This window comes from Atractosteus spatula, chromosome 2 (genome assembly GCF_055471065.1).
Source record: "Atractosteus spatula isolate fAtrSpa1 chromosome 2, fAtrSpa1.hap1, whole genome shotgun sequence".
NCBI lineage: Eukaryota > Metazoa > Chordata > Actinopteri > Semionotiformes > Lepisosteidae > Atractosteus > Atractosteus spatula.
In genome coordinates, this window is record NC_142707.1 from 70112469 (window position 1) to 70256647 (window position 144179).

Genomic DNA, 144179 nt, shown 5'->3' on the forward strand with positions numbered 1-144179 from the left:
TTATCCCCCTGCTGTTTTCCTTGTTTACCCACGATTGTGTGGCCAGAGACAGCTCCAACTCCATCTACAAATATGCTGATGATACTACCATCACTGGCCGAATCACTGCTAATACAGGGATGAGGTCAGGAACCTGGTGGAGTGGTGCCTGGACAATAATCTCTCCCTCAATCTCGGCAAAACCAAGGAGCTGGTCATCGATTTTAGAAAGCGGGGTGGGGACCGCACCCCTGTTCACATCAAAGGGGTGGCTGTTGAGATGGTGAGCAGCTTCAAGTTCCTGGGTACCTTCATCGCTAATGATTTAACGTGGTCCCAGCAAGTAACTGGAGCTACAAAGAAAACAGTGCCTTTACTTCCTCAGACAGTTGACAAAATTTGGTCTATTTTCAACTGTCCTTACCACATTTTACAGGTGTGCTATTGAGTGTGCTCACGTGTGATATTACAGTGTGGTTTGTCAGCAGCTCATTGTCTGACCGGAAGGGGGTGATCAGGTCAGCCCAGTCCATCACTGGAGTACAGCTCCCCTCTATTTCAGACATTTTTACAGCTCGCTGTCCCAGGAAGGCTGGAAGTATCGCTGAGGACACCAGTCATCCTGGTTTCTCATTTTTCATCCCCCTTTCCTCTGGTAAGCGTTATAGGAGCATAAGGGCACGAACTTCCAGATTCAGAGACAGTTTCTTCCCACAAGCTGTCGGATAACCGAACTCCTACCCCTAGCACTGCCTCACACTGATGTTTTTTTTTCTAAGATGTATGTTATTTAACTTGTTGTTGCTGCCACTGTTCTGTGTTTGTTGTTGGTGTTTCCTTATTGTCTTTGTACTGAAGCATACATGCAAATAAGCATTCCATTACACTTGTGCATATACAGTAACAATAAACTGAACTGAACCAAAGCCCATTTTCCCAGTAACTAATTAACATACAGTATAGGTATGTATTTGAATTGTGGGAGGAAACCAGGACACTGGCATGCAGTAAATCATGCAGAAACAAATACACAACTGGTATCTAGTGGAAGAAAGCTTTGCATATTAAGTCAAAGGAATACATAAAATACAATGTCACTGTCTCAAAACACATATATAATAATATAAAAGTGTTTTCTGTCTCCATTTAAAACCTAAAGCAGTTTCCTTTATTTGAAATTCCTACAGATCTTAGAATAATAACCTGCAGCCACATGCCAATCCTAGTACTAATTCTGACACATTCATGGATCAGTCAGGAACCTGGCAAAATGTATAGCCCTCCTAAATAAATATTATGACCTAAATTACGGCCACAGACTTAAAAGGTAGTTGTACAATTCTCCCTGTTCTGGCCTATTTTTACATCCGCTGTTTCCATGGAAACCTGCAGATAACCGCTGAATGAAAGTCAAAGTTAACTTTTCGTTTTCTTGCGAAAGATTCCCAAACGTGTCTTTGAGGCTTTCTCATGGATATGTTTAAAATAAAACAGACGTTATGATTTTTATTATATACAAGATTTGTACAGAACATTGTAAACATTTCTTTCCAATAGTTCAAATGTAGCCAATATCAAGAACTCCACTCTATCAGGTTACATAAAGGTTACCCCTCAGCTGTATCATTCAGTATTCTTCAGTGGCTCATTTTCTGGCACTTTTTCAGCTTTTACAGAGAGAAATATGGATTTGACTGAATCCAGATATGCACACAACTATAGCAGGTTATGGCCAATCACACTGATTTAAAATATTTATATTTTTTATTTAGCATTTATCGTTGTCAACCACTCCATTACTTACTATAAGTTGAGGACCTTGGTCTTACCACCGATGATAATGTTCAGAATAATATTTTACTGTAAGAGCCACGAACATCACGCAGCCTACAGTATTTTTCGGCATGAGACTGGGGTCAAGGACCAAAGATGGCATAAGACAGTGTATTTTTCAAAATCCCTGGAGAGACTGATAGTGGTATAACCTGTATCTCTTGTTTCCTTTCAGTTACGTAACAGATCGAAACCAGCTAATGAGACAGTTACAATATGTCTTTCTCCTTCAACAGTTTTTAAATTATTGAAAAACAAAGTGGAGGGAAAGTCAGAGGCAAACAAACACATATAGTATAAAAAAATTGAACTCTATTTGTATTTGTCCCAAACTGAAAAAATTCTACCACACATTTATCCGTCCATTTTCTACAGTAAATGCTTCTTCCAATTCAGGGGTCACAGGGGAGCTGGAGTCCATGCCAGCAAGCAGCAGGTGCAAGGCAGGGTATACCCTGGATGGGACACCTGTCCAAAGCAGGGCACTCACAGACACATACCGGCACAAGCTCACACCAAGGCCTATTTCACAGAAGATAATTAACCTAGCAGTGCCTTTGGACTGCGTGAGGAAACAGGGGCACCTGACAAGAACCCACATGAAAACAGGGAGAACATACCAACTCCAGGCAGACAGTAGCTCAGGTCTGGAATTGAACCCAAGACCCCAGCAGTGTGAGTCAGCAATGCTCACCACTGCACCACCATTCTGCTTACCACCCATCCATCTCTAATCAAAATAAGAAACTAGAGCGATAACTGATCACCTTATTTCAAAACATAATGTACAGAATTAAAAAATCAGACACCCGAACAAGGCTCCACGGACAAAACATTGTTTTTTCTTTCTTCTCTTTTCAACATGGAATAAACCTATTACTTGTTCCACTGAATTAAAAAATATGCTTTTTGTCACTGTGCTGACCTACAGTATGTAAATGTGAGGTTGTAAGGAGAAGACACCATAGCACCAATCGACAGCAGTAGACATCGTTCCCACTCTTTAAGTGTATAAACACTGAGGACTCAAGGGAGACCATACTTACCATTATCAGGCAAGCAACGGGTGAAAGGCAGGGCACACTCTGGACTGGACGCCAGTCCATTGTAGGACACATTGACACCAGGGCCAATTTTCCCAGAAGTCAATTAACCTGCCAGCATGCCTTTGGACTGGGGAAACTGGAGCACCTGGAGGAAACCCATGCGAACATGGGAAGAACATACACACTCCATGCAGAGAGCACCCCAGTGAAAGATGTTCAGTACATGTTAATTTGGATAAGATATATATTGATATATGTCGGATGCAGTGAAATGTTTGATCTGTTCAACATACTTATATTCCCTGCACACATTGCCTCTGATTTTTTCATGGCCAAATCAAGCAAACAAATGACACATGTGTTGCAAGTACTCCAGTAAGATCATGACAGAAAAGGAGTTCTGCTATAACTGATCTAGCCACACCTGCCCTCAGACATTTCAGTGATTGTGGAAACAGCATCACATATAAATATATATTCTGTAAATTAAACAGCTGCAAGGGGTCATTTCAGAATTCTATTATGGGTCAGAAAAACAGACATTTGGTGTTTTATGATTTATAGAAAGAAAAACTTCATGCAAAGTAGATCAAAGTAGATCACAGTTTAGTTAATGATCTGTGTTTTATTACTCTATGTATAACATTATTACAGTTACTAAATTACTCAATTTACATTTTCAAGGAGAATGAAAATTTCTCCTCACATAACATTTTTTTAGCTGTTCACTGGCTTTAGCTTTTAAAAAGTCCCATTTCTGGCTGATGGACATTGACACGATCTTATAGTGCCATCTAGTGGTAGGAAAGTTTTCTCCTCCTACTGAGAAAAATTAAGTTTCTGTACCACAGTATATTAGGGTATCACTCCTATTCTACCACAAAATGAAAATACTATCTCCGAGGTTTTAAGAATCCACTCTGGTACTATTTTTTTTAAATTAATTCTTCAGTATTGAGGTGCTGTATATTTAATGGCTGCATATTTACTGTTTGAATATAAAGTTACTTTCTTAATGATGCCTGTAGAAGCACAATTCCAGTCTTAGTGGACATAAGTTGAACTTCTCCAGACCATGCTTGACCTTGACTACAAACCTAAACTTCAGTCTGCCTCTAGAGAGAGGGAAGTCTTGGAGCCGGCCATATGGACTTTGGCTGTCATCACATGACATGTTCAATAGAGCTTAACCAGCAGGGCCTTTGGGCGTTCAGTAATGTTTGGATTGATTGTGGGCCAGTGATTTGGAGGACATGATTGTTTGTCACATGCCCTCTCCAGTCTTTACCCAGACTTTAGCGAAGACGCAGATGACGAAAAGACTTTAACCTGTATTCTTGTCCTGCAAGTAACAAGTTACCCTTGTTTCAAATCAGCACAGTGATGTATTCAAGACACAGGATCTACAGTATAGACACTAATTATGAAAGGAAAAAGCCTGTTTTTCCAAGTGTGTTAAATTTCCAAAGACGGTAGAGGCTTTTCTAACATATGCATCAGGTTCCTTGTTAATTTTAAAGTAGTGATGATGGTGGAGACAAGACCATAGCTCCCTGTATGCTGCAAACTATTCCAAATTATGGGACTTTTTCAGATACTGTAAATGAACCATCATTACTCGCAGGTTTTCAGGTGATTCAGCAACAAAAACATCATCTGCAGAGAGTAGGTTACTGAATAAAAGGGTTAATGGATGCTTACTGGTTCTTCACAAGCCACCATCTATCCTAAACTCAACTAGGAGCTCAGACTAATCTCCACATGCGCATCTAAAAAGACAAGAAAAGTCCAAATCCTGCGGATGCCAGTATGCAACCCTGTCACATTGCCGTCTCCACCCCAAGCTCAGAAGACAGCTTAGTTGCGTACGATATTGTACACATCAGTACAGCGTTGCGTTTATTTCCTCTTGGAACTCGTAAAAATGTGACAGGAAGGTCAACTCTTTTAATGGTAGACTGCAAATGGCATTTTTGCTGACCATATCAAATGTCTTCTGAAGGTAGATAAGGGCTATGTGGAGCACTGTTTGTGTCTTTAACCAAACCCATAAAAGTCCAGCAAATCCAGGGACTCTTTGATGTCCAGCAAAGGGAAAGGTCCATGTAAGCAACATCTTCAAGCATTTGACTAGCCTTTAAGTCCTTGTCATCCTTAAGCACAAGAACTACCAATTGCTGTCACTGGGCAGTTTCTGGGGAATATTTTTTTGCAGGGATAGGGTCTTCTGGAAATTGATGTTGCCAATTTCTAAAGCCCAAAAGCCTGCCAGCCTGCTTACAGAAATCCAAGAATCCTGAATAGCAGCCGTCCTCATCAAGTTTAAAATGGAGATCTCCAATCTCAATGTCTATTGCGTCCCTCCTTTCATGGTATAAGCACTTACAATCTCATTAATTAATTGTGCAACAGCAGTCACAACTGTGAGGTTCTCATCTCCCTCCTGCCTAAAGGACAGTAACTCTCTTCCTACTCCCTGACGATCTCGTACTAGACAGTTTTCAGGTAGCATACCATAAAACTGAGATGTTGAGAGCAGAAAATTGTGGCAGCATAGACACTGGGAGGGAGCACTCTCTAAGCAAGCTAATTGCCCTCAAAGGCACTCTTCAGTAAGCAATTCCCACCCTCCGATCACTCTCTGCCAGCATCCCGTGCTAAAGTATTGCTACTTTATACTGCTTCTTTATACTCTGAAGACCATAAAAATTAAACTACACATGGGGCAAGGATATTCTCTGTACGTGGCTTAGACCCCTTCTTCCCCCTACATACACGTTGGCCAAGGCACCAAACTTTCTATCCTGCCCGAAATCACCAACCAAGCAGCGCAGCAGTGAAAAAGGAAGTATGATCTCAGCTCATAACTGGAAAGATGCCCTCTTCTATGTCCCACACTTACAGAACAGTATTGACCAGCTATCAAGGCTTTACTAACTCCAACCTGAGAAGTGAGAATATACCAGACATACAGACAGAGGTCGTGACAGACAAAATATTTAATAGCTAGAAAAATGCTGTATTCTCATTAAGAACAGTAACAGCGATTGACCTCATACAACCTACACTGTATATAGTCTGGGGGGTAATGGAAGTAAAAATAATTGTGGCATGAACAGAATATACAAGCAGTGTCTGCTGTGAGGATTGTGATGAAAAATGTTAGAAGTAAAGTACCAGAAAGCACCTTGTTGTATTTTCATTTAAAAAGGCTGATATTTTCATACGAAGAAATGTAAAGTTTTTTTTCTGTAGTTCAGTATGATTGTCCAGGTGTCTGCATATGTTTAATGACCAGTGTGTAAAGACGGATATTTAATACATTGATATGAAGATAGACTGAAAATCGCTGTGCTCAAAACATTAAAGCTTACAAACAAAAAGCATTGGTAATCATTTTAAAGCTTGCATATTAACAATAAGAAACAAATTATTTCCATCCATTTTATTTTAAATGGTTTGCTATAGTCACCATATTCATTCCCATAGCTCAAGAAATCAAACAATATTATGTACAGTACATCGTAAATATATCCATAACTTCATTAAAACCTAAAAAAGGAAAAGCTTGTGTTGGAGAAACCACACCACACACCATCACTGTTTTAGCTACATAGTATTTGACAATACTGTACTCAGATCTCATTAATTGAAATTCACAAGTAGGCTTTCTCCTTTTCCATGATTGAGAGAGCACAATCCTATGGCATTTCATTTGTTTCAATTTTGTTTGTTTTAATTGATAGCTGGTCCGTTCGCTGTACATAATGGAATTTCTTAAACTGTGCAAAATTTTGTCAAATGGTCACTTGAAAACTTGCCAAATTAAACATATTGCTGAGAATCTGAGAATTCAGTTTTAAAAATGACATGCTCATATCCTCCATTTTCCTACGGGGGGAAATGAAGGTCAAAGGGTTGTATGAAAAAACAAATGGTGTGCACAGACGACTCAGTGATATCTAACCCACTAAAGACCTCACTGCATACCTGTTCTTAACAGCACTTTTAAAGACACAGGTGAGGAAGCTGTCACGTGAAATACAAAGCTATCATTGAATGTTCTCTCTGCACAGGAAAATTGTACAATTTGTGAGGCATATAGGTTCTCCCTATTACATCACCTTGTGATGGTCAGAGGTCATCTGCATGTTAAATATGGTGACTTTTCTGAAGAGTCAAATGTTTCTTTTATCATGTTTACTAATTCAATTTGCAATCTGTCCAAATAATACAACACACAAAAGCTGCAATGCAATAACTTTAAACTTACTAAACTTGTAAAACTTTTAACGTTACTGAAAAAAATACTTAGCAAGCACCATCATGTATAATACAAAATGTTAAGAGTAATCCAATGTCTATGGCAGCATTTTGAATGGGAAAGAGTAGTGTACAGTGGTGGAAAAGAGCATATATTCCTACGTAGTGGAACTGCTGTAACCTGAAAACCTTATATATCCTACTCAGACAACACTCTCTACAAATGTATGATTTACATCACACTGGCAGCAAAACACTAAGATTTAAGATGAAGCTTAACATTTCCAAAGACAGCAGTTTAAAACAATGCAAAAATAATCAGATATTTTCAGAAAAGGCAACATATTTAATATGCAAGTACCCTGTGTTGATTTAGGTGCAACAAGCACAATCTGCATCTACTGTACAGCTTTCCTAGTCCGCTATTTCTTACGAAAGATGATCCACAACAATGTATTTTACAGAGACAGATATCCATTCACAGACTCAAAAATGTTAAGATGTAGCATAAAGAATGGAAAATATTGTGCTCAATTTCTCTGTACATCACTTGTTCCAACACTTTTGACCTCTAACTTCCAAACTAAGATTCAACTATAAACACTTGCCAATTTTTCTACCAGCACAAAACGATCAAATTAATTATAGCAAACAGTCTAGTACTGCACTGCATAAAGAATATTTGAAATAATTTACGTCATAACAGCCATGCTATTTTGTATGTGGTTAATATATTGAAATGAGGCACAGTGCATAATTAACAGGCTTTCAAGTTGGACCAAGTGATCAAGAGTAAACTACATAAAAAAGCAAGCTGTTTAAGGCAACTTGTGAAGACATTTGTGAAAAAGGAGGAAGCCTATTAACAACAGAGGACTGGAAATGGGGAACAGGACAAAAATAATCACCCTTCATTTTTGTCCACATTTTTAAAAAAAAAGAACTTTGTAAAAATGAAAATAGAAAGCATGACATAAGTTGAACTTTCAGTTACATGCAAATGTAATTTCTTGTCAGATCCAGTTAACAAGTAGCATTGGGCTTTTTAGTTTGCTCCTTCAAAGATATTGCTATTATGTGTTGTTATAATGGTGGTCTTTTTAGCATGGAATAAAACATAAATATTTCATCTTTACATATGCAGGTAAATCTAAGGTTTGCAAACGGGTTACGTGGCTTTAGGTCTCACTATTGTGCGACACCTGATGAATATGAAAGGCATATTGCATACTTTAAATACATCCCAGGTGCATCGACATTAATATGTGTGGTAACTGCTCCCAGATGTATCCCATTAGTACTATGACCTAAGCAGAAAAGCAATGCTCTCTCTGATGATAATTACACCACGGACCTCTGTTACTCATCTCATCACGTTCCATGGTCTCAAGATTCCGAAAAGTAAAGAAAAGGATTCCGAAATGTAATGTAGAATGAAGAATGTGATTGACCACTGTATTTGTTTGCATTTCTTTCCTGTGAAGAACTTATTCTTTACATTCCCACCTTTGAGAAAAGGCTGTATCAGGCTTTTACAGATGGCTATATGACACAAGATGCTGAACAATTATGCCAGCTAAAAATATATATCTGAGTTGGCTGTTACATTCTTTTTGTAATTATGAGCTATATTTCATATATTTTATCGAAGAGCCACAAATGTCTTTATCAAGATGGACATAACTATGTAAACTGAAGTAAACTGGCCAGTGAGACTGCTTTGTCACATTTTAGACACAAGAAAGCCTTCACATTTCCCTTTATGTTTAACTGCAAGGCAAAACATGCTGCGAACATACTGTATGACATTTTCATGGATGTTATGGTTATCTAGAATGTCTTTTCACTAATCATAATGCCAGATTACCCAGAAAATCTCAAGTTTTCCATGGATGATTCTGAACAATGAATGTGTGCCATACTGCATCCATAAAATCCTTGGCAAGAAAGAAGAAAGTGTACAGAAGTATACTTTTTACATACTTCTGAGACCATTTCTGATGTACAGTATACAAGAACACACGTTTATGCAGGGTTCTGGATTGATTTGACTCCATCACTCGGACCCTTTACCCCAGACCAATTATTATATGCAGCATGCTTATACACAGTAGATCACAGGTCTCTTTACAGTGCAAGAAAAGCCACAACCAACTCCGTCATACTGACCAAGGATTAATATTTCACTCAAAAAAGAATAAAAGTGAAAGCTGTTGCAGACATGTATAAGCTTCCAGATCACACAAAAGATGACAATCCTTAAAACAAACCAGCAGATATTACAAAACGTGAGCAGTCCATTTATCTGCAGCATGACTTGGGGCAGGGAAGGCATCAGATCTGGGCATCATGAAGTACCCTGTCTCTTTTGTTGCTGTGCTCTGATAAGTTCGAGCTGTTTTTTGCACTGCTGGTAATATGTGGAGAGACTTTTGTTTTCTTCTAGAAGTTTTTTATGTTCTTGAACCAGGCGGGACGTGTTTTGCTGATCTTTCTCATCCTGGTCCAATTCAGCTATCAGCTCATTCCTGAAAATAATTCAGAAAGAATTAAAGAAAATGTTTTACTTCCTTGAATCTGCATGTAGAGTTTGCTCACCATCACAGCTCTGTCACATCTGTAAGCTAAAGAAGTCTCAAAAGTCAAGTTTTAATTTTCGGTTTTCCAATTTCATTCTTGTGCAATGGAGTGTAAAAAGGTACAAAAGGCTTTCTTAGACACTGGTTTTAATTACGAAACAACATTGAAATACGGTAGCTAAAACAGGTCACAAGCCTTGTTCGTGTAAAGCGATGGATAAGATCAAAGCATGGCCTAGTACGAATTTTCGTGCTTGATTTCCTGACACTCTAGTGTAACAACCCGTCAGTAATCCTCACTGTGCTCTAGGCTTCTGCAGGACAGGTAGCAACAAGCATGACTCGAACACCAAATCTGCAACAGTTAAGATACTGGAGTGTTAGATTATTGATGAGCGCACAGGTGGAGGTCATGAGCCTCTCCCTCACTAGCAGAAAAGTGGGCCAAGGTCTGGAACATCTTTACTACGGAACAATGGGACACCGGACGTATAATAAAAAACAAAACTTAAATAATAGTCGAGGAGGGAAAAAGTTGTCAGCTAACAAACTGGGGAAGACAGGATTTAAGAACATGAACAAAATGGCAGCTACCACTGCTGGAGAGCTAAACCATCTTACCAGCCTTATTTTAGTATTATTCAAATCACTGTTCACTTCAAACAAGAAATCAGTAATGATTTTGATTAGATCAATGAATGCTACAGCATGAAAAATATGTGCAATGGCACCAAAAACAATGAGGTAGTGCTTCTGTTTACTATCTAGTTTATAAACTAGAACATGTTCTTCTGCCCATCCAGCATGTTTAGTGTTTAAGTAGCTTTTTTATTCGGAGACCTCATCTCCTACAATTTATGTTCTCAAGTCGAAGAAAAACGAGCCAACAGGTTTATACAGAGATCAAGACTGACTTGTTTGAACTTGACGAGTCTGGAAGTCAACAGTAATTGACTGTAAGGATTTGTCTTTTCATTTTTAGAATTGCCAAGTTTCTACATAGTTTATGAACTCAAAAAGTATAAGTTGTTATCCTAAGGTCCAAATGCAAATGCAAAAATAGTGCACCTGTGTGAATGAATACACAGTTTGATCCTTTATTTTTAAATAACAAAACCTCTTGCAAACAGCAATACAGTGACTAATCTGAAACCTGCGGCGCCACTTCATGTTTGCTCAAAACAAATTTGGGCATTGACACGGCTGCATTTAAGTGACTGAAATACAGCATGGGCGTTCAAGCATGCGTTCACTGCTGAATCCTAGCTAATTCCTTGCCATTTACAGCTGTGTTGCTACAACACCTGTGTCCTGCCTTCCAGGTGCGATGTGTGTATTGCTCTTTCAGCTTGTAATGACCTTAGTTTTTGTATTACTAACTCGCTGTATATCCATTAGCTTTATTGTAAATTTCATACCTATAGTTTTAGGACAAATAAATTTGTAAGTGCTATTGTAAGGTATCCCAGATAAAGACATCTACTGAACATTTTTTTGAAATGCTAATCTAAAACATTAAAAAAAAAACTTGAACAAGTCAGTCGGTCTGAAATTACTAGTACACTTGCATGGCTTATTCTACTAGTTCGGCCTCAGATACTCAGACAAAGCAGCATACAAAAAAGCAGCATGCAAGATTTAAAAGCTAATTTTTTTATTGTTTTAAAACATCAGGATTTGTTTTAAAGACTTGTTCATGACACACTCTACTATAAACAGGTCTGACATAACGAAGGGTCTTCGGTTTGGTCATACTGTTATTTTGAGGGAAGAAGGGAATTTTGTTAAATGTTTTTACTCTGACAACAGACAATAAGTGTCAGTAATATTCCTACAAAAATGGATTAAACATTAAGTATCCATTTATAACATTACCAAGCATGTTTTTCTATTTTTGAACTTATCAGATTTACACATTTTTTAATCAAATCCACAATTCCAAGCAAGGGAAAACTACAAAAATATATTACTGCAATTTTATAAAACGCAGGTATAAGGCGTGTTCACTGTTGAAACTATTGTAAGTACTAAGGACATCTCACCATTTCACTTAAATATCTAACAGATTCTCTTCACATCTAATTCTACTGCAAAACATGGCAGTCAATTTTCCAAACCACATATGGTTAGCAAATCTGTGTAATAAAGAATTATTGTAATGTAAAAGCAGAGTAAATACCGAACTGAACACAAAATCAGACATAAAAGATTATAGAAAACCAGCATTCCTAATTCAGCACAACTCATCATCTATAAATAAAAATGACTACATATAATTAAAATATAGGCATGACTTCAGACAAACTTGGCGTTCACTGCTTAGGAGCACTGTTTGTCTTGGACATGTTGCCTAAATTCAGTAATTGCTTTGGATAGTCTTCTTCAGGATGTATCATAGGCTTTCCTTTAAAGTCCTTCCTTTAAATATAGATGCTTAAAAGCTGACAGGACTTTCATTGGCGTTGAACTCCTAATTATGTCACGTCCCCTCATGATTGAAAGCAACACAGCTCTAATACGCCTATTAAGATCACCTGCTTTCTAAACGTGACAAAAAACGATTATGTAAACTATTCTATGATGAGCAAAAGCAGCTCCTTTAAGCAAGACATGTTATATTCCAAGCAAGTACTACAAAATAAAACTAAGAACGTAAATAATAGGTCAGGAATAGTTGTTAGCACTGTTCCAAAATTGGCTTTAGCAGCGGTGAACCTGTACAGCTTTCAGAGCCTCAAAATGAGTTTAATAAAGGATGATGCAAACTGGAACTGTATGTATATTTGTGTAACTGTTTATGACTTGTATGTTACCACAGTTGCCCTAGTGCATTGACTGATCTATAGTGACACATCTTATAAACAATAAAATTCATGTACTTCTGATTTTTTGCTATTTCAACCTTTTCTTCACTTACTTTCTCTGTATCAGCAATGCAATTTCCGTTTGAACTTTTAGGTATTCCTGTGCCATTTTGCAATGCTGTTCAAACACTGCCATGGATTCTTTGGAGTTTGGACATGGAGCAAGTGGCTGAAAATAAACACACATGTTGCCATTAATTGATACTGCAGCTTAGGACTTGCTAGACTGTAATGCACATATATTTATACCAGCAATCAGAATCATCTAAGCTTTTAAAAATACACTCCAAAATCAAAATGTCTCACTTGCTTTGCCAAAGTAGACTTATATTTACATTCCACTTTTTATATAGCATCATTTCATCTATTTGCAACAAGAAGTAATCCAACCTTAATTAAATTAACATACTCAAATTTCAGCGTCCTTGAAATCATCTTTTGGTTGTGAAATTCAGCCAAACGATCACAATTTTTTTTTAAGGAAACAATAAAAATGCATCCAAGTTCACAGCAAGCAACTGCTAAATGTTGAAAAATAAAAACTCCCGGTTAACATTACTTTGCAAACTGTTAAAAAATTTGGAATACTGGGTACAATTAAAAGTGAAAGTGAAAATGCAAAGCAAGACACGCTTTCATTCGTGAACACAGAGTCACCAGAAAGGTACCTGCAGCTGGTGATCCAAAGTGAGATATGCCATGGGAATGGAATTGTCAGACCCATTGGTATCTAGGAGATGTGAAGGAGAAACATTAGGCAACATCAGACAAAATATAGCCGATTAAGTTACCAACCGCCACCCAAGCAGAACTGTTGAAACTTCCATTAAGAGCAATGAATGAGTTAGTTTCCTTAAGAGAGAGCTAGAAGGCTAAGTATCATATGCAGGAGATTTGGAGAGGATACATTGTGCTCTCGACACTCAGAATAAAATTGTTTGCAGATATTACCAACATCTACTCCAACTCTCAATGTAACCTGGCACAATAGTACCTGCAACGTAATTCTCTCTTGTATTCAGACTTTCCCCTTCTAGCATATCTTATTTTAAATCTGATGCAAAAGGCCATTTAAAACATGTATACATGTAAATATGCATTAAATGCTCAAGATTTATTCTGCACCTAAAGACTACACACATTTTAAGAGGACTTCTTTATAGTGTCTAAAAATAACCAAAACTTATAAATTAAACCTGTGAAGCTGAAATTGTATTCCCCTGACAAGATGAAAACACTTGTGATTTCCTTACTGTGCTTTGCATTTAAAAAATACAACTTTACAAGAGGTATTATGGCACTTACAAGACCAGCACAGCAATACATACAACCATTTTACAGATTCACTTCAAAAACGAAGTGGAAATGTCTTTAATCTCCATTTAGAACAAAATGCACGCTTCAGATTAACGTGAAACTGGGTTCTACCTGCAGAATCATCAGGTGAGAAGCCTAAACTCCTGGCCTTGTCTGTCGGAGTGATCATCCTTACACTGGGACTGGATGACCGGCTGCTGTTCCGACTTCCCTAAAAACAGCACAATTGGGGAAAGAAATAAAAAGCTGAATTAAAACAAATAAATGTAAAGAAAATATAGTGAGCAAAAACGTAACCCACTGCTGTATTTTTGTATACATTTTCTAACTAATCTTCAGCTGGGTGCTATCAGTGAATGACACATCTTCCTGCCCCTCGTTTCTCCAACATTGGTGAAGCTTCTGCACTGTACAGGGCCTTAGAGAAACTTGCCAAAGTAAGAGACTACCAGGTGAGTTTACTGAGCATGAAAAGAAACGAATCATGCATTTTAAAAAATAAAGCCAACAGAATTTGGTTAATTATTGTTTTTTGTCAATGTGATTAATTGGGTTATTCATGAATGACCATGATGCACTTGAATGACTGCTCTATAAGCACTAAATCACCTCGTTAGCAAGACAAATAATTGATTGGGCTTGAGTGATAAGGTGATTTAATCCATTGGATGTGAAACCTGGCAAAAATCTAGAAGGAAAATCCCACAAAACCCCCAATGTTTCCCATCTTATCAACAGAAGAGCACCTTTTGACTATTAATTTTGAGGCTGAACAAAGTCACCTCAGGTGGACATGCCAGCAGTGAACCTGTCATTTTAGCAATGAATCAAGGTTTTGCTCTGGCCACTCTGACTGACGTCAGCACATACAGTGCAGAACAATACTTGTTGTGTACAACAGACCAGTCAATAGGGAGTTCTAGGTGTGCTGGTCTGAGCAATTGTGTCAAGTCTCTACAGAATCCCATGTAATCAAGGCTGATGACAGCATGACTGCACAGTGTTGTACTGATCAAGTCCTAGGACAACACTCGCTGTCCTCATTCACGACAAGAAGCATGTCCTCGTGTGACTCCTGTCACAACACCTTTATTGCAAGATGAGAATGTGATGAGAACATGACACTTATGCCGTGGATGCAAAAAAAACCTGTGAAGGCACATTCACCAGAGCTGGTTGATGTAAGAGTTGCACCAGCCTAGGTGTCTAGGAGGTGCAGATGAACTGCAGCAATGCCTCCACTACACTGGCATGCTCAGCAATAGTTGCTAAAGAGCAATGAAAACCAGGGGTAAACTGGGGTCAAGAAAAACTAATTACAAGTAGAATTCATAAAAAAGATACTCATAATATACTGAACAAATTCATCACATCTTATGGGGAAGCCTACCTTTAAAAGAGAAGGGAAAAAAGCTGAAAAGAGTTTAACTGTTACAGTAGCAGGTCATTTCCTGCTTTATTCAATTTCAGTCAATGCAGTTAAAATATTACACAACAAAATGAAAAATGAATGCTAGTGCTGTTTCATAAGGGTATGCTGTACAATAGAGTTTGTTTTCTATTTCTGATTCTACTACATAAGACCTCTTTTAATGGTCATATTTAATAAAATCAAAAGGTACATTTAAGATAAAATTGTTGGATCCACCGTTTAGTCAAACGTGTAATCATTTATTAAAATATATATACAAATACTGTGAAAACAGACGATAAGATAAAATATTCAAAATTAAACGAACAACAGCATACATTTTTAGGAAGTGTTTTTTTTTGGAAAACATGTTTTGCAATCTGTCAAACACAATCATGCCATTCAGACAATTAAAAAAAAAATTCCACTCATGCGTTTTTTTTAAGAATAAAGTATGCAGAACTTGAATATTTATTGTCTCGAATCAGTGCAGTGGAAAGGGAAAGATACAGAGCGAGAGAGGCTGTCCTGGCTGATTAGTCTTTCAACAGCGAGGACTGGTGTGCCCAACAGCACGGCAGCGATTCCCACTGGAGAACGTGCAGGGCAGGGAAGGTTAATCCAGCGCAGCTCTGTCCTCTCATGGTTTAGCATCTTGGCAGAACACGAGGAACAGGCTTTGTTGAGTAAAACTGGGAACTACCCATGTACTCCAATGCTCCCTAATCGTCATTCAGTTCTGCTGGAGTAAGAGGTTCCACAATGTGACAGATAGATTGGCAGGGAAGTTCTTTAGCTCAGTTTAAGGGATTGAAGTATGCCAATTCAAGAATACATCTTTTAACAAAGGGGACACATACGTCTATTGTTAGTGTATTTTTAACTTATAAGAATTAAGTAAAATCATCTATTACAATTTATAAAAATTGAAAATCCTGACTCTGAACCTTGCCTGCTGGTACCTCATTTTGCTTAGCGTAACTGTACTCTTGCTGTGAGCTCTGCTATGCTTTCATCGTAACTTCAGTAGAGGGTAGACTGGAAACCTGTGAAGTACAGTAAGTGTGCTGGTCTGAGGACATCAGAGTGGCACACTTAAAGCCAATAGGATGATGGAGGGCACGAGGAATGCTATAGATTTCAAGGGCTTTTTATGTTTTGCTTTCTGGCTGTACAGAGTAACCCTCAGTTACCACATATTCTGTTTTTCTCTGCTCCTTCCCCCTTAACATAGCTTGACAGATGTTGCATTCCTGGACATTTAAGCAATTTCTGTAGGTGTTGCCATTTTTACAAATTTCCAGTGTTGGATGCAACACTGCATGGCACAGAATTAAAAAAAAATTACTACCTGATAAAATAAAAAACGTTGAGGGGAAAAGAGACCGAATAATACCAAGCATCTTCATGTCTGATTTTCTAAGGAGATCGGTACAATGATTATTTTTTCTTATGATTATTTTTTGATTATGTTACGGCAACACGTCATATTTTACATTCCATTTTAAGGCCGTGGTATTTAGACAGAAGAGGCCCTTTCACAGTTAGAGGGTTAAACCATCTTACCTGACTGGATTCTGTTCCTATTCCTGGAAGGTCCTGCACAGATCTGCGCCTCTGTTGTTCGCTGCTTGCTAATTAACGAAGACACAACACAACACAGAACAGAACAGTAAGTGCCACTGAGAACCAGTGCCTGCTTCTGATGGGAGCTCTACACATCCATAGAGGGAGGGACAGTGTAATAAGAAGAGAGCGAGACAGAAGGACAGCTGCAGAGATTTAACTCAAAAAATGCTGGCCTGTCAACATGCAGCATAGCCCCTCACACACTGACCACTCCTACCACACAAATAGTTTACCTAACTCTCCTCTGCCATTTTCTGTCACGTGTTTGGACAGATCCATTTGTGTAGGGGGCCTGAGCTGTTGATGTTAGGTTTTCACTTAAGCAGCTTTCACAGCAAGATTGGCAATATAAGGTCTCGGGCTCTGCTCAGCTCCTGGGGATATTGCTTGCAGTCCTTTTGCTCTTTAAGAGGTCTAACCTGGCTTACTACGTAAGAACAAAAGTAAACAAATTCCATCTATCTGGCTTAGGTATATAAATAGTTCCATCTCTGCTGGAAAGAGAGCCCTAACTATGTCCTAAGAGTCACGTCTTGCTATGAACTTATTAACACAGAATACTGTAATCTCTCCGGCCACACCTGCTGGCAATTATCAGACAATGACAGCCTTATGGTCCGACTACTCTCTTCATGCAAAGAAAAACTGTCAATTGATTTCTGTAATCTGTAGTGAATTTCCATGCAGAGCAAAAGACTGAAAGCACCTATTTTTGGATTAGAGCACACAAATCCTTAATATTATCCTTTTCTAACTAAATTCTTCCCTAGAAGGCCATACAGATAAAATGAAAATATTAAGATTGGCCTTAAAGGAAATTCTTGCAGTTCTCTCCACTTTCAAACTCATAAAAAACAAACTTTCATTTGTGACTGATCTCAACATTCGGGGAAAATAGCCACATTTAATTTATTTATGAATATCAGGAAAAATGAGGACGTAAGGGGATGAAAATCTGTCGATGATTGTTCATAATGGCCATGTAAGTTCAAAAGTGTTCAAAAAAAATTTGCAGTGTTTTCAGATGTTATTTTGTGACAAAACCTTGTTTAGAATTTCATGTGTAAATTCCTTATGCTGATATTTAGTAAACCACATTAAATGTATTCCTTTAGTAAACAACACAATAATGCAGGGATACTAAATGTGATAACACACCAGTCCTGTTATATCAATAAGGCCCGATTCACTCCTCAGTGTAACATGATTCACTCATTCCTCTGTTCCGGGAGTGGTCAGTTCTAGTTGTGAAGAGCCACAAATAAAAAAATGCTCAAAATGTTTAGGAAATCAATGATATATGGGTCACCTATCATCAATAATCAATGTGCAGTGCTTTACAGAAACTAGACTAGAAGAACACAGCTTGTACCACTTTAGTGACAACTGTTGATGATTCCATTCAAGTCTGTTTTCATGCAAAACTGATCAGAACTTTTCAAGTTTTTCAAGTCTTTCCAAATTAATAATCTGACAGTGAGGCTCCCTAGGACCAGGGCTAGCCACCCTTACTCCATACAAACAATATAAATAAGTTGCACTTACAACAAGTACAATATTGAGAAGCTTTGGGATCATTACAGATTTTGCCTAACATAAAACATAAAAATCAAAATTTCAAATGCAGCTGTGTGTAAATTTAATAGATTTGTTATTTACTAAGCACATAAAATAATATATTCATTTTTGCAAAAGGGACCAACATCTTAGGCCTCAGAGCAGATCTCTTTTACTATTTCAATGCACTCTATGCTTCTAACTACAAAATGTATTTTAGATGATGGAAAACGTGGCAAAACAAAAGTAGCAATGCAAATAAAAACAAGTAGAAAGGGAAAAAAACTCTTTAATACCATTTTGGATCTGCCTTAATAACTAAATTAAACTGACCCACCTTCCATCTTTAGGTTTCATCCCCCTTCAGTTGTACTCTAAAACAGTTCAGTGCTATAAAGTGCAACTGTGGCCTATTCGCATCACAGGCCTAAGGTTTTGGCCTGATTAGTACAGGGATGGTGTAGGTGAGGAGTCCTAGAGAGCCCCAATCCAGTAAGCCTTGTAGGTAACCGGTTTTGAAAGACTGGCAACATCTGTAAGCTACCAATAAATCAAACAGAAATTCTGTCCAATCAGGAAAATTCTGGCCCTTGAGTGCTGAGCTGCACTTAAATTTTAGACCTAAGTGATCTCTAAATTGCTTGACAATTCACCTGTTTAACTGACCACAGTGTAATTGTTCAATATCTTTTTGAAACTGGGGATGTGATGGTGACCTACGAAACCTGCTGGATCAAGGCTCTCCAGGACTAAGGCTGCAGATGCATGCTGTAAGTGGTGTTGGTGGCACTCCTACCACAGGGTGGACCAGAAGTGCTCCAACTGCATGTGACATTCTTAGAATGAGATTAAACAAAATGTTGTCCTGGTTCTGAATACTTGGTCATTCCTTTTCAGACCCTTTGGAATGAAAGTACTATATAAACAAGGGCTTACTTATTACTGCTAAATCTCAGACCCTATACTCCAAGAAAAACCTATGAGAAAATAACACACTCCTGTCATGTAATAATGGTGATGGTTTGTTGAAAAAATTTGCCCACTGCATTTGTTTTAAAACAAACAAGAAGTTTCACTTTTTCATTTTTCGTAGCAAATACTGCCCTCTGCTGATACAAAACAAAATTACACCGTTCTATTATTTCGGATGTCTTTCTAGCATACTTAAAACACATAACCAAGAACCGATCTCCTGAGTAGTGAACTGCCAAAAGAGAATACAGTACTAAGTTCTGTATCCTCCAAAAAAGCTCTTCCCACACACTGGCTTCAAAGTAAACAATACATTTACCATCTTTCCATCACGGGACACACACTCGCACTCACTTTAGATTTAGAGACACTAAGTAACCTGACCAGCATGTCTTGGGACTCTGGGAGGAAGCAAGAGCACCCAGAAAACCCACAAAGCCCTGGGGAGAACATGGAAATGCCAGAAAAAAAGATCTCCCATATTTTCCAGTTCTAGCTACTACAGCAAATATTGTTTAGCTCTGCTGCCAGCCCCACCAAAAGTACAGACCTGCTGAGATGCTGCTCAGAAACATTATTACTGCCACTGAGCGCATTGTCAGCAATACCTTACTCACTAGTTCACTACCTCTTGAGGCCAGGAAGTGCTGGCTTGAAAAATGACTTCATTGGAAAGAAATGGCCAGAAGAGAGTGCAGGATTTTTTAAAATTTGTTTTCATGTCTGATGTGCTGGGATAATGCTTCATTGACCTACATTTTATGATTAAAATGAAATTTAAAGAATGTTCCACCCTGAGCCCCATGGTCCGAAGGAGACCTTGCAAATAAAGGGCCAGTTTAGCCCACAGTGAACAGGACAGAACTGCACACAATCTTTTTTTGTAAATATTTTTCAAGCTATATTTTGGAGAAACTGAGAACAATCATTTATAATTTCCCAACAAAATAGTATTTCTTAAAGCCTGAATACTGGTTTACAACCACTTCCAAAACCACAGCTGGCATATTTATTACAAATCCATTCAACTGCTTGCAAGAGCTTTACAAAAGGAGGAATACAGGTCAGAATAAGAATAAGTGTTTAAAATACAGGTGAAAGTGCTTCTTATATCAGACTGATGTGCAACATGAACTGCAATAAGTCCACAAAGGAAGCTGCAATTTTTAATTGCACAACACTGCAAGATTTGTAAAAAATCTAAGCTGGATAAACTGTTAGTAGTACTAAACTGTTAGTAACTAAATGTAATATTAACTGGATGAAAACCCTTAATGCATTACATCTCATAATACACTTTCAATGAAGTGACTTGAAACTACACTAAATGTTTTTCTCCTGACAACTCGAAATTAAGGAGAATAATCAGAGAATTGTAGACAGTCTTCCAGAAACTAAAAGTTAATGAGGTGGTCTTGGATTGTACTGCATGATGTGGTTGCTCTGTGTAATACTTTGTCTGTAGCTCTTGCACAAGTCTATATGTGAACTTACAGTGATATTACACATTCCAGAAAGCACAGTGGATGGATATTATAGTGAAAACCAACAAAAAGTTGAGATTACTGAAGAAAAATAAAATGGAATAGTTTTGGTAAGGGTTTAAGAAATAAAAAGAAAAGAAATCTATGAATTTATCAATATTTAAATGGTTGTGCTCAGTAATTTTGTTGGTGAAATGTCTGATGGACAAAAGGGAACATTAGTCATGCATTGTATCATTTTTTGAAAGTGACAAAATAAACGACTATTGACTTATTCATCACTTCCATAAGCAGCATGCTGCAAAGAAAAACCATTAAGTTACATGATGGGAATTAAGAAACACAAACATGAAGAAAGCTTAAAAGCTGCATGTACATGTTGCTCCAGATATGAGAAAACCAATCCACTATCAAAGCATCATTAAACAGTATCTCCTTTCTCCTGGCATTTCTTCAAAAAAATATTTCAAGCAGCTGGTTATTAAAAGCTACAAAGATAAAATCTAACATGATCCAATGAACCTTTGTAGAAAAAAACAATACAACTACCTAAATCTTGTGCCGTTATACTGTATGTATTTGAAGTGAAAATAATAATTTATAATCTAGGCTGTCTGTTATAGAACAGGGCCAAATTCATATTTTACATTGAAAACATACATTAGCCAGCTGTCACATTTTCTTGATACAAAAATATATAAAGCTGATTAAAAAGAGTTGCTTTTCATTTTGCATAAAATTACAATATTTGTCTTATAACACAGCTTACGTTTGTCTTATAATAGAATGTGTTTTTAGCCGTTTGTGAATCACTTTTACCAGGGCAAGGAAATCAAGCTTCTTAAGATACAGGGAAAGCGCAAAAGCAGGAAACCGCCACCTGGAGCAACAGGCACTGAGGGAAACAATCACACCTGCAAACCAAACTGCTGATTCAGACAAGCCAGCTACCCAGCCAACGTTGAGCCCAGTTGTTAGCACTGGTACCTGATATGTAGATCTTGGGAACATCCAGAATGGTGCCAAATGAAGCAGTTTTACGGTGGCCTCTTTTAGACTGGGGGCGTGCTGCAAAAATACACATATATAGCTGCATACACATGCAGAACTACACACTGTACCAAAGCATGTTAATAGTCGGATTAACAGAGCCTCTTATTCCGACAAGACAACGACAAGCAGAACGCCTACATGCACAAGCAATGCACAACAAGCGTCCTGTCGAAACGCAAGCTCAGGTGTTAATGCAGAACAATCACAAGCAACGCTGCTGTAAACATGACCAGGTCGACAAAAACAAGCCTCCACAGACAAATATTGTTATTCACTTAAAAAAAAGAAATTCAGGAAGCAGAGAGTGCACAGGGATGTTTAGGAGAAGAGGGACTCATTCAGGGCATTCATATATATATATAAACTGAGTAAAACTGTCATTCACAATAGTTAATCAAACTTCCACTCAAGCATACTATTATACATGAAACTATGAAAATGACAAATCCAAATTTGAAATGTAAAACAAAAAAGTAGTAAATTTGTTCCCCATGCATATCTTTCTCTAACCTGAAAATGCTTACCAAGTCATTAAACTGGGGCCAAAAAAATAAAACCCACACAGTACAAGAAGCATTGATGTGCAATGTTACAGGCGATAGTAGGGATTATTGGGGAAAATAACTCATTTTCACTTTGCAAGTCAGTAAAACTTAACAAGTTGAGTCTTAAGTGTAAAACACACAGTGTAGGAAACTTAGAAATTAAAATTATAGCTTTCTATGGCAAAGAAACTGCAAATATAAAAAAAATAATATTTGATGTAGGAGTAGTAAATTAAAATGAATATTCCCATTTGGGTCTGAAGATATTTTATGACTTAAAAGATAAAGTAAAAACTCTGTAGGCTAATATTTTTATAGTTAACAGCACTGGACAACTGAAAAACTATTCTTAAACCATTCTTAAAAAGGATTATATGGCAAATGAGATTAATACCTAATATATTGTATAATGCAATGTTTTTTTTGAAAGATTAGTGTAGATTAAAGAAAATCACAACTTCACAAAACTATATATTAATGTTGCTACAAAAGAAATGTCACTTTGCTGAAAATTTGCACATAGAAGTTTAATAATTAAAATGAGCAAGACGGTGTGAAAACATTTGTATCTATATTTGGTCATTTCTTAAAAATGATCTATTCTCAAAAACAGAAAAATAACATTTAAAACAACTGTCAACAGGGGATGTTTACTGAATTATGGAATAGTACCACTTTGAATAGATTGCTGACAGCATTCTGTGAATACTCGTTATTTGTGTATAATGTTTCAGTAAATACCTTTAGCACACTGACAGTGGAAAAAACAATGGAATCCATACTCTTCAAACTCATTTTTTGAGACGCTAAAAGTCAGCATTTCAGAATGCGTCCGAATTGTTCACATTACAGTATCAGAATACATCCTTTTGTCCTCTCGCTCCTTAAAGTTGTGTTAGTGTAAAAGCAACTACCGACAGTGTGGTCCATTAGTGCCTGATCCTAACTCATTTACACTGAATAAAAAACCCCAAAACAAATCAATCTAACCCAGAACTCTCAGATTGAAGACTTAGTAAACAGCATTTGAATGAAATTCTTCATTTGATTCTGGCTGGTGCAGAATTTCATCATCTATGATGAGCTGGTTGCTAATGTATTTACTAGACACTAAAGTGATGGTGGTTTTGATACACCGGTTCAGTTGTGACCTCTCCAAAACCACTTAAATCTCCACAATCAGAAAACCTAACAAGGGTTTCAGTGCTTCATTTCTTAGCCACTCTGAAAGGAAATGCAAATATCAACCATTTATGTACTTGAATGCTAATGTCACCTGCATTTCCAAATGTCATCCTGGAGTCCAAGTCTGACAGGTCTGTACTCATCCTCTTGCTGTCTGCAGAGGCAACAGACTGTGGCCGTCCCCTGGAATCGGACAGGCTTTCTACACTGCCACCTCTGGACAGAGGTAGGACCGGACGTACTGCATCCCCCTGAGACAGAAGTCTAGTTTTAATCTGTTTACATTGAACTGCAAGTACAGTTATCAAGCACTTATTCAAATACAAAACGATAATCCAGGAACACATGTTCTGAAATTAGGTGGTGCATTAATGATGGTGATCGATACCCAACGGCATTGATAATTGTGGACACTAGCTCCCAAGTGATATAATTCAAGAGTTAATTCTAATAGTTAATTGAAAAAGTATGTTTAATTATATTTACTATACAGTACTAGTCAGTTAATTAATGTTTAAATGTGAAGAAGCATTAGTCTCAAAAGTGTACAGGACGGCTGAATTTCAATTGGCATTTCTAATTAGTGTGCTTGAATTTGAGAGATTCATTGTAGATAATGTTCATATCTGACATTTGACAAAGGTGAAATACTAAGAAATTAAACAAAGGGGGCAGCAAAGAGACTATCTCCAGTGAACACAGAACAAGAACGTTTTTAATTACCTTATGTTTGAATGGTGGCACATATTTTGACTCATTTCTCTTTATCGTGTCATTAACCTGGGAGTCAACAGGTTCCATATTAGCATCACTTTTGTTACTGGTGTTTGTAGAGGTGTAGTCCAGAACAGATCCTAATGAAAACAAAAACATTACAGCTAATTTTTATGGGAATGTAACAAATGTACATTCCCATAAAACATAAACCAGTAGCCTCTTTCTCTACCTGAAGACTTTATTACTGTGCGTAATACTGCAACATACCTTTAAAAGCCGAGACCTTTGTGTTGTAGCTTAGAATACTAACGTACCTGTACTGGTGGCAGAGTTGCTTTGCCCTTCATCGGAATATTGGCAAGGATAGTGGAGGGGTTCATCAGAGCCTGGGAAGTACTTGAACAGGACAAAAAGCCTTAATAAATATATGCAAAGATGTCATTATCATTGCAACGTTAAAAGAAAACCTGTTTTCTATAAAAATAGGAATGATATAAAATGGCACTACAATGTTACCTTTTAAGGCTGACAAGTCACAGATGATTGTATCATTAGAAAAGAAAGGTGAGGACATTCTGAAATAGGTTAAATGTGCTGTACAGGTCCCAGAAATAAGCCAGGCAAGGCTCAATGGCCACATTTAATTAAAGAATAACATCTGGAGAACATAAATGCATAATACATTTTTTATATTCGAACTGTATCGGCAGAAATCACAGGTGATTCAAAACTACAAAAGCATCAAATAAACAATTCAGACCATACGGTCCTGAAAATTAAGACTCCCCTTATTTTTTACAGTATTTACCTCATGAATATTCTGCGCGAGTCTTTTGTCTTGCCAATAATAGAGATAAACATGCCATTAAAAAGAAAAATACTAAATTAAAAAGCACATAGAAACGATCATTACTTAAATTATTCTAATTCTAGAAACACAAAATATGATAACACTACTTGAATGTGAATTTATGTAGCCAGCATAAAACCGTATTAGAGAAGACACATTGTTACATGAATTTGTAACATGCATGACCCTTCTTCCAAATGACATAACAGTTACAAAGCTTTTCATAATCAGCCAAATCCTAATGCGAATTCTAACCATAATACTATAACATACTCTGACAAATGTAAGATTGCAAATTTCATCATAGTGTCATATGCAGGTGACAATAAGCTGTCACATTTAAATAAAGTAGAACCACAAAAATTGTTTCCTTTTGGGGAAAATTCCGGAGATTTTCCACATTCCGAACCAACTATTTTTAAACTGATTTTCGTTTAATTTGTTTCATTAAAGAAAATAATACATCTGTAGGGAAATTACCCGCATAAGATGAGTCATAATCTTCACAATTTCCTCCATGGAAGGGCGCTGTGAGGGGTCTTTGGACCAGCAGCGTGTCATTAAACTTTCTATAGGTTTGGGGAGGTTTTTAATCAAAGGTGGCCGTGTACCTGAAAGACAGGTTTAATACCTGACAATGTAATTGACATATCTAACAAACACATAAATACAAAAAACACACCATGAATTTATTATATTAGCATGCGTCAACTATTTGTCAGTCATTTTCTTTCTAGATACAAGTCATCAGAACTTTTATCTTCATATCTCTTTATATGCTGCCCTATTTCCTAATGTTTCACTGTTTTCATTTAAGTGTGACTCCTGGGTAGTTTACACTATGTGCGTGTTACTCTGTAGAAAGGGAACGACATACTGTCATATGAGGGGGGCTTACACTTAGAGGCCCGTAACTGTGGCTAAGAAGATCGAAGGCAAACAACAGACATCATTAAAAAGCTTTGGGTCTATATTTTCCCACAAGCCCTGAACCATGTGGTTTCACTTTGGCTGAATAATATCAATTTACATTTTATGGGAACTGGTTCCCTGAAGCGTATTGGGCTGAATTTAAACAGCTCAATTCCATGCACAGTATTAACAAAATTAGCAGAACACTGGTACCCAAAATGATACTTAAAACGTAATATTCAGCAGAAGAGATAAAGAACCACAAGCTAGAAGAGTCAAATCTCACGCACATCCCCCATATTAACTTCTCCTTTAATTATTCTCCGTATGCATGTAGAAATTCATATAAAATCCCTTCTACACTGTTCACTACACAGCTAATATTGAAGTACCTCTTCCTGCTGTACAGGCAATTACATAAAAGGTCACAAACCAGCTGAGGCTGATTAGTCCATTTAGTCTGCGTAGGGCCCACATGTCTACAGAAAGAAAGTGCCGTTCCATTGTCTCTAGCCAGCTCCTACTACACCTGCCCGCTGAACAAGTAATTAATCTAGCCTTCCTTTAGCTTTTGCAGCTGGGGTTCCTCCTCCTCTCTGGCGGGGGGAAAAAAGGCAGTGGCCTGAGGGTAGTTCGAAGAGAAAAAAAAAAAATCTATTCGATACTTTCATGGCATAGATAGAAAATTAATTTTGAACTGTTCCGGCAAAAGTGAAGTTTCAATTTAATTGCAAGTCAAATGGGTCACTCATATTTTCTTCAAGTCAGCTGCCAAAACCCATCATGCTCCTAGGGTCTCACTAGGGAGCAATCTTCCAAATGCAGGCCAAAGAATGACGGAGTCCTGAATATTACTTATTAACACTCACCATTGTGCACGGCCCACATGATGCGAAAAGCAGGTCCTCCGATTTCATCAAAGGGTTTCCTGCGCGTTATTACCTCCCAGAGAATAATCCCCCAGCTAAAAACATCACACTTCTCACTGTAATTGCTGCCTGCAACACAGAAGTTTGAAAAGTTATAATCGCGGCTCCTTATCCGCTGTAAGCTCATTAAAAACTACTTTAATATCAGAGAGTGATCGAAGGGATTCTCACTCGTATGTTTAGTGGAAAATTTGCTTTGTGCACCAGAGCAGCTTTAGATCGTCAGCGACTTTGTTGCAAATCTGTACTGTTAAAAAACAGTAGCGATTTTCAAAAGGACATCTTGGGAGATTGTTAATTACACCAGAGCTCAAGGATTGTTAATTATTCTGTTGATTACACCAGAGCTTTTCCATCCCTTGCTTGGATATTTTAAATATGTTATACACATGCCTTTTGATAAAGGAGATGTTTCTGGCAGATAAGAATAAGCTCAGAGGAGTTCAATCTAAGGGCAAAAATGAGAGCTTTAATTGCATAAGAGACCATTATTCCCTTCGCAAACAACACTGCAAACATGCTTGTCAGATATTTGCAAACCTAACCCCTAGACATGAAATTATAGACTCTGCTTGAGAAGGTATGTGTAAAAAGCTGAGTAACAGCATTGGCCATTTTAAAAATTTCACACTGATCTTTTATATAACCCATCCTCAGAATATGCTAGTACAGGGCATTATTAAAATATTGAATTCCTAAAATAAAGAAAAAGGAAGCATAACCAAATGTTATCAAGTCTCGATAACCCTGACAATATTTTAATCTCTTTCAAAGCATGAAATAAGACGAAGATTTATCTCTCCGTCAGTTCATTTCCAGTGACTGCTTTATTCTTACAGGGTGGCATGGAACTGGGGTCTACTAGGGCAGGAACAAGGTATGGTTGAGCACATATGCAAAGGGCTGACAATTTGCAAAGGGCAATTAAGAGGACAGCATGCCTGTGAGCTGTGGGAGAAAACCCAGAATGAAAACATGCAAGCTCCACACAGATTGTTCTTAATTAAACACAGGACCTAAAGGCAGAGCTGATCAGCGTGCCTGGTAAATGTAAAATACTGGAATGTAAATCATTATAGGAAGCTTTTAGTATTTACACTTGATGAAATGAAAAAAACTTAAAGAGCTGAACCACACCATAATTTGTAAGACAGTACAGTTTTGGTTATCCAACATAGCAATTTACATGCTATATACATAACATGCTATGTACTGTATGTGTGTGCATGCATAATATTTTGCCCAATCCCATGCTGCTTTGTCTCTCTTGTAGCTTTGCTTGTTCGTTTGTGCTCGTATATATAATTTTATTATTTGAGAAACATGACAAGTGCGGAGAGAAGGAAAGTAGTTCTTTCAATGGAACTAAAGCTTGAAGTGTTAAAAAGACTAAAAGGTGAGTCCATACAAAAAAACTGCATCTGAATTCGGTGTGGGACGAGTTACAGTTGGTGACTGGATGAGAAAAAGAAATGAGACAGAAAAGTGGTGCTCTGATCGGGCCTCAACTGAAGGACTGAGCTACAGAAAAAACTATGAAGAAATGCGAATATGAAAAAGTCAGTGAAGCTTTGTTCCTGTGGTTCACACAGCAAAGGGATAAGGGCATGCCTATCACAGGTCTGATACTACAAGAGAAACCTCTGATTTACAGTAGATTAATAGACCAGATTTCATACTTATACCGCACTTCCATTAATCTTTGATTTGTCTACTTACTTTCTGCATTATCTGCCATTTTCAACTACCCAATATACTATCAGTCCCATTTAGGTCGGATAATGGGGACTCTACTGCATTAATAAATGTTCCTTATTTGAATAAAGATTCAGGCTTGCAAAAATTAGGGTTTTACAACTAGCAATAATACCCTAAAATGCATCTTTTAAGAAAAGTCCACACCAAGTCTGAAGGAAAACGTTTTTTTTTTAAACTAAGAGCGCTCTGCTCTATCCAGACTTTTTATTTCCTGTATCTAAGGAGTGGTTACTGCAAACCTTCTCAGTTTCATGAATGAAACAAATCAGAATTAGACTTCTCTTTACAAATCAGCACTAAAGCACTGTGAATGTTACAGCCACCTGTCACACTTGCCTTCAAAAACCTCAGGGGCCATCCAAGCAGCACTTCCTTTATTGTTGGTCATGTGTGTCTGAATGTCACAGGCCGTTCCAAAGTCACAGATCTTCAACACCGTTCCGCCAGCTACCAGCAACAAACTACCAGAAACAAAAAGAGAAAAATCTTTGTGGAAAAACAGATCATTTATCAATTCTCAGAGCTTCCGGGCGTGGAATCTGTGAAGCCTAAAAACTGCTGATTATTTTATGCTAATGTCAAGAGATGGGCTGAGACAGCTTCCAGCTTTGACCATTTCTGGTCACCTTAACCCCAGAACAGAGAATTAAATTATCCAGTCATTTCTGGCACATCTCCCTAAAAGTCAGATATCAGACAGTCACTCTTTGATCACAGAGAAAACACATACCAAGGAATTCTGCAAGGTACAGACACTTTTTAATATAATCTTTTCAAATTCTCTTTTTAGACTTTACTATATTTTTTCTCAGTGTTAATTTTCATCTGATTGATATCACACAGTGTTGTAAGGCCACTTTTTTCATCTACAAAGAAAAAAAATGCTTCAATGAAGGGTTTACAGCAAAATACTTTCCCATTTGTCAGCGTTAATGAGCAACAGAAAGATAAGATAAATTCACTGCTGTAGCATCCTTTCTACATACCACAGGCAAACATAAGTGATCAAAAGCAATGCTTTTCATTTCAAGCTTGTAATGCGATTTTCTAGATCTAAATTTGTAGATCATCAGTTTTCCGTCATGTTGACTCAAGACTTATCGAGATAAATTCATTTTCAACTACTTCTCCTTCAAACTCTTTTCATACCACACAAAAACACTTGAAAGTTTCTATATGACACAGGGCCTTTCGTAGACATCTTTAGGCTTCAATGTTGTATTACTGTACCAAAAAACAAAGCTAGGAATAACTCGGAGAATGCATACTTTGGTGGTTTGAGGTCCCTGTGAATAAGAGCCTTTGGTTTCATGCCATGGAGATAGGACACTCCTTGGGAACACTGTAAACACCAGCTCATGGCATGGGAGGCTGTGTAATAGGGGAGGGGTTCAGCACCATGCAGCACTGTGAACAGAAAACACAGTCACTTGGACAGAGTCTTTCAAACAACAGCTACACAAAACAAGGCACAAAATCTGCCAACTGTGATCACAAACAAAATCAACACAAAGAAAGGGACGGGGTGTTAAAGAAAACGAAATACGAGACCCCCTTAACGTTCTGGCATTCTGCTGCTTCACGAGAAGGACATCGGGTTCCACCATTAACATGTCTATGACAGCTGACCAGGGCAAACAGCCACGGCACTTTGCAACGTTTATTCCTAAGAGTTGATGATTACATTGACATTTACGGTGTCCTCGAAAAGTGCAGGGATAGCAAAGCCAAAACTCTAACGCACAAATACTCATGAGAATAATATTCATGACAGGTACATATACATGCTGAAAAGATAAGAAAGAAACACAATGTTTCGGCTGTGGAGCCTTCTTCAGGTGTGAGAAAGACAGGGCGGTAAGCAGAGGTAATGTAGCGGAAGAACAAAGGCTGGGAGAGAGGAGGAGCGAGGGGTGGGAGAGTCACACCTCTCTACACCTATCCTGACTGGCCTCTCTTTCTGTCCCCTGCTCCCGCCTCTCGCTCCTCTTCTCTCCCAGCCTTTGTTCTCCCGCTACATTACCTTTGCTTTCTGCCCTGTCTTTCTCACACCTGAAGAAGGCTCCACGGCCAAAACATTGTGTTTTCTTTCTTCTTTTTTTCAGCATGGAATAAACCTATTACTTGTTCCTTTGCAGCCTACACATGCTGACGCAGCTTGGAGGCAATTCTACAGATACACTTGATCATATTACAACAAAAACATACTTTGGGTTCAATCCAGAAATTTCAAGTGACCATAAGTATTGGGGCACATTTATTAAGTGCTTTTCAGAGTGTCAAATTCTGCATCTGGTTTAACAGTATTTTGGAGCAATAATTGGATAAAGTCTACAAAATATATAATCATTTCAAATGCTTTGCCAAGTGATGTCTAAGTGGCACTTTGAGCTTGTGCCTATTCTTGGGGTGTCCAGACATCAACCCTTTCATCAGGTTATGAAATCTGGAAATAGACTTGGCAAGTCTAAGATTTTCCATTTTTTTTCATCCCGATGAACTCTTTGGTTGCAATGGCTGTCTGTTTTAAGTCACTGTCAATCTTCATGGTATGTGCTTCATGATAATAATGTAAACAATCTTGGAGATAAGCAGACAAAATGTTTCTGTAGCCCACACAATTCATTCTGCTTCTGCTATCACACATAATAAAGACAAGTGAACCAGCTCCAGAGGGGTCTGTGATATTAGCTCTACTGTGCTTCAGAGTTTAGGTGGTTTGCTTTGGAGCATCTGCAGATCCATTATTCTCAAAATATTGAACCTTTCTATTATGCTGGTAAAGGTTTAACTTGTCCCCATCTATCCATACAATTCTTATTTTCATCTTGCAAACTCTCCCGGTTCATTACTGTACTTTTTACTGCAAGAAAAATCTAATCTAGCTTTTCTGTTCTTGCTGTCTTGCTTGCAATGTGGCCTTTGAAACTTTGCCGTTTCAGTCTCCTGATAGTGGTGCATTTTTATACCTTTGCATCTAAACTCTGTAGGTCGTTGGGAGATTTTACTGACAGCTGTTTTAGGGTTTTCCTTGAAAGCTCTGATAATATGCATCAGCGGATGTGTAGTTTTTGACATGGCAAATCCATATAAAAACTTCTTGTCTACCTGGTCTTGGCTGTTTGGTAACTTTATGATTACTTTCTTCCTCATTTAAATTTGGTGTTCTCAATTTCTGTTCCAAGGTTCTGATTAAGTTTTGTTCTTTCCCTTCAGCTTAAAACCTGCCTGCTTCATAAAAAAAACCTTTGGTTTTCATTTTGACATTTGACTACAGACTCCCAACACTGAAGTTAAAACACAATAGGTTGGTATGATGTTTATATGAAATGCCTAAATATATAACAAACACTTGACGGGCAAGAGACATCTGCCAGGCAATTGCCTCAGTACATTTTGTCCTGCAAAATAATGTTTTAACAGTAATTGAATTAATTGACCCCATTTTAGTTCATTATGAAAATCGCAGTTAAGGCTTTAGTGTCCCAATACTTTTGGAAGGCACTGTATATACACATATATCAATAAATCCATAATGCTTCTATGTACTCTATGTAGTTAAAAATTACATGAAACAAAACCTGATAGAAACTCACCATTGTATAAGGATCCTCCTTCAGCATATTCCATTACTAGACAAACCTGAAAATTATTAAAGGTTTCATAAACACAATAGATTCTTCAAACCTATACAACACAGCTGTTTACAGTATTTCAAAGGAATTACACTACAAACTTTTCTACAATCCTTCTGATGGATATTGTCAGCACTTAACCCTTGCATTAATCATACTAAAACTATCCTCCAGAGAGATAGCAAAATGCTATGCACATTCTAAGATTTCCAAAAACATCAAATACAAGTCAAACATTTTTTTCCTCCTTTAAGAGTACACGCCTGCAGAAGTCCAAGATTTGCAATGAATCAGTCATGTTACGGAAGGGAATGACAGAATGAAAAAGACCTACTTACTGGAGAACTACATGATCCATACAGCTTCACAATATTGGGATGATTTACACGCGATAGTTGCCGCAGCTGTTTAGAAAAAAAAAACAGAAAATAAAATCCCATATACTACTTTTATAAAATGTTGTACAAAACTGGAGAACTACAGACAATGAAATGGCTTTCTGTAATATTCTACATATTTATAAAGGTAAGTCTTTATAATTAAGTTAAAAAGATATTTCTAAGCATTTTAAAAGCTTTTAGTAGCACACATCAAAATCTTATTTTTTTTATCAGTACGAATGTACATCGTGCCTACTTTAGCAGCTATGTTACTGCCATTAACTCTGTTCTGAATATACTGTACATTTAACTCTGTGTCTGTGTGTGCCCTGTGATGGACAGGCATCCTATCCAGGATGTATCTTGCCTTGAAGTAAAAAGACACTATCCTACTATGAAGTATAAAAAACAACACCTCAACTATGAACGCCTTTCTTTCAGATTCACTTTCTATGGTTTTAATCGCAACATCTTTGCCTCGCCATTTAGCCTTGCAGACCACACCGAAAGCTCCTCTTCCAACAACCTGCAAAACAGCAAATCAGAAACTTGTGAAACAGTGGCAATATTAAGACAAACATCATAATTAGCATGACTGAAAGGCAATTTGCTTGTGACTACGGGTTTTTGCACATTGTTTTATTTCTTAAATGTCATTCCTTTATCCTCTTTTAGTTAAGCAACTGGAAAAAGATATCCATTGATGAAACAGAAGCTCTTACAGTTATAAGGCTTCTAACACCCCCCCCTTATCATAACTGCAGCAAAATGTACCAGGTGCATGAACACTGATGTTAGCTGCAAAAAAGGGCTATAGTGAAAAATAGAATCACATTGCTTTACAAAGGAATAGATTTCTTTAGCTTCTTTTCCAAAGAAAAAGGCCATCCTGCTTTACATAAGAACATTTTTTTCAAAATATGAATCAGCAGTGATTTCTTTCACATATGGTGTTGATTGCCTAAACCATTTTTTAAAATAAACAGTCTTAAATTTGATAAAAATGGGGGGAGGAAGTCATCCTCGTTAATGCAAGAGCACTGTTTTTTTTAAGATCTGAATCACACTGTACTCAGGATGATGGTTTTGCCAAATTGAGAGAAAATGGATTAAAGGAACAAGTAATAGGTTTATTCCATGCTGAAAAAAAGAAGAAAGAGAACAATGTTTCGGCCGTGGAGCCTTCTTCAGGTGTGAAAGAGACAGGGCAGTAGGCAAAAGTAATGTAGCGGGAGAGCAACCATCCACACCAGGCACTTTCCCTTGCAACAGAGCTCGCTGTATCACCTGCAAGTACACATCCACCACCACACTCATTCAAGGCCCCTCAGGACAATTCCGGATCACCCAGACAGCATCTTGTACCTCCAGCAACCTTCTTTACTGTATCTCTTGCAGTAAATGCCCAGCCATCTACATTGGAGAAACAGGAAGGAGACTCGGAGACCGCTTCAGAGAACACGTCAGGGCTGTGAAGATTAAAGATCTCTCCAAGCCCATTGTTTCTCATTTCACCTCTGACGGCCACGACCACTCTAATCTCTCCGTCTGTGTTCTCAAAGACGGTTTTCCGAATTCATACATCAGAAAGACTACCGAAACCAAAATTATTCTGCAGCTAGGATCACACATTCTCCCTTGTCTTAACGACAGGCTACTGTTCTTTTAAATTTTCTCCATTCATTGGAAGTTTAATTTCACACCTCTCTGCACCCATTCTGACTTCACACCTCTTGATTGGCCTTTCTTTCTGTCCCCTGCTCCCGCCTCTCACTCCTCCTCCCTCCCAACCTTTGTTCTCCCGCTACTTTACCTTTGCCTACTGCCCTGTCTCTCTCACACCTGAAGAAGGCTCCAAGGCCGAAACGTTGTGTTCTCTTTCTTCTTTTTTTCAGCATGGAATAAACCTATTACTTGTTCCTTTGCAGCCTACGCATGCTGACGCAGCTACCCACCTGAAAATAGATTAAAACGCTTTTCAGCATGAAAAAAGTTTTATGCTGAAAACACACTAAAAGGTAAGCTTAGAAAAAGTGGGTGAGATGGAAATCGTGTTTTACAAAGGAAAACTATTTCAAAACGTGATTCTGATTGTCCTTGGAATGTCAGTCTAAAGGAGGTACCAATGTGATAAAAAGAAGTATCATTTACACAACTTGTGTTTCGCAAACCCGAAGCAGTCAATCACTTAACTACTGGTGAAGATAATCACCGAAAAAGAACTTTGTTGCCATCTTGACAGACAAAAGAGCATATTATCTCACAATTGAAATGTTGGTGTTACCTTCCATATGTAGTCAGCTAAACATGTTGTAATTCAATCAGGAGTAGTAAGAAATTTGGAATGGAAAAAAGAAAAGCTTGCAATCACTATAGGCTTCCAGGTAGTTTAACACCATGAAAGTTTCACTTTTTAACTTATTATAAAGCACACTGAACAGATGCTGTACAGTCTGAAGTCCAAAACTCAGCGCTTCTGTCACTAACACAAGGCTGGAGAGGAATGCTGAATACTACTAGTCCAATTTCTAAAGACTAAAGTTTAAAGCTGATACCATGGCTCAGGCAAACTATGATACTAGTTCAGGTAGGTATTTCAATTCAAATATAACTAATTAAGATTTAACACTTGAATAGAACATGGTTATTGGCCAAGTTCAGCATCTGACCCGAGGTCTTCTGTCTCTTTTTGCATGTGCCTGTTACAGCTTTCAGCTGAATAAAGCAGTGCCCATTTCAGATGGTGAAAATGGATACCCAAAGCTAAAAAGTCCATCTTGTGGAAAAGAGATACCGTTCCTCTAAAAGGAAACATCATCTGAAAGGAAAGGCTAAGCGCACACCCAAAAGACAATACTGCACATGTACAGTAACTGACAGAATTACAGACTTCCTAAACCAACATATCGCCTGTAGTTGATCTCTGCAGTAAGAACCTTAAGCCTCAAAAATGATATTGCTAATTGCTTAAAAATCAGCAAAACCTCAAACACATCAGTCCCTATATCCAAAGCACTTAGGTGCAGAAATCCCTATTGCTTCATAAGGGGATTTAAGTACCCATGTGTTTGGAATACAACTCAGTCAACACCATTCTAAAATGTGAAAGTCTGAATTTCTTTTGGTGGATAACAGGGATGCCAATTATATAAAAAAGCACTACAATAATGCATTTTAAAATACAGCTATATTAAAATTAGTTAAGAACGCCGTGCAAAGAAAATTGAGGGATCTGTAATGAACAATTAAAAGTAATGAACATGAGAAATAATTCTCTCAGTTTTCACTTAAGCATACTCTTAAAATGAGAAAACTAACCTGTTTCAAGACATCAGACAAGAAAAAGGTAACTTTATTCTAGATACAGGTTTGGGCAAGGACAACTACATTACTTTTGGAAACATTTCTGATGATGTCTGAAAGTCCAGCAGAGTATATGTGAAATGGTACAGTTAGTCACTCGCACATTGCTGGTGTCCCCACAATTAGTCCAAGTCAGTCTGAAAACCACATGGCAGGCCTTAACAAAAGCTGAATTTTACACATGAGCAGATGCTGACACATTGCATGTCTCCACCAACCTCTTCCACAGGTGCTGGACTAGGTTAAACCCAGCAGTATAAAAAGAACAACACACAAGCTTGATCCCAAACCGCAGCTGGGAGGATTGAGCGACTGTTGTGACGTGGGTTTTGATCATTACCGTACCAAAACATTAGGTTATTAGTGGTGCTGATGTCAAGCCTTAAAATGCCAGTACAACGGATAACCGATAGCAAAAAAAAGTCTCCTAAATTAAAATCCCACCTCGTCTACAACATGACTCCACCACCATCAAACATTTCTCCTATGCGAAGAAGAGAAATTCATCATAGAATAGTCAGTGCAGCCCAGTGAGTTCGTTCCTATTGCAGAGGTACCAGCACTGGCAACCCTGAGACTTCTGGTGGCCGTAACTGGGTTTATGAATCGTCCGTGATGCTCTATTGCGAGATCACCTGTAGCTGCTGCTGCTGCTGCTGCTATCCAAGAGTGACTCCTCAGGTGGACTGTTTTTTTTTTAAAAGTGTGTGTCCTATCAGTTTCTGGCCCTGCTGCTGTCCCGTAGGTACACACCTGTCAGCACAATTCCCATAGCATGTCTCCCTCCTCTTTCAGTGAGCAGCTGCAGCATTGCAGTGTGACTGAGTCAAATGAACCAGCGAGGCCTGTACACAATCACAAATTCGCAGGCGTACATCTCTTGGCATGTCCCACATTCTCACATGTCACTCTCGGGGAATAACAAGAAGTGCAGAACAGGCACACCAGAATTAACATTTTCTACAGACACATCTCACCATTTGTAAAGTCATTATGAAGCTGCTGTCTTGGTTAACGGAGCACGGATTAGTAAGGAGTGAGGGCACTCATTTCTAAAGTGTTTTAAGTATGATTTTGGAAAAGTATCTGGCCGCATAATGCATAACGATCGACGCAAGTTTTGGCCCAGAGCGAAACCTTTTCTAAGTTCCTTGTTTTGCGAATGCACTGAGCAGGAGTAACTTTGAGTTTATTATTTTGTAAGCTGTTCTTTTGAGCAATGCGGGCATTCCGAAAACAGACTGTGGGTTTTAATCTACTTAACAAATATGGTTACAATTCACCACTCTGTAGAATGCACTGTGGTTAAAATGCTAATGTTTCCACTCGATACCCATTAATGAATAGTGTTTAAGTTGTTTCCTTTCAACCACAGTAAACTACGTTGTCAGAACTCAATAAATATTTAATGAAGGCCTTGTTGTAAACCACTGTTGTAGAATCCACTCGCATAAAGGGAATTTTCTCTTCTTCACACACGATGTGCAACACAAAATACAATGCTAAAAAGTGAAAACCGCTCTTGCAGCTCTTAAATCAATCGCGATAACCGAAATATGCGGAGGAGAAAAAGAACTTATATTATGCATTTATTCTGTGGTACACAGCAGATGTAACATTCAGCAGATTATTTCCACACAAAATAAAAACGTCGCAGCCTTTTCACAATCCAAAAAATATTAATTTCATAAATCGCGGAGCTACAGTTTTGCGGGGAGTAAATTTCACTTCCTAGCCAAAACAAGCCTAGACGAATCAATCAGCCCCTCTAGAAAAGAAACGATTGCATCTAACCGTGGGAAGTGCAGACTTTACATTATGTTTTAAAAGCGATTGTACATTCGCTTGAATTCAGTCCTAAGTGGCCTAGATAAAAGACTTGCCCTTATTTAAAACCTTACCTCTTCGACTTCAATATCATTATAATCAATTTCTTCGAAAGGGTATCCTGGTGGAGTTTCAATCATTTCTGCGGACGGTGCAGACATCGCTATTCGTCAAAGTTGAGGGGTTATCAAAAACATCCGGAAATGCGAAAAAGTTCACATAAGATGCATAATAATAACGAGCAACAACAGAAACAACTGATCTGGTAGACCAATTATTACTTTGCAAACGTAAACAACAGTCTGAAAAAAAAAGTCTGAAGACGTTGCTAATATAGCCTAGTGACAGCAAGATGCTGTTAACCTAAAAAACAACGTGGATAAATACCGCACGTTAAAAAAAAAGTATGCATTTACAGCTACTAAAACCACTGTTACTGAACGATTAGTTATTAAGCGCCTAGGCCGCTGTCGGCCTGGCTACAGCCTAGGGATGAACTGACTACCCCTTGCCGCAGACTGAGCTCCCCACATCGGCGCTGTGCCTTGAGCGAAGGTGCGTGTCATTTACTCGGGTGAACTGCGGCTAGAACCCGCGCGTACGAGCAGACCCGTTCCCAAAAAGGAAGAAGTATCTCGGACCCATTTGATCCGGCGATATAAGTTTAAAGCCGAGTTTCCATTGACTACAGTATTTTTTTTTTTTCCGCAGTTGCTGCGGCAGCTCCAGGAAGTGGGTGTTGCTCGGAAATGCGCCCCTCCGGCTCCGCTGCGTTCGCGCTCCCGCCCGTAGAGGCGCTACTGACAGCGACAGCCGGCCCGCCGAGGCGGCGCTTGAGCTGGTGAAGGACGGGGGGGGGCGGACAGGGGCATCTGCAATTGCCCGAGAAATACCCCGTTACAGACCACATTATGATCTTAGTTACACATGTAGTTTTACGATTGCATTGCGTTCGTCTGAAACGCGTATACGTTTTAACGCCGGTGTTAACATTTCGAAATTACATGTTTTTTTGTGGGGGTGCAAAATAATTAATGGGCCCCGTTAGTTTCCTTCATTGGTTAAGACATGTTAATATTAAATGTATATTTAAAAATCCATTCAGTAGAAGGACACATTCAAATGCATGGAAGTAAGATAAGCACAGGGGTGGAAGGTGGTGAGTCTCGCTCAGCGTCACAGCACCGGGGCTTGAAGGCAGACTAGGGAGCCTGATGTGAGGAGTTTTCATGATCTGCTTGTAGGGTCTTCACCGGTTCCCAGTCATCTTTCGGAGACACCTGCAGCGTGTGATTTCCTTAGGGGCGACACGCATAAATCATCTTTCAACCAACTAACTTGTTGAGTTAAGGTTGAAGTTGAGCCCTTTAGTCATGTGCATAGAGGTTTGTAGGAGTGTAGTATATCCTACTGTATACAATAACATAAACGGGATTTTGCGCCACTTTTAAGAGACTCCTTTACACTCCTTATTTAAATGAAGGATAATTGACAGCCAGTTGAATTACTCTTAAAAATACAATTGTTTAAAATTCATTTTGTTGGTGTAGTCAAGGTGCCCATCTGGAGTACAGTATCTGTTGTTGTGCAGGAGAGGAGGAAGCCAATATTAAGGAGACTGCATGAAAATAAATTAAAATGGGGAGTGAAACTGGATTTGTGAAGTCTATTGTGCTGCTGAGTACAGAAATACAAGAGAAGTGTGTTGTTTGTGCTGCGGATAGATAGTATCAGACCCCAATCTGCTGGACAGTTGTAGCTTATAGTCACTAGGACCCTCTTTCACTCAAAACTGGTTCTTTATATCTGTGCAACCACAGATTAGACAAGACAGTTAACCTACATCCTTATAGTTTTGTTCCTCTGTCAAATACAGTCTAACATTAATTTTAAAAGAAAACACACAGAAGTGACACACATGAGCACACAGAGCAGCACAAGAGACCCATGGACTGCAGTTTCAGAAAGCCAATGTCCCACAGGACAAGTCCAGCAGCGCAATTCTCCGAAAATAGCTCCAGCTGGCCCCCGGCGTCTGGCTCTTTCTGCCACAGCAGACAAGACAGACGAAACTCGCGTCTGGTCCTTCGATGGCCTAAGCTGCACGCACTACACTTGATCTTAGCCTAAAGGCAGAGAAACTTTGATGGTCTAAATGACCTAAGTGCTCTCTCCAGCTTTGGCCCCCCAGAGACATGTGGTCCATTATGCCTCCCCCCAGCCTTGTTTCCTAGTGTTGTGTGAGTACAAGTCAAGTACAGGTTAGGGTGGGAGGAAGATGATGCCTGAGCCTTCCTCTGCTGCTCCCTGTAGAGTCCCCCTGTGATGTCTAAGTCCTCTCCTATAGTCTGTCTACTGGTGAAACCCTGTGTTCCCCAAATTGTTCTCTTTCAGTTCTTCCTGAGTGGGGGTTGTGAAGCCTCTTCCTGCTCCAGAGATCAGGACTCGAAAGCTGAGGTGTGGGTTTGTCCTGGTGATGCCTAGGGTGTGGGCAGAGCTAACGGCTGGAGGCCCAGTCAACAGACTGGCAGCATGTAGAGAGCCAGGTATAACCGCGCAGTGTCCATTGGTCTCCTGTTCCAGAGGCCCCTCCTGGTGTCTGACCTAGATTTCCCGGCTAGCAATCCCACAAGTCACCTCTGAACCATGTGATTATTGACGTGTGTCTCTGCAAACTGTGTGTAGTTCAGTCTTTGTGGATTCCCCACTGTCCTACCCTGTGCCTTAGGAAGACCTAAGATTGAGGTGAAGCTTGAAGAGGAAAGACAAACGGATCCCATGATAAAGACCCTGGCCACCATGTGCAAACTTACTGTCTGTATAGGCCCCAGGCTCCTGCCCCACTCTCAACTTTTGTCGCTCAGTTTTGTGTGACATTTGCTGTAGTTTGCTCTTTAGTTGGCACCTTTTTTGGTTTTTATTCCCTTCCCTGTGTTATTTTTTTAAATGTGTAAAATTGTGATTTTTTTGTTTCATATTGGGACGCACTTTTTGAAGCAAAGTTTGTAGCAGGTACTGCAAGAATGTGAACTACTTTTGATGCCGTTGAAATAGTGAAGTATATTATTTTAAAATATCCTGAATGCTGCTTTTTAAATTATGGTGCTCAATTATACAATTTTAATAACATTTTTTGTCTTTTCTCTTCCCATTATGACTTACAACCAGAACAAAAAAAACTGCGAGTATGAGCATTTAACATAACAGCCCTGAGTTAATACAATTTGACTATGAAATATACCATCATCTGTATATATTTCTTCAGAACACCACTTCAGAACCCTTGATTTACACATTGTTGACAAATATCTTACTGTTCTCCTATCATTACTAATGTGACTGCTACATTGCATAGTTAAAAGGATTAGTGAAACCTTCCCGCTAACAAGAAATCTTTTTACAGAAGGAATATAGGTCAGAAGTCTAGGAGTAAATGCAAGTAAACTATTAAAATAAAACACCATGAATACATTCATGTATTTTCTAAAACAAAACATTGATATAACAAAATGTCCACAACAGAGGCACATGATATTGCAGCGTCCACCCCCAGCGCTGGACTGCTAAGGTCCGCTGTCTGTCCTCTCCCCTTGCTGCCTTGCACACACACTCCCTTCCTCCTTTTCTTTCTCTTCCTCTTGAACTCCTAACTGCCCCCATCTTCAGATTTTAACTTCAAGAACGTAATATTCATGGCCGATGAATTACAGAGTTGCCAAGACAGAAACAATTAACAGGACATTTACGGACATCTGCGGGCACCACATAGACGCTAACTCTCTGTACCTCAAACTGAGACAACCTGAAAAACACAAGTCTTTGTCTTTGATAGGCTACAGGCTGGGAGATGCTGAGTCATGACACCTAACTTGGATGCATCATCGCCTCAGTGTGATATTCTGGGCACGAGCATCTGGTAGCTACGGAGCCTGCCCTTCCAGTGATTGATGGCACCCTAACTGCACAGCTCAACATTGATCAGGCCCTGGACCCTCACTTACTGCCCTTCCTGTGGGCTCTTCCCAACATGACGCACATCCCAGCAGGACAAACGCAGGACAAAGCCGAGCGTTAATGCTGCTCATGTACAAAAGGCTCTCCTGCAAGATTAGAATGTCACAAGGTCTCGTCACCGTCGATTCACTGCTTGACAGACTTGATCCCCATTGAACACTGGGGGTTGAGCTGAGATGATGTGTGGCATGTAGGGCACAGAGACCAGTGAATGGGGAGGTACTGCATATGCTTGTCTAGTATCTATGAAAGAAATGGGATAGAACCCAACTTGACTGCATTTGAAAACCTGGCGCAAGGCATGTGAAACAGAGGTACAGCATAGCTTTCAGCAGTGCTATCAGTGCTGCTAGCCTAGTAACTTTCACTCAAGATCCCAAGTTCATCATCCCTGTTGATGAAAAATCAATCAGCTGCAACCTGGTGCAGAGCATCACTGGTGTAGATCTTGTACTGCTTCCAATGGTGACCAAATGACATCTATCTATGTCATGTCTGTTCAATAACATGACAGCTGCTGCTACAACAAAGACTGGGTCTTTTTTCAGTTAACTTTGTGAATTTGTTGCAGGTCTTTTGATTCAATTCAAAATACTTTATTCATCCCCAGGGGCTTGACCTATTAAAACATCCTCCAGACTTTTTCATTCCTCAGAACATAGACTTACAATTACTGAGATAATGATGAATGAAACACTGTGCTTTATTTAATAGATCTGTATTTATCTATATTTAATATTGATTAAAACTGCAAACAATTCTGTACATAGACTGCTAATGTACCCTTTAATTAGTTTTCTAATTCTTTGTGTTTATTTTTAAATCTTTTACCTGTAAAGTATTATTTTAAATGTGACCATTGTTTATCATTTTTGAGGTGACTTCTGATGTCTTTCACTGCATTTTTTTCCTCCTGCCTTTTAGGGAGATCAGTGCCCATTGCCCTACACAAAATTGCATTACACCTCAAAGATAATTAATTTCCCAAACTGACGTGAACCGTCTGTTCCAGAATGATATGTGTCATCTGAACATTTAGAGACATGCATACATATAGAGGTGGAGCAGTATTACAAGTTTTATTGGAATTCGACAGGGACTTCATACGTCACAGACTAGAAATAGCTGACATTTACTTCTGCAACAAAATCACATCTGTTGTGAACAATGCTGACTCAGAGGTTAAACTAAGGTAAATTTTAAACCCTAACTCAATGTCTTGTTCCATCTGGCACAGGTGTGCCTTCTGGATGACAGCCATATGATCTCCTTTTAAAAGTATTTTGTAAAACATCGGTTTCTTCATTTTGATGTATCAGCCATTTGCTCGATTGAATTCTGGCTGTGAGGGTGCCAACATTTGTAATTAATTCTTATTCGTATTTAAAATCTCTTTAAGAATGGGCACCTTTTAAATAGAACGGCAATCTATTAATTTTAATTTAGAAGAAAATGTGGCTATTATCTTCAGTTTGTCGTCCTGCAGATATAAAGATTTAAGCTTCAGAAACAGGCAGAAGTGTAAGTCAAATTCACGAAGGTATTACCACAGTAATAACAAAATCTTGTGCAGAGTCGGCTCTCTCACTAATGAAGTTATTTAGCGCTTTAAGCAACAGTCAAAATGTTACTCAAGTGCATCTTGGTCAGTTATACACAATCAAGTTATCAAAATGATGCCTAAACAACATTTAATCATTTTCAAAAATCTGTATACTTTCTTTTTCTAAAAACATACAGTATACACATTCATAGAATGGTATGTTTCTTTTCAAGAGCATTATATGTATTATTAATGTTTCATTAAACAGACATGTACTGGCCATGTGCTAGCACTCAGAAAGAAAGTAATAACACATACCTTTCAGGCCACTCTTATTCTGAAATTCTACAAATTCGTTTTTTTGTATAATTTCATTTCACAGTGCTCTCTGAGCAGATATCTTATTCTGTAGATACGTATATTTACAGTATATTTCAGCTAGTTTAGAAAGTTCTACATTTTAAGCACTGCAGTTTAACCAACACTTCTAGTACCCAAGCAATATATTATAAAAATGTATCTTATATAAATGGATAAAAAAGGTAACTTCTACAGACAATATTTTTACAATCTGAAAAATACTACATATTATTTCAGAATCTTCAAAAGTTCAAAAAGGCCAAATACTATATGAACCACATCTGTAGATTGCTGTATTCCTTGAGGACAGCCGTGCACAATATGTTATGCTCTGTAAAATATATGGAGGATTTCAAACAACAGACACACACGGTTTGCTGAAACCTCTACATCACTCAAGCAATCCTAATGAAATGTACTTGTTACTTTATATAAGTGTAAACTACAATACCTACTGAATACGTTTTGGATGCCTGAGTGAACAGAACACCAAGTGGGCTCTTCACAGGTGTTTTCCAAATGAGAGTATACACCCCTGTTTTGTTTTCAAATAAAAGAAACTAGAAATTAATTATATAGGAGGTCTCCTTTTCTAATTATTTAACCACAGAAAATGAATAGAAGGGAAACAAAATAGATATCAAAAGCTGAAACTGGGCAGCATGTGTCTGGAGCTGTGAACAGCCATTCACAGCAGTGTAGTGTGCCGTTCTGCTCTACAGCAGAAGGCCTGGTTCGCTCCCTTAGGTCTGAATTAATATGAAAATTTCAATCCGCTTGCCAGTTTAAATTCCAAACAAATAATGGATGGATTTCTATAGTGGCTGGCCAAAAGGATTCTCTAGCACAGAGAAATCTGCCAAGAATGATTGGAATTTTCAACTTAGCAGATGTATTTAAGTTTTGATGAATCGAGGCCTTATTTATTCTGCTTGCAAAGATTAGATAAAGATTAAAGTCTTCAGTATGTCAGACTCATTAACATGAGGCTCTTTTTTTTACTGAGTTAGTCTCAAACACTCCATCAGCTTGCCTGTTTCTGGCTGTGCCGAAGCTCATTAAGGTGAGAACTTGTTTGTCATAAATGAAGACGTAGTGTATAGTCTTGAAGTGTGTTGATTCAAAACGTGCACATTAAGAGCATGGGAATTGAACATCTACAGGACCTGCATGTCTGTATATTGGAATCAAGTAACGTAAGGGAGAAGGGAGCTAACCACAGCTCATTCAATGTACTGTACCCACTCCCTGAATTACAAAAGGGTTTGGTTTCGCAAGTCATCACTTAACCCAAATTTTACGTAAGTTGGAAGTGGCCCTTTCTTAAGCATTGGATGAACACATATAAAGAATCACCATTCCTGATAACGTGCACCCACCAGCAGTTCATGAGGTAGAGGGAAAGGAAACACCCCTTTTATATAAAAGGAGAGAAATAAAATATTGTAATGCAAATGAGTGACGCCGGAGGCCCAGGTTCAAGCCCCCCAGCGGTGGGGGGGTGACCTGAGGCAGCTGCAGCGGGGGTGCATACCCAAGAGAACCCCAAAGTGCTACAATAACAAAAAATGTAAAAACCCTATAATTGAAATAACTAAACACCAATTACAGCACACACTTACAAAATATACAGCACACTAAGTCAGAGAATGAGCTGTTCAAGAATTAACTGTCATACTGTACATTTCAATAACCCACACTGTATTTATTATTCAGCCATTAAACAAAACATAAATACACGGTAAATAATAATAATAAAACCACTTGGGTGCTGCCCTGACTTGATTTCAAAAAGGGATTACTCAGTTTTCAGTGAAAAACACGTGTGGCAAAGCACAGCGAGGCCGAAGCTTAAATGGCAAGACCGCCTGAGTCTCACCCCGCGTTGTCCTTCTGACACCTGTAACGTCAACTCCCTTTAATCCGAAAATTGGTATTATGGGACCCAGGGGAGGTGTCGTATTTACATCAACCAAACGCAAATTAACTTGGGGTGTGATTCCTAAAATAAGCCATTGGTAGTAAAAAGTAACGCAAAACACAAATATGAATCCCGTAATAATGATATCTTTAGTGAGGGCCGCCCCTGGTCATTGCTGAACTAGGAGGCTGCCTGGGGCCCCTCAATGTGAGACACAATATATCCTTAATAAGTACGTATCTTTCTGCTGCTGCTGTGAATTGTCCTAATGGAAGCTCATAATCGAGTACGTAATACAGTATGTTTCTGAAGCGCAGAAAAGAAGAGTGGGATAAGGGGTCTCAAAAGGTATTGTAACCATGCACAATATGGATCATAATTTAGTTTTGAGTCCGTCAGATCCGCTTTAACTAGCGAACGGTAGACGTGTCACATTTTCAAGCTAGAGACTGGAGTTGTTTTTACTTAAAGTGAACAGATTCACGTTTTCCGCAATTGTACACATGCAGTGTGGGTCCCCCGAAACGAACAGAAGCATGAAAGCAAATGTGCAGTTCAAAAAACTGTTCAGCGATTATGCGTAATTAAAATGCAGTGTTTTCTTTGTGGCTTCTCCTGTATGTCATTAAATCGGGGTATTGAGAATCAACCTGTAGCCCCTCGGATTACAGTCAATTTTCAATTCAGTTCAATTCAAGGTGCTTTATTAGCATGACCGATGGGTACAATCAGTGTTGCCAAAGCAAATAAAAATGATAAAAATTAACATGAAATAAAACAAAAAATAGAAGTAAAATAAAATCTATAGACATTTCATAAAATATTTACATATACTGTAAACATATTGAGCATTACTGGGAGACAGACTCACTGTTCCTCAGGCTGTGACAGGAGATCACATACTGGGCTGCCAGTTCAGCTGAGTTCCCTCCTCCCTCTCCCAGTAGGATTGGGACCCGTTGTGATTCTGGCAGGTGTGGGAACTCTGGGGTTAGATTTCTGAATTTAGGGAAGAATGTTTCTCTAATCCCAGCGTATCTGTCACAGTGCAGTAGGAAGTGCACCTCTGTCTCTATTTCTCCCTGCTGGCAGTGGGAGCACAGCCTGTGCTCTCTGGGAGTTTTTCAGAGCTCAAGTTGATTACAATTTACCTGAGGTTGAAAATATAGGCAAATTGACTTATACAATGTTTTTATATAAAACTTTCCCATCTGCCCAGCCCTACTGATCTCACCTCCCTTGTTATTGTGTGTACTTGCTTTTTATTTCTTATTTAATTTCATACTTATTTCTGCAATTCCTTTCTACAAAGGCTTCAACTCAGTAATTTTAAAGTTATGATTGGCTAAAATTTGGAAGTAACAGAGATCCTGTTTATTATTATTTATTGTTATCAATACTCCTTTGCATTACTTTCAATGTTAAAATACGTCGTCTTTTGTAAAATGTGTGCCTCATGTTCTTGTTTTTAAGGTGTTTACTGTATGTGTTTTTCAAAGCTGGTTAATGGACGTTTTCTAGTTATGTAATGTATTTTATATGTTTCTTTGTAGTAAAATAAGATTATGTTTGGAGCTGATAATAGTATTGTCTGCAGAAATTGTGATCTGGAGGTCTAGGGCCCCCAAATAGCTAGGGCTGGCCCCTGTCTTTAGTGATAATGTCTGTAGCAGTTAGTTGTTTAGTACTTTCCAGGAAAAGGTACTGTATGTTCACTGTATTAATTTTAGTTCTCCCTTCTAGTTAGGTATAGTTTAGGTTAGATGGGGGTGGACTGGTGGCACTGTGGCTAAGGATCTGTGTCTGTGGCTGGAAGGTTGCTGGCTCAAATCCCGTGGCTGGCAGAGGAATCCTATTCTGTAGGGCCGCGAGTAAGATCCTTAGCCCTAGTGGTTCTAGTGGTGCTGTGTAAAGGGCTGACCCTGTGCTCTGACCCCAAGCTTCTCTGTCCCTGCCTGTGTCTCATGGAGTGGAAGCTGGGATATGCAAAAAGACAAATTCCTAATGCAAGAAATTATATATGGCTAATAAAGTGATCTTATCTTAATTACTTTTAATTGTTTAAGTGAATCACTGTTGTATATTCAAGTGCCACTAGCCGTGTGGAGTTAATCTATATCTTACTCTGATGTTCCTAGCCCTTCGCAATACCTGGATCTCCCCTGACTTGCGCACCAGCGCAGCAGCCCTCTGTCCTGCCTGGGTCTAATCCCACTGTCCCCCCATCTCTCTGGGGCGGTGGTACGAGCTGCATCTCCCCTCTGGGCCTGTGATGAACACACACTCTTCTGGCACTTCATCTCCTCACTCCCCCCGCCCCCCAGCCTGCTCACTCTCTTCCCTCATTCCACTCCTCCCACTGGATTTTCCTCCTTTTTCTCCTTCACACCCCGTTTCTCGCTATCAGACATCAGCTCCTTCCTCCAGGGGCATAAATCTATCAGCAAACCTATATTCGCTAACCTCTCCCCACTCAACACTTCCAGCCTGCTGCCCCAGATCTTCTTTCCTCTATTTCTTGTCTCCTGAATGCCTTTCTACTACAGGGCTGTTTTCAAACCGGTCTGCATTATACTGTACCTCTCTTCAAACGCCCACCTTTAATCTCTAAACCTTTCACAACTATCACTCTGCCTCCATTATTGTGGATAATGAAATTCAGCATGCATTTAGAAAAAAGGCGACTTGTTAGCGTCCTGTTGTTAGATGTTCATAAGGGTTTTGATAAAAAGGATATGAAGTTCCTCATAAAAAATTTCAAATTGAAGGCAGTAGACATTCAAGGAAATGTATTTAGATTCAGAACTGGTTATATGATGGTTCATCATAGGGTGGAGCGGTGGCACTGTGGCTAAGGATCTGTGCTTATGGCTGGGAGGTTACCAGTTCAAATCCCACAGCTGCCAGAGGATTCCTACTCTGTTGGGCCCTTGAGTAAGGCCCTTAACCCCAACTGCTCCAGGGGTGCTGTATAAATGGCTGACCCTATGCTTTGACCCCAAGCTTCTCTCTCCCTGTCTGTGTGTCTCATGGAGAGCAAGCTGGGGTATGTGAAAAGACAAATTCCTAATGCAAGAAATTGTATATGGCCAATAAGGTGATCTTATCTTGTATAGAATATAGGACAATATAGAATTTATCAGAGAATGCTCAATCTGAGGTGATGTATTTAGCAGAGTATCTGTATTACAGCCAGTGGTTTTCCTAATTTATATTAATGTTTCAGTCTAGATTCTGGCATAGTTAGCAATCTAGTCAGGTTTGCATAAGATAGCAATATAAGAGGATTAGCAAACACTGAAACGGCAATGCTTCAAGGCTTGGGAAAGATCCGACAGCTGACATTTAATGTAGACAGGTCTGTGTTGACAAATCATTTACATCACAGGTAGGCAATCCTGATCCTGCTAGTTCAGTGTGTCTGTGGATTTCCATTCCACCTCAGTGCTAAATCATCTGGTTGCTGGCTTAACTGGATGAATTTGCCACCTTGTGCCTGGTCTTCAGATGCTGTTTTAAAGAGACCTTGAAAACCTAAAGATACCTGCTCCCTCAGGACTAGGCCTGATCCTGATTTACAGTACCCTGGTCCTTAGGGTCACCCATCTTCTGGTTTTAGTTTCAGCTGAATTCTTAGTCATAGTCTAATTTATTTTAAAATTTATAATGGAAGCATGTGCTCAGCTCTTAAAAAGTTAAACTGGGTTGTAATTTACATCGTCCTTGTGAGAATTTCTGAGCGTCAGGAATGGAATGGAACCAAAAGGAAGTCTGTAGAAAGAAAATTAAGTTAATTGCTGGAATGTTTGATACATTGTCGTTCGCACCTGTGTCTGTTATCGCTTATTAAGAGCAAGATAGACCAAATAAATGCATAAATAGATTACATAAAGTTCTGCCTGCAAAATTTCTTAAAACAATGCCCCTGAAGTATGTTTTTAAACAGAAGGATGCTGAAACAGATCAGTAGATCAATCAAGCACCAGTGGATATCAGCTAAGTGAGAAGGAGGACCAGCAGATGGAAGAGTTCTCTAGGATCAGGGAATAGGTTGAACCACAGCTCGACACTGTGATGAATCAATGAAAAAGCCAAACATAGTGAAAAGATACATAGTCAAAAGCATAGAATTTAAAACAAGGGGTGTACTGTCATTGTCTCCATTTCACACATAAGACACTGCTGCTTTGGAATCTGTCTAGAAACGAGCAACCATATCGTATCCCTGTGCTTCCTGTCCTACACTGACTGGCTAAGACTAAATATTTATTGCCTTGAACAAGGTAGTTGTGGGTGGCACCTGATTCAAAATCCATAAAGGCATTGACAAAACCAACCCCATCCCATTTCAGAATCAACAGTGAAACTCCATTTAAAGCTGGAATAAAGCTAAGAACAGGAAGTGCAATTTCATGAAAAATGTTGTGTGAATTAGAAACAAGCTACCAAACCATGTCACCACAGTTGAAATGATTGCTTCTGTGGATGGGTTTCATGACCTCCCATTTGCACACATTCTTCCCTATTTCTCTTCGCTCTAAAAACCCTAAACACAGGTCAGGGTCTCCACTTCTCTTGCAGCAATTGCTGTTTGACCCTCTCCAATATGGCTTTTGACCAGCATTCTCAACAGAAACTGTTCTCCTCTTTTACTGATTTTCTTCTCTTCACCTGTCCTCTGTATTAATCCTTCTTGGTGCCTCTGTTACAGTACCTAAGACAGAGTCAAAGTAACTAAGTAATCCTTAGTGTGAATCATTAGATCCTCCTGTCAAAGCTTGCTGACCTAGGAATTTTCAACACTGCACACTCCTGGGTGGCCTGTCTCCGTTATTGCACATATAGTACCTAGAGCTGTGTCGCTGGCCAAGCAAACAGGTTTGGCTCAAAAGAAAAGAAACTCCCAAACAGCAGTCTTCAAATGCAAACAAAACTGGATTTATTGCCATCAAAATAGGGATTACAAAAAAAAAACCCCTCACAGGAGTCCTCTCTGCACACCTTCCCCCCAAGGCACCCTCTCCAGACTGAGCTCTCCCAGTCCCTTTTATAGCCCCTCCTCTCCCAGGACTATCCTCTCTTAAAGGGACTCGCTCATGTCTTTATTCAGACCTTTGACAGAGATGGGCAATTTGCTCAAAATAAAGTATTCAACCATCCATAAAAACTTATACATTTTAACAGAGTCATGCAATGGTTATATATCCACTTAAACAAAACAAATAATCTTACATCTGTTATTTATAGATGTAACATCACTTATGTTCATATACCCTTGGCCATAAGAACATAAGGAAGGCTAAGGAGGAGAGTTGTTAATTGGTCCAAGGATCTCATCCAGTGGCTTCCTGAATAAACCATCTTCTGGATGTGAATGCATCTTATTCTCAACCTTTTAAAGCCATTCTTCCATCTGCACGTTTTTTGGAAGAAATTGAGAGAGTGCTGAAAATATTAACTGGATTTCTGAATATTTACACAAGGAAAGGCATTATATAAAACATCACACTATTTTAAATTGCACAACTTACAAACCGTACAGAAACAATCAGGAGGAAACATTAACTATGCACAGTATTTCTGAAAACAATAAATTACCATTGCATTCATTATTTTGCTATAAGCATAATTTTACTGCTTGTTATTACACTGCAAAACAATGTTCATTCTTTTGAAGGGTACATAATTGCTCATTTGTTTTTCATTACTGTGCCAATGTTTATTTTATAAATCTCGTTATATTTTATGCACACATTTATCACTGGAAGTGTTGGTTACCAAAATGAGCTTAATAGAAGGGCAATAACCCAGACGTGTTTAGTTAGTGAATGTCTTGCTTACGTTTTTTGTAAATGTTATTCAAAGAAATGAATATTGGTTCTCGGATGGTTTCGAATATTATTTGATGATTCCATTTTTAGGCCAGTGTTGTCCGTCGAAATACAAGATAGCGACTGCAAGCTTTGTTTCTCTTGGATCTACTCATGCACATTAATCATCCGCCTTTTCCATTTCCCTGTGTCCATGGCTGACATAGTGGTTTGTTGTTTGAATAGGCAGAATCAGTGGCAGACCTGGTACAATCATGAGAATAATGAAAACACAAAGCAATCCTGTAGTACAAAGGGTCAGTACCTCTGAGCTCCAAGTGCACAGAAATGGGATGTGCTCAATCTTCATAGCATCTTCATCCCTCTAGCCTCTATTTCACATTGACCCTGTTTCCCAGGAAATGCCATGAAGCCTGCGGAGCTCGTATATAAAACCTCACACTAGTCAACCAGTAGACCCGTTGAAAGTAATGGCTTTTGCTATGTGTTGGTATGTAATTAAAAAAAAAACAACTAAATAGTTGACCCTGGATTATTTCCTGATCATTCATCCCTGCACAAGTTTCATTTTTGAAAACGCTTGGTTAAGACAAATGGGGAGAAGCCTGTAATTTAGTCTGGACATTTAAAAATAGGGAAAATGCATAGTTGTAAAATGGACGCAACAGAAGCATAACATAAAAAAAGCAACATGAATGCCACCAGGCTTTTCTCAAGTACAGTAGTTTCTCAGGCTTTTCTTAAGTAGTAGTGGTTTGGGCTTGGGACTTTGCTGGGTTGTGGGTTCAAATCCCAGGTAACATACAGCTGTGGTGGAGCAAGACAGTTTGCTCAGATTAATCCAGTGAATGCCCTGCTGTATAGATGGGTGTCCAGGATGTCATTGTAAACAAGGATTTGACTACACTGGTAAAATACAAATACAAGGAGCTGACATCTACAGATTACACAGCCACCTAATTTACAGTTGAAGATGTTTTTTCTCCATTAAAGAAATGGATACAATTCCCTTTATAAAAACATTCAAGTGATTTATGCACTCGAATAAACAGCTTTGAAAATCCTGTCTGTGATATTTATATCATATTCATAAGTAATTCTAATGAGATTAGAAGTGCTTGCTCTAATATACTGTACTGCATGTGTGTGATTTAAATCCCTTCACATTGCAATAATGGGTTTAATTGCAGAATGAGCATCTAATTATTATTTTGTTTCCCAGGTCTCTTCACAGACCACAGGCACCGATATATGATGTGGGATTGCAATAGTTTTATTGCACTCGTGAATGACTCTTGTTTGTACAAGGCACCTACAGTAGATGAGCTCTCCTAATTCAGCAATTGTAAACTTTTCGTGTTTTCATACACTGTATAACAAAGATGTACCTCCTCGAATTTTTCATCTTCACCTTCGTAATTTTTCATCTGTCTTTGTACTGATTTTATCATATTATTAAACCTGTTTTTCCCCTGATTAGCTTTGAACAGTATTTTTTTTTCCTGTAATAATTTTATAAACCAGGATTTTATACCATATGTCTTCTGCTAATTACTACTGGTTTATATTCTGAGAAGGATTAAATTAGAGGCTTGGGATTAGGAGGTAAGAACCCAAAGGAAGAGAAGGAATTCAGTATTCCGGTTGCTAGGAAGAAACCTTGCATCAGACCATTTGACAAAATTATTATCTTTTCCTCCCAAAATAACACTGAATATTTAAAATGATATGCATGGGTTAGTGATTTTGAAAATCCTACATTTAACCTTTTAATATTTCCCTTTTCTTTATCATTAATAAATAACAATGAACAACAAAATATATTTTTCTTTAAAATATTCCCTTGTACCAGAATTCACTTCAGCTAAATCATTTAGTCAGGTTCATCCACACTTCTTTCATTCCACTATTCCATTTGGGAAGATGGCCACCAAAAGAGATGAAGGAAGACTGTCTGTTTTCCAAAACAGGAATAGAACTGCAGGTATTAAGACATTATCTTCATGAGACATGTAACCAAGGTCCTGACTTTGATCATTGAAGGTCCCACAGCACAGATTGTATAAGCAAGGGTGTTAACGCTTATGTCTTGGTGAAATTTCCCTTTGGCCTTGTATAGTCTTGATGCCTAGTTTTTTTCCTATAAATTCAAATGGTGACAAACGTGATCTGCTGTATTTTGGGGGGAAGCTAATGAAGACAACAACAACAACAACAACATAGTGAATGCTTTTCATCTAACTCAAATCGTGTATAGCAACACATACCGTACAGTGTGTGACACACAACACAAGCAAAGTGTTTGTGTTTTAAGTGAAAAGATAGATCTCCTTCTCTCAGGGACATGGGAGTGCCTGAATCAGCAGATGTCAGATCAAGAGCTAGACTATACTCATGCAATATTTCCTTAATTCTATAATTTATGTTATCTGCTTTAGATGTTTAGTAATTTAGACCTAAACCTAAACATTTCAGTGCCTTATGCATGAGCAAGGGAATCCTTGAAGTCCGCTCTGAATTCCCTGAGTGCCAGTGCTATTTGCAGAGGAGGAGAGTTATATGCAGGTGCAGTCTACTTTAAGTTAGACTTGAGTTGCAGAAATCTTGCCATATTGAAGCTTATTTAGTACAGTAGATGACACACTAGTAAGTAAAGTGTTCCAGTAGCTTAAGCTTGGAAAGGAATGTTTAAATACTAATCTACAAGACCAAGTCCAACAAAACCAGCTTGGCCTTTTGTATTTAAGTGTCAAACATCCATCAACAACGGTATCGATACTGGAGCGCTTTCATTACAATATGGGACTTTAAGTGTAAAGTTTGAGCCACAAGTGTTTAATTTTAATTTGTTTCAGATAAATAATTTTAAAGATCTTTTCACCAATGAACCTCAAAACAGCTCATTCACCTCTTTTGAATAACATTTTTTCTAGTACAATTTGCAAAGAGTTATTGTGATGTATGAGGAAATCTGAGTTGATTTTCATTGTACTTTGTACTGAATTTTTACTTTCATTGCAAAACAAAATGGCAGAAGACTGAAATTAATTTTGGCATTCAGCTAAACATTCCTTCATTCAGTTTTATTTCTAAAAACATAATATAAATGAGATAGGGCTATTCCATCATTTGTTTCTTCAAAGAAGCCTGGGCATCAGCTTCAAAATATATCTGTTCCATACTCCTACGACTCTTTGTGCAAATAGGTGTCTCCTGTTTTAAACACTCTTCCCAATAATTACCCCTTGCTCCTCCTGTTTCATGTTTCTAAGCTTACTTTATCAAAGCCTTTGATGATTTTAAATACTTTGGTTGGGACAACTCATAGTGTTCTCTGTTCAAAACTAAAAAGATATTAATTTGAGTCCAGGAATATACTGTATCCGGTTGCTGATCTCTGGACTGATTCCAGAGCTGCAATATATTTTTTGTATTGTGTTGAATAACATTATAGAAATGTACAGTGACGTCTTACTAGTGCATTGTGTGATTTTAACATTTTATCTGAAAAGTATGGTTTTAAGTGTATATCTTTAATATTCTGTATATAGCTTTTTATTGCTTTCAAACAATATACAGCAGATGAAAATCATGAGTGTGCACTGGTACTTTTGTTAATAGCTTTATTGTTGAAAGAATTTATTTTAAAATGAATATATGGTAAAAAAGTGTTAACAAATTTGAACTTTGCCTAGTGGTGTATTGTTTATTTTATGTTTTTTTTCTTTTGTTGTTTGTTTCTCAGTTAAAATACTTGAAAATGAGTTAAATTAATACTTAAAATGAGCCCTCTGTCCTCATCACTTTTACCCCTCTTGAGAGCTACTTTGAAAGTTTCTTTTGTGTTTTCTTCAATACCGATTGTGACTATCATTAACTGTGATTGTGCTTATCATTATGTCAATATATCCCTTTTGCAGACACTGAAGTCTTTTTTCAGTGCTATTCTGTTGGCATTGTCCCGCTGTAACAAAAACTCGATGTAATACACTTAGTGTTCCACAGGGTGATGCTGATGCACTATTAAAGTGACCACTGTATGTTGAAAGGAAAAGTGAAAAAATAAAAATGAAAAACAGCAAAACAAATGACAGCCATTTGTATTATTGCATTGGTTTCATTTAATTAACATAAAATCTCTGCATTCATTTCCTTAAGTCAGAACGAACAATATATTTCATTTGGAAATATTACTTTTCTAATAATAATTTGTGAAATTGATTACATAACACCTTCACAGCTGACTAACATTTATCTTTTGTTTATGGCTTTGAGTTTTAGTCAGTTTCTAAGCATGGTATAATGAATAGCCCTCGTCTTGGTCTGAATAAAAATACGGTTGTTTAATTAGAAAAATGCGTAATGTTGCACAGTGGAAATACATAGCTATTCCAAGGAAATATTCAAGTACATACATTCAGTTGGAGGCTCCACTACAATTCCCTGAGAGTGCTGTCACAGAGCTAATGAAACATTGGACATTAGGGACTACTGTGAACTAATTTATCTTTTTACACAAATTTCACTTTCTGTAAGTGCTCTGGACTCTAACTCTAAAGATACGACAAATTCATTTGAAAGACAACATAAATCAACTTTAATTACGCCAAATTGCTAAGTTTTAAATATCCTCTCTGCAGAGTTATCCGTTTCCACAGATCATGTGTAAAATCAGCTTTTCCCCTTCGGAATCATGTGAAAATTGTACAAGGGGGGATAATCATTTTTGGCCCCTAAGGGGTTCAGCTGGGGTTCTCAATGAGATTCTCATATAAACCAATTAATTTGGAAAAAAATCATTTGGTCTTCCAACTTTTTGATGAAATGATTCATTCTTTCTGACTTGCCTCGAAGAAAATAAGCCCGTGCCTTAGTGCATGTTTCTATAAATCAAACCGGAATTGTCTACGTCTTTTTTCCCCCTCTGTGTTAATCGCTCACAACCTGGACTTGGACAAGTTGTTAATCAGCTCAGGACACCGTCTCAAACCCTGCACCAGCAGAGGGGCTTGTGAAGGCTGCGCGTGCACTTTTCCCTGACACCGCTGCTGTCAGGGCATTCGCCAGCCGGCACACGACAGGCATACAAAGTGCTTGGGAGGAGATAATTCATCGACTGGAGAGGTGATCTTTCACTGCCAGCGCTGCGTGCTCACAGGTAACTGGGCAAGTCCCGGGGGTCACAGCCGCATGACAGCCGGAAGATACAGTACATAGGCTGACGCCGGCCCACCCAAGCCCACGGCACTCTGCTGCTCGAGCGCAGCCACTGGGGGTACCCCAGCCACGGCCGGCTAATGATTCAGCCCAGGCTTGCTCAGTCACCGCTGGACTGGGGGGGCTCGAGCTTTGCTCCAATCAGGTGAGCCGCTTTTGTTATGTAATGCACTTGTGAAGTGCCTCCGTGTGTGTTTTTACCTGACAACTTTGCTGGTAGAGGCTGGTCAGCGTATTTTAGTTATCTCAGTCCTCATTTTCTGCACTACGCTTCCCTATTAATCAGGATTCTGCTCATTCCGTCACCTGTGCGGTTAATTCGCTGTAATCTTTTTTCTAGCTCTTTCTGGAATGAAAAATGTCAGCTGGATTTAGGCACGACCCTTTGCTTGTCTGGGCCTACTTGAGATTGCGGCGTTCTGGCTGCCTTTGAAATAACCCGATGATTAAAAATTGCCTTTTAAAACATTGCTTTTTGCTGCCTGGTGTACACTTGTGCAAGTTGTAATTTGTATGTAAACTGGACATGTTTGGTGCATATTTAATGTTGCATTTAGCAGTGTTTGTATATTTTGACTTTAAATGGCCTGACCATTGATCAAACTATTAGGTGACGTGTCCCTTATTGGTTCTCTGAGTTTCATGGACCTTTTTTCCTGTTCACGATTTCAGATTTTTAATTCCTGAGTTCTCTCTTAGAAGAAGTATGGGATGCTTGTGACAGGCAACACCACAAGCTTTGTTCCTACAATTCTCCTCACTAGTTCACGAAGCCTGCCCAGCCCAAGTCTGTGCTGCAGCAACACTATTAGGCTGAATGGGTCCTGGGGAAAGGTTGGAAAACCTGTGGCTCTTATGCAAAACAAATTATATTGTCCTGAAGTGGTTTTTCACTAATACTTTCTGATATTTGCTTTGCCAACGTTTTTGTGTAAACATAATATGCCCCGATTTACTCTAAATACTTTCAGGCTTTACTTTTAAAAAACAACCAAACATTATTTTGTGCTCAAGTCTAACACATTCACCATTAGAGTGTGCTGAAGCTATACTTTAGAATTTTTTTTGGCACCCAACCCAGAGTAGAGACTGTTGGCAGCACACAAAGACCAACTGAGTGACCTTTCCAGTTTCTTCAGTTCTAGTTCTGAGGCATTATGGTTGATAAGCAGTGCTGAGTGAGTGGGCAGCGAAGAAGCAAAACTATATTTATGACTAGCAATGCTTTACCAGATTGTTATGATCACCTAAGACAGGGATTTCAATGTTTTTTTAGCGATAGTTTCTCTCACTTTATGTTTTAAGGAGCTCTGACTAAGGGGAAAGGTTGACCTTTTCAGTTCAACAAGACAGTGGTATCAAATTTAATACTTGCCTTAATCTCTTTTCTGAAAGGATGTCTGAGACACACCACTAATTGTTTATACAGTTTTAGGTGTGAATGATATATTGTTTATGACAGGGATCCAAACTGTTCATGAGCTTCCTGTGACCCTGCCTAAAGCAGACCCCAGAGACATTTCTGATAAATCTTTAGAGAAGTCATTGCAACTGAGAAATAATTCCACATTTCCAGTGGCATAAACGTCAACATTCACTGTAACTTATAAAGGAAAGCAATATCAACCCATTACTTAGCACACAAAACCCCAGTGATGCACAGATGCTTGTTCAGACCTGAACAACACAGGCAACAGATCCTACACAAGTTTCATAGAGAACATAAAGGTTGTGAATGAAACAAGGCCTGTCTTACAGACGTTTGCAAGCTTCGAAGTGATCTTGGCATCGCATCCAGGTGTTTTTTAAAAGATCTGAGAAGGTCAGTCACACCATAGCTTGGTAGTTTGCTCTCCCAGAAACTTTTTGCATAAAATGTGCCTCCTATTTTATGCACTGCAAACATCTGTTCTTAATTCTTTGCTTCTTACCCCAAGTCTTCATTTTCTGTGGCTGGGGTTGAAGTAACCCCAAGGCTAAGTTCCCCAGACCCCTTGAGAATTGTGAATACGTTAATCATGTCCTCCTCTGTTGTGGAGTAAATACTTTCCATTTCTTTGCCTTCTGTGAAATGTCTTTCGCCACCGAAATTTGTTCGGTCCCCTCGTCTTTGAACTCTTTCCAGAAGAGAATTGTCCGTTTTGCAAAATGGTGCCAAAACTAAATGTGTTTTTAAATCGTACCACGCCTGTGGTCTTCCAAATCTCTTTCTAGCAAGATACAGGACCTGCCATATTAACTCCTTCAAGTCTTTGTTCTCAACATACACACACCGTTTCCCCATCTGAACCAGAGTTGTATTCTGAAGGGTCCTTCATAATTCCCAGGAGTTCAATGGAAACAGGAAGAGCTCATGATTAAAACGTTAGTCCCTTCAGCCTCTCTGCTGTATTTCAGGTAAGAACCTTTCATGTCATGTGGCTGTCCTGAAAGAATACTGCGTCTGGAGCACAAGGCTTAACGAAGCCCTAGAGAACAGGGAGAAAGTAACAACAGCCTCCGTTTACTGGTGAGGAAGAAAGAAGAAAGCAGGAATAAGCCCAAAGAAGGAGGAAGTAGTCTGATTCGGTGAAATATAGTTTTCTGAAAAATACATGGTGATTACAAAAGATAGTAGCTTATTTGAATGCTGTATTGCAAAACCTGTGCTTGGTAGAGAGATGACATTTAGTGTAGGGCCAAGAGAACATGCTCCTGTGGTACTCCTCTGCTATAAAAAAGAGGGGAAGCCTCGTTTCTGGGTCTTGTCCTCATCTTCATCCAGCTGATGCTCTACATCTCTCTCTCTCCCAGGCCTTTCAGCTTCTCCCTGCAGTGACCAGGATGTACCTCTATAAAATTCAGGGAACCTATTAATATTATTATATTTTTAAGCCGCTGCGTGAGTCTGCTTCCCGTGCTTCAGCCTGTCTTCCCACACAGCCTGCATCAGGAAACACCGGAGTTGCCGCAGAATACGCCATTCGTCACATGTGCACGTGCACAATGCCACAATGCACTCCGCGACTGCCAGATGAGGTGGGTGCAGAAAATGTTAGTGCTCTCTGGCTGGTGTGCCTTCGTCCACAGCAATGTGCTCCTCATTGTCCCATTTGTGTATGCACCTTTTGTGCTCTACTGCTCTCCTCTCTAATGCAGTTCTCACGATACAGTAGTTTGAACCATTCACAATTCATTTTAAAACAGATTCCATCTATCTTCCTACTGTATATATCTTGCTTCCTATTAAATATATTCAATAACACTCTACCAATGTACTGCAAAATTCTACCATACACTTGGGAGCAATAAATCCAATTGATTAAAAGACTTGTTCAGCTGCTGTTCTGAAATCCTCAAAAGTACAAGGATTAGCCTGCAATACTTCCTCATGCAAAAATCACAACGAGCCAGATCAGGTCCTCTGCAATGGTTTTCAGTGGTCAACAGATTTTTCTCCTTCTGTTGCTGAGCTGAGGCTGCTGTGCAATATGTTGTGGAATCACACAGGGACTCAAGAACAACACTAATCAAGCTCCTGAGTGGTTAAGGGCTCTAGATCTGTCCCTGGAAGGCTGTGGGTTTAAATCCTGGGTGGAGCCCTATATTTGAACACTTGAGCAAGGTACTTCACTCAAATTTCTTCAGTAAAATGTGAAGCTGTATGAATGGGTACAAATGTAGGTTGCGTTGGATAAAAGTTCTAGTCAAATAACTTAATAATAATAACATTGTCAGGAGTATAATTTGATACACAGCAAGTGTGGCCTTTACACAGCTTACTCAGCCTCCTTGTGTTTCTGAGCTAGACACACAATGTGGCTTTGTGCATTATATGTTATACAATGTTGCAAATTTTTTTCTGACTTTTGGTTTCATAAACCTACCCCATATTCTTAAGGGTAGGCAGAGTTCAAAATAAGCAATCTGGATTGCTACCGAATCTATCTTGTTTCAGACGGAAACAATCATATTCAAAGTGATTTGTGTTTGCCATATGGGCAATTTCCAGCTGGGTGGGCTAGCAATCCAAAAATACCCCCCTGGGAGGCATCTGGTAATAATTGCCCATTTTAGTTGTACCCAGAGGAGGAACATGATCTTCTCAGGGGCTATCGAGGTTGCATGTATTCTTTTCAGACAATACATTTTCTTTCTGTTCTGAAACGCCGATTGCAATTACATGGGAGCTCAGTTCATAGGAAAAGGGTAGATGTATGAAACATCTGAACAGAAAAGAAATGTACACAAAAGGTATTTCAATATATTGGCAATAAAACAGTAATGAGGGGCGTTAAACCTCCTTCTTGCTCAAAATGTGTTAACATTTTTAAAGGTCAGAAAACTTTTTTTATTTGTCCATTAAATTTAAGTTTGAAAAAATAATATTTTTTGCATATGTTGTGTAATCGCCACCTACTTGTTTTCACAAATCATTGACACAGTCTTTAACAAGCAGTCTAATTTTGCTCACTAGGATTATTTCTGCAAATACCATTTCCTCAAGACAATTTTCATTTTTAGAAGAATGTCTAGACTACGAATATTTGTAGAACTTGTTTTTAAGTATGCAGATACTAAACATATATACTGTTACTGCTACTACTAATAATCTAAGTTTGCTGGCTTCTGTATTTTATTGTAAAACTGAAATATTCATAATTGCTTGAAGGGATCTGTGCTTTTTAACTCAGCTGTTATTAAAACTGTGATAGTGCTTTTTGCAGCTAACATGTAAGAAAACAATTTATTTTCTGAATGCCTTTACTTATCATACACCTGCCTGGATGAAGCAGTCCATATGTGATAGTTTGAAGAAGCCAAGTAGGACTTGTGAGAGTTTGGAATAATTTACTCAGTCATACTGTTGAAACTGACATCTTGGCATTTTTTAAGAAGTAGATGGATGAGATCTTTGGATCACTTAGCTACTAAGAACCAAATAAACTAGATGGGCCAAATGACCTCCACTCATTTTTAACTTTTCTTATGTTCTTATGTTCTTTCATCACTCGGATGAAATGTGGAAGTTCATAGTGTATAAATCATGACTTTCATAAAAAATGAAAGTCCCTCAGAACAGAAGTAACACATGCAGGGTGAAAATTACAGACGTATAGTAGCTAGCAGCTATATCACCCTGCAACTCATAACTGGCAGCCCACTGAAGCTCAGCAGGTGTGAGCCTCGTCAGTACCTGGATGGGAGACCTCCTGGGAAAAACTTTGCTGCTGGAAGAGGTGTTAGTGGGGCCAGCAGGGGTCCCAGGGGGTGCTCACCCTGCAGTCTATGTGGGTCCTAATGCCCCAGTATAGTGATGGGGACACTATACTGTAAATAGGTGCTGTCCTTCATATGAGACATAAAACCGAGGTCCTGACTCTCTGTGGTCATTAAAAATCCCAGGGCGTTTCTTGAAAAGAGTAGGGGTGTTACCCTGGTGTCCTGGCCAAATTATATACTGGCCTTTACCAGTTATGGCCTCCTAATAATCCCCATGTCTGAAATGGCTTCATCACTCTGCTCTCCTCCCCACTAATAGCTGGTGTGTGATGAGTGTACTGGTACTGGTGTCTAGAAAAGCACTATAAAAATGGAAGCAATTATTAAATTTGATCATTATTGTATAGATATTACAATTTAAAACTTATGCTTTATTATCCCCTGGGATAATTTTTTTTAAAACCAAATTGTATTTTATTACTCCAACACAACAAAAAAAGACAAACATCACCAAGAGTACAACAGTGCCACAGTACAACGGTTTCTGTACAACAGAGTTACAGGATTTATTTTATACTGTTTGAGAGTGAGATTGCAGAGGCGATTAAATATTTCTTGACTCTTTTACTGTTACACCTGGGTTAACAAAGGTGTCTCCCAGATGGGAGTAGTGTAAATTCACAATAGAGGGAGAGAGACACACACTCTATAATCTTTTCTGATCTTTTATTTAAACAACAATGTTGCAAAATTAATTTTACATTTCTGAAATTAGAATAATTAAAAAAAATTATAGTGAATTTAAATAAGATTTTAAATATGCATGCATGATTATTTTTTGTTTGAAATAAAAGCGAAAGTGTTATCCTTGATGAGCTAGTTGGTAGTCTAGGTAACTGTTCCAGGACAGATTTTATTTTTTTCTGTAAAAGCAGCACTAAGACTAGGTTAATATAAACACAAGAAAATGGATAGTGTTATCACAAAATCTAATTTGCAAGCTTTGAAAACCAACAAATTGTGATTGGTAATAATGTGTGTATAACAACCTACAAAAGAAACATGCTGAAGAGAATTAAGGAAGGGTAAATTTAACATTGCTGAAGAACGCAGTAAACAATCCAATTGAATGCATGTTCCTTTAGGCATCTTTCACTGGGTCATGTTTTAGTTGCTAGATTTTTTTTGCATGTTGGCTTTCAAATAACATTCCACAAAAAATTATGAATCCCACTTTATTTATACCTGCTGAATAATGTGTTATCCTTAAAGAATTGTTTAAAAATCTGCACCTGTTTTTCCTGAGGTTTTGCATAAGCTTTCATACATTATATGTATATCTGCTTCAAATACCCAATTCAGAATACTCAGGAGTTCTCTTTCTTATTATGAAACCCTAAATAAGCCTATTTACATTCAAGCAGAATTCATATCAAGCAGGTTGTTGAGTCTCTGAGTCCTAAGAAAATTTTGATGTGATAGAGAAACAGTATATTTTAGTATTTGTTTTCTGCAGGAATTTCCCTGCAATTATGTTCATATTTATTTTTTCAGCAGGAAATTTCCTGCAATTATATTCATATTTATTAATAATTTATCAAGATAATTACAAGTGTATATCCCAAATCGCTTTCCAGAGGTTTGTAAATGTTTTTAACACTTTCAGAACCTCTGTTTTTTCACTAGCACTTAATGTCAATCAGGTTGACATGCTGTAACTGCTGTAAACTCTAGAGAATCCCCCCCACAGAACTAATATTCTATGTCTTTAATGTGGATCTATCAGCAATAAGAAAAAGGAGCACAAAGGAAACCTTTTTCAATTGATGTGATCAAGTTCTAAAGGAACTCAATTGGTTTGGGATTCAGGGAATATACTGATCAAAGAAGATAAATTAAGCCTACATGGGTGAATTAAAACCAACCAAATAAAAGTGATTTAAAAATCCCATTACACTATTGTGTCCAGTCCATTAGGGCAAAGCTTTTGTGTTAAGAGGCTGCATCCAAATAATTTTCTTGGAAAGACAAGAGATTCTTGACCAATGTCTGAAACCTAATCCCTCAAGGGTTGTAGTATATGCTTGTTTTCCTTCTAACCAATCTTGTAATTATCACTTGGTCCAATTTAAGTTACTGGAGAAATTCTCTCCATTTTTTTAAAGATACTGTGCAGGTATCTTGCATTATAAAATATTCTTAATCCTCAGATGTAAAACTGTGGCAGGCTAAGGAGCAATTAAGGCGTTAGTTTCAGCTGACCTGCCACTAGATGTTGCCCATGCCTCTATTGCATGTAAATAGGTTCACATGTGGTGCATTATTGATTGATCAGATCCCCCATTGTGATTTTTCTAAGTGCTTAGGTTTCATGAGCCACCTGTTTAGAGACAGGGCTGTCACATTTGGTGGTTTGTCTGAGATTACTTGCTGGAAACTTTCTTTAACATGCACAAGAAGGAAAAAAAAAACAAGGTTTAAAGGGGCTGGGATCTTTCTTGGTAAGACCTGCCACTGTGACTTGGATCTATACTTGAGTGGGAGATCTGAACGTGGGCAAGAATCTAGGTACAGTAGGTTTCATGGAGGAAGGAGGGAACAGGGTGAGGGGACCCAGCCCTCAAGCAAAGGAGCAAAGCAATAGAATCCAACAGGATAGTATCTGAAACCTGGTCCAACGAATGTCCTAGATCTACATCCAGTACTGCTTCCAACAGTCCTCTCAATGCTATTAGTCTGCAACTTTCACTGTAGATCCCCCTGTTGGTGATAAATATTCATCAGCGCTGTATATTTGCTTCATGCCTGCTCAGTAAAATATGTTAGGGGCACCTGTTTAAGAGGTTTTACTTTCCTGATCACTGTTAATTTGTTGTGGTTATAATGCTTGTCTTCTGTTGTCTACTGCGCATCTCCTGTGTCCTTTAACTTCTAGACTATTTGGTAAGATCCCAGTATAACAAAGTACAGCCTAAGATGCAATTGAATTGGTGTGCATATATGCGGTAGTTATTGTGTGTGAAAATGTCATTGTGAGTGTAATTCTTGAATAGTTAATAAAGGTTCAGAAAATTCATCTTTTTCTTTTCTGTAGCACTTACAGTACATTTTATGGTAAGTCAACAACAGTATCAAAAGATATAAACCAAGTGTGATTCAAATACTTAAATAACTGCTTTTCAATTAAGTAACTGATTAATTGCCTGGACCAAGCCTGACTATAGTCAATAAAAATAAAATGGAGCAATATCAACTTTTTTTACAATAAGTAATACTGGGGTCCTACTGTGATGAGCTGATCACTGTTTATCTACAGGTAAATTTGTTTCTCCCAATTCTTCTGCAGAAGGCGTGTGCCTTATTCTTTGCGTTTTACACATGTAACAAGCTCTTACTTTAAAGTGTCTTATGGGTATTATGCACAAGCGGTAACCTGGGGAGATGGTGTACTGCCTGTTTTTTCTGAAGGGTGCATATACTGTAATGCTTTCAGAGCTGATGGCAAAGGGGATATGGTTAGCTGTGTTGATGTAGTAATAATAATAATAATTCCTTACACTTATATAGCGCTTTTCTGGACACTCCACTCAAAGCGCTTTACAGGTAATGGAGTCTCCCCTCCACCACCACCAGTGTGCAGCCCCACCTGGATGATGCGATGGCAGCCATAGTGCACCAGTACACTCACCACACACCAGCTATCAGTGGGGAGGAGAACAGAGTGATAAAGCCAATTCATAGATGGGGATTATTAGGAGGCCATGATTGGAAAGGGCCAATGGGAAATTTGGCCAGGACGGCAGGGTTACACCCCTTCTCTTTTTGAGAAACACCCTGGGATTTTTAATGACCACAGAGAGTCAGGACCTCAGTTTTACGTCTCATCCGAAGGACGGTGCCTGTTTACAGTATAGTGTCCCCCTCACTATACTGGGGCATTGATGTACTAGACAATATAATATGACACTGTTCATCTGATCCTGAATTATCCTCAGAGCACTCAACTGCCTTCCTGTGAGTATACTTGTAAAAAAAAATGCGCTCATTTAGATTTAATATCAAAAGCCTCGAACTGATGGACTATTCCTATGTGCAAATATATTATAGAAATTATGTAGTAATTCACAAGAAGAGTGAAATGCTAATTTATTAGTGGTTTATTTTCTATTTTTTCCACCACAGAGCTGCCTCAGACTGGAGTCAGGATCTGCAAATATTTACTGAATTAAGGCCTTGATTCCTCTAAATTAAGTTTATTCAAATTTACCGCATGAAAAGCTATTGTATTTAATACTGCAATAGTGTAAAAAAAAAAGAACATTTTGGGGGTTTTGTTAAATACGTTGTATAATTACACTTGAATTATTTCAAACCTGATAAAACATTAGCTTTTACAGTATGTTATCTCAACATCTACTGTACAGTTTTAATTGTCTACAAAAATTCACAAATGAAACTTCTGTGGAAGGTTCAAAATGATGTGCGGTCTAGCATTTGTTTTATTCTTAAGATGTAAAAAATAATCAACAGGACAAAACTGAAACAGGATAGAAAGCGTATACTGGATAAAAATCTAAATTAACCTTGTCTAAACATTTAACAAAACTTGTACAGTGTATTAAATTAGTTAGCACTGTCAATCTGTTTTTGTCACTACTAAAATCCAGTCTGGTGCCTCACTGGTAAAACTAATGGAGTGCATGTGGCCTGGAGCATGCAGGTACACAGTGTGGGAGTTGAGCAGCACTGTCATGCACAGTTTGACACATTGCTTTAGAACAGTGTTGGTTGTGGCACTGTCTAAAGAGACTTGACCTCAAAGAGCAATAGGACAGGGGATTGATCTGTAAATTGTTAATGTCATCCTCTGTAATTGATTAACATTCACGTTGTGGATGCACAGTGTTGTGCATCTTTTCTGTGTCTGCTTGTATGGCTCATACATGGTACCCCTGAGTGAAAAGGGAGAGTATTCAGATAATGGATTTCATGGGCTGGCTTATAGCTGCATTGCCAAAGATCAAGCCTACCTTGTAAGGTAACAGCCTAGGGCTAACCTTGAACACATTGTATTGTTGTTTTAAATGCATATACGATATGTGTAATGCTTAAACTGTCCTATGTATTTGTAGAAACCAGATAAGAGATATAAGATCACTTTATTAGCCATATACAATATATTCATACTGTATATACAATTTCTTGCATTAGGAATTTGTCTCTTCACATACCCCAGGTTGCTCTCCATGAGACACACAGGCATACAGTAGGGGAGAGAGAAGGTTGGGGTCAGAGTGCAGGGTCAGCCATTTATACAGCACTCCTAGAGAGCTGGGGTAAAGGACCTTGCTAAGGGGCCCAACGGAGTAGGATTCCTCTACTGGCTATGGGATTTGAACAGGCAACCTTCCAGCCACAGGCACAGATCCTTAGCCCCAGTGCTACCACTCCACCCCTTACCTGCTTGAAGGGTAGAGCTCTTTAAAATAAAAGTAAGTCACTTACAATGTGGGGCATTCAGTGTGCAGTGCCGTTTCACCAACTCAAAATTTTACAAAAGCAATAATCATCATTATCAGTATAACGTACACTGTGACTGTTCCACTTTCTGTTGAAAAATTTTGCTTTATTTCAAGAAGGATCATCATATGTATTAGTGCTGCCTGAGTGCACCTGGATTTTAATTTGCATATATTAACTCTCTGAAAAACAAAGATCTGCCTTATTAGTTTTTTTTTTTACCACAAGTGTAAAAATGTTTTCCGGTACTTGCTGCATAGCTCTGAGCCAAGCTGCAGTGCAGCCCAAATGTCCATAAATACATTTTTTTTAATAAAGCAGTCACTGCTCCTGAAGGCAAACTGTATCTATGCAGAAATGTAAAAAAAAACAACCTGATGTAACATACGAGCCGAGCCTAAATGCCATGAGAGATCTTGGAAGGAACAAATTCAAAGTGACATGTTAAATTAATAAAGGAAATCGAGATTCATTTATACACGCCAGCATCAGCAGGCACATCAGCAAAACTGTCAAACAAAGGTCACACCATGAGTGTGACCAAGTAAACCTGAAGCCAAGTTAAAAATGACTCATTTTCCAACTTCCCTGAGGTGCATTATTTGGTATATGGCCACCACAGCCACTTTTTTTTTCATGCAAAAGCAATAAATCAGCTGATTTAAGAAGACCTGTCAGGTCTAGTTGGTATAGATTTTGCAAGAAAGTCAATATGCTCCTGATAGAATTACAACTACCTGTCAAAACATGGAAAAAGTATCTGCAATAGTGGCAAAAGAGCAAATCAATTGAGCACGGCTTCACCAGGAGCATTTGCAACATGCGCCCCCCACAGTAAAGTGAAAAGGATTCTCCTTCAAACCCTTAAGCAATGTAACATTAGTTGGATGCACTTGGCTGTTTGCCACCTCGTTATCTATACAAATGGGGATCTAATGACTTACTTGTGAGCATCAGAAAAGCTTTTTAAATTTTTTTCTAGTGTGGTATAGAAAAGTTCCCAAGTTTTTTTTTTATATAATGCCTTAGGATAGATCTATATGGTGTATACTGAAAGGCACTCAAAATGAAACAAATACTGTTGGTTATGATACTAATTTCCTTGCCTTTTTAATGTAATCATTAGATTTTTTGCTATTTTCGAAGTTTATGATCATAGATACATGATGTATCTCTACCTGTTCATTGTGCTTTTTGTTTAACCTCTGAAAACAGCACTTAAAGTCCAAACATCAAAGAAACCTCACCGAGCATGTTCTGCCTTTGATTAGGGTAATTACACTCCTCCTCCTCATCATAAATCAATGCAAATTAACAGGACTCTGTATTAATACAGAGCTTTTAATTAATTTTCTTGGCTCAGACTTACAACAGCAGAGCAAACCCAGGATTTGAATTTTTAAATCTTAATTCCAAAACCCCTTAACTGCTATTCTATATATATATAGTAACACTGGTAAAACACAATGAAAGTGAAAAGAGAAATGAGCTGTATTAACAAATTATGTACAGTAAGTAGGATTTTAGGATGTATCAATCTAAATTGGACCTTGTTTGGTAAAAAACACACATTACCAGCTTTAAACATCTGTCCTACACAGTTAGCTGGAAACCGTCGATAATAAAATATTGTTCTTAAGGAAAGAATTGCGACGAGATTATATTTTGCAGTGAGGAAGCTGTGGACAGAGTCAGACCCTTTTTCTTAAAAAATAATCAATGTGTGTAATTTGCCATGCATTGTAGTTGCTTTTTATATTTTTTTGTGTTTATTATTATTGAAATATAATAGCTGAGCTTGCTCAGAGACTAGACATATTACATAATATTTTATTATGTATTGTATTACCAAAGATTGCAACTTTTTAAAAATTTTGTAATCACCAATTTCTTTCCTTAGCCATATAGTCCTGGTAAGAGTACATGAAGCTGATCGCTGGTCTCCTCTGACCTGTCCCCTTTCGTTTCATACCATGCTATGAGCTCCATAGTACCAGACAGGGGAGTCAGTGATGACAGCTGGAATGGCACATTTCTGACTGGTGTTATTTCAAGGTCACAAGGGGCTGGTGGACCCTAGGCACTGCTGGTACTGCTTAATTCTGTGCCAGTGCTTTGGTGATTCCCTTCACAATTGGCAAATTACTGTACATTGCCCAGACTGTGACTACTGTGACCGTTAACCCACAGTCTGTAGCAGAGCCTTCACTGGTGGAGCAACCTGCAGCCACTCAAAGCGTGCAATCTAAAGGATCCTCTCAAACTTTTATTTCTGCATGTAGTAAAAAGTCAATCGTTTTTTTCATTTTAATTTTGTAAAGGCTTAATTATATTATACTACCTGAGAGGGGCTTAATTGACCTAGAAAATGCAGTTTACTGAAAAATAATACACAAATAGTTTCTCTTAATTGTCTTGAGGATAAGGACACAGTAATTTGGTCAAGAAGCTGCTTTTGTATTAGATTAAGCCAATTAATCTGATTTAAATGAGAAGAGTTGCAGAGCTGTATTCCCCAGAGTCTCGTGTGTAAGCTCTTCACACATTGACATCTACACTAGGCAAACATTATCTCTGCTCACTGCTTTCATCCATATGGTCCTCCCTCAGTACTCGCAGGCACCCTGCTGCAAAAATAAGATAAATGTCAATTATCTGAGATGGATTTTTGTCCAAAAAACATTGACTGTATTGTCACCTTTTCCAACATTTAAACAAAGTTGTTTAACTAATGTCAGTATTCTCACTCAATGAAACAAAATTAAGTACTGTGAATGTCATTCTCTTTCATGGTTCCAACTGCATTATTTGGAACGGCATTTTATTCAGAAGGCAAATAACAAAATCAGGAGTAAATAACTTCCATCAGAGCGATTTTCAAAGCTTTTTAATTCTTGATCAAAAATGGCTCCTTATTTTCTGAAAACAATTAAAGCACAAAATGTAGCAAAGCAAAGTGAAAAGAAAAAAATGCAGTGAAAAAGTTTTTCACTTGAGCAGAAGTTTGAACACATCATCTAGAGTGAATCTGAAATAGCAAAAAGTAGAGGTAATTTTGAACCTGTGTGAAGAGCTTTGAAATTCTTCCTGTTCCTTTTTAAGTTCAGGATAATGCAACTTTAAAGTCAACTGAGGTTGTCTGGCTCTGTATTACACTGTGTCCCCAGGGCACCCTAAAGTATGTAGGTTTCATTTTTACCTGTTATTCAATCCATTATGCTATTTCTTTGTTATTTGTTGGTTGTCTTTATATGTCAGTGATTTATTTATATTAATATATTAAAATAAAATAATGTCTTATTTTAAAATAGCATCCAGTGTCTCCCTGACCTCTTCCAGGCTGGCTTGCCCAAAGTACTGTATGTATGTATTTGAACATGGTTAGAAATTTAATTGACATTTTTCATTTACAGTTATGCAATTGATAAACATGTATAGAAAGTAAATCATTCTTTTACAATTCAGCTGTTAATTGCACTTCATGAAGAATATGAAGTGTACAGTAGGGATTCTACTTGCTATGTATAACTTCCCATACTTTATCTGACCGGTGGCATTTATTCATTTAGCCCTCAAGAGTTAGATATGATCGGAATAAGAAAAATGCAAAGAAGAACGAGATTTGCTTATATCTACTGTTGACATTTGGCAGAGATGTGCTGTCAGATGTAAACACTGAACTTTCTTTTGCCATTAATTGATCGAAATGAATATGAATTTTAAATCGAATCATTAGCTTTAAGATGTTAAGTCCTTCTTTGGGTTCTGCTCGTGTTTGGAGAATAGATGAAGATTTCTTAATACAGTACACTCAATATCCAGTGCTATCCATCAGATAATTTCCTTCAGATTTTAAGTGGTAGAGAAGAATGATGTCAGATGGAATCAAGCATCAGTCACTCAGATTCCATCTAATTTAGATGGAACTTATAGAAGCCTTAAACCCGCCACTGTAAGTGCCCAATTATTTTCACTGGAGCCTGTCACAGCATGGCTGACATCCCCACTCCATTTTTTTCTCTACTTAATCTATTTTTTTTAATACTTCCCTACCACGAACTAAAAATGGAGCACAAGCCTCTATTGGCTGAATATGAAAGGATCATATCTCATTATTTTGGCAGCCAACGTTGTGATATAGAAACTACTGTGTTATCTCTTTTTTATACAACTGCTTTCTTATCTGAATATGATATTAATGTAGAAAGACAAATAATAGACTGAGCTATGTTTATATAAAACCTGCATGTCCTTAAATATTAAATCAGAAAACTAGAGGATATGAAATGCATAGAAAAATAACAAAAGGATCTTTTCTTTCTGTGAATCCAATCATAAAAGTAATCAGAGTAATAGATGCTCATAATATTCACATAGATTTATTATTGAAATTACACATTTCTTAAAGACAGCCATTTGTAAAAGAATAAAGCACATTTTTTATCTTTTAGGTTTTATGAATCCTAAAAATGCCTATGCCTCTAATCCTTGCATAGTATCTGTACAATAATGCCTTATTAGCAATTGTAATATTATTCTCCTTTGTGACCTGGTAAAAGAATTTGATGTCTCAGTGGATCAAAGTTAGTAAAACTCTATTCAAATTTGAAAACAAAAACTGTATTTCAACATTTCAAAATGTTTCCCTTTAATAACACTCCATATTGATGATTGATTGTATTTCTGAGTGGTGTGTAGTGCTCAGCTTGCATTCATTTGGTATCACATGCAGAGTTTGGACAAATATTTGCACATCCTTTTGTCTTTTCAATGGACTTCTGAATTGATGGTATTATTATTTTGGAAGGCTGTGTCCTATGCTGTCTATCCTGGCAACAGAAAAACTGGTTCATGTGGTTGTCTTACCCAAGGACTGATTATTGTAATGCCCTACTTGCAGGACTTGAAAACTACATTTAGCAAACTTATTATATGTTTAGAATATGGCAACTAGTATCATGTCATGGTCTCACACAAGCAATTAAAATTCCCCCATCTTGGAGTCCTTGCACTGGCTTCCTGTTAGGATTCAAGTCTTTCTGCTTATGTTCAAGTCTCTTCAAAGTACTACGCCCTCACTTAGCTTATACAGTATGTGTATCAGGTTACTCCCCCAACTTGACCTTTACTCAGCTGATTCTGGTTTATTTTATGTTTCTACTCTTCGCCTGTGCTCTTTCAGCCTTTTTCCCTCTGGAGCTGGAAAAGGGATTCCCCAAGCTGTAGTGCCCAATTGTCTGAGCACTCTTGGAGTTGGGCGGGTTTGAGGTTTCCAAGACAATCAGCAGCGACCCTTGTAACATCTTGTGGGCTTGTGAGTTTCCAGTGCGGTCAGTGAGAGCTGAATCGCTTCTCAGACTGATTGGCTCAGTGGGTCTCACCGTTTGTCAGAGACTGGATGATTCTGACAGCACACATTCAGCCATGGGCCTGTCCTGAGCCCTTTAGTGCTAGTACAGGTTGGGTTGAAACCTGATTTGATTAACAAGTGCATATGGGAAAAAGTGGGGCATACAGCTCTATTGAAACATATTAGAAAAACATATCAGGAGACGTTCTTTTCCTCCCTCTCCAAGTTAACGTTGTGTTCCAGATATATAAAAATACAAGAAGGATTTCTTATTGAAAGTTCCATCCATCCATTTTCAATATGCATCTAGCAAAGGGCTGCAGGGGAGCTGGAGCCTATCCCAGCAAGCAATGGGCACAAGGCAGGATACACCCTGGATTATAAAGACATGCTGGCAGGTTCACTGGCTTCTGAGAGGGAACGGGAGCACCTGAAGGAAACCCATGCAACCACAGGGGAAATGTCTCCAGGCAGACAGCAGCACAGGTCCAGAATTGAACCCAGGGCCCCAGCCCTGTGAGGCAGCAATGCTAACCGCTGCACCACTGTGTCCCCCCCTATTGAACGTTATTGGTATTTTTTAATGCATAACTTGAATTCCAATATTTTCTACTACAGGTCTGAACATAATTAGCTTCAAGATGCTTTTAAGTACCATACATACAGTAAGTGTTACGGCCATATTGGGAGCAGCTTGCGTCCCGATGTTGCACCGGGCAACCCGCTCTTCCGCACGAGCTCTCAGCCGGAGAGCTAACCCTAACCCTGTGCAAACTCGCTCAGGACGCATCTCTCAAAGGCCTCTAATCTTTCAATCCCGTGGACCATCCCAGAATCAATCAGGCAACTGAGCAGGCTATTTATGGCTCCCCCCCCTCACTGATTCAGTGCTCTGACATTGAGCTAAGCTTGCAGTGATAGCTTCGCGGTAACTGAGATGCACACCCGTCAACTGCATTTTTCCTTCTCTTTTTTCACGCCGATTCCCCCGCATTGAATCAGCGGGGTCATTCTTCCCTTGCTGCTCCCCCCCGGCTTGTTTTCCATTTCTATTGGCTGTCCCCTCCCGAGCCACAGCTCCCCTGCCTTCTCCACTGAGGCTTCCGGACAGTCTCATTGCGCAGGGAGCTCTGGCCTAGCCCGCGCGGCTCCATTTCAGTCAGCTGCTCCGCTGCAGTGAAGGCAGCTCTCTTTCCTGCTCACTATGAAATCGGACAGCTCCATTTTATGATCAGCCTGCGTCATTGACTTCATCGGCCCTCATTGAAGTCTCATACCCACCGAGCTTTCCCGAAGACTCCCAATGCCCCTCCATAAACTTCTGCTTGAAGCTCGGCTCGGTATGTCACAAGGCTCTGAAACATCAGCAACTGCAGCGTGACAGTAAAAACATGCATATCCACATTTCCTACTGTACATGGGTAAATTGGGAATAATTCCAGGTAACTTCCAACATTGTACTTTGAATAGAAACCAGGTTAATGTGATTAACTTTGTCCGTGGCTATAATTCCATGTTTATCTATAACATTGCCATATATTTATGGCAATGTTATAGATAAATGCATCTTTGTAAGTTTATCTAGATTGCCAGCAGCCATATCACCCTGTAACTCACAACTGGCAGCCCACTGATGCTAACCAGATGTGAATCTTGTCAGTGCCTGGATGGGAGACCCCCTGGGAAAAACTAAGGCTGCTGCTGGAAGAGGTGTTAGTGGGGCCAGCAGGGGGTACTCACCCAGCAGTTTGTGTGGGTCCTAATGCCCCAGTATAATGACGGAAACACTATACTGTAAAAGACGAGACATAAAACTGAGGTCCTGACTCTCTGTGGTCATTAAAAATCCCAGGGTGTTTCTTGAAAAGAGTAGGGGTGCTATCCCAGCACCCTGGCCAAATTTCCCATTGACCTTTATCAATCATGGCCTCCAAATAATCTCCATCTATGAACTAGCTTCATCACTCTGCTCTCCTCCCCTGATACTGATGTGTAGTAAGTGTACTGGCTACCAGGTGGATGCTACACACTGGTGGTGATGGGAGTCCCCATTACCTGTAAAGTGTTTTGAGTGGAGTGTCCAGAAAAGCGCTATATAAGTGTAAGCAATTATTATTATTAAAATATGCTGTCATAGACAGTGGTTCGCTGGCAGTCTCAAATATTTTGTAGAGCAATGACATGGGTGACCAACAATAATGTTTCTCTTTTAAAAGTTAAAGATTAAGATCAGGACAATCAGCAGAGAAAGTCCACCTGTATTTAAATGCTGTGTTTTAAGAAAATGGTAATCAGGTCTCGAGCTGCACTCAAGTGTCTGTTTACCCTTCAGTCCAATGATGAATGACCAATCCTCACGTCACTAGAGGAAACGTAGATGAAACAGGGCTCACAGCACAGAGATACACAGAGATTTATTGTGTCATTGTACATCACTTTAGATACAATTTTGGATTCTGGTAAAAAATACAAAGGAGGATATTTCATGTGAAATAAAGACCTTGCAACACTAAAAGGCTATAGAAAGAAATTCAGAGAAGGATCACATCAGACATGGTTGAGGGCACAAAGGTTCAAATCTTTTAAAAAGTTAATCCCTTCTTTGTTTTCTCTCCTCGCTAGCGGGGAAAATGACTAAATGAGACCTAGTTCCTTTGTTTGTGTAACATCTCAAATTACATGGTTCTCTCCGAGACAGTTTTCATTATTCAGTGACAGAGAAATTGACACTGGAACGGAGAGAAGGGGAGGCAGTTAGTCCAAGTCATGCTTTACTTCAGGGGCATGAAGAATAGTAATAACAGCGAAGTATTCATCTGTAGTGTCACAGAGGGCATCCTGGGTATTGAAACACAAAGAATAGAGTTAGGTTTTTAATGAGAATGCCACAGATTGCTGTTATAATGTGAGAATTTGAGGACAGGTTTGCCATTTCTTGGAACAAATTGACCTTGAGTTTTTCTGACACATTTAAGCGCATCATCAAGAATCAAGGGCCCCTTCTAAGTAAATGATACAGTTCAGAGGGCATAAATCCTCATGAATACAATTATATTGTACTCTTCTTTGTTTTTCATTCCCGATATGTCTTTGGTATTATGTCCAAATATGATGGAAGAAACATACTGGTAAAAGACAAGGACCTCTGGAGTTCACTTCATGAAATATTAAACAATCTTTGAATTTTCACCAAGTGTCAAGCTCTGTTGGAGTTTTGGAAGCAGAGGCGAATTACAGTAAATAAAATGAAACAGTAGCTGAAGTCTGCAGGGCAGCAATATATATAGTGTTTTACAATGATGTCTTTTCATTTTAATCAAACAGTGTGTTGCATTTATTGAGTTCTAAATTGCTTCTCAAAACTTGTTGCCTTGATGTGCATTAGTATTCACCACATATAGTACTGCTCCTTTAATAAAGGATTATCCGTATTATGTTTAAGAAAACATTATCAAAATTACATTTGTGGAATGTAATACTGGCTTTCCCAATTTAAATTAGCACTGAACTTTGTTGAATTATATGATGCTACAGCAAATAATGTGGGAAAGCATAAATGTCTTTGAATGTCATCGGCCAAAAAGAGACGTTTTGCTATAGGTTACTCCCTTGAACAGACAGTTTCGCAATTAAGTATAACATTTGGTTAGGCTTAGGAGGGTTTGAGACAGGAATTATTTTTGTGTTAGAATTTCTAAGACATTTTTGCATCTTCCTTGGTGGGAAGATGTGAAAGCATATGGAAACCTGGAAGGAAAACAGATCATCTGATTGTGATTCCAGCTACAGTACCTTAAACAAAGCCCGACCCATTTAAAATCAAATTAGTTATATTTATAATGTTGATATTGTGAATTAAAGAGAAATCCTCAGTGGTCTACATCAGGGGTCGGACAATGACATTTGGCAGAATTTCATTACAAGATGTTCACCTGCCAGATAGCACTGGTGGTATGTGTGAGGGATAATAATACTAAATTCACCTTTTTGTGTCATTCTTTTTTGTTTTCTAGGTTAAGCAGCGTGTTGTATATGTTATAGAGATAATTATTACTGTGGTATAGCACTGTCCACATCACAAATGGCAAGCAGACAATTTAATTGCTGTGCTTGACATTTTAAAAGACTTTTCTTGGTACATTTTAAAGACATTTAATGTCGCTTTAAGATTTTAGAATGTGTTAAAGAGGATTGCTATCTATGAATATCAATACTCCGGTGTGAATCACATGCAGCACAAATAACGCACGGCTAAGTTCTCAAACTGAAATTACTTTGCAGAATTGTCAACATGCTGGGAGAACCCTGGTTTAGGCTCCACAATCAATACTTTAGCAAGAACTTTTAGAAAGAACATAATAACGTTTGCAAATGAGAGGAGGCCATTCAGCCCACGCAATCTCTTTGTTCATTAATAGCTAACTGGTCCAAGGATCTCATTCAGCCATTTTATGAAATAAAACAGGCTTCAGCAATGTTTCATACTTCCACGGCACATTGGATAAAGAAGCGCCTCATGTTCTCGGTTTTAAAACCCCCACGTAGCTTCCACATGGCCTCTGGTTTGTGTTTCACGGTTTATTCTGCAGAAGTCCACTGGGTTGACTTTCTCAATGCCTTTGAGGATTTTGAATACTGGAATCAGGTCCCCTTGTAGTGTTCTCTGTTCAAGGATAAAAAGATTTATTTCTTTTAGTGTGTCACCGCAGGACATTCCTTTGAGCTCTTCACCTGAGGGATTCCAGAGCACCAATATATTTTTGTATTGTGGCGACCAAAGTTGTACATGAATGAGGTCTCACTAGTGTGCTTTGCTATTTTAACATAACACCCCTTGATTTCAATTCTCTGTTTTACCAACCATACACAGTATATCCCAACATTACATTTTCCTATCTCTTGCTTACCCTCATTGTCTAGAAGATGAAAATGACTTTGTTTCCTTAAGCTCAGTATTTCCTGTTATATATTTGAGTAGTGTACATTTTTGCTTCTTGCAAAATTTGATTAGAAACTCGAATTTTTGCCGAGCCTGTTTCAACACCTTGCCGGGCCTGGTGTAACAGAATGTCTGAGCCACCCAAGCCAAGAGCCAGGCGGCGGCAGAAAAAATCGGGACCCAGGGCTGCTGTCACAGCGCAACACCTCAGAAGCCCGCTTCAGGAAATTCTTCCAGAGGCTCCACGGTTAACTCCTTTCGCCTCTTCCATGGATACGATACCCCCTGCCTCAAGCCCTGAGCCGCTCAACACCTTGTCAGGCCCGGTGTAACAAAACCAAAGTGGTTTACTCAGTCAATCAAAATCAGCACATCACAGTTAAATATGACATACAAACTCAGCACATCCTAGTTATTTTTGCTATGAGTTTGGTCAAAACATTAATACCAGGTTTTGGATCCTTAATTAATCTTATAAAGTCTTTCAGTTAATGAAAGAAAAATGATTTTTCTGTCTGGGTGAAATGTTTTCTGGGACCCCATTGAATAAATCTGTGGCTCACAGAGGTCATTATGCCCTAATTTGGGAATCCCTGCTCTATTTGAGTGTGTGCGAACAAACCATTGACAGTTTTTATGATGTTTTTTTTTTCTGTGCCCATTAATTTAAATGGCATTAAACATAAGAGTATTTTACAAACAAGCCATATTAATATAAATAGCGCTTCACTTAATTATTGTCTGACTGATAGATAGACAGATGATTAATTACATAATACACAAATCTGAAGTCCAGTTTGAAACGCCACTGCTCCTCTAGGCCTTATTTGAGTTTCCCAATTAAAAAGTTATTAATGAAATATGCTAATAAGTTAACAGAGTCTGCTGTCATATATGAATAAATATTAATAATAGGACATCTCTGACCGTGAAAAGACTGGGATGTGTAGCATTTAATTAAAGGCAATTGGCTAAGATCAACTATCTTTCCATCATTATCATGGTTTGCTAGCAGCTTTTACAAATTGTTAATTATTTTTTGTAAAAAGAAAAACAGTTAACAATTTCTATCAAACGCATTAATTACCACTTGATTTTAGCACAATTATGTTAAATCGAAGCAGCATCTTGCAATTAGATAAAGGAGTTATTCTTGTTTAATTGATTGTAGGTGGCAATCATTTGCTAATCAGATGCTCGATAGAGCTTTTAGTTTTAAATAGTAACTACTAATGCATATTAAATATTTCAGTTATTTTAAGATGGTATCCACTCTTAATGTTTTGTTTCTAATTCTTTTTGTGGATATGTTATTCAACTTTTTCTTTTCTTTTTTGCAGCGAATATTAATACCTTGTTTTATTTTCAGTGGCTTTGTATATACATGGCTGCTGGGTTTAAATATGGAAAGTGACTGTACTTGGCTCTTTTATGAAGGGAAATAGTACTTCAAGATCCATTTAATATTTTCTTTGTCTGTTGAAGGGTAACAGTGTCTAACAGAAACCAGAATTTAGTTTTATTCTTCAGTAGTAGCTGGAAATTAAAATTCTATCATCTTGGGTATTATGTAGGATGGTTTCTCTTTGATTTAATTTCTTTTATTTTGTCTGCAACTACAGTGCTTATAAAAAGTCTTCACCCCCCTTGGACTTTTTCACATTTCATTATGTTACAGCATGGACCATCTGCCCCCTTGTTCTGTTCTTTATTTAAACCTGGTGCCCTGGAAGCTCGGGGCTTTGCACTGGAAGACGGATGCCCGGAGGCCTGCCTAGCATCTAGTCACCCTACTGTATGTCTACAGCTTGAGGGCATAGGCTTCCAATCGGTGTCCTGACCTAGCTAAATCCGGGGCTTGGAGCGCCTTGCCTCATCATTCTGTTTACCTCCTGTTCCTGTTCCGGATCGTGCTCCGGCTTTTAACCCTGTCTGGACTTGGATGGATTTTGTGCAGCATTCCCCAGATGTGTTAGCTGAAATGTAAGCTATTTGATCTAAGCAGAAAGGAAGAACAAGCAGTCATTGTGGGAGTGTTACATCGTCTTTCCTACCTGTGTCTGTTAATCATAACGTGTTTGCCTCTGATGAAATTTTAAGTCAGAAATCAGGAAGCAATTTCATAATAAGCAATTTGAGAAGATCGCATAAAGTTCTGTTTGCAGATGTTGTCAGAAATAATTTATATATTAATTAGGATATTTTTTAAACAAAAGACTAGGTGCGAGCAAGCGGGTCAGTAACTTACACCAGAGATTTAGCATCCTCAGGAATAAGGCTGAGGACAAGTGCTCTAGAATAAATGTGCTCTAGGACTTCCATGTGAGAATTCGAGAGAGAAGCTATATGTAGAACTCCAAAAAAGGTTGGCTGGTTTGTCTCATTCCCTCCTAGGGTATAAAAGGTTCTGTAGTGAGAGTGCAAGTCAGGCTGTGTTTTTAGTAGATTGTGTCTGCATCGATTCTCCTCTTAAGTGATTCTCTTGTCTGATTTTGATCTTGTATTCACACTCCAATTCAGGGCTGTTGAACCATGTTGACAAACAAACACGAACGTGCTGTTTACCCCGGTCATTGGCGACCGCCCAAGCAGCCAGCTCACCATGAGAGTACACACGGGATACTCCATAAAGGTAACCACATGGCTGTACAGGAATTTGCTTCACTAACAGGTGAAGAGTGCTGACACTTTAGTTTTGAACAAAAAAGATTAAGAAGGGACTTGGACTTGAAGGACTCAAAGTCTTTAGAACAAATGACAGTCAACACAATGGATTTCTTCAGAATCAACAGAGAAACAAACCTGAGGACGAAGCTGGAAACTGAATGAGAACATGTGGCCCTTCCTTATACAAAGGGTTGTGGGAGGCTGGAACAAGCCCTTCATCCAGGTAGTTAAACCTGAAACCCTGTCTTCTTTCAAGAAACAGCAGAATGAGAACGTTGGATCAATGAACTACTGCCAGACAAATGAGTTAGATGGGCCACATAACCTCCTCTCATTTGTAACCATCTTACTGTATGTAGGATAGAGCATCAATCTAGCAGTTGATCTAATACTCTGTTGCTCACACATACTCCTTTTTTAACACCCACCCTAGATCACTGATAACTTTGAGCGTATCCATAGAAACCGATCAGAAATATGGGTCACAGGAGAATGCTCGTATCCATGTACACTTTGCTGGGTTTTACTTGATTGCCAACATTGGTGAACTGCCTGTTGCTACTACAGCAAAATCAGGCTGAAACGTATTAAGGGCTGGTATTACCTTGATATGGACTTACCTTTAATTTTGCCTATATAGTGTCCAAATATTCTGTTTTTTGTCAATTTCCATAGCTTCATCAAAATAGTTTCATGATTTACAGACTAAAATATCTACTTTTTTAGAAGGAAGAAGGTATCTTAACTTCCCATTAGACAACAGACATGGACAGGTATTGACAGCTTCAGAGGATGAAATTAAAGCCAGTAATGCAAGAAACACTGGCAAAATAAAAACAGATTTAATTCTTAAACTATTTGTATACCTCCTTTTAGCCCTATTCACATGCAGAGCCCTGTATATTCCTTGATATTGACTCATGAGTAGTATTTAAACTTATCAAAATGGCTGAAAATTGTGAAAAACATAGAAATTGTGAACTTCTTAACATGATGTACAAGATTGTTTTTCACTATATTGCAATCTTCTGCTTTTGGTTTTTATTTTTTTTTGGGGTTGCTTATGACATTGTATCATTTACCTTGAAAAGCATGTGCAACAAATTCCCTACAGCTATGTAATCCTTTTGTATAGAATGTGGGATGTATACGGTACAGTATATGTTTGGTATCATCTTCATCACTTTCTTCTGTCTCCAAAGTTAACATTTGAATGAGAATCAAATCAACTCCTTGTAGCAACAGAAGCACAACATTTATCTGTTAAACTGTGACTGACAACTTTAGTTTTATTCCCATTTTTCGAAGCAAAGTACTGATACAACTTCAATTTCCGAGATGGTACTCTAAGCCTGTCTGCATGCAAAAACACTGGGAGTCTGCTGCTTTCCTGACAGATCTAAATTGTGTACTAGCATGTCTGCATGTGGTCTTGTCTAAAGAAAATCAGAATAGAAGAAATGGCACAAGTAAGAGACTGCTTTCAAGATTAGTTTTTCATGGCTCAAAAAAGAAACATAACTTGTTTCCTTACTTTACCTAGTAAGATAAATCTTTAACCTCTGCTATCACAATAAATCAGTGAATGAATTGGTTTAGAAAAAGGAGAATGTCAATGATATAATAAAGCTGTTTCCGTACTGTAATTCTAATGACAACCATTCTATTTATTCAAATTTTCATTCAAAACTATTGCCTCTGTTTACATGTAAACTGAATGTACTTAATTTTCATGTCCTGACACATTTTGAGTCCATTTCATGACATTTACATTCATAATATGTCACCCCTATGCTCAACAATGAAACAGGATTCAAGATATGTATTTTTGTTGAATCAAACCATATATATAGAAATATTTACAATGGTAAATATGAATAATAAAAGTAGAATGCAGAATAATGAAACCAGCAGGGCTCTCAGTAGATTTCTGCAATAAATCTAAATTTTCTCAGGACTACTTTCCTATGAATAATATGGATTGACCTTAAAATTTACAAGGATCCCCCTTTAGAAATAAAATGGAGACCCCTGATAAAAACCCCTGATATGGAATGTGTGTGGAATAAGTCTAAAATATGTCAAGCAATAATTTAACTCATCCTTGAATTGCTGCTGCCTATGTGGACAATTAGTCTGAAATAATTGCTGATATTTCTACTTAGAGACTCAAAGCTGGGTCACATGGTTACATCATCTCCAACAGGCAGTTATTACCTTATTGATGCAAGATGAAAAGCACCAGCAAAGCTATTTCAAAGCACGAAACAACATTGTGACATTTAGTCTGACATACATTTAAAATTTATGTGTAACTGCAATTAAATGTGACTTAAGGACTGGCTTCTTTGTACAAAGTTTTGTGGGCCATGTTGTCATGTGAGCCATACTGTTGAATCTGATACCACGTTGAAGTCTATACCCTCTTTTCTAGAAAGTGCTGGATGAGATCCTCAAATCAATTAGCTGCTATCAAAAAACTACTACTAGATGGGACAAATGGCCCCTCTCCTAAATATTCCTATATCCTTCTGAACAGACACTGCCAATCGAGAAGGAATGATAAACCATCCTTACAAATCTACTCTTCAGAAAAGCTGAGCTGAAAGGAGGCAATACATGTGAGCTCATTGTAGCAAAGATGTTGTTTTGATCAAAGGAAGCTTGAAGTCAGCTCTAGAGATGGAAGGGCAAGCAGACTGAAATACTGAGGCTTCATCTCTGGCATTCAAAATAACAAGGTGAGGTAGAGCAAAATTCAAATAACTTGTTTCTGAAGCATGGATTTCTTTTCCTGAAATCCATGAACAACATGACAATGAAAATATATATGTTCGGGGGGTTTACGGGGATTAAAGTCACAGTGGTTCATGGTTTGACCTCCAGGCAACTGTGATATATCTCAAACCACTGGGTGATGGGGTTTTTTATTGGAATTATCGTGGCCCTCAGTGGGAGTGTAGAAATTGTCTCTAAACCTTCTAAGTAAGTGTGGAGATGCACTGCAGCCTGAGAGTCCTCAAACAAGAATTTTTTAATATGCTTCATTTTCAAGGGAGTTCTGAGAGTAACAGCCTTTCAGTTTCAGAGGTTTCGCAACAACAAGTGCACTCCTCGGTCTGAGATAACCGGTAACAGCAACAGCCACGATTCATGGACACATTAAATGAATATATTAAATGAATATGACCACGAAAGACAGAAAGAGTTCATCTTACATTCATAATCTCCAAGAATTTAAAATGTTGCCATCTTCCATAAATTCATAAAAATACACTCTGGAAGTCATTTATGAGTTGAGAAATAGAAAACAAGAAGAAAATAATTATACAGTATATACAATGTAATAGCTTTCAAAATTCCTAAGTGCAAAATGAACTGTTTTCATGCTTATTGGTTTAATATATTTTAAAGCAAAAATAAACACTTTGAATGTTCATGAAAGTGTTAAAAACACTTGGATTGTCTTCTGGGAGATTTCTATTTCTATTTGGAAAAAGGTTATTCAGTGAAGTAATATTTAGGCCATACTTCTCCAGAACTCTTTAAAAATAAAACTTGGCTTTTGAAATAAGAGTTGTTGGCTTAATGATCTATAGTCATTTTATAAATAAAAATAAAACATCTCCTTTGCAATTGTACGGAAAACCTATCTGCAACAGGCATGACTAGGTATAGCTCAGGGGAACTAAAACATATTTTGTAGCAAAAACAGCCTGAAGTACACTGCTTAATTTAATTACTGAACAACATTTGTGTAATCAACATTATGCAAACTGTATAATAAATAGCAAACCTGTTTAAAAACATTATGACTTTTTTATTTTTAACCACAAACATGTGCTGCCATGTGGGAAAGTGAAAACAGACTGAACAATCCATCTGACCTGAGCTTTGTGTATTACGCTCATAACAACACTCACCCAGTCACTGTAGGCCAGCACAGATGTAAAATTGGACTCCTACAGTACATATTGAAAAGTCTCTGCAGAGTGAGACTGCTCGGTTGTAGTTGTTGGACAGACAAATAACAATAGTTGTAAATCTCCCGACCACCACCAAACACCCACACCCACAATTCAGTATTTTTAAAAAGCAACATTTGTTTAGAAATACACAAGGAAACTGATAATTATATGATTATTTAGGCTTAATGTTGCAGCTGTAGGCTTTTTGATGAAGTCTTTCTTTTTCACCTCCTTAGGTATGTGTTGCCGTTGTGAGTGGGGATGGAAAAGAGGGGGCCAGGGGGGCAGGGCGGGTTGTTTTATTCTGCTTTCAGATTGTTTACGAGAATAAATGTAATTGGTTACCCTATAGGTGTAAAAGGTAAAAAGGCGGAAATTTAATTTGACTATGCCACCTAGTATGATAGAGGATCAAGTAATAGGTTTATTCCAGCAGCCATATCACTCTGCAACTCACAACTGGCAGCCCAGTAAAGCTCAGCAGGTGTGAGCCTGATCAGTACCTGGATGGGAGACCTCCTGGGAAAAACTAAGGTTGCTGCTGGAAGAGGTGTTAGTGGGGCCGGCAGGGGGCGCTCACCCTGCGGTCCATGTGGGTCCTAATGCCCCAGTATAGTGATGGCTGACACTATACTGTAAACAGGCACCGTCCTTCGGATGAGACGTAAAACCGAGGTCCTGACTCTCTGTGGTCATTAAAAATCCCAGGGCGTTTCTCGAAAAGAGCAGGGGTGTAACCCCGGCATCCTGGCCAAATTTCCCATTGGCCCTTATCAATCATGGCCTCCTAATAATCCACTGATAGCTGGTGTGTGGTGAGCGTTCTGGTGCACTATGGCTGCCGTCGCATCATCCAGGTGGATGCTGCACATTGGTGGTGGTGGAGGGGAGACACCATTACCTGTAAAGTGCTTTGAGTGGAGTGTCCAGAAAAGCGCTGTATAAGTGTAAGCAATTACTATTATTATTATTATTACATGCTAAAAAGAGAAGAAAGAAAACACAACTTTTCGGCTGCTCACACCTGAAGAAGGCTCCACGGCTGAAATGTTGTGTTTTCTTTCTTCTCTTTTCAGCATGGAATAAACCTATTACTTGTTCCTTTGCAGCCTTTGCATGCTGACGCAGCTGCCCAACTGAACTAGTATGATAGAGGATTAGGTTCATTCCATTCTACAACTGTGGTGTGAAAGACCGATACAGCACTGAAGGTTTATTTGCAATAGTCGAAAATCAGTGCTTGACAATTGTTCATGATTGAAAAAAAACAGCACAAATTTGAACTGAGACTTACATTACATCAGCACTTTGAAGATCTGGAGGCAGGCTCATGTGAACGAGAGGCTTACCCACATAAGACCAGGACCAGTCAGCAAAAGAAACCTCCCTCTCGGATCCTGGTGCTACTCAACTTAGGTTACTCCAAAGTAGTTTGACCCAGGGAAATAAAAAAACAAATGGAAGCTCCCGTCTTCTGAATGTAATTAGTCCTGTGTAAGCCCTCATCACACGTTGGTTGTCTAGCCATTCGCCCACTTCCACAGAGTCAGGACATATGTGTGGGGAGTGGGTCTAGGCCTGGAAATGTAATTAGTACAGTGGCAGCAATCTTTACCTTACTCCCTAGATGCCCCACAGTTAAGATATGGGGTTTGTCAAGTTAGGGGGGTGGACCAGTCTGGAAATGAGGGACAGAGAGAAAACAAAAAAAACTGCAGAGGAAGAGAAAGCTCGCATAACCTGATACTTGACAATTACCATACAATATGGCTAGCCCTCTGAGTCGTCATGTAATCAGCAAACAGCTGTTGTCCTAGTCCTATCTGGAACACAGAGTCCGAAAGAGAACAAAAAGGAGTGGAAGATAAACAACACACACTGATGCATGCTAGTTATCATGAGGCATTGACCCTTAGCTGGTAGAAAAATAATCAAATTATTTTTAAAAATAAGAAGCCAGGTTTGTTGCCTTCAACAACACGGCTGGGTAGCTTGTTCCAGTCTCTCAAAACACTGTGTCTCAGGGCAGGATGAACCCATTGGTAAATTAAGTGCTTATCCTCCCTACTGTAAAATACGTTTCTTAACCACCACAAACATGTGGACACCAGCATGTTTACTTCTATGGCTACTTATGCCATGTTTTCAAGTTGTTTAATTGTCAGTCTTAAGTTACTATATACTAAACACAATTGCCTTACTAGATGTTTCATGATCTGAGCTAAAAAAAAACATAGAGGAGAAGAGAAATGAAATAATGAAAAATGAAAAAGAAACACCTTGTAATTAGAATAATTAAACACCAAATATAGCATACACTTACAATTTTCCATTTCAGCACATAAACTAAACTAAATAAGATGTTTTAAATTAATAAATATTGTACATATCATTATACTGTATCACAATGTACCGTTCAGTCATTCAACACAAAATAAATAAAAACACAGTGAGTAATAAAAATAAGAAAATCACTCGGCTGCTTCCCTTACATGATCACAATATGAGTTGCTCTCAATTATCAGTCAAAAAGCAAGAGAGAATACGCGGAGGTTACTACAGGTGTGTGAAAGCTGAGAAACCGCATTACGCTCACTCTGCACTTTTAATCGCAAAAGGGACTAACTGCACTACTGTACTTGCTCTTTACTGTACATATGTAACATAAACTTTCCTTAACGCAAAAATGTAATCATGCAGCCCAGGGGTGGGGTTTATGTAAAGTTGAGTGTAACCCATGGGAGGGTGTGATGAGAAAATAAATCTAATACATACAGTATACACACAAATAGTACCTTTCTTCTTTTATTTTCTGCTGGCGAATTCTTCAGTAACTTCAATCAAAATCCAAAGGATAATGCAAAGCTGTTCTCAAATGCTAATAATGCCGAAGCGATTCGTTTTTCTTCCTTTGCTGCTGATCAAAGCTGAGTTTTCATATCAAAGAAAGCAACAGTTCTCACTCTGCACTGAGAACTAGCGAGTGATATAGCTAGAAAGTTTGTGACCACCCAAAGGTCAAGTGTTGCGTCCCTTGGCCAAGCTTGTACATGACCATTGCAGATGTCTCTATATTCCAGAACACTGAAGAGCTATTTTAAATGTTCTGCAGCTCCTGAGACCTCTCAGAGATTCAAAGAATGAAATTGTGTACAAACTCCATTTTTCACTCTAACCATTGGCTTCATTGTAGTTCAAAGAGTTGGCTGTCACAGCTGGCATGATGCCTTTAGATAATGAAGGCTTCTCAATTAATTCCATTAAAGAGATACACAGACTATTTTATTTCTATTTTATAGTTTTATTTATTCTCTTTTTGTGCTCCCCTGCTTCTGAAAGAGACATTGCTTAATGGCAAAAAAGTGGGTGTGGGGCAACAGGGTTTTGGGAACCATATTGACTTCAGGTTGCAAAGAATAGCCATTGTCTCTGTAAGGGAGGTGCATAATGTGTCTTTGTTTTCTGAGCTTCCACTCACATCAAAGCTCTTCCTAGCACAGACAGTGGAGCAGGTGCCAATCGACAAAGATTTACTGAGATACTGATTGCGCAGATGCCTGGCAGTTACCATCCAGTTTAGTTCAGAGGTGGGATGTGGGGTAGCTTGACAGGTTTTAACTGTGCCTGTGACCGGGATGGGTGGCTCCAGAACAGGGGAAGAACAGACAATGCATTGGACATCTGCATTTAATCAGTTTGTTAATTAGCCCTGAGCCGTTACCTCTGCCCATACCCAGGACATCCTGAGCCCTGGCTGGAGAAGGACTTAGTAAGTCCAGTCTGAGAAAAAAAATAATGCAAAAAGACACAGATTGTAGTATTGGACACAGGAGAGGAATTTAGGAGAGAGCAGGAGAGGAAGTATCCAGCGTCATCTTTTATGATGGGGGAGCATAAGAGACCATGTTATTTGGGACTGCCGGGACTGATGAGGGTGCCTAAGACCATTGAAGGACCACAAGGGATTTAATCTTTTCTTATGGTGCAGCCAGAGGAGGCATGCCAGGCCCCCGACCGGAGATGATTTTAGGAGAATAGCGCTGCTGAGCTTTTCCTCAGGGACATCCTTTTGACATCCTTGTGAACTACTGTTTAAAACTTCATTTTGATCATTGGTGATCAAATTCGATTCACATATTCTAATATTAACCTAGTATTCTAAACAATGTATTTCAAGTTGTTCATTGTACAATTTTAAAATAAATGTCCTTAACGTTTTGTGTTTTAAGCTATATATCACAATTTGTTAAGTTGTATTGTATTGCTTCCCCATAATGAAAATTTTGTAGTTTTGCATTTTCACCCAGCTGAAAAGCGCTCCACAGCTCAAACATTGTGCTTTTTACTGTTCATCATGGAAGTAACTTTAGCTTGCTCCTACGAAGTTGTATTGCTACCTATAACTCACTGTTATCTGTTAATCACTGTTCATCCTCTGTTTCCATCAGTCTTCTCAAAATGTATCTTTTGATTGTTTTCCATCACATTGTCTTGTTAAAAGAAAAAAAAATACTCTTTTAGGCTTAGCACTTGAGGCAAACCCTATATCCTTCAAACACTATATTATTGGAATTTTTCCTGCTTCACAATTTTGTATCATTTTTAAATAAGCCCTCAATTAAGTGAACTGCACTGTAAAGGTAAGGTTAAAAGACAGAAGTTAATCAAAATTCATGCTGCCCATAGTACTTCATTAAACTATCAAAGAGGGCACACAATCATTGCCAATTCAACTGCAGCCCCGTAGAAACAAAAGTTAAATATTTTCTTTTCTAGTATATACATTCATTCGCTCAGCTTAATTATATACCATTTAAAGTAATTAATTTCTGAAAGAAAGGGGATGGTGTATCTGTAATGTGTTCTTTTGATGCCACCGAGGAACAGTAAGAATGTCATTACACATCCTCTGGAGGTCCTTCGATAACTCATACAGATGTTGCAATTCTGAATTCGAAATGATCCTTGTATGCGGGGAGAAAAGCTATTGAGATACATCCTGGGAGACTGATTAAAGTTTCTCCATCTTACTTACGGAAATTCACAAAAAGTAATTGAAGATTATGAGATGACAGTGCTTCTAGCAGTGCAGTCCCTTCTGATTTCCCAACACTTTCATTTTTGTTCAAATCAGTCAGTATGACATAAATCACAGATATTATAGAACCCAATTAAAAAAAGGAGACCAAAAGCATTTTTAAATGTAGATGTACAGACCCTTTGGCAGAATCTCTTTCCTTCGAGTAAAGTGACCCCGGTCTTCAAAATAGTCAAAACTCCATACTGGTATATTGGTTTTTCTGTCAATCAGCTCAATGAGATATACTGTTGAAAGAAACCTTAAAGTTATACTAAGAAAAATATATGTTTTTAAAATTATGATTCATGGATAATGGTTTTTAAAGGTGTGTTTCATACAGTAAGCTAAGGATTTTTAAGACACTATTTATTTTAAATATTAAATGCCTTATGCTGTATCAGATATCAATCATACCAGTAAGGAAGAATAAATTTGTTTACTGCTCACAAAGGACTCCACTGCTGTGAAGTTTATATTATTACAAATAAAGAACTGGCATAGAAAAGTTACTTAACAAAGTTTAGGAGTAAATTATAGGTAAGTGCAGGGCTGTACCCCTGAGGGTTGTTTAATAAAGTCAGAGGTTTGTGCACATTTATAACAGAGGTGGCACCATGCTGAAATTTCGCTGCTTTCAAAATTAACTCATTAGAGGCTAAATTTGTTCAGTCCCGGGTTTGTTTGCTTTGTTTTTATTTTTTCAAGGCTCTTGGTGTTCATCTCAGTTTCTTCCTGCAAAGGATTTTTAATCAGACTCTCAACAAAGCCTTTTCATCAAGCTCTCCAGTGAAAGAACACAATATTCATTTGATTTGATTTGTATAGGATTTAGAAGGATAGGTGCATATCACTTTAATTATGCAGTTCATTAGAACATTATTTACTTCTTCTTCCAATGTGTTTATTTCTTTTATTGTCTTTAGTAAGATCTCATTTGGGTCTTTCTTAAAAAGTATCTCTCACATGTATTTAAGGTTTAAGTATTTGATCCTTTTAATTCTAATAATAAAAACAAATGATCAGATCAGAGATATCCTATTTGCATGGGACAATATTCATTTAAATATTTCCATTCTTCCTGTGAAGATATGATCCACTGATTAATTATCTGCTTTTGATCATTTTCAACACACATGCCATGCCACAAATGGTCTACGTTTTGTTAATATTGTGGGCTATGAGGGAGGAGGAACTCATTTAAGAAAACTCAGTTAAGCATTCTTAAATAATGACAGCACTCCTATCAATTTGCAATGTTTTATTATTGATTATCTAAATATATTGTGCATATCTTTTAAATATAGAATATTATAGTAATTTAAACTACTAATTTTAAACAATAACAATAAAAACTGTATGCAACATATCATTCCTTTATCCCTTGGAGTACTGTACCTGTATTCTGATAGCCAGAACGTAGAAATAGGGAACCCAACTAAATATGGATGAAAACAACTCAGAACTTTATGTAACTATCAAAGTTTCTGACAGTCTCTTACTGTCAATTGTATTATTCGCAAAGATCTGAATCATCAATTCACTTTAATGGCTTTTCTTCAGTTTTTGTACCTTGTATTTTACTTGATAAATTCCCCTTATGAATGGTAAAAGGCTAATTCGTTTTGTTTTAATTATTGTGATATATGTACAGAAGGTATTATTTATTTTTAATTTTTCAGTTTTTTTGTAAAATATAATTTTAATGAATATCCTGTTTGTTTGTTCTGTTTAGACAGTGTTGCTCATCTGACATTTTCTGCCTTTAACCATAATAAGAGCAAAGAAACAGAGTTCAGTTTTACAGGCGCAGTCACAGGCACAGATCCTTAGCCACAGAGCCACTGGTCTGCCCTATTAACGGCTCTGTGGCTCAGGATCTGTCCCATGGCTGGTAGAGGACTCCTACTCTGTTGGGCCCCTGAGCAAGGCCTTTCACCCCAACTGCTCCAGGGGTGCTATACAATGGCTGACCCTGCGCTCTGACCCCAAACTTCTCTCCCTGTCTGTGTCTCATGGAGAGCAAGTTGGGGTATGTGAAAAGATGAATTCCTAATGCAAGAATTGTATATGGCTAATAAAGTTATCTTATCTTATCACAAAATAACTGGTTTAGTTCTGTGGGTCTGGAAGCCCAGGATGACTGTGAAAAGCAGTGAAAAAATTGTATTTACTGGTTTACATTACATTTTGATAATGAAGTGACAGACACGAACTGTTTCTAATTTCATAGAATTATCAACAGCTTGTACTATTAAAGAAAATAGCTTGCTCAATTCCATTATATACAGATGGCTGCATAAATAGTGAGATTGATTAAAAACACAACAAATAGTATTGGAACTAATAGAATTCTTTGCATTTTTAACATCTCTCAGTATATATATATATTAAATCATACAGTCATACATTTATCTTTTTGATAACCTAATAAATAAATAAGCAGGTAAAACTTTTATCAAGTAATAACTAGACTAGCCCTGACTGGGGCTCATAGAGACAGTGCCTCCATATGCTGATCTCACAACTCTGCTAAGAGTGGCAGTAGAGATCCAGTAATATCACTGTAGGCTACATTTAAAAGCTACAGTATGTTCAACATTAGGAGGAAAGCATACCTTGCTAATATTGAGGTGGGGTTAAATATCTATACTTTAATAGTTTTTAGTTTTTAGGGATAAGCTAAATGAAATATACAGTATATGATTGAGAATATAAGTATCAGGTTTTGCAAGATGTGTGGAAGAGCTTTTAACATGTTGCATTCATTTAGCTATTATATTTGATGACATCCAAGATATAACTGATTCTTTTTAGTACTGTGCTGTTTCAATAGATGTGCTTTAGCTATTATCTGTATTAAGAAAATCTGTAAAATACATGTTATTACTTACAATATGCTTTATTGATTTTTTTTGTATATAAACTACATATATCGGCAGAGACAGACGTTTTTGTTACAGGGGGAAAGAAGAAACAAGGGATTTCAAACACATCCTAAAACAAATGGAAAGGAAAAACTGCTGAACCTTCCAAAACGAGATGTAATTTACATGTATTTATAGAGTGCTATAAACACTTAGGATTGTCTAAATCACTGTCATTGTATCAAAGAATGAATGTCTCAGTTTTATGTAGGAAAGACCAATATTCTTATAAAACCAACTGCTTGATTTTAGTGATATTTACATACTACACCAATACCAATGAAGTGCAGACAATTTTCAGAACTTACTTGATGCTTTATTAATCCACAATATTATGTTAACTGAGAAACAATGATATAAAATAGTCTTTGTATTTCTCCAGAAAGCTATAATTTATGGACTATAAACTATAACTAAAATGTACGGAGCAGTGATTTAAACTTCTTTGTTATCAGTACTATATTTTCTTGACTATTAAATTCCACTGAATGGTTTCTTTGAGACTTCCTTAGTTATCTGCATTATTTCAAATGTGGCCTCATCCCTTTAAAGAATAATATAATCCATTTTAAACAAAATCTTAGTCATCTTAAACTCCACATCGGTTTGTAATAGAATATGACCATACTGTATATTTCTTTGAAGTGAAAACTTTCAATACTTGTTTTTGTGGTTAAATCTATCTCTAGACCTGCAAATGCAATTCTTAAAAATATTTCTGCTTCAAAGAACATTTTAAAGTTTCAAAGTTTGTTTGTAATCTTTGTTTGGTTTTGTTTTTGTTCACTTTTTGAGCTTTCAGAGGTTACCCTTACATGTTGTGCCAGGGAAAAATAGAGTCACTTTATGATATGCTTTGTTTCAACAAACCACAAGCAAGATAAATTAAAGAGATGAGTTTTAGACAAAGGGAAAGCACTTACGTTATACACTTCCATTAACGGTTATATGCTTTTAAACCAAAATGTAGATATAATGAAGCACACTGTATCTTATCATAAATATGCTTATTGAGTACAAACTCCAAACATAACATATTGTGTGTTTTAGCTGGAATGAGTTATCACAAATATAAACAGTATGATCTGAGTGACTAGCAAAAACATAATCACTGAGATGTCTATTTTCAGTTAAAAAGATTTAAAGGTGTGGTTAGGGTAATATACAGTATTACTGCCACGTTGATCCTAACTACAGTTCAGCATTCATCTGGTTTCAGAGACTAAGGGTCATATTCTAATCACATTGCAAAGATGAGTGTGAGCACAAATTCACCTGTATTCTGCATAAATGGTGTGTAGATGTGAGGAAAAATCTTAAAATGGTATTCTGGATATATTGGTGAAGCTGTTTCATTGTGCCTGAGCAAGACCCACGGGAGAATATCACTATTGGAGAAAGGAGTTATTACTTTTTATTGCAATTAACATAAAAACCAAGCAAAACCTCTTGGGAAAATCTGGCTGCAAAAATTATATATTGGTATTTACTATAAAATGGACTAATATTTAATGCCTAATATTCATACAAAAGTGAATAAACATATTTATTTATTTTCATATGCATGCATTGGCCAGCAGTCATGTCACCCTGTAACTCACTGAAGCTCAGTGGCTGTGAACCTGATCAGTACCTGGATGGGAGACCTCCTGGGAAAGCTGAGGCTGCTGCTGGAAGAGGTGTTAGAGGGGCCAGTAGGGGGCGCTCACCCTGCAGCCTGTATGGGGTCCTAATGCCCCAGTATAGTAATGGGAACACTATACTGTAAAAAAGGTGCCGTCCTTCGGATGAGATGTAAAACCGAAGTCCTGACTCTCTGTGGTCATTAAAAATCCCAGGGTGTTTCTTGAAAAGAGTAGGGGTATTACCCCAGAACCCTGGCAAATTTCCCCCTGGACTTCACCAATCATGGCCTCCTAATCATCCCCATCTCTGAACTGGCTTCATCACTCTGCTCTCCTCCCCACTGAGAGCTGTTGTGTGGTGAGTGTTCTGGCACACTATGGCTGCTGTCACATCATCCAGGTGGGAATGCACACTGGTGGTGGTGGAGGGGATCTCCATTACCTGTAGAGTGTCCAGAAAAGCGCTATGTAAGTGTGAGCAATTATTAATTATTATTAGTTATACCTGTGGATACATGGATCCTTATATGTACAGCACATAACATCACAGCAGGAGTTTGGGTGTGGATCTAAAGGTCACATACAGTGAGCCATTACAATAATAGGAAAACGTTTTCAATCAAGCACCCTGTTTTTAAGAAGGGGTCCATGATGCCTTTTCTCTTTTGAAACGGGTTTTTGAAATCCAGCCTGTGACATTGATATTTGTAACGACTCGGCTCCAGCAGGGGGACGTGTCTCCCACAGTGTGGAAGGACTATTCTTTTAGCTACAAATGTCAATGGTCTGATTAATGAAAGCATTTTCTGATGTCAGGGTAATCCTGAATACAGTACAATTAAAGAGGGTTCTAGCCTAAAGGTTTGAATAACATTTATTGAATGAATTTTGTTGGAATAAGAAAACACATTTGATTGTAAGACAGGGCAGTCCCCTAACATATATTTGTATCCTGCTATTTCAGCCAATCTCCAGCATTTGGTACTTTCCTCCTTTCCTTAACGGCATTCACTACCTTCCATTATGTAGGTAGTTCTTTATTTGAGCCACCATTTGTCAAGAGCAGAGGTTAGCAACCTATGGCACATGTGCCATTAATACAGTGTTTCTAAATCCTTTTTCATGTCTTAGAATTCAAATATATCTTAAAATCTAAGTTCTGCAAGATGTACTGTAATCTTTGTATCCCGTCATTCAAGTACCCATTAAAGACAAGTTTTTTTATTATATTTATTTTTTTTATTATTTTATAATGTCATGGTTCAGGGAATAGCAGAATGTTTGAAGCTCTCTAGAAATGAACCACATTCGCAAAAGAATGATTCAATTGGTATTATTGAAGTATTTGGGTAGACTGTCCTTATCTGACAGACTTACGCAAAGTTATTCTCTTTAAGCTGTTACTTCAACAGACAAAGAACAAGAAAATAGTGGGATGGTTAACTCATTAATGATATTTAACAGTGACCACAATATTCTGAGTGAGGTTATTAAGCTTGGCCTCATGGGGATTGATCATAGGACAAAGTAGACCTCCAGCCAGTATGAACAGGGAGAGAGATCATCTTGGAGCAGAGAAGAAGCAAAGTGCAGATTTGTTTGGACATTGAGAGATACAAATGCAAGTAATGTGAGGCACTTGACATTTTATATATTTTTGCTAATTCTGATTTCCTAACTGTGAAATCCACAGGCTCCAAAATGGCTCTCGTTTATTACTGGTGCACTCTTTTGCAATAGGGAGATTGATTCAAATTCGTTTAGCATCTGTTTAAGAGAGTGGTTTTAGTTATGGGCAGAATCCTTGTTTGACAGGATGCCTGAAACCTGTATTCAGGTTGTCTCTTTGACCCTTTTTTGGACAAAAAGATGTTTTGCATTTTGATTTCAGAGGTAGAATTCTGTATGCTCTAGGTCTGTAGAAGACAGAGCTCTGATAACTCACTGCCTTTTGGACTTATCTGTACGCATTGCGAAACTGTTTCTTATTGTAATAAATTTGCGTCTTATTAAGCTGGCTGCCTGGTTATTACTGTATTATCCAGCTGTCCTGGAGAAGCCAAGAATGCACATGCTGTCTAATCCTGGGTACTCACTCAATATGTGGGGCATAATTGTTGTTAATCTTTATAATTTACTTACATAGCGAGCAGGTGTCTGGACCTGATAATTGATATTGATTTGATAGCTCTTATTTTGTTATTTTAACAACTTGCTTATTTTTAACAATATAATCTGTTGTTTCATATAATTATTGTTTCTTATAATTAGGGGTATGAGGTCCCACCAGATCAGTAGAAACTGGTCTAAAAATATTAATTTTCCTTTTTGGTTCCAATGTGTGGAAGATGTTGTATTATTCTGAAATAACTGGCAGAGAGTACTGTGGATACTGTGGAAATCTCTCCAGGATATAGGCTTCTTATTAAAAAGAATTAACGGATTATTCCCACTAATATGACTGTTGTGGTGAATCGTATAGTGATATGCTCTATAGTCTATATTCAACACATACAAGTGATATCAGTGAGGTTAAAATTGGTGGTGGACAGAAAGGAAATGGTTTAATTAGTTCAGAACCAAGTAAATTCTAGACCAGGGGAGTGAAACTTTCATTCCACACAATAAAACTACAGTACTGTTTTAACAGGTGACTGTACTGAAAAAGGTATATGAGGTGCACGTTTTGAACAACTCTAAAAGATGTTAAAATCCTATTTGTGTCTAAGTAAGAAAGTAATTACATTAACTTTTTTATTGACATCTTAGGGTGGAATAAAAAACAGAATACATTAGTCCAGGAACTGATTTTGACGCCCTGTTCTAGGCCGTTTTAACCTCCAAATAAATGCTGAGAATAGCTTTCTTACTTAAAGAAAAAATGAGGAATTATACTGACGGCATACATCTCATATATAATTGACTGTAGGAGTGACTGCCATTTTAATAATTTCTATTCTTGATCTAAATGGGAAGATCATCAAATAAAATCTTTCTGAATTGATTCTATTACTCTGGGCATATTTTGATATTTAAATATATTTAAAATCTTTATCCACCCAGGTAAAATTAAAATTCTCCAACATGTCCTTCATGCAAAATTGATTTAGTGAAGACAGCTCTGATTTATTCCAATTTATTTTAAATTCAGATGTTCTTGCATAACCATCAACTAATTTTAGTAATGATTTAATTGACTGTTGAGGAAAACGGAAGCCTCTCATCTGCACACATGGCTAATTTATGAAGCTGACTTCCACTTTTAATGCCTGCTGTGACTGGATAGATTCTACTAAGGGTTCTAATGTTAGAACACATAAGAGAGAGATAGAAGATAGATTGACCTGCCATTGACTCTGCCTTGTGGATGTTGTTTGCTGGGGTAGGCTCCAGCTCCCTTGCAACCCTGAATAGCAAGAAGTGGTTAGAAAATGGATGGATAGGATATAGTTAGAAGAGAGAAAAATAAGGGAGTGAGGACCATTGTTAATCACAACCATTGACAGTCTGCTGTAAGTACTCAATATCGGTAACATTCACCAGCAACCGTAAATGACCTTTTGCTAAACCGACCACAGCTATGGGTAATTCCAGCAAGCGCCAGCGCAGTGATCAATTATCCAATCACGACACCACACTAATTACCCTCCACTTCCCGGGAAGTTTAAACCCTCTTTACCCTCAGGTCTGCGCCCGGTATTGGCCTCTAACCTTGGAGCTCCTGCCTCGCTGTTGCTATTGAGACATTCTCTTTCGGATTGATACTCAGATCTTTGACATCCTACCTTTGTCCCTTGACTCCGACTTCAGCCCAGCGATTTGGAAAAGTAGCCAATGATCTCCTGAAACTTTCAGAACAACGTACAGGGTTCTGCCTCTACCTCTTGGACACAGTATTGGTTACAATATCAGTTTCAAGAACACAAAGTGCTGTGTTTGAGAGCATATATCATGTGCTCCTATTCAAATTTATTAAATGCTTTCTTTGTGTCCTGGAAAAGAGCTGCCACTGGTGTACTGGGACTATGAAAATGTTTATAAACTTTCTTGCATTATCTGCCTCATATCCGTCTCTATGTTATCTATATCAGAAGATATCAAAAACAAAACATTTTTTTGCCTGTTTGCAAGAAACGCTGATATGATCTTGAAACATTAAGCAGTGCAGCAATGCAGTATGGTGAAAACTATAGCATCGTGTCAAATCTGTACCCTGCTAGGGAGTTATCAAAGCTTCAGGTATTGCCCCATTAATAACACCCTTCTCAAAAAGTTGTTTGTATACTTTCAATAAGATAGAAGAATGGGTACAGTATGTACAAGAGATTTATGTACCTTGTGTAAGGGGATGACAAGTTTAGACAGGAAGGAGACTCTTGTCTGAATCACATTACCCAGAAAACTGTAAAACTGTTGGGACTATCCTGTTGTCCTTAGTCACTTAGTGACTGGTCTGACCTGTTTGGAGACAGAGTGCAATCGATTGCTGTGGTATTTCACCAGAGGGAGAAGGAAGTGACGGAGCAGAGTAGGGACTCTGGGACCTACTGTACACGTGAGTTTTCTGGAGATTCTCAGAGAAAGGCAGAGTTTTTATTCTGATAAGAGTTCTGAGAAAAGAGTGGATTTAAGAGTGGGAAGCTGGTAAGCTGCTTAGCTGCCTGGTGTGTACAGAAAGGGACTTGAAGAAATTTAGTTAGGAGCTCAAAGAAAAGCTAGGTTTTTATTTTGGTTTAAAAAACCAAACATTTTCTTCTTCGATTTTCTTGCACTATATTTTTTATTTTCTTGCACTATACTGTAAATAAAAAACAATTGTTTTGTATCTTACATTTAGTTTTGCTTTGTCTGTTTTCATGGATCTGCTGAGTAACAGATCGATTACAAATGTCCACCAATCACTGGGTGTGTCACTCTAGTCAGGGGAACTGTCATTACCTAGTGATTTGGAACGTTTAGCTACAGTTACAGGGCTAATCTGTTGGATCTACTAAAGTCCAGTTTTTCACAGTAAGAAAATCTCTGAACCATGCAATTTTTGATAGTTAAAATAAAAAAAGTTATTTCTTTGGTCTATACTCAGTATCACCATGGAGATAACAATATAGACAATAATACAGTCTAGCTAAGGTTTGTTTCTTATTTGTCTCCTTTCTCATAATAGGTCAATCCTGACTGAGCCAACACTGATTGTGATGTTGCTTTGATCTGTAACACGTTATATCTTGCTTGGGTTAAGATATGATATTATTATTATATCCTTTCCAGAGAAAACATGGATGAGTATATGTTTTTCTAGTTCAGGCTCTAGTTTTACAATGTTTTCCTCAGTTTGTTCTCCCTCTTAAAATCCGAGATAGTGATGTTCAGTAGCTTGTTACAGATATATCATTTAGCTCAATTAATTCCCCTGTTTCTCCCATATGAAAAACTATAAAATGAGGTTTGTCTAACACTGAATGGTCAAACCTCCACCTACATTGTCTAAGTACAGTCGGATCCAATCGAATTTGAAGTGTTAGTGTGAAAACTGAAAGAATATGTATTTCCATATGTATAACCACTGACTGGCAGGGCAATTTCAGCTGAGCCACTGAATGTGACTGGGTTTTCCATTCAGTAAGAACCTCAGCTCAGACGATGTCACACCTTGTGGGCCAGATGTATGATTTTAATCATTGTCCATGCTTGTCCTCATTTAATCAGAACAGGGCCTTGAAAGACTACCTGAAGGTCATTGGAGCTATGAAGTATTCTAATGCTGGTTTTAATGCTGGTGAGATTTTAGACAGCTTTTTCTCACTCAGATTGCCTGCACATCTAGTTTTTGTTACTTTTCCTGCCATTGTCTCAGATTCAAGTTTTTGTCTCAGTTAATGGCTGTCAGATATCTGAAATGCATTTTGGATGAACAGGGCAGTGTTGCCACCCGTCTGTCCATTAGTGCTCGGAGGGGGATAAACAGCGGGGGAAAAGGGAAGCTGTAAGGAAGGACTTGCTTTATTCTTTCCTCTGTGCATATTTGATGAGCGCGAGATTTGAGATCTGTTGCTTAAGTGGAGAAAAACGTCAAAATAGCGATCACCAGAATTGAAAAATTTAGTTTTAAAAAAAGGTAGACTCCCATGTTTTTCTGTCTTTTACCTAGATTGCATATCAAACTATTCAGAGTACCAGTTTTGTATTTTTAAGTGTCTGTGTCTTTGTTGGGAGGAAATGTTGATTTTCATGAATGTAGCTGAGCTGTTAAAGATGGCTAATACAAGATGGCTAATACAAGTCTTTGTGACTGGAAATAAGAGAACTGTTCAATGCTGTTTGCTGAGATACTGTATATTACATACAGAGATGCATTGCGTATTTAACAATAAAAGGGAAGCATTGTCTGGATTTCGTGGATGGAGTGTCACCAGCTGAATTATTTTACTAGTTAGTCAATGAACAGATAACAGAGGGGGAAAAACAATAAAACTGTAGGAAGAGTTGATGCCAAAGCCCATATTCCCTAAATACTTTGAAAAAGTACAGGTTTCAAGGTCACAGGCTGCTTTTGAAATGAAAGAATGTGCAGCACAAACTGGGTGCCTTTTCAAATCGACCAATGCTGAATTGTCTTAGGGCAACATGATAATGCACCATAATTAGAAATGTTTAAAAATATACCCTTACCTGTTTCAAGCTGTGATCACTTTACTGCCTGTGACCAGGATTCCCCAAGCCTCAGTGCACAACTGAAAAAGTACTTCTGGGGCTGAGAGAGTGTTAGGCTATCAGGGTCCAGTTTTTTCTTTCTGAACTATGGAGTGTATCAGCACCAAGTGAATAGGTACAGACTTCCCACACATACACTGTCTTAACTGCTTAGCCAATAAAACCAATCAAAGTCTGGGATTAAATCAAAACCTCAACTCGTCAACTGCAAATTACACTTTCCCTGGTGATTTCCACAGTGGTTTGTTCCTACAGCCCAGTGGAAACACACAATAAAGCACTTGGTTTGTGTTATGTGATTAAGTGTTAAATTTTATTTTGTCTGGCAGGTAGCAGCCCTAGAAGTCACTACATTTTTAAAGCCACTGTTAACTCAAAGGAAGGTCACACTGCAACCACCGCATTCGAAAATGAATCTACCTCTTACAAATCATATTTAGTACCACCCGAGATGTAACCCAAACAGTTTGACCTCATGAGGGAAAAGTAACTTGTTTTTCTGAATGAGGACTACTTGAGCCGGTGTAATAGAAAAGACAAAACAACATGTACACACTTATCGTTCATTTATGGTAAAATTATTCAAGTAAAATATCTCTTTTTTTGTGCAAGACATGCAGATATGTAGTTTGTCCTGATTATTATTGTCATTATAATTGTTTTCAAATTCATTATGAAATTCTTAAATACAAAGGTTGTTATTTTCTACTCAAAGCGCATAGCTTCATAAACCTTTTCAGAATTTGTATGGTAAGAAGAACCCCTCAGCACACTGCATAGTACAAACCTGTTAGCAAGGTCTGTAATTTGTATAGATCCAGCCCCTCATGTAAATTTTGTTAAGGACATTACAATTTTCTTACAATGGCGTTACTAAGTTTCCAGTAACCTCATGCTGCAATACATGCAACACAAGTACTGTAGATTACTCCAGAAGCTGGTGATCAAATAAAAATCTAGAGAGACGTTACATACAAATCTTGGAAACATTACTTACAGTAAGACTAACTTACATTTTTTCCTTTAATGTTAATATTCCCCTTTGGTCGGTCCCACACAATTCTCCCCTCACTTGCACTTTTCCTAAGATATCCATCCGGTTCCCCATATGGAAAACATATCTGAAATGGGCAAGAGCACAAAGGGACACTATCATTCAGTTAACTGATAGAAATGAAGGAAGAACTGTGCAAGACTAGAGAAAAAATCAGAACACATGCATAACCAATACATGATAAATACATTAACAAAAAATGGACTCAGGCTGTTAGATGTGGATAATCACATAGAAAAGAAAACCATGTTTCCCACACACAAAATAGATGGCTTTTAAAGCAGTATCTCATAGATATATTGTATAATGATAAGAAAGAAACAGGCCTTCAGACTGCTATTTTTTATTGTGCCTGTTTTAGTTTACTTATGTTTATATATTGAAGAGTCATCCATTTGAAAACTAGTGGACTAAAATCAAACACAGCTGGGTTCCTTAAGGGCCATTTGAAAGACCACCCAACAATCGGTGCTCAGTGAGAAAAGAGTATAAGCAGCTGATAATATTCCTTGGTACAACTCTGCCATGACTGTATTTCAGCTGTAGGAGCCTTTCATACAGCTTAAAACAATTGCAATACTTTGGTGAGGATCTGCACAAAAACACTCCTGTGTATAATACCACTCAGGGATGTGGAAAGGTATTTTCCTTCAGGATTTCTGTGGCGAAATATAAAGTGAATTCCAACAAATGGTGTCGGGCTCCTTGTGTTTGTACGGAATCAAATGAACTATTTTTTTCTGAAGCTGTGTACAAATACAGCACGTCAAAACTGTACATTTCTTAAAGGGATAAATTAACCTGAAAATATAAAAACAAGTTCCCATGTGTTTTGTAAAAATAAAGTTGAAATGCTTTTGCTGTCACTGGGGTAGCTCACCTCAATAGTTTAATGACATGCAGAAATAAATCAAAGTGAAACGTATTCACGATATTGTGTTTGCACTTGAAAAGTAATATTTCTGCCCTTGATCTACACAATTTCTCATTACCCTTAGGCAGGTAAGACACTGTAAAGAAGCATCACACCAAATGAAGTGTTTCAGCTTATTTTAAACTGTCAAGCACCTCATTAGCATTCTTTATAATGATGAATTGGTAAAATTAAAGCATTTAAATTAAATTTAAGAAATTAAAGAAGCTTAGGGGCCTAAAATAATGCTTTTCAATAATTAAAGAAATGGGAAAACTGACAAATCTACCTTCATTCCTTAATTGTTCATAGACAAACACAGATAATCACCTCCAATAATTTTGAAGAAAAGTTGCATTCTTCCTTTATGCTTCGTGTTCAGTATATTCTGTCTCTGTACATGTAAATAGTTACCTCCTATAGATGCTAAACCTTTAGGTTTACAACAGCACTTTTTGATTCATAAGTGTAGTATACAAACTAACCCAAAATACCATTTGCATTGTTAATGATGTTTTACGCTATTTAGCCTAACATCGAAACTGGTCACTCAGGTGCTTGAGCCAATCGTATAAATAAGTTAAAAAGCTGACTGTGGATGCTTCTGTTTATCTGTGTGTAACAGGACTCATGCACAAGTTGTGGCATAGGATCCTGTCTTTTGGCATGTGGCAGTTACTGTATGCACTGTCTAGGGAGTGGTGCTACTGTATGTATGTGCGGATACTGAGAGCGACCAGAATCACACCACAGCAGGAACACGGAGGGCTGCACACATCACAGATCCAAAATCTAATTAGCAGACTGTTTTAATGTCTGTTTTGCTCATGTGAAAAGATGAGAGCTAGTTAATATTCACATTCCAATAATTTATAGCCTTGAAAGGTGTTATTTGTGAATTTCAGATGTTTTGTTACTGACAGATGTGAGAAAGGAAAGTAAATGGATTGAAAATACGATTAGCAGCTTTATGAAAAGTAAATAAAAGCTCAAACATTATTAAACTCTTGCAATTCGTCCCTTTGCCATCAGGGAACGCTGTAGTCAAGCTTTTCCTTTGAGCTAATTACAGTGATGAAGATGTAACTATCAAGGATTTCTTAGTTATTGCACCAACAATCACTTATCTCACTCTTAGCATCAGTGCTTTTCTCAAGCTTGAGCCAGCTGCCTTGGGATCTTCTTACTTTTATTCTCTTCACTTAGATTCTGGCTTTTACCTCATTTAAATCTGTGTGATGTAGGTTAATTTCCTCACTCATTACAGAACTTTAGTAGTTTTAACTAATTGTTGTAAAGTTGCTCAACACTTACATAATTCCCCCTAACATTCTAATTAGAACACAGAACGACAGGAAATCTTAATATTTTCCAAAAAGAGACAAATAAAAAACTTTTTTTCCCTGAATATAAACCAATATTAGGGCTCATGTTTAAGGTAATGACATAACCTGTTTACACAACTGGTTAATTCTTTAATAACATACAGTATGTAGAATCTAAATTCTATGACTTTGTTTTAAGTAAAAGACATCCCAGCAATGAAAAAAGATAATCTCTTAAGAGATGCAAAATGCCCAGGACAGTGATTTTAATTTTCTTCTGAGCCCAGAGCTATTTATATAACTCATATGTAATAAAATGTTCTGGCTTTTGAATATGATCTGCCGTAGTGTTGCCTACTGTATCATTGTCCTATAGGGATATGATGCTTGTTAAAGTTCTCTTGTATGTTAGAGTGGCATAATCAGCACAAAAAGCAACATAATTTAAATTCCATACTTCATTGTCTGCCTCATCAAATCAGAAAACTACAAGCTGGAAGTTAGAAAATGTCACATTTTTTTCAAATTCTCTGATTAAAAGATTCTAATACTGTGTAACAGTCATGAAAAGCTTATAACCCTTTGATGCACTTTTAAATAACAGTGAAAAAACAGCCTTGATTTTTGAATGAAAGTCCTCTGTCATGGCACTGATCAAGTCACAAGTAAGAAATGTTGATTTAATTATCAACGAGAAAAAAATTCCTAATTTGAAACATGTTGAAGTTGAATGGCTTTTTATTTCATTAAAGGAATTAATAGCAGGAGCTGCCTCTGGGTGCTGGTAGTACAGTGACAGTATTCTTCCTAATCCAGACAGCAAAAGTTTCACATACTGTATTCGAACTATGTTATATAATGCCTGTCTCCAACAATTTATTAAATGTTGAAATCTGTATTGCAGGTTTATTGTCAATGGAACAATAATATGCAATATTATGCAAATAATATGCAATACCAGTGCTAGTATTCATCTACAACAATCTGGATGGAACTTCAAATCATGAAACATACCATTGTTTATAAAAATTCAACATTCTTATGTGACAGTGATTATTTCCCCAGTCAACAGTGAAACATGATATACAGTAAATGACTAATTTCGCAGAAAATATGAAGATGTATGTTTTAAAACACTGTCCTGCTCCAAACTGGGCCGAGTTTCTTAAAACTTCTATTTAAAAAAAATAGTTATCCATGAATAATAAATCTCAGCCAACCTTAAAAAAACAGTGTAAAGGTATGATCCTTAGGTAAATGTATTTTTATTTCAATTAAAGATGTGTATAGTCTATTTAATATTATGAATTCCATTTAGAACAAAGGTTTGAATTCATGTTTCATTTCTCCTCAAGTTTTGCTTCAAAATGGAAGCTCTTAGCTGAGGTTCAGAAGATAATGACAATAGACAAAGGCTTTTTCACCCACCAGTTGTAAATCATAACCATTAGTGACTTTTATTAAACTGTATGTATATGTCGCACAAACACCTCTTCTCGCATGTTTTTGCATGCATCCACTGCATATCCCATTATTGCAATCCCTAACATCAAATGCTGAACTCTAGCTGGGTTGCAAAGGACTCTACAGTCATGGCATTCCATTCAAAAATATTTTTTTCTCTCTCTTTCAACATCTCTGGGGTCCATAACAAGCAAGCTCTGTCATCTAGCATGCTTCCGTCTCTTGGAATGATGTCACCCAGCCCCTTACTACCACCCCCTTCTATTCATCCTTGTATCTCTGTTTTTGTTCCTTTTATCATGCCCTTTTCACAGTCTATTTCTGTTTTTCTTGTTATATCCATGCTCCTTCTGCTGTTCAAGATCCATCTTGTTTTCCTCATCCTTCTTTTGATTTAGTGTAAACTCTATTTTCTTCTGCGCACTTTACTGATTTTATCTTGGCATTCAATAGAGCCAGAATTTCCTCCCTCTTAATCCCTGCTGCTCCTGATGCCTTGTCCTCAGCCCCATGCCTATCTGCCATTGTACCTCTGAGTCACTCAGCAGGCCTCTTACAGCTTTTAATTTTTGCCTTTTTCTTTTTTAATGTAATGTCCGCTTTTCCTTCTCTCTCTATCCCCAGTATCCAGCATGGCCCCACACTTCGGTGTTGTTGGCCCTGGGTTCATCCCTGCTCCTGATACAGCCTCAGGTTTGTCTGGTGTCCTACCAGTGGTTCAGTCAGCAGGTGTCCCACCAACAACATCTCCATTTTTTAATTATACACGGTCGTCATCGCTGGCTTTCTTTGGGGTCTGAGTTGCAAACAAAAGTTCGTTCTCAAACTTTCTATTACTGATTGATATTCAATCTTTGGAGTTCATATCCTAAGCTACGTAGAGAAGATTGGTAATGTTTTTTTTTCTGAGAAAGACCTCATCGTGTCCTGTAGTTTTTTCCTCTTTCAGCTCTGCAAATTTGGACAAAAATCCGGTTTATCCACAGGCCAATGTCTTGTTGGCACTCTTAGCAGCTCTTCAAGGTATTCTTTAATACTTTCACCTTGTCAGTGGTCAAGCATACACCAGAACTATTTCCGACTTTCTGAAGCAAGGATTCCTGCAGCTTTGCCTACAGTAGCTTGAATCACTGCATTCTTCCAGTGCCTGCACATTCATTCCATCTCTGGTTCTGCACTGGTGGTTTTGGGATCTACTTGTTTCCCTTTCTAAGTCGAAGTTGCCTCTTTCTATGGCCGGGAGTCTACCCCTTTACCAAGTAGGTTAAGCCAAAACGTACTACACTTATAACACTCAACAGACATTCTCAAAGCATCTGAGAATATCTTTATTCATCGGGAAATGGAAGTTCGGGAGGGATAACAATAAAGCCTATTTCACCTAGCTGTTTTAAATTGTAAGCATTACCAACTTTGGCTACATTCGGTATATCTCCTGCAAACACCTCTTTTTAGATTTTTGTTGCATGCATCCTGCCTCCATCCCGTTTCTACCCTTTTAGTTACCTCAAATACTCAAAGACATTCACAAAGCGTCTTATTTTCTTTTAACATAAAAGATGAAATTGTATAGAGGATATATGGATTTTGTGAGCAAAGAAGAAGTAAGCAAAACCCATAACTTAAATGTTGAATATATGAGATTCTGGAAAATGATAAAATGCTGCTATGTCTAGTAGTTCTAATTAAAAGTTTAGCCAATTAAAATTTTAGCTCCATCAAGGGGCCACCATTTATTTTGCTCATTACCTTTTGAGGAAATAATTCTGGTGGATTATAACATAAGAGTGTGTTACCTTTTCTCTCCCAGAAATATGCATTTTGAAATACATTCACCATATTGTTAAAATAATATTGAATTGTAAAATATCTATCATAGAAGTTAAAAAATAATATTTTATTTTGTTTAGATTTGTTTAGACAAATTATTGGCTTGCATATTTGGAGACATGTGACATAGCTTCTTTGCTGTTGGTTCAGGTACTTTTCTTATTTAGTGATCCAGAGTGCTCATGACAATGGATTAAGAAACAGATAATACAGCATTCTTAATTCTCAATTAATTCTTAATTCTCTGTCTTGTAAACACCATGGAAAACAAGTTACTGTTGACTTAAACTGCAAGTCCATATTAACTTGCTTCCTTTGTGCAAATGTCCAATCATCTGTATCATGGCAATACAATTGGTTTTTGAATATTTTGACTGGTGACACTTCAAGGGTCCTTCAAAGGAAATGCTTCTATTCAAAGGAATGTAGAATAGATAAGTGTTCATGAGATTAGTTACTTCCATATCAGTGTGTTTTTGTAGCCTACTTAATCGATCATGTCTAAACAGGAGTTAGACATCCCTTTGTACTAGCATCTTGAAAACTATGAAGATCTGTTTTCCTGAAAATGTACTGTAAACATTACAGTGAAAAGCTTACTTGACAGATATTTCTAATTCATAAACTGAATTGGTAATGCAAACAATTTGACAAAACAGAAATTCACTAAAATGTAAATAAATCTATTTTCAGTTTTTTAATCAGTTACTTTTCTATTTAAAGATATACTAAAACTATTTAAAGCTTTATTTCTCCTAAACGTAATGTAAATGTAAATTGACACTACAGCAGTATGACTGAATTTCTCAAATAATTTACAGTTCACAGCAGTTTCTCTTCACAGTTTGTATTTTAACATCAGATATTACAGCAGGAAAATAGATACACATATCAAACTTACTGAAAAAGTTGCAACAATAGAGACAAAGTAAACATTGCATATACAGTGTGTATAAGTTTTAATATGCATTATTTTAAAAAGTCAGCATTTTAAATGTGTCAGCTTGCATTTAATTATCTTGTCACTTGAAAATCACTTCAACCTTTCAGCAGGTAGTTTTTAAATTGTGAAAATAAAGATGTTTAATCAGCATCTTAAAACTGCAGGTAAATTATAGACTAAAATTCCTCTCAAAGCTGAGTTATGGACTTGTTTCCAAGTATAAGTCCTGAACCAAGACACTATGATTTTTGAATGCAAAGAACATCTCCTTCAAACAGAATAATCCTCTAGTGTATTTACATGCATAGTAGGTGAAATATAGTATGGTTGTGTTTTTAATGTGTCTTCGTAAAAAAAAAAATATATATATGTACTGCTGCACACAATTCTTAGGCATCTTAGACACAAAAGTTACAATTTACAGTATATATTGAACATCACCAATTTCCTCAAAGCCTTCACTACTGATTTCTAGTTTTATAGTAACTGTTTCAAGTGTGTAATTCAGCAATATTTAATTTGCATTGATCAGAAATGTCAAAAACATGATCATAACAACTGAAGGTAAACTATGCATGTTCTGTACATTAACAGCCAATGTGAAATGCTGTGGTAGCTACCACATCAACCACATTTACCAATCTAATCTAATTTTAACATTGCTGAGTGCCCTTCATCATTACACATTTTTTCTCTATATACTTCCCAGAAGCTAAAATGTAACTTTTCTACTGAAATACGGATCTATCAATACAATATATACCAAATTAAATATATTCTGATGTAGGGACCTTTATATCTAGACATTCTTGAATGTTTTATTTTTTGACAATAACAAATCCAGTTACGGTTACTTAAAAAAAAGACCATCTACAAAGAAAGAAATGTGAGGCCAATAAAACAGTTACCTAATTCAATTCAATTCAAGCTTTATTGTCCCCTAGGGGAAATTTGTTTTACGGCAGAGTCAAGCACAACACAATGACAAATAAACATCACCAAAAGGGAAGAAAATACAGTAATAGTTTTTTATGTATATTGTGATTTGAAATAAATGGTAAATTCCATAAAAAGGGAGCACAGCAGCTAAAATCTGACTTCCAGACAGCTTTAAGTGGTACCTGAGTCCAACAAGTAAATTTGTGCTCTCAGTTCTCAATGACTGTTCTGGTACATATGCCACACATTTATTAGACAGCACATTCACATACCAAAAATGGCTTGAGGAAATACAGTATATTGCCAATACATTATATATTAAATAATACATTAAAATACATGGACAATAAAATTGACATGTTGTTGCCATAAATTGTTTAAAATGCTTTGATATACAGATGCAGCCATTCAAAATGCGCGGGCGATACCGCATTATTTTCCGGTACGCTGTACGCAGTCTACCGCAAGCTACCGGTAAATACCGCGAGTTACCGGTAAATACCGCTAGCAAAATAATAGTATCCGGAATTTCCGCAAGGTGGAGCTAATAAAGCTCAACCTCTCATGTTTGAGCTGTAGCCATCAAAGTCTTTAACGAAGATATTAATAATAGTATTAATAATAAATGACCTTGGACAAGCTGTAAACTCAAAGTATTGCCCTGGTCCACATTCTTTTTTTCATTGACCGTCTTTGTAAAAGTAACGCCACAGCATTTCGCAATCACGCATTTTTTTCCAATCATGCAAAGTACAGTGATTCACCATGCCTTTCACATGCTCATAAAAGAGATTGATTTAGGGACATAAACATATTACCGTATGCAAACTGTACTGTATACAGTATGTATATGTATATTTAATGTCTTAACTGTGCCCGTTTAAGTATTGAATATTCATATCTAATTTTACCACTGAAGGGAAATCTTAGTAGCTGAGCATAAAAACAATAGGAGCATACTGCAACGCGTGTGAAGGCCATAAACGATATTAATTTTGGAACATAAACATACAGTATATGGCTGGTCTCGGTACTTTAAAGAAAACATACACGAAACATGGTTTCATTATGACCAGAATCTTGAGATATTTTTAACTTGATTTACAGTATTTGAGAGGTATGTCTTAACACCGATACTACAGTGCTTAAGTACTACTCACGTATATGTTTCTAGGTTTATATTATGCATTTCATACGGTCAAATTACTTTTGAGCAACTAATAAGAAGCGCGAAACGGTATGCGTTTTACTTTCGTTTCGTGCTGGGACCCGTGGATTGATTAGAGATATCAAGTACATACAAGTCATTTTTTAAATGTTGTAGTTCGTCTTGAAAAAATGTTACGAGTACATCATCTATCAACAATTACACAGGTTCTGTTTCCATATTGCGGATTTTGGTTACGTAATATTATTTTCTAGATTTCACGTTGTGAATATATGATTTGGGCAAACAGAGCCGCAAAGAAGTACATTATGGGTTGTTGTTTTTTTTTGCAGTTTTATCTAGAACAAGCGATGCTTAAACCTTTGTCTGATTCTTGTGAAACTATCCACACGACAGTTACAGTACCTAGGAGTTGACTTCAGTGATGTCACTGATGGGATGTTTCTAAAAATCCATCCTCTGTAAAACGTCTTCTCTAGTTGTCCTGCATATGTATTCGCTAATGAAGCTGTGTGTTCTGAGCCTGGATCTCTACATTTCTGTATGAACCACCTTAGAGGGCTAAAGACAGCTTGTGTTTAAATTGAGTGTAAGGCAATTTATGCTTCTAAAGTCATGGTCAGCATTTTTGTACTGTGCTGTAAACTTGTTCTGTGCCTAGTCACATTATTTTATAGCGTTTTCATAGCGTTATCAAATCTGGTGGCGCTGTGTTAGTTTCCTGACTCCCATGTCACATGGTCTGTGATTGTAACCTGTAATACCGGTTTAATTCGTCACAGCCAGCACTCCGGTTGTAAAGTAGAAGCAGGCGAGATTTCCAGCGAAAAACACCTCCCCCTTCTTCAGGTGTGAGGGTCTTCTGCTCAGAATGAAACGCTAAAATGTAATGTAGGCTCTGAATGGGTTCTGACTTGCTTTAACAAAATATGTTTACAAATCCTTTCACCTGGCATTTTCGTAGTTAGAAATTATGGAACGCTCTGTTAAAAGCAAGGGAGTTTTTATGTCCGTTGCAGTTCTTTTGCAACATGAATATAATTATATCGTTATTAATTTCTTGAGATACGCGATTCCATATTATATTCCCTTTTAATCAAATTCTAAAAGTATGCTTGTTGACTCCGGTATCGCGTTAGTTAAAGACTTCGATGCTTAAAATGTTTAGGAGAAATGGAATACTGGTGTGTATGTTTTCTTTAAAGTACCGAGACCAGCCATATACTGTATGTTTAAGTTCCAAAATTAATATCGTTTATGGACTTCACACGCGTTGCAGTATGCTCCTATTCTTTTTATGCTCAGGCACTAAGTAAAAGGAGATGCTTCATATTGCTTGACTAATTTTAAAAACTAAGTTAGAAATGCAGACGCTCCCTCGGTGCGCTGCTCTGGTGCGCCGGCTCTTACACAGTGCCTGTCTGCCGTAAGCGTTACAATATACATACCCAACACTGCTTGTACCCATCTGTCATGCAAATAAAACACCTTGAATTGAATTGAATTGAGGGGAGAGGGGGGAATACTAAAGGCAATACTGGCTCAATACCCTCGATGGGCTTTGACGTGCTAATGCGTTGGTTTAACAGTCCGGGTGTGGCAGGCTTCCAATGTCAACTCGACTCGATTGGAAGACAATGAACGTATTTTGTGATATTTAGAAATATAAATTTGTTTGGTGCGAGTGAGGTTTTATTTAATCTCTGACCAAGGGAAACGTTTCATTTTTTCAAAGAAATGTTTGTTAAAAAATAAAGTCATAGTTCTATGGGATTCAATCACAGACCATGTGACAAGGGAGTCAGGAAACTACTCTAACACACAGCGCCACCGGATTTAATAACGCAATAAAAACGCTATAAAATAATGTGACTAGGCACAGAAAAAGTTTACAGCACAGTACAATAATAAATGCTGACCATGACTTTAGAAGCATAAATTACCTTACACTCAATTTAAACACAAGCTGTCTTTCTGTATGAACCTCTAAGCTGGTTCATACAGAAAATGTAGAAATGCATTAGCCTGATTATGATTAAAAAACACATAATTAAACACGCGTTTGCGATTTAAATCAGAACACGATTTAAATCAATATAAATGTTTATATTGTAACGCATACTGTCCAGCCTCCATTTCTCTATAAAAATTTACTCTGTTGCACACACACACACAATAGAAGGAGGAACCGCTGTCAGAAGGGAAGATATGTTCAAAATATCGCAAATATCGTTCATGTTGCGATATTTTGAAATATAAAAGTCAATTTATTGTCCATAATATCGCTATTCTATTTTTTCGAAGAAATGTTTGTTAAAAGAAAAGTCCGGCACCAGCTGGATTCGATCACACAACCTCCCAGTTGCTAGTCACGCACCTAGACCAGTCGGCTAGAAGACAGCTCGCATGAACAGGCAGGCGAAAAAGCCCTACACAGCCCTGTCGCAGCACACGAATACCGTTATTAAATTCTTTAGATACGCGATTCCATATTATATTCCCTTTTAATCAAATTCTAAAAGTATGCTTGTTGACTCCGGTATCATGTTAAAGACTTCAAAGCTTAAAATGTTTAGGGAGAAATGGAATACTGGTGTGTATTTTTTTCTTTAAAGTACCAAGACCAGCTACAGTATATACTGTATGTTTATGTTCCAAAATTAATATCGTTTATGGCCTTCACACGCGTTACAGTATGCTCCTATTCTTTTTATGCTCAGCTACTAAGATTTCCCTTCAGTGGTAAAATTCAATATCTACAACGGGCACAGCAAAGACGTTTTTACTGTAAGTCTTTCTACGACAGACCAACGGACCACGAGTGCCCCTGTCGGTCAACCAATCACGTACTGCGGTGCCACGCGTCATCTTGCGTCATACTGAGCGACGTCACCTGCGGTACGTGTCTGTGACGCGCACTTTGAATGGCTGCATCTGTATGTTTATTCCAAAATATTGCAAATATATTTTCTATATGATGGAGACTAATTTTGGATTTCTACTAACATTTGTGTACTGTTTCATATACAGTGTATTTGATCATTCTCAAAGTCACAGAGTTTTACATGAATATATGTTTATAAAAGACATATTATATTATAAAATATATACGAGTTGTGCAGAACCATAAAAAATGTCGAGGACATGGGGCCCTGGGTTCAGTTCATGTGCATTCTCCTTCTACTGCAGTTTTTGTTTTCAAATTAGAAGATGATTCTTTCCTTCAGAATTAGTTGACAAATAAAAAAACAACAACAAGGCTGCTTATTTCATGGATGAAGGAGGCCTGGTGACGCAGTGTTTAGCGTAACTGCCTGTCACCTGCCAAGCGACCAGGTTTGGCTCATAAGAAAAGAAACTCCCAAACAGCAGTCTTCAAATGCAAACAAAACTGGATTTATTGCCCAAAAAATAGGGATTACAAAAAAAACCCTCACAGGAGTACTCTCTGCACACCTTCCCTCCAAGGCACCATCTCCCTACTGAGCTCTCCCAGTCCCTTTTATAGCCCCTCCTCTCCAAGGACCATCCTCTTAAAGGGACTCGCTCACGTTTTCTTAACAGAGATGGGCAGTTTGCTCAAAATAAAGTATTTAACCATCCATAAAAACTTATACATTTTAACAGAGTCATGCAACAGTTATATATCCACTTAAACAAAATAAATAACCTTACATCTGTTATTTATAGATGGCTCACCAGTAACCTTTCCCTTTAAGATCATTTGTGGGAGCATTGTGGGATACTACAAACAGGAAAGGTGACTGGTGGCCATCTTGATCAACACAATACAATACAATACTCCACTGGGTTGAACACTGCAGTGATTTTAGGGAAACAAAAAAGGTATCGTTCACATTTCATTCGTATCACATACACACTCTCAAACATACCAGAAGGGTAGAGGGAAATATTGGAGTATTTCCTATTCATTAAAAGAAAGAAAAAAAACAAGCACTCTGTCATACTGCCTTGCAGCGCTGAGGCCCTACAGTAGGTTCAATCATGGACATGGGGTTCTCTCTGGGAGGAGTTTGTATGATCTTCCCATGTTCCTTTCCTCCCACAGCCCAAAAACATTCTGCTACTGGTCATTGACTGGTGTGAGTGTGTCTGTGTGCCCTCTCATGGACTGGTGTCCCATCCAGGGTGTACTCTGCCTTGTGCCGGGTAGAAAATGGGTGGATATAGTGGATAATCATGTTCTGAAAAATAAACTAGAGGAAAAACGTATGTACATTATACCAGATAGTTCAGCATCTAGGTTTCTACTGTGCAAACGTACACTTTTTCCAATTTAGAAAGGATTTGTGTTACACACAAGTATTAATACTTTGTTGTTCAAGTAGAAAGCTGCGGCAGCATGCGAATACTGCAGAGGAACAAAGGTTTATTCCAAGCTGAGAAGAGAAGAAAATAAACACAACGTTTCGACTGTAGAGCCTTCTATGTTGGTGCGTGGAGAACGCTGCACAGCCGAAACGTTTCTTTTCTTCTCTTTTCAGCGTGGAATAAACCTTCACTTGTTCCTTAATACTTTGTAGTGAAACATATTTATACACTGTATTTGGTATCCTTTGGCTCTAGACACGCTGTGAAGTATAATGAAAATATAATATATGTACAACAATAGCAGAAATGACGGCTTTAAAAGAGGCGCTGGATGGGTCAAATAGCGTCCTCCTATTTGTGATCTGTTGATGTTCCTTTTTTTAAGCTCAGAGTGTCACTCTTTCAAAACTTCTGCTCCTGAAACAAGCCTGTGCAAGAAGGATGCCAATACCTCCACTTGAAACAGTGCTTTGACTTTCATCACGAAGCACCCCTCACACCACCTTGTACAAATTAGTACCCATATAACCCACACATGCTGGCCTGGACATACGACTGTTACATTGTATTACTTGATCCTTGCCTCTAAGCTGAGCACATGTGTGGCTGTGCACACAAGGTCCTGCACACAAACACGCTAGACCAAAGCAATCAATTTAGGACGTAACAGCTTCATTAAACAATAGATCAGTGCAGAGCAGGTGGATTTCTCTGTCTGTACTTTAAATTACCACACTAATGAAATAGATACAGCTTTTAGCAAACCTACATACAGTCATTACCGTTTGCCTATCTCCATTACATACAGACCCCCCCACTTTTTGAGAGTCATTATTTAGGAGCTCTTAGTTCCTTGGGGAAGATTTTCAGTGGAGCAACAGAGTGAAACAGCTTTTAGAAATGAGTGACAGTGCAGTTAATATGACAGATATTTTTCTGTTCTTTTACAACATTTGTGATCATCTAGATGGATCCAACTATGCAAGATTCTGATAGTGGGACACAATGAGACATGCATGTTTTAAGCGTTTCTGAAGAAAACTAATGAGTCTTTAAATGTCTGCATATGCCTGCAGTACAAGGAGGAGTCTACAATCACTAGAACAGTGACAAGGACAGATGGGAGAAACTGTGAGGAACATTGGATTTTTATGCCAACAGTTACTAATTAAGATTTTATAAAATAACTGCTGTGGACGAAAATTATTTAGGCTTGTCATTTTATATAGATTAATTACTGGGTTGTTTTTAAAGGTAACTCTTTGGTCATTGTTTTTTCTCATGCTACACTAGAGCCCACATGGGGTTTTCTATCAGTGACCTGCTGACCAATCCAGAGTCAGGGCAGGGAGTTCCAGGGCCAATGATTATGATTGGTAAAGGCCAATGGGAAATTTGGCCAGGACACTGGGATAACACCCCTACTCTTTCAAAGAAATGCCCTGGGATTTATAATCATCACATAGAGTCAGGACCTCGGTTCTACGTCTCATCCAAAGAACAGCGCCTTTTTACACTATATTGTCTCTATCACTATACTGGGGTATTAAGACCCACACAAACCGCTACTGGCCCCACTAACACCTCTCCCAGCAGTTCCACAGTTTTTCCCAGGAGGTCTCCCATCCAGGTACTGACCAGGCTCACACCTGCTGAGCTTCAGTGGGTTCAGTAGGCTGAAGTACATCAGAGGAGTGGTAGGCTCCAGGAGCCATATAGTACAGTATGTGTCGTCAGGGAACAGAGGCTCTGTGGGTGAGAGCTAGATGTGTGGTGAGCTCCGGAAATGAGAGGTGGCAGGAGGCTCCATATGTGGTGGCTAGGAACAGGGAAACTCCTAGAGCGATGATGTCATCGAGGTGCAGGAAGGACTCCCGATGAGAAGCAGCCCTGGTTGTTGCTGTGTCGGCCCGCCGGTAAGGTAAGCAAACGGGCTCAACCAAGTCGAGAGTCTTGCGCTGCTGTTTCCTGCAAGGGATGAACTTAGATGAGAGAGAACTGAAGGTGAGGTTCATCGAGCCTGGTAATGTGTAAGCAAAAAGGCGCGGCCATAGGAATAACCCTCACTGTTGATCTCAGCGGAGATCATGAAAGGACAGAGGCGTGTGTGGGTAGGAGACTCTGAGCCTAAGAGTCCACAAGCCTAGGGCCAAGAGAACTTAACATATATGCGGCTGGTGTTCTAGTTATCCCGACGAAGGCGTCCGGTACAGCACCGCTCTCGGTGAAGAGTGTGTTTAATATGGGAGAAAACAAAATTCCTCAACAGCCTGTGAGGGGCGTGTCTGGCTTAGTGGAAACGCCCAGTTCGTGCCCTAACATAATGTCCATACCCCGTGGCACCACAACACTTTTCAGAAATGCCCAAGTTTGACACATTAACCCACAAGATGCACACAGCATTGATGTTTGTGCTCATGAGACACTCCAGTTTCCTCAGTGTGTAAAAAATAAGAGGGAACTTTGAGTTGATAAGATCACTTTTCAAACAAGTGTAGGGGCATTTAATGCGACTAAAGGGTACAGCTAATTGTACATGAAGGCACTCTGCTGTCTTTAGCCTTTGTTTTATAGTAGAAAGATGGCAAGGTTAGCAAACACCATACCCTTACCCAGGCAGCATGACACTCTCACAGCTGATGTTTATTGGGAAAGTATCTCTAGACTGAAACACAGAAAGCAGGAAATCCAAAACTAGCTACTACTACAGGAATTCATTATCAGATCGTTTGACATGAACAATCTATGGAATTTCAATATATTGTGGGAGAATTTGTGGGAGTGTGGAATAAGCAAGCTACCCATCCATGTTTTTGAAGTTGATACCCTGGCTGGATGAGACCCTTGGATTTATTAGCTACTAAAACGGGCTAAAGGTTATCAAATCAGATTATAATCTGGTCAAATTCTATTGGTATACAGTTTATTAATAGCTGCTATGAAGGTGTGCTTTTGCTTAACTGATCATGCAATGGATTAGGATTTATTTAATTTGTGGAAAAGAAACAATTTAAATTACACTCCTGGAATATGATTATAAGGAGTCCGGTTTGCCTCTCATGAAAAGGACAAAACATTTGTTAAAAGACTTGTGTGTGAATTTATAATGTAGTCATATTAATGGGATTCCACAGCCATTGTTCTTGCTCAGACCTTACTGCCACAAGATTGTCATTAAAAGTGCTAATTATCGTTCTTCATTTTGGTTAATTTCCTTAAATATCTAATTAAGGTTAATTAAGGCTTACAATTACATTGTGCTAAGCACTTGTCTTGAAATGCATATTTTGATGCCTATTCCATCATATAAATGTATATATCTATGTAAAAAAAGAAAATTTTAGTGTATATTATTAATTTAAATAGGCAATTAGCAGTCAACAAGCTAGTGACTAGGAACAACTGAGAAAATGGGTTAGTAAGCATGAGAGCGACTGTGTCTGTGTCAGAAAGAATAGATGTGTATTAAAGAAGCTTGACCTGTGGACTGACTAAGCCCATTTCAATCCCAGCTGTATTGTATTTTGTGAAAGGCATTTGTTTTTTCAATATTGTGAAGATGCCTTTATTTTCTCATAATAATAATAATAATAATAATAATAATAATAATAATAATAATAATATAGTGCCTTTCATAATATATACATTTCCTATACATTCAACCTGATTTTGTCTACTGTGCAACATTAAAAATAATAATTAATAAAACATAGTGATTATAATAAAAAAATAATTTTAGACTAAGTGTAAGTGTGAGACTTTGTTTTTGATTGTTAGGCATATAGATAGTCAAATTCTTTGTAGAAATTAAATAGGATATTTTTACTATTTTAAAATAGAGAACAGTAGCTTCTCTAACATTGATTTTAACATGCAGCTCTTCTTCCAATCAAGAAAACTGGTATCTGGAGTACTGAAAGTTTTAATAGCAGCACGATTACACTATTTGGTGTCAAAGATTCAAAAAAACATTTCCTCTCCCATGCAATTTCAGATACATGTTGTAAAATATGATTGGGAACTCTTTCAGGAAATAAAATAGTTTTATGAAGAGAATATTCTACAAAAACATCCCACTTACACTTTACCACTGAATGTGAAACAGAACTTGCCTATGACATGTTCTCTATATATTATTGTGGAAGGCTTACAGTATATACTGCACATGTAGCATTTCAATGAATGTGTGAAATTATTAAGGACAACCAAAACTGTTAATTTCATAAGTGGATTCATCAAAAATGCTAAAGATATTTGATTTGTTTTTAAAACCCAATGTGTTTTTTTTTTACGTTTTTGAGGACTATAATTTTCCTACAAAGGTTTTTTTTCTCAACTTTTCTGTCAACAGCTGCATCACGGAAGGTCTCACCCCAGACGGAACAGCTGCTTGTGACTAAAAGACATTCAGCCATCTGCTTTAAATTGATTGGTAAGCAATTGGTAGCTGAAGAGTGTATGTTGATTGGTTGATTGTCAACAGGAACTCTGTATCATTTCAGTTCTTAATTAAGCTCCGCGAATTGAGATAAACTCTGAAAAGCACTGTGTAGGAGGAAACGTCATCCACAGCAAAAACGATTTCCCTTTGACTGCAGTGACTGATTGCTTTTCAGAGTTTTATTTTAACACAATTTTGATTTGCACCCTTCAAAATTAATTTTAATGAAGCTTTCATGAATAACACATCATGAAGTAAACAAAAAGATGTATTTTACTTTAGAGATGAAAACCTGATAAATATGACAACAGACTCACAGAGCACTTTCGTTGCCATAGGGCTCCATTATGGTAATTCCAGAAGACTTGGACAAGATTTGTAAAGTTTCTCCTAAATTGAAACATTAACACCAAAATTATGCATCACACATAAACACATCCTGAACTAATATTGTACTCTGCATCATTTAGCAACAGACTTGTATCAAATTATGAAAGGCATATTGAAATTGTTGTATTATAATTTTTAATTAGATTTTTACAGTGATATATAAAAATTTAGTTTTATTTTAATCGTGTTAATTTTAAATTAAATTGATTTGTATATACACTTGAATCCACTCTCCTCTGCTGTCAAAAACTGATACGTGTTCTTAAATATTATAATCCACCAGATGAAGTGAACAGTTTAACTGTCTGTTTTGTCAAGCGAAATGAGTGAAATCAGTAAAATTTGTGTACGGTACTTTACTATAAGATCAATTGCACATCTAAAATGAGGAATACCCGAGAAAAATGAAAAAAAGTTTATCGTGTATATTTTAGATTTAACAAAAAAAACTCTAGAATAGTTATTGGTAATACAGCAATAGCAACTGAGTGATTCTATGTAAAAATGTTATGATGTTATGTTCAATGTATCATTCTTTACTTTCATTTTCTAAACAACTGCTTTTAAAGAATCCTTAAATTGAAATGAGAAAGCTGTTTAAGGTATTGGATAAAAGAGTTAGAAAACGGGTGGGTGCATGTAAGCCAATACTGTGTATTTTCATGCTAATTCTACACATTTTACAGTGCCAGTTGTAGTTACCTTCCTAGCAGATTAAGAACAGTGCCCTGTGTAGACACACTGGGGTTTACTATTAAAGCACAGTCCAGTACTTTCCTGTATTCCTGCTTTCTGTCACTTTTTATGTCGGAAAAATGTGCCAAGTTAAAGACCACAGCTGAATGACTTTTTTTTTTTACTGGCAGCCCTCCAGTTGGAATAATTCACCAGTAGTGTCAGTGTTGTTATAAGTGTTATAAGGTTCTATTGCCTTTGATCAGGAGCAGAAATTCTGGCTGTAATTAGTGAAGCACACAAAAGGCAAAGGCTTAACAGGAGCTCTGTCATTAGGGGCTGCATAAACCATAGCATGAGTCAGAAGAGGCATGTTTTATGTGCTTATATTAATGTTAGCTGTGACTAAATGGAACACATTTATTTTCTTTATAAGTGTAATAGGTGAATAGTACAAAATTGGAGTAGTGCAAATCGGTATTCAATACAGTATATATATATACTGTATTTGTTAAATACATGATGAGATTTCTATTTTATGTTTCTTAGGGAAATGTACAGTATAGCCCATTTATTATCTTTTAAAGCCTTAATTATAAACACAAATCCCTGTATATGACTTTATAGTCATTATTGCAATTCATGTTAAAATGACAATACTGTACATCAAAGCTTTGAGACATTTGGGGCCCACAACTGGAAACTCAGCTGTACACTAGTACTGTAAACCAGCTATTCAAGTAAAACTAACTTTTCAAATGGCTTTATACAGTATCTGGTCTTCTATGTCCATTTCAGTGTTGCCATTTCTGGTGCATATCTGGAAAGAGCAAAGCATTTCAAACAATTGTTTACCCCTATTTCAACCCACCTACCATCTGTATGATCTCAGTTTAACTGTCAGGATGGTCAACTCTCTGGAGCTACATTAAAGGATGCAAGTGCACATGTAATATATTATACAACCCAGAGATAGTTAGAGGTCAGTTTTTTTTGTGCAAAAGTTTAAAGAACTCATGCTTACTTTGCAAATGAAGCAAACTATTTTGTGAGATATCTTGGAAATTCCTGTGATGCAGTTATCGTGGGACGTATTATTAATGAGATTGACCTTGGCTGGGGTGAAATATTTTGAGACAGGATTAACAATAGCCCTGCTGTGCCTATTACACACTGCAGACAGTTTGCTTTCTGTTTGCTTGTGTTAGAAGAATCTTTAAAGTTATCTTGATGACACGCAGTGAGTTGGCATCTTGGCTGTTAAATAGAAATAAAATGCAAGGAAACTCCCCATTTTTCAAACCACTTGTGTAAAGATACAAATAATGGCCTCCATTAGATATTGCCATTATGATGATTGAATTAATTTCTGCAAAGGCCACTGAAACATACACGTTTCGGTAAGTCGCAGTCCTTTTTAGAACATTTAGTATAAGATAGAACAATCAAGGCATGTCGAGGATTTAAAACCTTCTAACTACCTAAAATATTATAACATTTTATTTGCAAAGGTATAGTTACAAAGCAAACTTCAATACATTATTTTTTATAGAAAAAAACTCCAACTCAAGAGCTAGGCAATGGTATAAAAAAGTCTTTTAGATATGTTTATTGCAAGGAAAACATGTTTCTTAAACTAAATGAAAAGAGAGAGCAATATTTAATTAAATACAGAAGATGGATTTACTTAAACCTGTAGTGTTTCTGCTAGACATAATAGAATGACACTGTTTAAGTTTAAAGTGTTACGTTTGTAATTAAAGAAAATATCATTCATTTTTCTTTGAACACTCACGCAATTCTTTTAATTTCTAATTTAAGAAAAAATCATCTCAGTATAAAAATACAATTTTTCAAGTACAGTTCAGATTGCATCTTATGTTGGTTGAATATATGATAATATGCATGTGAAGTATAAACTTCACCATATATATACTCTCAGGAAGGGGAATTTTGGGTGACCCCAATGTATTTTACATAAATGAGATTTTAATATTAGATTTAATATGCACAAAATATAAAATGCTTTAGGATGAGCTTCATGGGGGACTGAAAAAAAATTGTCCTAGAGAGACAAAAGCAAAGGTAGTAAAACTGCTGAAACTGAGTGATCGAATCTTCAGTTCACATCTAGCTGTTATTGGCAACAAGAGTGTGAGACGTGTTTTAATGAGGAATTCATGCATTTCAATCCCAGGAAAACATACCTTTGGTAACATCTGATCAATAAGGTTGAGAGATTCTCATGTGAATAGGGTGCTTTGGCAGCTGGTTCTTCCCAGGATTTTGAAAGGTGGTGTGTTATTGTCCGTCCAACCATCCGATATCTGAGAGCCGCTTGTCCTGGCGAGGGTCACTGCAGGAACCTGCCCTGGAAGCTGAGGGCGAGGTAGGTCTGAGAGAGTATTAACTGCTCTGTCTCCCGGAGGGGGGCACCAGCTCAGCACTCCTGTTTCTGTTGCCATTATTATTTATTTTTCTTTTAATAAAGCACATGTCTGAAGAAATGTGCTTCTTATTTTTATTGATTTTGAAAGAAGGATTTATTAGCCAATGCATTCCCTATAGTAGAACAGATACACAGAGGATGACATTCAGTAAGAGTTTCGGTCTTATACAGCTGTCATTCTGTATTCACATTACTTCTGGAATTTCTTCATTTGAAGCAATGGAGATTTGCCATGATATTGTTTTTGTACAGCTTCCATTCAGTTGAGCAAATTGTTTTAATCTTTTTTTTAACAAGAAAATAGAGATTTTCAGCACAGGTATTTAATATACTGCTTGGAGCAGCTACAGTTTGGTATCTAAAGAAAATAGTGAATGTTGTGTTACAATACTGTGTAAAATGTCTGAAGAAGTAAATTTCACATTTGTCTTATCAAATTAATTTTTCTGAGGCATTACCTTAGACATAAAGCTTGATAGAAGGAAATAAAAGTTTGTTATAGCCTCTTTTTCACTATTTATTTTCAGTGCTTTTGGAATTTCTTAATTCTATTTTTGATTAGTTGTGTTTTTTAGAATTCATGGCACTGTATTTATACCATACTGAACATATATTATAGAAGGTTTGCATCATGAAAGGTCAGTTAAAATTAATCTGGGAAACAAAATCCGTTTGCTGGATATTTTTAAGGATTGATGTGCAACATTTGATCTACAAGCCCCTATAGTAGCTTATACATATTCATATAATATTATCCAATGGCTAACTGCAAAAGCAAGTTTAGCAAACCGATGTGGAGGGGAATATTACTTACTAACTGAAAAACAGGCCTTGAAAAACATCTTTTTTTTTCTTGTCCTGGGTTTATTCTAATAACATCAACAGCACACAGAATAGGCCCATCAATGATAATAGCCAAAAAAGTTATACTGTATATAGGAAACTTAATTGGAAGTCTGTCAAAATATGCTTTATAGCAGACTGTTGAAATGTAAAGTGATGGCACAAGAACAATGACAGCCGATTTAATGGACCTGGTATAGACATAAAGATGATGCTCCGATTGACTAAGACATCAAGCAGAAGCAGCAGCAATTACACATACGTGTCAGTTTCGATATTCTTGTCTCCTGGGCTTGCTTGAACATCCCTTCCAGGGCATTTCTCGTTATTTCCACAGCCTCCACGCCTTTCCACTTACTGCCGGATGCTCACTTGCAGGAATTAGGCTCTTAGTACGATGTCGGAAACAGCCAGTATGCCTGATAGACTTGATTTATTATGTTTGAAGTATTTGTATGTGCGGTGTGTGTTATCCAATCATTCTGAAAACACTCCTTATTTTTAGAGCCTCCCTTAAAGCTCTTTTTAATTTTTCTTGTTTTTAGTAATTAACCCATAATACTCACTTTTCCTGAGGAGCTCGAGGTAAGTAAATAGGTGGACTGTATTTTTATTGCCTGTATTTATTACCTGACTCCAGGGATGCCTCTTGTGTACCTCCTTAGGAATGTCAGTGTTAAGTTTGAGTCAAAGTTATCATATCATTCCTTTCAGATATAGCAGATACTCCTTTCAGTATATTTTCAAGAATCTGTGCACAATGGCTCAAAATTGTTATCAGACATTGAAGGGAGGTTTGGAACTTACAGTGTGTCAGAAGAGCGGCTCATACATTTTTGACAGAATGAGTCTGATTTACACAAACACAAAACTTACACAACATACACAAATCACTGCATTTGTTATCATTTTTAAGATGTGTAAAACATCATTTTCTTTGCAATATGTCAAAACTGTTTATTGGCTACCTATAACTATTTAATCCTGCTGTATTGTATATGGCGAGTGATTTTCTTCAATTTGTTAATATAATATGTTTGTATTTGGTAGAAAGCCTCCTGTTAAGCTATGCCAGGGAACCTATACTTAGCCTTACATTATTATTAATGTAAATCTATACATTATCTATAGATTTATACATTATCGATATAAATAATACATCAGGCACAGGTACACATTTACCATTTTTCTGTGCAAAAATACTTTGAAACAAGTAAATATTGGTATGTACCCCTACCACTGGCTCACACTGTTGTTTTTTTTTTCTCACACTGCTTGTCTGACTTTTTTTAAGTTGTATGTTATTTAAGTTGTTGTAGTTGCTGCTGCTGTTCTGTGTTTATGTTTTTGGTGATTCCTTCAATGTCTTTGTATTGGAGCATACATGCAAATCATTGTACTTGTGCATATGGCAAACAAACTGAACTGAGCATACACATTCCTACATAGTGTTTATATTGGTGTGCATTACCATTTCCAGCAAAAGCTGTTTTTTCCCAAAATAAAAGTGTAATCTTATAGCTTCTTTTGTGATTATAAAAATAGAGCTTGACAAGGCCTTTCATCTGGCATAAACAACTTTAAAAAACATTTCATGCTGAGTACCAATGCAGAGCAGATTTTGGTTTTGTTGTTTGAAATTTAATTATAAGATTGTTCTTGACAGCAGCAGCAGAACCAACAACAATAAACTATATTATAATATTACTATATTAACAATATGTTTTATTCAAAGTAATACAAAATATGAATTTTCCAAAATAAACAATTCTACCTGATTTAATTCCTGAATTTAATGTTGTACTGTACAGTATGTATACCTTTGTGGGAAGTTGTAATATCTGAAGTGCACTCTAGGTGGCACACCTTGAACAAGCTAGTAAATGACTCTTTACATCTTCAGCCTACAACCACAAACATTTTCATCTATAATTCAAGAGATATTTTCATTTGGGCTCACCGCTCTCTCAATCAGATTTACTGGCTGTGTCAGAGACCAAGAAATAGAACAAGTAAATAAAAGATATCAATCCTGGGTTCTCTGACCAGACCATATCCCATTAAACAATTTGTCAGGGCTGACAAAATGGACCATACTCTGCAGCTAATGAACCTGCTCTATTCAAGAGTGTCAGTTAACATTTGTGCCGCAATTCAGTATGTGGCACAAGAAAACGTGATCTAAAACTTATTTAAAAACAGAAAGGCAAATTCAAGTCATGGATATTAATGTGCCATTACAAACATGACAATATAAATAAAGAATCTAGCACCCCTTTGTATAAATTCTTGCCAGTTTAATGAATGTGCCTAGCTATAACAGATTGATATTTATTCATCTGCATGTCTCAGTCGTATCTTAAGGTCTAATCTTTTTGGGAAAAAATCGAAATTTGTGACATTTAAAGGATCATCCATTTTCACAAGTGATTTTCTTAATATTACCTATTATTAAAATTACTGCACTGAAGGAGCAAACTGAGTAAATAGTGTCACTAGTTTTATATCTGAAAAATAAGGAATGCCTTTTTTTTCTCCCAGGGCCTTTTCTGTCTCAGAAAACGAAATAAGAACATAAGAAATGTTAACAGTTTCTTGTCAAAGCTGATACCCTGGCTTCTTTCAACATGGCTGGTTAGCCTGTCACAGACTCTCACAAGCCTCGATAAATAAAAAGGCTACCTATTCTCAGTTTAAATGCAATTGCCTGTAATTTCCTCTTGCAATCTCTTTGTGTTTCACTGTTGATTCTAAAGAAACCCATTGGCCATTATCTTTGAAGGTTTTAGATACTTGAATCAGATTCCCTTATAGTTTTCTTCTTTCAGGACCAAACAGAATTTCCTTTTTTCAGCCTGCCTGTGAAGGGTATTGTTATAAGCTCCGGCAGGCGCAGTCCCTTGCAAAAGTAATCACACCCTTCCAGTGATATCTATCCCATTTTGAATAACTGGAAAAAAAGGGAATATTTTATTTTAATCAAAATGTGAATGTCAAAACAGAACACTTTTATTTATGAACTAAGCAAAACACATTTTAAATATACATATAAAATGTGTAGTTGAAGTATTTACAGCCCTGATTCATACAGTATCTGATGGAAACACCTTTAACAGCAATAACAGCTGTGAGTCTTATTATCTATGTCTCTACCAGCTTTGCTTACTTCAGTTGTATGATTTTTGCCTGTTCATCTTTGCACACTTACTCAAGGTTTCTTACATTGGTTGGGGATTGTTGATGGACAGTAATTTCTCAGGCCTTGCCACAGATTTTCGAGTGGATTCCAGTAAGGTCTTTGACTGCGCTATTCAGGGACATCGACTTTCTTTGTGTTAACCCACCCCGATGAAGCTTTGAATGTGTCCTTTGGACCACTGCCCTGTTGTAAGAGAAATGTACAGATTTTAAATGTTACATTTTCAAGTAAGTCAAGTCCTAATCTCAGACCTCCATTCTCCTGCATGTACATACTTGCTGGTCACCACATACTGTAGCTGCATGTCTCTTCTAGCACTCTTGGGTTTCAGTCTTGTCAGAGATAGTAGTTCAGGTGTGTAGCTGAAGCTACCAGCCCAGCAATCCACATTGGAGAAACAGGAAGGAGACTCGGAGACCGCTTCAGAGAACATGTTAGGGCTGTGAAGATTAAAGATCTCTCCAAGCCCATTGTTTCTCATTTCACCTCTGATGGCCATGACCACTCTAATCTCTCCATCTGTGTTTTATAAAGACGGTTTTCCGAACTCATACATCAGAAAGACTACAGAAACCAAAATTATCCTGCAGCTAGGATCACACCTTCCCCCTTCTCTTAACGACAGACTACTCTTCTTCTAAATTTTCTCCATTAATTGGAGGTCTCATTTCACACCTCTCTACACCTATCCTGACTTCACACCTCTTGATTGGCCTCTCTTTCTGTCCCCTGCTCCCACCCCTCGCTCCTCCTCTCTCACAGCTTTTGTTCTTCCACTACATTACCTTTGCCTACTGCCCTGTCTTTCTCACACCTGAAGAAGGCTCCACGGCCAAAACATTGTGTTTTCTTTCTTCTTTTTTCAGCATGGAATAAACCTGTTACTTGTTCCTTGTCAGAGATAGTACTTGATGCGTCTGAAATCGTACCTTTTTCACATTTGCCAGGACATGAATTGCTTTCTCATCTTTCGTCTTCTTCAGCCGGATCTATTCCTACCATGCTGCCGCTCTTGTCTTTTGGTTCTCCTGACGCTGATCAGCTGTGTCCGCTTCATCTGTCACGGAAAGCCAGAGGCTGGCTGTGGAGAGACCGGCAGAACAGGAAGACCCGAAGCGTAGTGGAAGGAATGCGGGGGTTTGCTCCGGGTTCTAGGTATCTGGTGGAGTCGGGGAAAAGAGACGAAAGCCCTCAGGCAGCCAGCGTGGGGTGTCCTGGTGAGGCTAGTCCCATGACATCCGATCCCCATGCCGAGCCAGGAGGATAGGGAGACCGGGATATATAGCCCCAGACAAAGACACACCAAGAGCAAGTAAAGCACAGGGAAACTAGGAACAGCACAGAGAAGGAGCGCACTCTAGATGTAGAGGGTGTGACACATCTCTCTTTCACCACAAACTCCACGCTTCCTTTTCTGACTGTTTCTGATTGAAACAGGGAGGGCGATGACGTCACTGTGTCCAAACTAGCTCCGCTACAATATCACTCTGGAGCTCAAAACTGGCAACCCACTGGAGCTCAGCAGGTGTGAGCCTGGTCAGTACCTGGATGGGTGACCTCCTGGGAAAAACTAAGGTTGCTGCTGGAAGAGGTGTTAGTGGGGCCAGCAGGGGGCGCTCACCCCGTGGTCTGTGTGGGTCCTAATGCCCCAGTCTGGTGACGGGGAAACTATACTGTAAACAAAAAAAGGCACCGTCCTTTGGATGAGACATAAAACCGAGGTCCTGACTCTCTGTGGTCATTAAAAATCCCAGGGTGTGTCTCGAAAAGAGTAGGGGTGTAACCCCGGTGTCCTAGCCAAATTTCCCATTGGCCCTTAACAATCATGGCCTCCTATTAATCCCCATCTATGAACTGGCTTCATTACTCTGTTCTCCTAGAGAGAATGTTCTGGTGCATTATGGTTGCTGGCGCATCATCCAGGTGGGGCTGCACACTGGTGGTGGTGGAGAGGAGTCCCCATTACCTGCAAAGCGCTTTGAGTGGAGTGTCCAGAAAAGTACTATATATAAATATTAAACCTTAAAATTGTAACCACATTTCCTAACCTCCTGTTTCCTTTTTTGTTATTTCTTCACATTGTCCAGAATATCTTTCTCGAACATAACTTCTTCAAGTTTTGGAGGGTTTGTCATTTTTATTTACAGTTTGTTTTAGCTACGAACATGCAATACTCTGCATTTATATTAAATGTACATTGTTTATTAAGTTTTTGCTACTAGTCTATATTTGCACAATAGATTCACCAACTGTAGCAGAATTATTAATATACTTATGGAAAAAAGAAACGCAACACCTCCTGCTCCACACTCTGTACATATTCTTTTTTCCCATCTGTATATAAATCAGAAAGAGCAGTGATTCTACTACATATCCCTGTAGTCTCTTCGGATTGTGTCACCTGAATCTGAGCAATCTTGTGTGTGAATGCTCAATACGATTATATGCATTTCTTTCCATGCCCTCTGTCCTGTCTGCAATAAGAAAAAAAAAGTTTTGTAAATGCTTATAGAAATGGAAACATGCCATATCACATTCTGTTTGTATCCATTACTGATTTTTAATTTAAAACAAAACCACTTGACTAACTGAGACCTACCTTTGATGATTATCCCCTATAATTCCATTTCAGTACAGATGTTACTCTAGTTCTCATTATCATTTCCATTACCTTACATGCAATAAAATCAACACTCATTGGTCTTAGAATGGTTTCTTGGTTTGGTTGTGTGCTACATTTGCATTTTACAGGCAATTGAGTATAACCCCTGACTTGAGCAACTGCTGGAACTGTTATGTTAATGGCCTGTGGATGACTTGTCTTGTTTTACTAAATATACCTGTAGTTAATAGAATACTATGGCATTATCAGTTCATATGGGTTAAATAACTGACTTGTACAACTGATTCAAATTGGGGTGGTTTTAAGTTTTTTCATTTAATCCCTTTACTGGAATGTGCTCTATATTGCTCTCAAAACTTGCCACAGTGCCTTAACCTCTGACCTCCTGTCAACAACAACAGTTAAATCTTAAAGGAAGACATACAGAACCTAACACCACAAATACCATAATGTTGTAGTGATGTTTTTAGTTTAAATCATTTTAGTACCAGTCTCACTTATGCCTATACTAACAATAAGGTATTGTTACAAATATGGGGTTATGAAAATGGTGAATTTCAGAACCCGACTGAGCACTTAAGATAAGATAAGACTTTATTGATCCCGAAGGGAAATTGAGGAAATTGAAAGGGTTAAATCAATAAGAAAAATAGATATTCATAACCCCCAACTTGGAAGTGATTTCTCCAGAATATACCCGAGCAGCTGGTATAATTAGAGGCATGTGAAGTCTTTGTTCTCTGGCACAGCTTTGGTGAAAAGAGTAATAATCCTGGAACAACTGGTTAAACAAATGCTTATTACAATGCCAAGACACAAACTACACACAACAAAAATATACAACACACAAGTTACTTTATGTACAGTATTTACAGCAAGGCGTTTCAGAGGCCTAACATTCTAATCACCCAGAAAAACCCCAAGACTTCTAGAGAGTACGAAACTCTTAATTAATGCCTACGGAGCCCAAATAAGAGATAAGCTGCCTTCTACATACAATGTGCAGTTAAATCTCTCTCTCCACCCCGGATGCCACAGAATAAATGGGAGCCTATATCCCTATTCTAAAAAATGCACACTAAGCAGGAAAGATATGATCTTTTACCCAGGAAACCTAAGATTCCTAAAAACACAGAATAGCAAGCTCTCTCTAGCAAGATTCAAATACTTAGCTCCAATCAGGTTTTGTTTGGATGATCATGAAGTAGGGGCTTTCGCTTGGCACAAGCTTCAAGTTCCAACTTCTCTCTTCTCCCTGTTCTTCCTAGTTCCCCCTCTGTGCTCTTAATGTGGTCTTATATTGTGTGTGTTTCCTTACTGCTCATTGACAATCATTAACCCACAACTTACCTACAGTAGGTATACCAAGGTAGACTTTACAATAGTTTCTGATCAAGAGACCCCCACATCTCAACAAACATCCTCTCTGCTTTGAAGCTACAAGTGTACTCTGCCAAGTGTCACAAACTTGATCTAAAATCTAAGACACACTTCTCAGTCACCTCAAGCTGTAACAGTATGTTATTGATTCCTTTTTAAATTCCGTAGTTAAATATTCTTATCTCTTACTCTCTTATACTCTAACTCCCCCTTTTCCTGTTTCTTAAGTTTGTAACTTCAATTAACAAACCACCATACTGTAACAATTGCGGACTCACCTGGAATTTAGAAGAGGCATTTGGTAAGACTGAATCTGGCAGAAAGGCTGACGGAGGACAGGGCATAAGAACAGTTGGTGTTGGCAATTGTAGGTTTTTATGCCAAACATCCTCGGACCATTTTGGAGCAGCAGCACATGACAGGATGAGGTGCTAAAGCAGCAGACAGTGCCTGTGGCTCCTGAAAATGGGCTATGAGGATGATCCTAAAGTATCCCTCACAATTTTTGAGACGATGTTTCACGCACAGGATGGTGTATGGGGCTGGATGCAGAAGGGCAGCACTGAAAGTACAGTATGTGGAGTAGAAAAATTACACCAGAAGAAATGCTTGAGAGGCTCATCCTGAAACAGTTCACAGAAGGGCCGCTCTGTAATACCCAGGGATGGTTCAAAACCCACTTGTCAAAAACCCATCCGTGGATCTGGAAGAGAACCACCTATTGTACAGAGAGGACAGCCCACAACCCACTACTCCAAGGGAGACATTACTGCCCTGGAGATACATTGAGGACCGGAAAAACTTTCCCAGCCCTCATGGCTCAACACACTGGATCCTCAGATGTCTCATGTGCCCAGAAGACCTGACGCAAGGCACCTGATCCCCTCATTTACACCCGTCGAAACCCTTAGGTTTAAAGGTAGAGGTGGTTTAAATGGTGATGTAAAACTCACTGAGTGCCGAGAGATAGAGGTGGAGGAGTCAAGCATTAGGTGGGGTGCAAGTTCTAGCTCAGGACTTCATGACACTGGTAAGGACTTAGAATAAATATCTGTAGAGTGGATTGGTGAGGAGCTATTTAAAATGAACAGCAGAGTTGTGATTCCTGATAAAATCCTCACTGATCTGAGGTCTCCATTTGTGCATTGGAGGATACAGGACCTCAGTCAGGTGTAGAAAGTAAAAGTACTCTAGACATAATTTTAGTGCCCTTAAACCAAATACCAGATGGAAGATCTCAAACAATCCCTGAAAAATCCCTGACAAATTTAAGTTTGTGGGTGCTGACAAATTAATTCTGCCCATATTGTTTTCTGTCCGTGAGGTTCTCCAAGCATCCATTGGGTTTTCTCTGTTTGAGAAAATCGTTACTATATGGGAGAAGCCCACAAAAGAATCCTTGACTTATTGAAGGAAAGCTTGGAAAGCAATCAGATCCCACACAAGTCTGAGGTACAGTATGCTGTGGCCCGAAGGAAATGGCACGTCTTTCTCGGGACAATCTCCTTAGGGCACAGAAGTGCTGGCACACCTGTCCAATCATGTACAGTGGGAGATAGGATATTGGTGTTGCTCCCAACCTCTTTTTCCAAACTGCTGGCTATATGGCAAGGACTCTTTAAGAGGTCTATCATCTGGGCCGGGTACAGATAAAACAAATCTATCACATTAATTTGTTGAAGGTGCGGTGAGAGAAGAGGGAAGAAGGGTTTCTGCTATGCCAGTCTGCCTTGGAATAATCCATTGACCTGTGCCCCCGGTCAAACTGGGACAAATCTTACCCAGAAACAGCAGGTAGAGTCCCCTTTAAAAGAATATGGAGATGTTTTTTGTGACTGGCCTGGATGAACAAACCTCATCAGCCACCACAATCACGCAGCTCGTTCTCGTATGCGTAAGGGTCAAACCCTACCATCCGCCATATGGATTGATTTCAGGAAACTCAATGCAGTCTGCTTTACCTTTCCATGAACCTTTACTTGTTGTTTTGAAGCTTATGCATGCTGACACATCTCCTTACTTGAACCATCTAAATTCAACGCCTAGCCAATGCATTGGTTGGATGAGCTGCCAATTCTTTACAACAGTAGACGTAACGTAGGGATATTGGAAAAATTCCTCTTATGTTGGATTCCTGAGAAAAAAACAACTCTCTCAAGATCTTTGGATTTTCACTAGTTCATCACTGCACCTTTTGACTTACATGGAACCCAAGCCAAGTTTTAGAACTGATGGATAGGCTGCTGCAACTGCTTCAGGGCTACATGGCTGCCTATCTAGATGAAGTTATTATCTACAGTGCTGATTGGAGAAGCCACCTGATGCATGTTGCAGAGGTGTTCCAAGAGAGTGAATCCAGGAAAATGAGCGATTGGAAGGACAAAGGAGGGTGTTTATGTCGACAAGGTGGCTGTCGTCATCCTCTGCCCTCCACCCACGTCTAAAAGGATTTTTGGGGTTTGTGCCCTCTAGGTTTGTGTTATTGTTTATTTTACAGATGGAACCTTCAGGTACGGGACTGGGAGCAGTGCTGTCCCAAGACATCCAGGGACTGGAACTACCCTTTGCGTACCACAGCCATAAGCTGTTATTAGGGAGCAGAAATGCAACACCATTTGAAAGTAGTGCTTGGCCATCAGATGGGCAACAGAGGCCCTGTGATACTATCTGCCATAATGCCCATTTACTCTGGTAACAGATCACGCTCCATTGAGGTGGCTCCATCGGGTCAAGGACTCGAGCCACTGAGTGACAAGATGTCACCCTTTTGATACAGTCGTTCTAGTTCCATGTGCAGCATAGTCCAGGATGGGAACATGTCAACACTAACTTCCCGTTACATATTTCCGCAGTCGGAAAATAATGCAACCCAACCAAACTGGGTTGTTGACCCGTTCTAGAGGATGGGAAATTTTGACAAGCAGTCAACCTTAATGATCACCTGGAAGGAATCACCTGCCAGTCTTTACCATCCTGATCTCTGACAGCTGAGCTCCAGGCTATTTAAATCGTATGCTGCTTCTTGACAGGTATATGAGGTAGCCAAAGAGAAGGCACAATGGGAGATACATGATTAGAGAAAAAGTAAATTGACAGAATGCCAGAGACAACGAGCTCTAGAGAGTTTTGTTTGTTTCTTTGGACAAAAGAATAAAAGAGCACAGACACCCCATTGTTTTGCCTCAAACACTGGTGCTCTGTCATTTTTTTCCAATGGGTTGTAACATAACAGTTTGGGAAACAGCAATGTAAAAGAAATGTCACTCAACACGTTAAGCTGAACACTCCTATTTCTGATCACTAGGCTGCAGTGTATTTGGGCTCTGATAATACAGTGCAGACACAGTGATGCCTTAGTATTCACACAGCCTTGAGGTAGGTGAGAAACAATGGTGAATTACTGGAGCTCTCACTGTGCGAAGCCTATTTGGAGGATGGAAGCTAAAATAAGACAAATGTTTAGTCAGGGTTAAACTGTATAGGACATTGTTACAAAATAAAAATAGCTTCTAAAACCTACACTTTCTTTAGAAACAAATTAAGGCATGTGGATCTTGCTTTACACATAAGAGATCTTCACTGATGTGTTCACACAAACCTACTTTATAATTTCATAATAACATACTGTACAGTATGTACTGTGGGTGATAATAACAAACCTTTCCTGTAAATTATTTGGATGTATTAAAAGTGTAATCCTGACCATAGGTTGAACCACACCCCTAGCCGTATAATAACAGTCTGTAATAATGTTTTGTATCTGTTTACGACATCATTAATAACATGCCAATAAAGCGTAACAGATTTCCTTAGCATTCATTCACCTTCACTTCATGTTAGTAAGGGCCATTGTATTGAAATATGCATAAATAATCATTATGATGATCATATATTGTTTTTTTATCTTTAAATGTGACTTCAGATATCCTCAATCAGAATGTAATCAGACCGTGGGCTGGAATCAGCAATACCGTATCCATCAGGGCATGCAGACAAGAATATAATGAGGTGTATTTTAATAACATGGACAGGAGGTCAACACACAGGCCAATAAACAAACCCAACTAACAGAAAGAAAAAGGCTCTACTGACAATTAACCTCTTGAATTATTTTTTTAAAATTTTGATGTGATAGACAAATAACCGTTATGCTGCCCGAGCCCTTGAAAGCCTTTCATGTATAACAGTTGAGATTAGTTGCAATAAAATGGGGTTCAAAATACCGCAACACTCTGCTGAATATCTTTAACTGAGCCTGATATTACTATAAACACACTGTTCTCTATTCCTTTGCCACTTTGAAGCAATTTCATCCAGTCTGATCTGGCTCATTATGCCACTGCTTCTTCATTCTCTGTTGACCCCCTGAGCTGAACTGGAAATGCTACAGCGTTACATTTTCTCTGCCAGGTATGGGAAGTGATGTAGTATTAGGGTTAATCTTATGTAGGATTTTCCCCTTACATTACAGATGTATATTATGACTTTGTCATGACATACAATATTTGGATGTTTTGGGATTTATTTTTACTTTTGCTCTCATTGTTTTGTGACATGGATTCATTTTTATTAATCTGTTAACCACGAGAAAACATTTTTTAGAATATACAAATTTAGTACTTGTAGTAACTGTTATCTACAGTATGTAGTAACTGTTATCTACAATATATACTTTATTTTTAGTCTTTTACGGCATTTGCTTCCAGTTCCTAAGTCATTTACTGCATTATTTCTAAACTCTCAACCTTCTTGACTTGATTAATTCATTTTTAATTACATTCTCTGTAAACTATTGATTTTACAAACATTTTACTTTCACGTCTTCAAATAAATAATTATTTTAAGATTGTTTTATTTATATAAGATTGATTTATAGCTGGCTGTGATAGCCACAGTTTAATTTGGAGTGAATATAGTGTTTATGACAGAATTCCTCCCATTAATTCAAACCTGAATCTGACAGGAAGAAAAGCTATACTTTAGTGCAACAAAGTCAAAATCTTGAGAATTTAAACATCTGAAAATGTGAATTATGTATAATACTGTGATAAAATTGCCTCTCCTTGTAGAGTAATAAAAGTGAATTAAAACATGTTATTTAGGACATCAGATTTTTGGTTTTTGATTCTTTCTATTGAAATGAAATTGAATGTCAATATTAATTTCGTTGCAGTACTTGATTATTACAAATCATAAATGCAAGAACCTAAAAGAGAGTTATACTCTCTATTGCAGTCTTTACATCAAGATGAAAGGACGTATATTGAATATGAATAAAGCATTCCCCAGCTTATTTAGACTTTAGCTAATAGACATAATGAGCACTCTCCTAATTTCAAATATGATAAACGCAACTAACTGTTTACTACTACATACAGTAACCTCAGTAATACAGTAATTGGTGTACAGTTCAGCTTTTGTTCAGTATTTAAAGTGTGTGCATAGTGGTAGTTGTTTTTTGTGTGTGCTGTTGTAATACCTGAAAAGGCTTGCAAATAAAGCCTCTGGTGGGACATTTCATAAAGCAAGATTGGTCAGTTAGCTTTTGAAAGATATGTTGAACGAGTCTGGCTTCTTCAATTCACAAAACAAAAATCAAATTAAGTAACTATGAAAACACAAGTTATGTTTTCAACTTCCTCTGTGCAGGTCAGTTACGGTCAAACCTGGTTAGAATTTGTGAGTAATTCTCGTCTCACTAAACAGTCAGTCCTCTGCAAAAACTGATTTTGCCACTATTATACAGTAACTGTCAGGAGAGCTTTGCAGATATGAAGAAATTGTAGAGATGACACACCCTTTATATTCCGCTAATATCTTATTTAAAAGATACCAGTTCAGAAGACAGGATATCATTTATGTCCGCAGTGTCTTGCGTCCATACATTGCTATTTGTAGTAGCTCAGTGTTAACAGAAACACAAACTCTGATCACTGGGCTAAGATTCCTTATGACTAGTGCAATTTTTTATTGTGTGTCATGCGATAAGGAACGTGGTGCTTGTACCAAGACAGTTTTTTACGCAATCACATTTCCAGGACATGCATTAGTGAACACCATCCAATGGGTTTTCGTGAAATATAGTAGCAGGCAATATCCTCATATACAGTACAATACCGTTGTGTTTTTTTTTTGTGTGAGAAGACCTCTGGGATTGATATAGTTGAAAGCAGGTCTGTCAAACATTCCTCATGGTAGAACAAAAGCATAGTTTGTATTCAACCCAGTGATTTTAATTGACCATAAGTAATGGGACACATTCACTTTAAGTAAATGTTAATGTGAAAGTCGGTATTTGGTTGCATGTTCCTTTGAGGCCACAACTGCATGAAGTGTGCTATCCTTTGAGCTCACCTCTTTGTGTAATTGTTGCAGCTGTTTTGAAACCACCACTATTATTATGTGTGTTTGGACTTCAGCTTTTAATTCAACCTGTAAAATGTATTCTCAGTAGGATTTAAGCCCGGAGCTTGACTTTGCCTGTGTAAGATTTACCATGTTTTATTTCTTCTGCTTAACTCTGCCAAATAACTACAGAAGCATTTTCTTCATTTTCTTCTACGGAAGCAAACAAAATGCTTCTGTAAACTTCAGAATGCATTGTTCCCCTGCCAACATCATCAATAAACAGTAGTGAGCCAGATCCAGAGATATAGTAGCTTTGCATAGCCAAGCCAGGACACGATTCACAGATGAGGTAGTATTCATAGGAAAATATGCAGTTCCTTTCTTTCTCCATATTCTAACCATCTGAGGTTTATTTGACCTCATAATGTATGTCCATAAAACTTAAAGTGTGCAGGAATCATTTAATAAATACATACAATGGAACATCATAGGAATACTTGTGCAAAGCACTGTATATTACAAAGTATGGTCGCTTGAAATCACTGGAATGAACAAGTATGTTCTTTTTCTCTAATAAGATCAAATGTCTGTGTGGAATTTCCCCAAAATAACATTATTTTGTACTTATATTTTATTATTAATACGAATTACATCAGAAATGCAAAATGTTTGATTGGAAATTAAAAATATCTGTTGACTTTGCTGTTCCAGTACTTTTGGACTGCTCTGGAGCTTTATGAAAAGACTCGAAGAGTGCTAACAGAAAAAAAAAGAAAAAGCTGTATAAAAAGAAAAGTGTTTTCCCAATTACAATTAAAGATTTCAAAGGATGTTAGTTTTAATAATCAAGAAAAAATATTTTTGGGCAAATACTTATTAGAGCAAATACTCATGGCATTAAAAAATAATTTAATGATACATACTGTAGTCCCGGTTAATATCTTACAAATTCCAATCCCATACATTTTTTATGAAAGTAAACATTAAATATTCAGCTACAAAAAACTAAGGTGAGACACTAAAGTACTGTAATTTTAGTGTAGTCCATACAAAAATCCCACCAGTATTTAATTCAGCTTTTTCTGCTCACTTCTTTACACAGACACAGTGATAGTAAGTCCCCCTTTGTGTTCAGTGAAGATTTGAAGTGGTATGGGTGACTAACTAAGTAACCCTCTTTCCCTTGGGGCTTGGGTTCATATCAGAACATAGCAGGTGTATCAGTGCATAGTCTCTAAGGAGGAAAGCCCACATCAAACACACAGTTCTGCTCTGTGATTCAGGCTTGCTAGGTGAAGTCCCAGGACTCGATGGCAGGAGATTGTCTGTCTGAATGACAAGAGCCTCTTGATGCAGGTCCTAGTATACAGTACCATATCTATCCGAGTACAGTTCAAGTCACTTGTAGGTCATTTGTTAGTGTCCACGTGGAGATAATACAGTGACTATGTACACACGCACAGAATCTACGATTATGAAAATAGTAAGTTATCTCCTGTCATCTCCAGTGGAACAAATCTTAAAAACAATATTCTTTCACATATACATTACATCTTATAGGTTTATTCCATGCTGAAAAAAAGAAGAAAGAGAACACAACGTTTCGGCCGTGGAGCCTTCTTCAGGTGTGAGAGAGACAGGGCAGTAGGCAAAGGTAAAGTAGCGGGAGAACAAAGGTTGGGAGGGAGGAGGAGTGAGAGGCGGGAGCAGGGGACAGAAAGAGAGGCCAATCAAGAGGTGGGTTTACATTACATCTTAGTGCAAAAACAGAATACACATATGGTACCTTATCTCTGACCCTTCACCCTGATCCTTACGGTAGGGATCCCATAACTCATAAAGAACAGCATTCCACTTTCCTGTCGAAAGCCACCCTTCAGTCCATTTTGAAAACTTATCAATTATAATTAAACAATATTGATTTCCGTTACACCTCAGAAGTAGTCCAATAAAATCCCTCTGAATTTGCTCCTACAGTATGTTCCCCCAGGCTGTAGTGATTTTTATCTTAATTATATTTTGTACATATACTGTAGTGTCCTCCCTTGCCCCCTAAATACAGTATAAGGAGGGAAGGGAAAGTCAGGCTCTTTTTACCAAGGAGGTGTGAGAGAATGCCTAGTTCTCCTCTCCCCCAACCCTGCTCAGTGACTAGCACATGCCTGGTAATTATTGAGGACAGCAAAGCCTGTGACACTGCCATCCCCCTGTGCTGCTTTCCTTCTCCAGTCTCCCACATGCTTTATAAGGCAAAAAGGGACGATCCACTACAATGTTAAGCATTTTGGACAATATTTAGCAATGAATTGCCCAAACCCCTGACAATCATATCAATGATAAATTGCCTTTCTATGCTACATAATACTTATGTTTTTCTGCCTACTAGTGATTCAGTTTGCGTATCTGTTATTTCAAGAGAGTGGTTAGGTGACACACTGCAGCTGTCTATCTCCTTCTGTCTTGTTCTTCCTACAGTAATTCTGGCTGCTCTGTTATTTTATTGCCACTTGCAACTTTATCGTTTCATTTGCCTTTTGATAGGCTTTATTTCAGTTAGAAGCACCTTCTGTCTTTATTCGACTTCATTCCAAATTTTAGAGATTTCTTGGGATGTTTCACTGCTTTGTATGTACTGTATATTAACCACTGCTGCAAATCCTTGCCAAAGCCATTTTGTCATGCAATCAAAAACAATACCAATCACAGATCTATTATTACTTTATCTGAGATCTTCATCTTTAAGCCATTTACTATAGCTGTTTATTCTGCATTCTGTGCATTACTATTTTGTTTGCACTAATTGCTATAAGGGGGCAGTAGTGCTCACATAACTTATTATATTATCATGGACATTATTCAATCGCCCTAAGCCACTTTGCAGCTTTCCGATATCTGATGCTTTTGTTAGTTTCTCTATTGCTTTTGGTCTAGCAGTATAACTACTCTCCTTATTCTTACTAATTGTGTATCCTAGATGCATGACCCACTTGTACTGATATAATTGTACCTTTTATAGGTTTAGCTTTAACCACTATCATCTGTTACAACAATTTGTCTCGGCAGTATTTGCTAAATGCTCCTGTGTAGCCAGGATATTGTAAGAATTGTCAATACATGCCGTGAGCCGGGGTAATATGTTGTTTAATTCTTTATAATCACTATCATATTGTTTTTCTGGCTTATGTGATCTATCCTTAACTACAATTTTGACACTTTTAATCTTATGCTCTGTTAATAACAATCCGTTCACCATTATTGCTAAAGTATATATGTCCCCAGTCTTTTAGCCTTCCACTCTGGAAGGAAAAAAAAACCTTTAACATTACACTTTGTGAGTAGCATTTATTCCTCATACAGTTAATAACTATAATTCTCCAACACATCTTCCTCAGATCTTGTGAAATCTTGTCAAATATAATACCCCACAATCTCAGTTTATTTTAAGAGTTACTTTCTGTTACATCATCCAGTCCCTTTTTAACTAGATGTAAAAGTTGTTTTACTAGTGCAACACTATATAATACTTAATTTCCTTCTGTTTCAGCATTTTTTACTAAATCCTAACTAATGTAGAGTTACCCACAATTAAAAATAATGCTCTCTGTCCTTACTTTTAAATCTTAGGCTCTAAAAGTACACTTTTAGCTTTTGTAGTTGGATTTTTAGCCTGACTTGGTCTGCTTCATATACAGTACTAGCAACTGTCATGACAAACACGTGCTCCTGACATAGACACATCTTTTGAGACCCTAATTTAATTGGTTTCATAAGCTCATTTGGTCTTATTAAAGGAGGCTAATTATCTTCACCATAAGTTTACTAATTTGTTTCTTTTTCTCTTAACAGCTGTTGGCTTTTCTCTTAACTGCTGAACAGATCTACTGAAAGGGCTGCGTAAATTGTCCATGTGCACAGCACAGTGCCTTGACCCCTTTTGCAGCTTCGTCTGGTCCTTTTCTCTTCTCTTCTCTAACTATGTTTAATGTTGAAGGTCAGCCAGGTAGTACTTATACCTTAAAAATGATTCTGCACAGTGACACCCTCTTATGTTCACCTCCTGGAAATCATCTTTTTAGTTTTTCTACAAGAATGCTGCCTGTCACCCCTATCCCAAGCAAACGTGCTGTCTCACTCTGGTGACATAAAAGTCATATATTTTGCTCTTAAAGTGACAACTGACTGACTAGACAATTAATTACACACTTTGGGAGTATAATCATGGTAACAATACAATATCGATATGTAACATGGTGTTTTACTTTCCATTTTTCATCTTACTTGATTACTGTGATGCCCTGACGAGCTCCAGTGTACCAGCACCACATTCCACATTCCACATGTGGACTCTCCAGGACTCCTCTCAGGACACTCCCAGGACACTCCCAGATCTCCCAGAACTCCTCCCATTCTGATTCCCCGTATTTTTCCATTTATTTTTCAAATAAACTCATTAAACTGTTCCGCTGAACCTACTCCGGCAGTTATTAATTCGCTGTGCCCTATTTTCCTTTCACGCATGTGGCATAACAATTACAAGACTCCTACTGATAATTTAGTGTGTTACTATTGTACTATATATACAAATATTTCTATTAGTCTTTGTTTTTCTCTTATGATTGTTATTATTAAACTGAAACATTGTAGCCTTTCAAAAACAATAGAAGAATGCATTTCCCTCTTTGATCAACATTGTACTCATTATTTGTTTAGACACAGCAAAACAATTTGCAAATATAGATGCATCAGTATTTTAATTCTCATTTTTAATTCATTCGAAGTAATGAAGGTAGTACTGTTGCTGTTACATATACAATACAAAGCAATATTGCAGTCTATTTTTGTAAGGGCTGCTCCATTAGTTGTGACTACAAGCAGACAAATGTAACTGGAATAATCTTACAAATCAGTTTAATTCTAAGGGTAATGCCAATTTGAAAGACAATTAAAAATATCATTTGCATTCATGCTACTGTAAGGGTTCACAGTTTTGATCCTAATAGACAGCTGTGTCTTCCCGTTTTTGTTCCAGTGAAGTTTTTCATCACAGGCAATTTAATTTTTTAAGCTCTTTATAAGGTTTGTAATTGGTATTAAATCTATGCCATTTCCTGAGTTTCAGAACGTTCTTCTTTCAGGTGTGTTAGCGGATAAATAAACATTTAGATTTAAGCAGAAGGGAAAAAACAAACACTCATTGTGGGACTGTTTGATACATTATCATTCCCTCCTGTCTCTGTTCATCATAAAGTGATCGCCTATTAAATGTTTTTTAATCAGAAATAAGGGAATAAATTCTTAATTAGCAAGTCGAGTTGAGTGCATAATTTATGTATGCTGAACTCTGTGTTGGAAATAATATACTTCATCTAGGGTATTTTTGAAACCAAGGACTGAGTGCAGAAAAAAAGTATAAGTGAGCAGATCAATTACATGCATCAAAGAGTGCTGGTGATTAAGGGCCCAGATGGAACGAGAACCATCAGACTCTGGTCCCATAAGAGCAGAATTGAGAACCACTGCTCTATAGAAACCTAACTGCCACATTCTTATGCCACAGTATTTCATAACTGTAACATTTGTTTCTGTATCATGGTTTACATATTAGTGAAGACAAAAACTATTCCTACAAATTCTTCTTTCTTTGCAAGTAACATCCATACTAGAACAACCTATTGCCTCATTACTGTAGCATTTCACGGCAATGGAAGTCTTCAATTGTTTGTGTGCTCTAGTGTTAGTGTTTTTGTAGCTGTCACTATGTATCCATATAGAAGGATACAGAGATCAAAAGGTAGTTCACTTCCCTTACTTTGCCATCAGTGAATAAAATTCTTAACAAGAAGAAATGTCTTGACAAACACATGGAAGTGGAAGTTATTAATCAATAATATATCTGTAATCTGTCTAATAAACAGATTAGTATATTCTGAAGACTTAAAAGGGAATACCAAAACAAGACTTCTTCTACAAATTCATTATCAAAGCTTCCCATTTATTAATTTTATGGGGAAGGTTCTACTTTTTACATCTACTTACAGTAATATATTTATGCAAACAAGCACACATCTTTCTTTTTTTGGTTACTTTTGCAACTATGGAATCTTGTATGAAATTGTTCCCTTGCAAAGAACAGTATGCTCAAAGTGGATTACAGTTAGTGCTTAAACAATGTTGTTTTGGGCACTGTTAATGTTTGATTTTCTAACTGTTTTTTGGGGGGGATATACTGTAACTCCCCACTTGGTTCTGCACTGAATGGCTTGGTTCTGCACAGGAGTGAGGGAGACCCTTGTTCTCTTTAACCATGTTAATTAGTTCTTGTCAGTTTTTTGTAGGTTGAGGCATATAGTAGCTACACACAGCTAATAGATATATTTTAGAATATAAAATACATTATACCACATCCTTTAGCAGCACACTAGAGCAATATCTAACCATAGTATATGTACTTTATCAAACCCTAAAACAAGGGTATCTAGCTCCGGACTGGAAGGTCCCGGGTTCAATCCCAGGTACGGGCAAGCGAGGGAGTTTGCTCTAATTCCTTCCAGACGGCTCACAGGTCTGCTCAGCCTGCTTTCCAAATGAGTACAATACAGATTACTTGACAACACGGATGACCAAAACCTTAGTATTGCAACGTTCAACTATTTACTATACTTACAGAGCTGATTTTTTATTTGAAGTGTTCAAATGATCAATTGCCCCATTGACCAATTATTTTGCTCAGTCCAAGCTAATTTATGATGCAAGTGATGAGGTGTTATCACTTCTCTGAATGTTAAGAAACCTTGGCTATTAAGAGGACATACATCCGAGTCTGGCTTTGAATAAATAAAGGTTAGCTCCATCCCACAGAAGAAAAGGGCAATAAAATAACACTAATAATTGCTTACACTTATA

The 144179-nt window shown here is 37.8% G+C and overlaps 1 protein-coding gene across 2 annotated transcripts; it reads right to left on the reverse strand.

Annotated features, from left to right (window-relative positions):
- Window positions 1–6288: 6288 nt before the first annotated feature.
- On the reverse strand, window positions 6289–38835 carry map3k7 (mitogen-activated protein kinase kinase kinase 7). Of its 2 annotated transcripts, XM_088905049.1 has the most exons (18): window positions 38594–38835; window positions 38163–38251; window positions 33314–33424; window positions 32857–32922; window positions 32480–32525; window positions 30152–30290; window positions 29216–29344; window positions 27066–27190; window positions 25765–25895; window positions 24749–24830; window positions 24441–24571; window positions 23809–23968; window positions 21922–22002; window positions 16859–16926; window positions 13993–14092; window positions 13233–13294; window positions 12618–12733; window positions 6289–9649 (listed from the first exon to the last, which is right to left on the reverse strand). In XM_088905049.1, the coding sequence occupies exons 1-18, from the start codon at window positions 38652–38654 to the stop codon at window positions 9469–9471; spliced, it is 1878 nt and encodes a 625-aa protein (XP_088761175.1). In that variant the 5' UTR covers window positions 38655–38835; the 3' UTR covers window positions 6289–9468. The 2 variants fall into 2 exon arrangements, with proteins under 2 accessions (XP_088761175.1, XP_088761182.1); XM_088905056.1 differs by lacking the exon at window positions 21922–22002.
- Window positions 38836–144179: the final 105344 nt, after the last annotated feature.

Coding starts and splice junctions, on each gene's coding strand:
- map3k7 (XM_088905049.1), bottom strand. CDS start 38,654: ATGACACGCACCTTCGCTCAAGGCACAGCGCCGATGTGGGGAGCTCAG. Junction 38,252..38,593: donor AGCTCAGTCTGCGGCAAGGG/GTAGTCAGTTCA, acceptor TTTGACGAATAG/CGATGTCTGCACCGTCCGCA. Junction 22,003..23,808: donor GATGACATTTGGAAATGCAG/GTGACATTAGCA, acceptor GTATTTTTGCAG/CACGCCCCCAGTCTAAAAGA.